The sequence below is a fragment of the Astatotilapia calliptera genome, chromosome 23, assembly GCF_900246225.1.
Source record: "Astatotilapia calliptera chromosome 23, fAstCal1.2, whole genome shotgun sequence".
Taxonomy (NCBI): Eukaryota; Metazoa; Chordata; class Actinopteri; order Cichliformes; family Cichlidae; genus Astatotilapia; species Astatotilapia calliptera.
Genome location: NC_039323.1, coordinates 718,105 through 862,283, shown reverse-complemented (window position 1 = coordinate 862,283; position 144,179 = coordinate 718,105). Strand labels below are relative to the sequence as shown.

General features: G+C 44.6%; 3 protein-coding genes across 6 annotated transcripts; 1 reads left to right on the top strand and 2 right to left on the bottom strand.

The window, feature by feature from the left end:
* Positions 1–3,682: 3,682 nt before the first annotated feature.
* On the bottom strand, positions 3,683–17,797 carry LOC113015850 (ceramide synthase 2-like). 2 transcript variants are annotated; one of them, XM_026158204.1, is made up of 11 exons: positions 17,493–17,797; positions 16,375–16,551; positions 14,269–14,386; positions 10,957–11,075; positions 10,404–10,461; positions 10,230–10,280; positions 9,150–9,242; positions 8,630–8,758; positions 5,620–5,726; positions 5,280–5,436; positions 3,683–5,200 (listed from the first exon to the last, which is right to left on the bottom strand). In XM_026158204.1, the coding sequence occupies exons 2-11, from the start codon at positions 16,548–16,550 to the stop codon at positions 5,003–5,005; spliced, it is 1,206 nt and encodes a 401-aa protein (XP_026013989.1). In that variant the 5' UTR covers position 16,551; positions 17,493–17,797; the 3' UTR covers positions 3,683–5,002. The 2 variants fall into 2 exon arrangements, with proteins under 2 accessions (XP_026013989.1, XP_026013990.1); XM_026158205.1 differs by lacking the exon at positions 17,493–17,797 and adding an exon at positions 17,160–17,467.
* A 32,112-nt stretch (positions 17,798–49,909) lies between these two features.
* Positions 49,910–115,004, top strand: fbn2b (fibrillin 2b). Of its 2 annotated transcripts, XM_026157845.1 has the most exons (65): positions 49,910–50,068; positions 52,683–52,998; positions 59,996–60,078; positions 60,210–60,305; positions 67,562–67,657; positions 68,020–68,115; positions 76,957–77,154; positions 80,049–80,174; positions 84,258–84,383; positions 87,201–87,353; positions 88,758–88,976; positions 89,078–89,221; positions 89,397–89,516; positions 89,618–89,743; positions 89,822–89,944; positions 92,180–92,455; positions 92,569–92,622; positions 92,703–92,828; positions 93,225–93,350; positions 93,448–93,567; positions 94,779–94,916; positions 95,044–95,094; positions 95,200–95,325; positions 95,408–95,635; positions 95,710–95,835; positions 95,930–96,058; positions 96,178–96,303; positions 96,420–96,545; positions 97,216–97,338; positions 97,415–97,540; positions 97,794–97,919; positions 98,182–98,304; positions 99,054–99,176; positions 99,258–99,383; positions 99,464–99,586; positions 99,677–99,799; positions 99,947–100,108; positions 100,194–100,262; positions 100,345–100,470; positions 101,834–101,959; positions 102,057–102,206; positions 102,288–102,359; positions 102,450–102,575; positions 102,944–103,069; positions 103,589–103,714; positions 104,046–104,162; positions 104,542–104,670; positions 105,543–105,662; positions 105,756–105,878; positions 105,972–106,124; positions 106,215–106,280; positions 106,370–106,495; positions 106,659–106,778; positions 106,868–106,990; positions 107,180–107,311; positions 107,397–107,522; positions 107,606–107,812; positions 108,017–108,142; positions 108,216–108,338; positions 108,694–108,810; positions 108,919–109,047; positions 109,173–109,292; positions 111,705–111,936; positions 112,042–112,195; positions 112,286–115,004. In XM_026157845.1, exons 2-65 carry the CDS (start codon positions 52,820–52,822, stop codon positions 112,661–112,663), a joined length of 8,634 nt encoding a protein of 2,877 aa, XP_026013630.1. In that variant the 5' UTR covers positions 49,910–50,068; positions 52,683–52,819; the 3' UTR covers positions 112,664–115,004. The 2 variants fall into 2 exon arrangements, with proteins under 2 accessions (XP_026013630.1, XP_026013631.1); XM_026157846.1 differs by lacking the exons at positions 49,910–50,068; positions 52,683–52,998; positions 59,996–60,078; ... (1 more) ...; positions 67,562–67,657; positions 68,020–68,115 and adding an exon at positions 75,242–75,688.
* Positions 115,005–117,417: 2,413 nt separating this feature from the next.
* ctxn1 (cortexin 1) lies at positions 117,418–131,781 on the bottom strand. Of its 2 annotated transcripts, XM_026159637.1 has the most exons (3): positions 131,425–131,781; positions 122,473–122,573; positions 117,418–119,200 (listed from the first exon to the last, which is right to left on the bottom strand). In XM_026159637.1, exon 3 carries the CDS (start codon positions 118,180–118,182, stop codon positions 117,802–117,804), a length of 381 nt encoding a protein of 126 aa, XP_026015422.1. In that variant the 5' UTR covers positions 118,183–119,200; positions 122,473–122,573; positions 131,425–131,781; the 3' UTR covers positions 117,418–117,801. The 2 variants fall into 2 exon arrangements, with proteins under 2 accessions (XP_026015422.1, XP_026015423.1); XM_026159638.1 differs by lacking the exon at positions 122,473–122,573.
* Between the last annotated feature and the right edge of the window lie 12,398 nt (positions 131,782–144,179).

Sequence of the window (144,179 nt, the reverse complement as noted above, 5' to 3'; positions counted from 1 at the left end):
TTGTGCATAAATAGTGAATTGTCCTGACACAATATTGCGTTTCGCTTCTGTTATTATGGTACATTGACAAAAACATATACTTTTATTCACAGGATAAAACAGTTGTTTGTATCACTAATTGCCCAGTGCGATTACAGCATACAATATTATTGTCACTGCTACATTTCTGTGACGCTACCAGAAATTATTTCCACTACTAATTAATTCAATTCAATTCAATTTCTTTATTGTCCCACAAGGGGAACTTAGTTTAGCAGCAGGAGGATAAGAACAAACAGAACAATACTATAAAACAATAATAACAATAATAATGATAGAAAATTCAAGGACAGTTATTTGCCATTAAGGAGACAAGACGCAGTAGGGATAAAAGAGACCTGGAGTCTTTTAGTCCTCCTCGGAGGTACTCTAAAACGGCGGCCGGAAGGCAACAACTCAAACTCACTGTGAAGTGGATGGTTCACACAATTAATAATAGAATGAGCCTTTCTAAGCACATTTCTATTGTAAATGGCCAAAAGTCCATCTTGCCAGCACCCTGAAATTTTGCTAGCAGTTTTTACCAGAAGTCCCAACCGATTCTTATTCTTCACCGTCAGGTTACCAAACCAGGCAACGATACAAAATAACATCACAGATTCGATAAAACTTCTATAAAACAAGGACAACATCTCAGATGAGACGTTAAAAGATCTCATTTTCCTTAAAAAGAACAGTCTTTGTTGAACTTTTTTAGTAGTGGCATCAGCATGAGATTCAAAACACAGTTTATGGTCGAGTACCACACCTAGATATTTATAACTCTCAACGATCCCAATATCGGCAGTTTTAATGATAGTGGGTGATGAGCTATAAGAGGACTTCCTAAAATCAATAATCATGTCTTTAGTGTTTGACACGTTAAGTGAAAGGAAGAACTCATCACACCAATCCACAACATCATCTACAACCTGTCCATGGCCTGACTTGTCCCCCACTAGAAGACTGACGATCACTGTGTCGTCAGCAAACTTCAGGATGTGTCTGTTTGTGAAATTGCTGCGACACTCATTCATGTACAGAATGAACAGAAGGGGAGAGAGGCAGCAACCCTGGGGTGATCCAGTAGAGGAGGAGAGCACATCAGAAAAGACATGATTCACCCTCATGCATTGTGACCTATTAGTCAGAAAGTCTGTCACCCAGCCGACCAGACTAGTGTCAAGCTTGAAATGATTGTAAAGCCTGTCAGCAAGTAAGAGGGTTGAATTGTATTAAATGCCGATGAAAAGTCAGCAAATAATAATCTTGCGTGGGTGTGGGGGGCCTCAAGATGCTTATACAAGAGATGCAGGAGTGTGACAGCAGCATCCTCCACACCTCTCCCTGCTCTATAAGCAAACTGGAAGGGGTCAAGATGGTGTTCAACATGCATTAAAATCTCCTTAATTATCTTCTCAAATGTCTTCATCACTAAAGAAGTCAGAGCCACAGGCCTAACATCATTCAGTGCCTTAGGAGAACTGCCCTTAGCAACAAGAACAATAATAGCATGTTTCCAAATCTTAGGTACCGTCTGTAGCTCTGAAGAAAGTGAGAAGATATAGTGAAAAATCCCACTCAGCTGATCAGCACAAGTTCTCAGTACCTGTCCACAGATGTTGTCAGGTCCAGGACTCTTGCTTTTGGTGTGTCTGAAAAGATTAGCTACCCCTGTCTCATCAATACAAATAGATGGGGGAGTGATAGTCCTTTCCCTCAGTGTGCTGGTCTGCCTAGAACAATCATAGTTCTCAAAACGAAGGTAAAAACTGTTAAGACTGTCTGCCAGATGTTTGTCAGAGGTAAACCCCTCTAAGGTAATGCTGCTTTTACCTTTCGTCTGTAGCCCTGCCATTGTTTTCATACCAAGCCAAGCTCTTTTGAGGTTGTTACTGCTGAGTTCTGCCTCAATCTTATTTCTATACCTCATCTTGGCAATCTTTATTGCAGCCCTCACCTCCTTCCTCAATATTCTCACAGTGGGAACGTCTCCCTCGTTAAAAGCAATTTTCCTTTTAAGAATCAGATCCTTAATATCTTTAGAGAGCCACGGTTTGTTATTAGGGAAAGTCTTAAATTCTCTGACTGGAACCACAGTCAGAGAATTTAATTACCGTTGATCTCAAAGGTCCTATTAATAAACGGTTAAGGAATGTGTATTTATGACGACGATTTGTGAGACTGGTAAACTTATGATACGTACGATGGTCTTTCGTTCTACACGGTGCATTTCAAGGTCCTGCACCCATCCGTCGGTAAACTGTACCTGGGCTTGTTGCAGTGACCTGAAGTTACTAAACTTCACGAGTGTGTGCACTCACTCCAAGAACCGTATGATTATAAATCTGAGCGTGGTGAAAGTTGGGCACTCTGTCCACTCTGTGTGCTCGTAAGGGTCTGACCCGTTCACTCCTTTGATTTTTTTCCTCGTATCTTTTCTTTTTGTTTTGTACATACCTTTTTTGTGCGGCAAAGAAAAAACAAGAAGGTATTGGAACCGGAGAATGAACGTTTTGCGGTGCTGCAAATGCTTGCATTTGATGCGATACTTGATTGTTTTGCCACTAGTTCCCGGCATGCAATGCGCGAAAATCACGTGATTGCTAAACAAGGGGGAGGGTGCATCCGGCCTCCTCGGCTGTAATTGGTCCAGCCCAGAGTCGATCATGACCAATTGGCCAATCCAACACCTTTCAGTACATATACCCTTCCTTAAAAAAAAAAAAAAAAAAATCCATCGGCCCATAAAAACAAAAAGTCGCCAGCGGCCCACCGGGCAAATGCCCAGTGGGCCACTGGCCAGTCCAGCTATGACAGAAGGGATGGTAGATATATTGGACAAGGATGTTGAATATGGAGCTGCCAAGCAGGAGGCAGAGAGGAAGACCTCAGAAAAGATTCATGCATGTAGTGAGGTAGGACATGCAGACGCTCGGTGTGACAGAGGAGGATGCTGTCTGTCACACGGTGGAGTTCCTGCAGATCCCCAACTGCACTGGCTGAGACTCAAACCATGACAGAGCCTCCACTGTGTTTCACAGATGGACACACTGCTGTACCTCTCTCCTGACCTCTCCTGTACACACTGGCCACGATTTGAACCAAAAATTTCAAATGTAGATTCACTCCACAAGACTCGTTGCCACTAATTTTAAGTCCAATTTGGCAAACCTCTCCCTGTTTCCTTTCATTAAGAATGGCTTGTGGACAGCCACTGAGAACATTTCTGAGGAGGCTTCAGCGAACAGCAGATGGATCAGCTGAAGGGCCAGATGCATCTCTCAGGTCCTGTGTCACGGCTTTGCTTGTGTGTTTTTTTCATGTAACTCTTTAGGACAGGACGTTCAGAGACTGTTCATCTGCTGTAGACAGGCCTGCCACCTCTTTAATCCTCCACAGATGTTTAAGGACTCGCTGCGCAACATAAAAATGAATGAAAAAGCAGCCAACCTCCAACCTTCATGAAGCCTGGAGCAATACTGCTCAAGAGCACTTTACAAACATACCAAGAGGGTGTCAGTCACCTCGATAGCAAAACAAAGTTTGCACAGTACTGTGTATGGTTACCTGTCTGTGTGTGTGTGTGTGTGTGTGTGTGGGGGGGGTCTTCATTAGTATGAACAAAATGTAAAAGTGTTTAATAAAAGCTTGACTGAATTTGTACAGGTTTTATTCAGAAGTCATTTATTTAAACTGTTCGAGTTGTCACAAATCAACACTCATAATAAAAGTCAAATGCAGGTTTCATGAGGACATAAAGTGTCTCCTGCTTTTATATCTTCTTAAAAACAACATCCAGGTGAGTCTCATTCACTGCGTCGGCCGTTTAGCGCTCCAGCATTTCACTTTAAACCCCCTGCTGTGCGGTGGGCGTCAGTGACATCACACCCCTGCACAGACACGCCCTGTTTCTAGCCCTATCACAGCCATCGTTACATAAATGATGACTGGATTAGCATGTTCACCTGCAGCAGCACGGCGGGAAGACACATGTAAAATCACACTAGCAAGCATCAGAACACAATTTGGTAAATATTAAAATATACAGCTCCTAATATCTCTACATTCATTTTTACCCAGGAGCATTGCATCGATGCATTTAACGCCACTGTCTAAAATAGCTCAATAATGCCCATCTGTGTGAATCAGGTAGAAATGACAACACAAAAACACGTAACACACGTTACAATAAGGCCTTTTCTGTGTGTTGTTCCAAAAAGGGGAACCCTAGTAGCACATAGACTTCATATCTTAGTGTTCAAAACACAGCAGCCAAGGCACAAAACAAAAGACCCGAGTAGGAAATCATGCTGCCCGTGAGAAAAAGACACGATGCACAGACACGCACACGGTTCACGTCCGTGTTTGTAGAAGAAATACTTTTTGTAAAGGCATCAGAAAGGGCAGCGTCTTCTTTGTGCACCAGGGGGCGCCATAGTTCTCCTAAAAAGTCTAAATCTGTCGCAGAAAAATACAACTTCTTCAATCATACGAGGGATTCAAATACAGATTACAGTGAATAATGAATAAAAACAGCCAATAAAGTGATTTATCAACAGATTTACTACAATCAGAACTGTGTGCATGAGCAGCCATGTGGACATAAATCAGTCAGAGTAGTTTGTTCCATTTAAAATAGATTACACCATATTATACACAAGAATTAATATGTTTTAATACAAACAATATTTTTTTTAAGCTCTCACTCAAAAAAAAGCAAAGATGAACTAAAACGCTGTCCTGAATATTTTCAAGTTCTTATACTACAGGGACCAGAAACGGCATCGCAGTGATCACGCGCTCTCATCATACGTGTTCTTATTGTTTTGATATTAGTGTTATGAGTGGTGTCACATTCGGTGGATCAACAATCATCTGTGCTTCTTTGCTCAGAGGCAAACCTACCCTGACCTGAAATCATCAACGGACCATGTTGGAGACATGGAAGTGGAAGCGAAGCCGTGGACTCGATGTGAAGCCACTATCTGGTTTTGGGTAGTCTGCTGTTTCTATTTGTCTGGTTGGTCAGGTTGTTCAGGACGCAGTTGTTAGCCAGCGATGCCAGTCTGGAGTTAATCGCATCCTTCCTCTGCTCCCAGCTGCACTCACCCCCGTCTTCCTCTTCTTCTTCATTGTCATCTACCGGACTTTCCTCGTCGCTGCGCACGTCACCCTCGATCTGTGGAGAAGAATAAAAGTTAACCATCCGATTCCTCGTTTCCTGCTATCGCTGCTGCTTAAACAGCCTCTCGTCTCACCTTGCCCATAAAGGCAAACCTGTAGACCATGCGCAGGATGAGATAGGCCCAGTAGATGTGCAGCAATTGTAGCACGAACAGAAGAGCGTTGAAGAAATAATAACCAAAGAAAGGCTCGTAGAACTGCATTGAAACGATCAGGGTGCTGTGGATGATCCTGGAGGGCAAACACAGAAACAGTGAGATCAGCTGTTCCTACAAACTCTCGGGCTTCAGAGCATCGTGTGTCGTACCGATAACGGGAAACTTTATCTGTGCTCTAAGACAAACTGTACATCAAACCTAGTTGGACATTTGCACACCAACACATGAAACTACGTCTGATTTAACAGTTTCTTACCTGCTTGGAAAGACATACAGCCTCGTGACGAGGAACACCAGAGCAAAGAGGACAAACAGGACGTCGCATGTCTTCGCCCACAAGGCGTAGTGTAGCATCTTACCCACCTGTCAGAAAAAGGAAGGTAAAAGTTCCTGTGACTTAGAAAAGACAGTGAAGACGTTTAGGTTAAGTGCTGTGGGTGTGAGCCCACCTCCCCACAGCTTCCTGTTCATCGGCCCCTGACAGTAACGACCTGCTCAGGTGTTTTCAGGTTATGTCATCAGGTTTGATTTGTGGTCATACAATTACTGATGTTCTAATCTCGGACGTACGCCAGGGTCAGCTCCACCCCCATTTTCACTTTTAAATATAAAAAGTCATTTTTAAACATCGAGCACTTCAGTGTGTTTGTCCTGCAGGGGTCTCAGATCTGAACAGGTTCAAGTGTAAAGACGTCACCTGAGTTTACTGACTCGAACGTTATCTCTTTGTTCCAGGTGGTTTTAGCGCAGCGAGAGAGAAAACAAGTGGGTGTGGCTGGCTCGAAATCAAACCTCAGACTCACTGATGAACTCACCTGCACTCAGTAACTAATCATCTATTGGATATGAAGCCAGCATCGTTTTCCCTTTATGATTTTTATCAGCGTCCAGGCGACACCCTGTCACGCCCGAGTTGACACGACTGCATATTTCCTCATCTCATGTAACGCGGAAACAATCATCATCGTCACTTCTTATCATTGAAACAGCCTCACAACACCCACGGACAAAGGAACAACTGTCACCGAGGTGGTCAAACCTTTACAGCCAGGACAAGCAACAACAGAACGAAACCTCTCGCTGTGCGCGGCTCACAGGATGTGTGTGCTCGTATGAAAGAAGAAGGAAATTCACAAAAATACACAAGTTCCTTGTTTGTGCAATAATCTGCCATTTTAAACGTTTGTGTGCGAGCATAACGATGCAGTCTCCTCCACACTGCGCCGTGCAAAAGTCTCGAACCACCACTCAGTGTTTTATATTTTGCTTCCGAGGTGCCAGGCGCTCCTGGAATTTTTAAAAGTAGCCTTGAGCAGCGGTTTTAAACTTTCTCACCCATTTTCAGTCCAGTCCTTGGACCTGAGTCACTTAACACTAGGGCTGCCACAAACGATTATTCTGATAGTCGACTATTCAGATCATGCATCCATTGGACATACAGCGTACAGCTTATTGCACCAGCAGCATCTGCTCTTATATAACTATCATTAGCTTACAGCTTTAAGTGTTTAAGGTCTGTGCTAACTAAAAATAAAGACAAGATGATAGTTTATTAAATTTTAATGACATTTGCAGATTGTTTCGGTGAAGTTTAATAAACTCCTTGCTATCTAAAATATAACAGGACACTGGAGTAAATTCTGGAGCATCTCACACTTCTGATAATCAGCTGTCTGCTTGACGTTTATTCAGCTGTGTAAAAACTATAACTTTAATCTCAGCCAAACCGATTTACTCAGGAACAAATAAAATACTAAAAAAAGCCAAACAACAACATTGTTAAGTTATCTAAGTGACTCATATGTCATGTTTAACCTGAGTAGCGAAAGACGGCGGTGGGTTTGAAGACGATTTGCCGGGAGTCCGGTGTTCTCACGGCTCTAGTTAGCCTAGCCCCCGCCTAGCTAACGAGCTGGGTAACAGACGTCTCCGAAAACGTCGGAGCGCTTTTGAAAATATGCGGTGTCTTGATAAACTGAGCAGATATTTGAGGTTTACACAGCTACATTCTCGCCTGAAAATATGTTAAACGTTTATTTTGTGACCAATAAAGAATAATAAGAGTAATATTAAAACTAACTAGCTGCCGCCATTGTTGGAAACTGCGCTGGGCCGCGCTATGAATTCTGGGACACAGTTTCTTCTTCTTCGGGGTTTAACGGCAGCTGGCATCCTTGTACATGCAGTGCTGCCATCTTCTGTTTCAGTCCGTTATTACACTCTTAAATCCTGCTACTGATTCCTGCGTCTTTTGTGATCTTACAAAGCTTCAAACGACGCGTCGACTATTAAATCAGTCGTGACTAGTCGACTAATCGTGGCAGCCCTAGTTCACACTGATGAATCGGTCAAGCTTGAAAAAAATGCAACTCAAGTGTTGTGTCTACACACAGCAGACAACTTGGCAAAGACCCAACTCAAGTTGAACCTCGAGGCACTTGCAGGTTATTAGCAGCCTGCTGACCGACTCCCATTTCTTTTGTTGAACTTGTGAAAAAGGCCAATCATAACAGAGTTTGACAGGAATATTTCAGCATCATGTGAAGTGTCTCTGTGAATATTTTTAAGGGAAATGAACACACAGAGGACGAGAAGAAATCCTGTCCTTGAAAACTTGGGAAAAACCAGCAAAGACCTGTTCCGGGACCCGAGGGATACATCTGTCCCTTCAGCTAATCGTCTACTGTTCACTGAAGCCTCCTCAAAAATGGTCTCAGTGGAAGGGTGGCTGTCAAAACGTTACTCTTAAGGCAGGGAAGCAGGGAGAAATGGGTGGGCTATGCCAAATGACACAAGAAATCCAAAGAAAATCAGTGTCAACAAGTCCTGTGAAGTGATGAATCCACATTTGATCCAAATTTTGATTCACCATTTGGAAAGCATCCGATTGGCAGCACTGACAAACAAACTGCCACTGCAGTCAAAACGAACCTGGATGGAAAACATGGACCAGCCTCCCAGAGCCTGTTCATAGTTTCCAGTGTGGTATCATCCTGACAGGGAATGGAACAAAGTACAGCCTCCAAGAAGAGAGCTTTGGGATGTGCCTCGTGAAGCCTCACAGAGTTCAGGCTGTGTTCCAAAATAAAGGTGGTCATACGAACATTGACTTCCCTGCTGTGGCAGACGCTTGTGAACGAGGCAGCGTATAAAAGTCACTTTCATTTCCAAATATGCTGCACTTACTTCCCTTTTGTTAGAAAACAAAGAATGAAGTAGTGGCGTTTGTACTCACAGTGTATCTGGAGGCAGGTGTGGTGTTTTACCTCGAGAATAATGTCGGCAGAGTCGTGGACCAGCATCACCAAAGTGCCCACCCTCACATAGTTGGCAATGTAGGAGAAACCGATGAGAATTATGGTGGCAATATGATGAACCACCTGCTCCTTGAAATCCTAAAACACAAACACACATGCATGCACGCATTTAAAAACATGCAGCAGCATAAACAGCAGCTGCACGGGTGCCGTTTGAAACCAGCATGATTGTCTGCACTGATTCGTTAATTTAAATAATACAAATATGACAGCAGCAAAGCCTCCTGAAGGACAGAAGCACTGAAATGATTATAGTATTCAGTACAGTTCAGGTTTCTGTGGAGAGACTGAACTGAATATTTAATATACTGTAACACTCAAAGTACAGAGTTATAGATAATTACAGTTACAGATAATCCAGAGCATAATCTGCATTTGCTTTTTTTACCATTGGACTAAAACGTTACATTTCAGGGATTAAATGTGGAATAATAATCAGGTTCTTTATGTGTTTTCAGTTAATACTCACTTTTCGCTTCACATCCACAGAGATGCTCAGAAGCAGCGACAAATAGAAGCTCATCTCCAACATGTAATACCAGTAATGAGCCTCAGACACAGGCTGATGAAGGAGAGGGAGAGAGCAGCTCAGTGTGATCATTCAGTGGTTAAACAGAAGCTTTTCCAACACCATGCTTATTTGTCCAGACTTAGAAAGCAACAATGGTGATGCACGCAGCAGCATTCACAGACAGATGTGTTAGACTGTTAATCACTGAACTCCAACGTGAACTCTAACTACATGCTTTTGAGGAACTGAAAGAGTTTAATAAACAGTTTTCTGAACTGATTCCTTTAAGTGTGCTGAAGCAGGTCTGGACTTTTTGGGGTAGTGCAGGCAGATATTCAACTCTGCTGAGTATTTACAGCTTCACCTGTCTAATAGCTTCAGGGCTAAAGTCTAGCAAAGGTTCAGTGGCCACGTAAGAACTCCTCGCTCTCATTTACAAGCACAGAGGACGTGCTTCATGCACAGGAAGTCATGGTGTAATCTTAAAGAAAAACATTTGGAGAAGACTCAAAAGTGAAAGTTTGCAGCGACACAATGACAGGAAGTTGACTGAGGTATTTACCCTAAAATACGTCCTTTCTACCCGTCTTAGAAAAAAATCAAGTCTGCAGTAGCAGAGCTGTTATCGGTTAAATGCAGATAAAGAGAGCCGTGGCTTCCAGGGAAGAACGTGTGCCATCATCCACACGGCAAGTTAAAAACTCAGGCAGGAAGGAAACCACAAAAGCATTCAGAGCTTTGCAGTCAAGGAAGTCGCAGTTGAAACATTGTGGATGGAGTCTGCATTAAAAACGATCAGCGTGCTCTTTCTGCACTTTCCTTGCTTTAAGTAGATCCTATTGTTCTTATGACCTGAGTGATGCAGATTTTCAGTTTTAGCTCACAGACATCTCTGCCACTTAATTCTTCATGAATATAAATGTTAACTTAACAACAGAGCAAAGAATCAAATGACCATGAATTAAAGAATCTACGACTCATGTTACACTTGCTGCAAACCCCAGCATTTACACCCCAACGGCAAAATCTGTGTCCTACCTGTTTGGGATAACCCCTCCAGCACTCGCTCTGATCCCAGAACCACGGCGTCTAGAGGATGGAGGAAACGATAAATCTCTGTGCCTCGATCTTACTTCAACAGCGTAGTAAGCAGATGTAGATTCTCAAAATTCAGTGAAAGTCTTTTAAAGAAAAAAGTGACGACACACTTACATCAATTAAAGAGCCGAGCCCTGCTGTGAACGACGTGAGGTAGAAGAAAAAGCGCCAGCTGCAGATAAGAACAGACGCATCATCGATTAGCGCTGGGATGTCACAGTGGCCCACTTTGATTTTAAATGGGCGAGACGAGTGACAAGAAAGTTTTCGTTTATGAACAAAACTATCATGACCTGGATGATAGTTTTGTAGATGAATCAACAGAGAGACTGAAAATGTCGTTTATATGGTGGTAATTACTTTGGTGTAGCATGAAGCTCCACTGTGGACGTCTTTATCATTCAGAAAAGCTATAAAACTTAAATGTTGTAAGAAAATGTAAAAATTCTGTTCACATTTTCCAAAGCCATCTAGTGGGCCGGATCGGTGTCTTTGCTGGGCCCATTCTGGCCCCTGGGCCTTATGTTTGACACCCCTTATTAGCGGATGCTGTGTAAATGAACTACATAGTTCTATGAGATCAGACAAAGATGTGACCAGGCACACGTGTGACATCCGTCCAACAGGAAATTGCTCAACGACTGAGTGTATGAGAAGAAAAACTCACGAGGCCTCGCAGAACTTTTTGGTGCTGCTGGGTCTGTCCTGGTTCCTTCTGTGTCTAAACCAGGTCTGGATCTTTCTCTGCGAGAGTCCACACTGCTTCCCCAGGCCCACCACTTCACTCTGAGCACACACACACACACACACACACACACACACACACACACACACACACACACACACACACACACACACACACACACACTATGTAAATACGAGCTGCTTTCTCATAGCAGGCATTGTTACAGCTTCATCACAGCTGTCGACGTGTAGCTCTGCACCCACAGAGATAAATGTGCTCGACCACTGTTAGCGTGACCTTCCCTCCCTACATCCTACATCACAGCGCCGAAGGTCCCTCTGCTGAGTGAAACCTAATTACAGGGTTCAGTGTGACACATGCATGTTTTTATTTGGCTACACAGGCTCTCTGCACCCCCAGCATCAGCTCCAGCACTGTATCAAAGGATAAACTGTGACACCACACCGAGCAGTGAAATGATTTTCCCACGATTGCGTTGTGCAACAGAAATACAGTCGTTGTATTCAGGAAATAAATCTACTTTGTTTCACAGCGTGTTTGTGGCCAAGTTATTTACATGGGGAACAGCAAAGTCGTTAGCTGCTGCTGCTGCTGCTGCTGCTCGCGGCCCCATGGAAATAGATTTGCAAATAAGCCAGAGCATGCGCACACACACACACACGGGTAAAAACAATGTAGAAAGGCGCTCGTGGAGCGGTGCGTCTCCACTCGATATGCTCAGTCATGCCTCGTCCTGACAGGTGTACACCCCTGCCTGTCTGCACAGCAACACGGCTGCTCTGCTGCAATGCCAAATTACACCAAGAGAAGGCTGGAGGACTTCCATGATTCGGAGAAAAGTAACAGTTACAGACTAATAGCGCTGGTTTGTCCTCAGATTTTAACTAATTATTCTGATTATCAGCAACATAATAGGAAAGATTAATAGGGTGGCTGGATAAACTGTGGCTGTAGCTCAGGTGGTAGAGCAGGTCATCTACTGATCGGAAGGTTGGTGGTTCGATTCCCGGCTTCCCCTAGTCTGCATGCCAAATATCCTTGGGCAAGATACTAACCCGAAATTGCTCTCCGATGCATTCATCGGAGTATGAATGTGTGTGAATGTCAGTTGTGCTTGTGCGAATGGGTGTGAATGGGTGAATGCACAAGTTGTGTAAAGCGCTTTGAGTGCTCAGAAGAGTGGAAAAGCGCTATATAAGAACCAGTCCATTTACCATTTACCATCAAAGGGACAGACGGGATTATGTTTAAAAGGAAGATAACTGCTTCTCTCACAGTGCAGCGAACACGCTTTTTGTAAGCTCGAGCCTCGCAGCCTGAGCTGCATCTCTGTGGGGACGGCCCGTTTTCAAACTGTTCCTCGTTCCAGAGGAAGCTGGCACACAATCTCACTCTTTCTCCTGGATGTAGCCACACCCAGCACGCATAAACTGTTTGTGTCACACAGTAACAGATGTTCCTATTTATTAACATTAAGAGTGCCTGGCTCAAGGTGAGATTTTCCATTTAAATTTGCATAGACTTTGCAGGATGCTTACATATTTATATAGATGATCATGAGATACAGTTTATGTAGTCGTTCTTTAACCAAGACGGAGGTCTGGGCACAGATGTCATTTTTGAGCTCAGTATAAGTATAATCCTAAAAAATGGGAATTGCTTTGTAGGTTTTCATGTTTTCACACACTGAGGTTAATTATGGAGTTCCACAGGGTTCAGTGCTAGGACCAATTCTGTTTACATTATACATGCTTCCCTTAGGCAGCATCATTAGAAGACATAGCATACATTTACACTGCTATGCAGATGACACCCAGCTCTATCTGTCCATGAAGCCAGATAACACACACCAATGAGTTAAACTGCAGGAATGTCTTAAAGACATAAAGACCTGGATGGCTGCTAACTTTCTGTTTCTTAATTCAGATAAAACTGAGGTTATTGTACTCGGCCCTGAAAATCTTAGAAATATGGTATCTAAGCAGATTCTTACTCTGGATGGCATTACCTTGGCCTCCAGTAACACTGTGAGGAACCTTGGAGTCATTTTTGACCAGGACATGTCCTTCAACGCACATATTAAACAAATATGTAAGACTGCTTTCTTCCATTTGTGCAACATCTCTAAAGTTAGAAATATCCTGTCTCAGAGTGACGCTGAAAAACTAGTTCATGCATTTATTACTTCCAGGCTGGACGACTGTAATTCATTATTATCAGGAAGTCCTAAAAACTCGCTGAAAAGCCTTCAGCTGATCCAAAATGCTGCAGCAAGCGTCCTGACAGGGACTAGAAAGAGAGAGCAGATTTCTCCTGTTTTGGCTTCCTGTTAAATCCAGAATTCAAAATCCTGCTCCTCACATACAAGGTCTTAAATAATCAGGCCCCATCTTATCTTAATGACCTTGTAGTACCATATCACCCTATTAGAGCACTTCGCTCTCGCTCTGCAGGCCTACTTGTTGTTCCTAGAGTATTTAAAAGTAGAATGGGAGGCAGAGCCTTCAGTTTTCAGGCCCCTCTTCTGTGGAACCAGCTTCCAGTTTGGATTCAGGAGACAGACACTATCTCTACTTTCAAGATTAGGCTTCAAACTTTCCTTTTTGCTAAAGCATATAGTTAGGGCTGGACCAGGTGACCCTGAATCCTCCCTTAGTTATGCTGCAATAGACGTAGGCTGCCGGGGATTCCCATGATGCATTGAGTTTTTCCTTTCCAGTCACCTTTCTCACTCACTATGTATTAACAGACCTCTCTGCACTGAATCATATCTGTTATTAACCTCTGTCTCTCTTCCACAGCATGTCTTTATCCTGTCTTCCTTCTCTCACCCCAACCGGTCGCAGCAGATGGCCGCCCCTCCCTGAGCCTGGTTCTGCCGGAGGTTTCTTCCTGTTAAAAGGGAGTTTTTCCTTCCCACTGTTGCCAAAGTGCTTGCTCATAGGGGGTCATGTGATTGTTGGGTTTTTCTCTGTATCTATGAAGCGCCTTGAGGCGACTTATGTTGTGATTTGGCGCTATATAAATAAAATTGAATTGAATTGAATTGAATGTTTTCAGCACACTAGAAAAATCGGTGCATTAAACTGATCTTTAACCTATTGGGCTGCATGCTTATAAGTGACTTCAACAATTCATTTATTCATATATTGGTGGAAAATTTACTGTATTATACAGATGAGTGTCACATTTAAAGCAATGACTCCCTGTTACGTGTACCATAGTTACAGTAGTGCACTCCACGGACAGTTAGAGGGTCCTGTGAACACCAACCTGCGATGGCTGCTGGCTGTGCTGTTTATAGAACGCTTCCAGCTTTGGGATGGAAGCGGCTCGAATCCAAATCCGATCCTTCACACCTAAGACTTTGCTGAGGGGGATGGCGATGACCCTGAGAAGACAGAGACCAGAAGAGATGAGGAGGGGAAAAAATGCATTTTGCTGCTGTTTTATATTTATATGCATATATGTGCATAATAGCAAATGCAACCCTGTTAATAAAACAAACGGGAGTAATTCGTTTTGCAGTACTTGAAGGATTAATGTGTGATGTCATCAACAGCTGCTCGATGTGCTCCAAACACAGAAGAGCAACAGAGGAGCTCGTTACTCCTGACAGCCTGTGGAGCTGCTGCCGTGGGCGGGTTGTGCCCAGACAGCCATTATCCGATCCAGCATCAAGAGACACTTGATCTGTGTGTGTGTGTGTGTGTGTGTGTGTGTGTGTGTGTGTGTGTGTGTGTGTGTGTGTGTGTGTGTGTGTGTGTGTGTGTGTGTGTGCATGTGTGTGTGTGCGTGTGTGCGTGTGTGCGTGTGTGTGCGTGCGTGAGTGCGTGCATGCGTGTGTGTGTGTGTGTGTGTGTGTGTTACAGACGGAAGGAGACAGAAAGATTGACAGAATAATACAATATGAGGGTATCAGCAATGAATACATGTTTAGATAAATGTGCGTGTGTGTAATTCTATCTCAGAGATAATGATCCTGAAGTGTGCACGCAGGGAGAGATCGGAGATAATGAGAAGGTCAGGGCAGCTTCACAGAGGGACACACAGTGCTCTGGTTACAGGAACACACACACACACACACAGCTGTGGCCTGAGAAGATTGCGTGGAGACACCTTCCAGCTGGCCGACGTCTACGCGAGCACAAATGACGGTGCCCACCTCTACGACCTCTACGACTCGCACACAGCACACGCCATCATCCTCCGACCCCGGACTACTCTCACAGCTAATGTTACCAATCTGCTAAAACATCGCTGATGAAGGCACAGACGAGGATGCTAATCTTCAGCTCTCACAGACAATACAGCAGCTGACGATGATGATAATGGAAAGGCGTTCAAGCTGTGGTCATGTGGGCCGCGTCTCTGCCAGCCCCGAATAAATTCTTGTCCTGTTACCAGAGGAACTGGTTAACTGTACAAACAGGTTTACTGTGACGTTTCTTTTAAAGCAGCTTTGCTCACAAGCATAAATGTGATGGGCAGAATACTGTGAAAGCTCTCGTCTGTCTGATTTTGTGCCACTAACATTCTGAAACATTCAATCCTGTAAAACCAAGAAAGTGTTTGAGACACTGAGACAAACGCATCATCAGACCAGATGCACTCACAGATTAACTGTAGCCTCGAATTATTATTATTTCTCTTTAATTCATTCAAAGTGTTCAAATGTTACGTTAAAGTAGAACGCTATGAAATGCGTATAAAGAGGAGTGAAGATCTACTTTCTTCTAACTGAAATATTCGAAAACCAAACGCAGTCTTTTAAGAAGTGTCAGGTATCTGAAGATAACATTCAAATCCCTTCAGCTGTGACAGCAGAAATATTCTGACCTTTTCTAGGGAACCTCTTGAAGCACTGGGAGGACACATTTAATAAGCACTAGTAGGACTTTCTGTGCGATCACCCCGACAGCAGTCACTGACTGGTTGGTGTGCACTACACCTTGCAGAGGCAGCTTACAGAGAATCAGCATTAGTAGCCATGCATCGTAAAACCTCAGCTATAAACTTCTGTAGTTGCCATGTCCGAGTGTTTTCCCTCAAAAACACTCGGACACACTTTAACACAAGGCTGGAAGGAGCCTGGGGGGAGACGGGACTCTCACACAGCATGTAGCACATGAACAAAGGGAAAAGGAGGCGTTCCTCAGCAGCTTAGCAGCAAACACCCTCCAGCCAGCCACCATGACCAAAACAAGTCAAGCAGAAAATTACTTTTCCCCCACAAACAGCATCACACTGCTTCCTTCAACTAATTAGGTAAAACTGAAAAGGACAAAACTGTGCGCCACATAACTTACTGCTCTGCTGATTTCAGCCTATTTAATGACAACAGCCAAAAACCAGAGCTCGCCGTGAGCTCGGCCTCACCTCTCAAAGATATATCTGATGGCTATAAAGATCAGAGCTAGTGGCAAGGTGTAGATGAGATGCCTGGGTAGAGGGAAGTGGCCCTCTCCTTCCTTCATCTCCATGTCTTTCCAGTGATTCCCAGGAGGGATCCAGAACTCTTCCCGCCACAGCCACTCGTTCAGCAGGGCCTCCATTCTGTGGGGCACGAAAGAGGAAGAGGTGAGTACTGTCTGGCCGCACAAACACAGTTTACCAGAACGGGAAGTGGATTCAAATTAATGACAAAGAGGACAAGAGGAAACTGTTTGCTCACGCACAGAAATGATGGAAAAGAACAACTGCACAGTGTCATCGCTGCTACTGCATCAGCTCACATGGCAACATGTTTCGATTACATGATCAATGACGGTGATTTCACCTCTTTACATCTAGTTTATCAGCAGTGCAGTGTTTCCCCCAGAAAATATTCACAAAACATTTTTAAGCAATAAATGAAAAAGCACAGCAGCTTCAAATGAATTTGAATTATTTCCTGTTTCAGGCTTTAACAGGTTACATCTCCTGTTAAATGTAACCACAGAGGCGCAGCAGCTGCCGCCTGTCACAAACATGAATCAGATGCAAACCCGCTTGTTCCTGACTCAATGGGACAATCAGCTTATCATCGATATTATCAGCAGACGTGTCTGTGCCTGCTTTTCAGCAAAATCTGCGCAGCGCAGCCTTCATGCGTTCAAGTCTCTGTCTGCACACACACACACACACACACACACACACACACACACTGTATGCTGTAAGCTCACTAGTGTTATTCCCTGTAAACGGTTTGCACGGTCTGGGTTTAAAAGCTGCTGCTGCTGAGATCCAATCGATCCGCGTATCGATCAGGTCGTAGCTGTGGAGGAACGTGAGCGCAGATGTGAAAGCCTGCGCAGTCAGATGACCAGACAGACCGTAACCACTGTGCGTCGACTGCACTGCGAGTGCGCCAGATTAAAACGCGCAATAATTGATCCATCAGCTGTTATTCGCGGAAGCACAGCAAACCCACGGGTCCATCAACCATTCAACAAACCACGCAGAGAGCTTCGAAACAGCGTATCTAACACACCGCAGAGAGGAGATGTTGTGCTCACCTGTCCGCGATCCTGTGATGGGAGATGGAAAGCGAGGCAACAGCGGCAATTTAGAGAGGAGGGGCGTGTGGACGCACCCGCTCCTACCAGCGAGGGCGGAGAGCGGGCGTGTGCTGTCATCATCATCATCATCATCATCATCATTCTCTGCTCTGGATCTTGCGCCACAACACGAGGATCGTAGTATTTTCTCACCAGCCAAAATCTGCTCAGCCATTCACGGGGACAATGCCACGTGCTGCCGACAGGGGGCGAGAGGAGACGCGTTCAAATGAGATTTTCTGCTCGGGTTGTAATTTCACTTCTGTTTATTTTGGGGGGTTTCCAACGTATCGCAATTTTGGTGGTTAAACATGAGGCCCGGGGGCCAAAATGGGCCAGGAATAACTTCAGTTCGGCCTCTTAGAAAAATATGAAGGAGGGCAAAATATGGCTTAACTGTATTTTTTCAAAATAGGTTTTACAGCTTTTCCTGCCGACAGAGATCCCCCCCCCCCCCCCCACACACACACACACACTTTGGTGTATACTACACCAAAGCACTAGAGCGACAGTTTAATAATTAAATGACAGAAACCATTTTTTATTGTCTGCGACAGTTTGGCTAATATTTTCATCAATCAAACAAAAGTTTCTATTTTTTAAATATGGGACAGTCTGGATGCTAATTTTACACAGTTATCATGCAGAAAACTGAGATTTAAAAAAATGATATTAGGGTAACTTTTGGATGTCCAGTTAAACGTTTTTACACTAGCAGAAAGAGTTTCAGTGGTATGTGTAAAATTAATTTAACGTTCCTGGTCTAAATGTTTCATGAGGCAAATAGAAAATATTAAATTAAAGGGATTTTCTGATTGTTCTGGAGACGTCTAGACAATAAGAGGCCCAATGAGAGCTAATATCTTCATGTTTTTTCATGTATGATTGTATGTGGCTAACACATCTGCAAATGAAATCTTTACAGTTAAATATTATGAGTGCAGCTTTTAAAAGAGATTACTCGTGACCTCAGGATGCACTGTCACACAGTTTTACGAGTGATGTTAAAGATTATGTGCTCGTTATCAGCAGACAGGAAACCAGAAGCAAAGCAGAGAAAGAAATGCGACACATCCTGTCACTGTAAAATCTTATCAACCTGTGTGTTACACCAGAGAGCTGATAAGCTTTATGAGCATGATCACATGATGTTGCCTTTCATTCCAGTCATATTTCAACAGCACTATGAATGAAAGAGAAATGCATGATGGGAAGAGCCCCACCCAGCAGTGCTTTATAACATACAAAGCTTTATTTTCTACTTAGTCACTGGGTCAAGGTCATTGAATTCAGTGAAAGCCAGTTAATTTATTTTGACATCTAAATATGTCACAAAACTTGCTTTTCTGCTTCTCACCCAGATAAAAAGTGATTATATAACTGGCTGGATACCAACAATGAGAACCTGCACAGGTGCCCGATCACATGTCGAAGATGATTTTGTTCTCTTTATTTGGAGCTGTGAACTAATTCAGTGTATCAGGTAATGCAAGAGATTCATTACATGCTATAGTAAAAGTGTGCGGTCTGTTAACATAAAACACAGTTCATGTGGTGTTGGAAAACCATTTACAGTAAAATAAACACATCTCCAAAAGTTGATTCTGTTCATCTGGACGTCTTCAGTGGGAGAAACGTTTGGTCACTCATCCAGGTGACGTCTTCAGTCTCAGCTGACTGCAGGTTTCAATCTTATAAACAGGACAAACTGAGCTTTTTGAACACAACTTTATGGATTTATTGAGCAGTTTTCTCACGAGGACCCAGTTTAGTCAGTGTACTGTTAGTGTGTGTGTGTGTGTGTGTTTGTGTGTGTTTATGTGGGGCGACTGTGGTTCAGGGGGTTGGGAATCGCCGGTAAGACAGATGGTGCGATATGGCAGCCTCGCCTCTGTCAGTCTGCCCCAGGGCAGCTGTGGCTGCAACCGTAGCTGCCTCCACCAGTGTGTGAATGTGAGAGTGAATGAATAGTGGCATTGTAAAGCGCTTTGAGGGCTATATAAATGCAATCCATTATTGTTACTTATGTGTGTGTGGAACACTGGCGTTCAAATAAGCATCACAGTGAGTTTGTTTCCTATTTTAAAGCCAATCACAACATGAGATGCACAAACACGTCACACTGAGACAAATATTAGAATAACTGAGTTTTTCCCCATTAAAACGTCTTTAATAATGTATCCAAGCACATGTTGAGAAACTCTGAATGTCTGCCGTAGTTTCAGGTGCTCTCAGCAGTTCTGTACTGACCTTGTAGCCTTATTGTGTTACATTATTAAATTCTGTCCTGTTACCCATCCTCTCCTGTCCTCAGGGAGGAAAGCTCTCTATGCTCTTTACCTTCTGCAAAGTCTATATGTTGTTTGACGATGTCCTGGTAATTGTCCAGTGAAATGACGATGGATCATTGGTTGGCATGTATCCTGTTCCTGTGTGCTCCATCCTAAACTAAACACAATATTTCAGAAGTGAGAACCTGTCGAGGACCTCCTGCTGAGTACTGCTTAGTAAGAATATGTCACCATGCCTGGATTTACAGAGTCATGTTAGCTACTAGTTATTTTTACTTTAATCTCAGGTTATTTACACCAAATAGTCTTTTCCCCCCTTTTTTGGCCATTTAATCTTATCAGCGCTAAAGAATCTGTAACTACAGTGTTACGTCCCCCCCACCATGGCGGAGGCAAAGGTAGGAAGGAGACAGCAACACTGGACAACCACAATCAATGAAGGAGGAAGACCACAGAAGAGTTAAGTATCAGGCAGGATTTATTGGTTGCTTGCCTGGATAGTCAAACTTAACAACAGAAAAGAGGTGGGGGAGGAGGACTGGGCGGTTGATCCAAATCAAAGAAATTAATAAAACAAAAAGAGGTCGGTAGCTTCCAGGGCCTAACCTAATTGAAAGAAAAATGCAAAACAAAAGGCCTACCTAGCTACTCGACAAAAGGTCAGTGAAAACATACAAGAGTGGCATCAATCGCATAACCTAGTGTGACTAACAGAGTAAAATCTACAACCAGTGTACAGGGTACCCCAGCTTACCTGTCCAGCCTCCCACCACACACAATATAAAGAAGCCTGTTCGCAAATGTTTGTCAAAGCAGACGCCAGCAGCCCCAGCTGGCCAGGGAGCGCTCATTTGTAGTGTTCTTTGGAGTGTGGTTGGCCAACTGAGCCCAGACCAGCCAATAGACACCTGCCAATCAACTTTGAACTGGCCAATCAGTGGAGGCCTGACGCCTGAAAGATAAATAGAACACAAAACAGAGCACAAAAGCAAAGCCACACCCCTTGGCGCGTAACAACAGTGTAGAGATACATGAGCACAGTGGTGGTTTATAGAGGGAAATGGGAAAATGGGTGGGTGGGACTGTGTTATCGGTGCGTGTATGCGTTCAGGGTCTTTGTCTGTGGGTGTTTGTGCTGATGCCCTGTAGCGCCTCCCTGAGGAAGCAGGCTGAACAAGTTGAATAAGACCAGCCCTTTTAGCAATCACCTGGTGACAGTGGGAAGGAAAAACTCCTTTTTAATAGGCAGAAACCTCCAGCAGAGCCACGCTCAGAGAGGGGAAACCATCTGTTGTGAACGGTTGTGGGTGATAAACCTCAATAAAAAAGATTCAAATATGAAAGGTCCCTTTTTTGATGTTGCCTAAAGCTTAGGAGATAGTTCCAGTTTACTATCTAACACAGCTGACAAGTTGTGTCTGCGAGGAAGCAAAAAGGTTGTGTGAGAGAAACAGTGGTTACTAGATGTAACTCAGGTTCAAGGGACGTGCCCCTTTAGCCTTCATCACTGACTGGTGTCCAGTGACTTTAGACTTTAGAGCTTTTATTGTTCGGTTTCTTGCACACTGAAATTGGGTAGCAGGACCACAAAGGTGCAAAAGTAAAGAAAACAATCTACAACGAGGAAAAAGCAAAATATATGTATCCATATATGTGAGTAAACTGTAGACATGGTGTATGAAACACTGAAACAGAAACGTTGTTGGGCTGTATACAAGGGCAGTTATATAATATATTAAATAAATGAATAATGGTGAAGGAGCTATGGTGGATGGTAATTCACTGAGAACAAAATATTGCACCGAACAAGGAAAGACTGAGATATAGCACATAGCAGTTGATCAATAACAGCGTCAGAGTGATTGTATGGGAGAAGTGTGCTCACACAGAGGTCTGACAGCTCACAGGAAGAAGCTGATCTTTAGTCTGCTGGTTTGCACCTGATGGATCTGAACCTTATCCAGAGGGCAGGATGTTGAATAGGTGATGGTGTTCATCACCAACCCTTTACTCCACCCTTGAATATCAGCATGCAAAAGCCCTCGAGATGACTGGAACATATAATGTTTGCTTTGGTTACCATTTTAGTTTAGCATTAGCATTAGCACTACAGGTGTCAGGTATGTCAAAGGTAAAATCACCCAGGCAACAAATCAAATCACTTTTATTGTCACATCACATGTGCAGGTACATTGGTACAGCACATGTGAGTGAAATTCTTGTGTGCGAGCTTCACAAGCAACAGAGTTGTGCAAAATACAAGAATGGCGACATCTGAGACTAATAAATATATGTACAATATATAATAGTATATGCATTTCTGGATGTGTATACTAAATATTTTTCTACTTGTGTGTGTGTGTGTGTGTGTGTGTGTGTGTGTGTGTGTGTGTGTGTGTGTGTGTGTGTACACATATTTTACAAATTAAATAGAGTAAACAATAAAATAAAATATATAAAATATACAGAGTTGAATATGTGCAAAACAGTGGCGTTACTGTACAGTGTGGAGTGCATAATGTTAAAGTTCCAGCAGTGAAGCTGAGGTGTCTATGACGTGTTCAGCAGTCTGATGGCCTGGTGGAAGAAGCTGTCTCTCAGTCTGCTGGTTCGGGACCGGATGCTGCAGAACCTCCTTCCTGATGGAAGTAGTCTTTTAGGAACGCAACCCCTGATCTGTGAACACCAAATAAGAGAGAATTCACTACAGTGTCACAGGTGTTCACTCACCTGCCTTCACAAGCCTGTGAGCTGATTGGCAGATGGCAGTTTCCTTTTAATTTTTTCAAAGTGCCATTAGGTTATATATACTGTGTTTTGGACAAATGAGTAGTCAATCCTTTACTTCATGAAGGTCATTCATCAATCACACATGTAATTTTCTTAAACATGGTGATTTGATGTTGTATAATTACCTGATGAAAAAAGTTTGGAAAGCTCAAATCTGAATGTTCCTCACAAAAACATTCAAAAACGAACAACACAGCAGAAACACAGAGTACAACACGTGTGTGTCAGTGTGCTGCACAGATAAATCTCAGGTTAAAAAGAGAGAAAACAACAGGCTCTGCATGCAGGACTCAGTCTGAACACCAGGTATTTCTGCACCTGTATTATTACAGCGAACGAGTGACACACGCTTATGTTGCTGTGCACACACACCTGCATCAGCTGATGATGGTGTTACCTGAAGACTTAAAGAAAGAATCCAGTCACAGTTAACCTTAAGATGGACGGTTACCTTGAAAATGTGTATTAGAGTTCATATAAAACCATTTAAGTGAGACATTTACGCAAAATACATAAAAGTGAGTCCCACGCTCGTCTCGGGTAAAAAAGTGTGACAAGAGTCATGGTGGGAACCTTTGAACAGCAATCTTATAACACTTCGAGTATTGAACATGAAGGAGAAGTTCTAAGTTGTGCCTCCTTTTGTCTTGGCCAACAAAAACACAGGCAGGGAGGTGGGGAATGTGGACAGGAAGCTGCAGGAAGCTACACAGCAGCAGCTCTGAGGCTGGCTGAGCTGGAAGTGAGCGGCGTCCTCCAAGAAACACAGACAGCGTCCCACAGATGTCAAATAAACCCATATTCACATCTCATCTAAACCCATTCAGTGTTTGTCCAGACACACGAGCATGCATGGATGCTTGTGCTGCATGTTTAACATTTTTCTTCTCTTCTCTTGTTTTTCTTGGTTAAACACACTCATGCTCGTACATTTAGCTTTGTCCCCTGGTCTCTGTCGGTCCCTTGTTTTGTCAGCACACCAAGACTTCTGTTCTGGAAGATTTCTTCCCTTTCTTTGTTTCCACTCTTTGTTTGTTTTATTATTCATTTATGTTTTTCTCAATTTTGCTTTCTATTAATTTCTCTCTTCAAACATTCTTTGTGCTCTCTGCTGTTGTTTTTATTGTTTTGCATTAGTTAATCTCAGAGTGAGACCAGTGAACTTTGCAGCTCTAAGAGCGAGTCTTCGCTCACTCAGTCTGTCAGAGGCGCAGTTAAAGCAACCGCTGCAGGCTTTCAGTAAAAACGGTGCTGCTGGAGTGATTGGAAGTCTCCTGACTGTTTGACCTCATTCAGCACTGACACAGAGGCTGCTGTGCTCCTGCAGGGGGCACCAAACATCGCAGGTTAAGTAGAGCAGCATTGGACAGGACGTCGCGCACACTGTGTTTTAAGCATTGCTGCTTTATGATAACTGTGCTTACTTAAAAAGGCATAATAATACAATTTTAAAATGAAAGAACAGATCTGAAGTATTAATCATTTTAAAGAGTATTTGTGCTTCAGTTTATAGCAGTGCCACTCCAGCAGAGGGTTGGAGTCAGAGAAAATATTATGTGCAGTTGTTTAACCCACAGAAGCGTCTAACCTTTAATTATTGAGACACACAGAGTGTAAACTGGATAAACATACTTTGTGTTAACAAGTTCTGCAGAACTAAAAGTGCATCGAAGCACATTTTCTCCAGAAATCACCAGTTACTGCTGTAATAGTTGTATATAAAAGACTTTACTCTGCTTTTCTTTAAATGAGAAGTGGAATAGAGGCACAGGCATCAAAAACAAGCTGCATTTAACCCTTGTAATGTCCTCGGGATTTCCATACACCAAAAAAATGACCCCAGGACAACACAAGGGTAAAAAATGTCCTTGTATATTTTATTTTAAACAAAAGACAAATTATCCTCCAATTAGTTTCTGAAAATAAGTCTCCAAGCCATGACCAATAACTGTAAAGGTCACGGTTATTTTCAGGAGAATAATGACAGCATCGTTGCTCTTAATGGATTTCCCCTGTGGAGGCAACAATAGAGAAAGAAAAGTGTAACCCGGCCAGCAGCAGCACGATTACGTGTGCCTGTGCACAGACATGTGCTCGCGTGCTTGGAAAAAGGTACATTTCCATCCTTCAAGGGGACCTGGAGAGGTAAACATCATTAGTCTTTGAGACGTTTGATGGTCCAGCATAAAGCCACAAAGCAGCTCTCACCCACCTGTTTACAGACTTAATTAACAGGCAAACTTCAAGCTAGATGGAGGCTATGTCATCAGTGGAACCAGGCTGGGGGTCATGCTCTCATAGCTTCACTCTGGAAGAATTTAAGAGACCTTAAAGTCATAAAATATAACCTCCCAGAGAAGCAACCTACGCTGAGTATTGGCAGCATTAACAGTAACAGAACTTATTGGTCTTCTAATCAGAAAAGCTGAGGAGGCAAGCAGACCACGAGACAACGCGTACACGTTTGATTATGTTTCGTTTAGTTAGCAAAAGGTCAAAAGGTCCATTTTTATCTTTTTATCCACAGTAAGTGGAAACAGTCTCACTCGCTGTCACCGTGAAGGCTGATAGAAACAATGGCATTAATCAAAGGTGATTCTTATTTATATGAACCATTTTTCATAAAGGATTAAAGAGGACATGAAGAGAAAGGGCACTCTGAAATTAAACTACAGTTACATTATCAGGTTAACGAGGGAAATGTAATCAACATGTCTTTGCAGGAGGAGGAATTACTCTGTGCGAGGAAGCATGGCCTTTCTTTGGCTGCCGTCATAAAAAGTCTATTTTGAAGCTTTAGTTTGATGAATGTGACGGTCCCGCGTCTGTGACTCAGTGTTTTGAGTTTGTGGTTTCACTTTGGTTCTTGTTGTTTGTTATATTTCACTTTGTTTATTTCTCGGCTTCACTTTACTTCTATTTGAATTCTGGTTTCTTTGATCTTCTATGTGGTGTTTGAGTGTGTTAGGCTCTCGTGTAAGTGTTAGTCAGCGACTTCCTTCTGCTGTTTTTGCAGTCCTGTGTCTCTTCTGTTGTGTATTTAGTTGTATTCCTTGCCTGTGTCCTTACCTGGATTCTGTTCACCTGTGCCCAGCAGCGCTCGTGTCCTCTAACTGCCCTGTTGTGTAGATATAGTTGTGTCTTCCTCTGAGTCCTTGTCATAGTTTCCTTTCGTTGTTTTTCTGCCTGCATTGCTAATTTAAATGTTGTTTCAGTCTGACTCTGGGTCCTTTTCCTGTAATTTCTTAATTTTAGTGGTTAAAAAACTGTTAATCAGAGAAATCTGATAAATTAATAAATTTATGAGTAAATCAAAATGCTTAAAATGTTTCTGTGGCCCAAAGAAGATTTAACAAAGCCTTTAGTCTTCGAGGTGATCCATGTCTATCATCGTTTGCTGTGTCAAATTCTCCCATTGATTTCAATGCAAAGTGTTTGGAGTATTTCTTTGTTACCTTTTTAAAACAGAACATTTCGTACAAACACACAAATGCACACAGACACTGGACATTCATTAAATAAAAATGCATATTAACATAAATTTACTACAACAGTCAAAATAGGACTTAATGGGGAAAAAAGATTTGCATTAAAAAAAGAAGTTCTCCTACTTTAACGATTCGTTCGTCTCTCCACATCACTGCAGCGCAAAAGCTCTCTCAGCCATGTTTCAGTGATTATGCAGCTGCACTTTTCCAAAATAACCATCAAATAACCGTCTCGGGCTGAAGCAGTCTGCTGTCCAAACGTCTGCTCCGTCTTGATCTTACCTAAAAGTCTTTTGAAGATATTCCAAGAACACAGAGTTTAAGACCAAAAGGGATTTTTCATATTTAGTGTTTCTGACAAACATTTGAAATCTTTCCAAAAGTTCTGGATGTCTGGATATTCCCACAGCCAATGAAACAAAGCACCCTTTTCATTCAGGCATTTAGTGCACACATCTGACTTTTGTTGCCATGATGCCAGGTCTCTCTTGGAAATGAGATTTTTAATCTCAATGAGATTTTTACCTGGATAAATAAAGGACTAATAACATCTGAAACACTGGCAGAGACATGATGGGAGTTAAGTGCGTTCTCGTCAGCCACTTACTCTGAAGCTTAGTTTAGTTTTCTCAGTATTTAACTCATCCTGTAATCATTCATCAACATCTTTGTAGTGTTCCTCATGTACCACTTTATAGAAAGGCGGTGACATTTACACTGACAGCGCTGTGAACTCGTCAGTAACATTTGCAACTTACATTGTAGCAAAGCAACATTTTCTTTATTTTTCAAAACTAAACACAAAAATCAAACAGGCTAATGTTCAAACACGGTTTCACTGTTGTTCATGCAGCTTCAGAGGACGTGTCGCATGTCTCATCGTGGTGCTACATGCACTCATAAAAACAACAGAGATCAGTGGAATAACTGAACACATCTGACTGATGACATACACAGTAAATCACAACACGACCTCCTTTGAAAGAAAAGCAACAATTCTGAAATCAGCTCTGTCACGTGGACTTGGCCACACTCTCTCATCCATGTCAGAACAAATGTTCTCACTTGCCAAACATCTTGGAAAGAACCTTCAGGCGTGACGAATCCAGCCGGACTCTGGTCTGCTGTGATGTCCCTGCATGCCTCATCCACGGCCCGGAGAAGGGTCACGTGTTGATGCGGACGCCTACCATACACGTTCCACCTCAATGTGGAGAAAATTCCTCAATAAGGTCGAGGACAGCAGGAGCATCAGGGCGACTACACAGCAGCAGAGTGTGGATGGCTCTGAAACCATTGCCTGCACCAGCTGAGATTGGTGGGACATGAAAATGTCCCATTTAACAAGACGCACTGTGTTTCTAATGTAGCCGCACACGGTGATGTGTTGGGTACTTCCTCTTCCTGCTCCATGTTACAGTACTGCTACGTTGCTATGGAAACCACTCAATAATACTTGCGGCTGAAATGAATCATCAGTAACAAACTGGTGTGAGTGGATCTGAAATTTCCATGACCAAAAATGAAGTTAACATCAGCCAACATCTGAAGTGTAATATGTAAATAGTTTTTGGAAATGGTAACGCTTTGATGCTGAGTTGGATCTTTGACTTAGCTTCATGTTATCCGAGAAACTGGAAACCTGGTTCTGAAGCTAACGTAGGAAACAATTCTTACTACGGTACAACCAGTCCTGCAGCAGCTCTAAAACGTCTGGAAAGAGAAAACCAGGTGAAGCCGAGCTGCCAAATCATTGCTATCAGCCTTTCGCCCTCAGCTAGGACTACACCTGATGACCTGCTATTATGCAAACCTGCTGTTTAGCTACTTTTGTGCGGGCTAAAGGTCACAGACATTCTCATGTATACATGTGTTTTGTGGCATTCCTCTGAGCTGTGTTTTATTTCTTCAGCTCCTCTGGTTCGTCCTATCACTGCCCAGTCTCGACAGTTATGTATATAATAATAATAATAATAATAATAATAATAATAATAATAATAATAATAATAATAATAATAATGATAATAATGATAATAATAATGATGATGATGATAATAATAATGATGATGATGATAATAATAATAATAATAATAATAATAATGATGATGATAATAATAATAATAATAATAATGATGATGATGATGATGATAATAATAATAATAATAATAATAATAATAATAATAATGATGATGATGATAATAATAATAATAATAATGATGATGATAATAATAATAATAATAATAATAATAATAATAATAATGATGATAATAATAATGATGATGATAATAATAATAATAATAATAATAATAATGATAATAATAATAATAATAATGATGATAATAATAATAATAATAATGATGATGATAATAATAATGATGATAATAATAATAATAATACTTGGGGGATTTGGAGAGAGAGACTGATTCAGAGAAAATAAACAATCTTCTGAATTTCTTTGGTTCTGCACAAACACATCCACTCGTGCTCGTTCAAACGTGGCCATCTGATGGTCCAAACAACACGAGGGGGAGAATGACGTCACTACGCCATGTTTCACTAAAACACATGAAAGGACATCGACCTCTCAGCACCACTTTGCAAAGTTTAAAGCAGATCACAGAGTTGTCCAGGAAAGCAGTTCTTTGATTTAGCAGAGGAACCGGTCAGTAGGAAAGATCCACGGAGAAGAAGGGTATTAGAATAACAGCTACGGACAGAAATGCATGTAAGTGCAAAGAATCAGTCTTATTCTCCAAGACTCGATTTGCTGACAAAAGCAAACTGATTCTGTTGATAGGAGGACGACAGCCTGCTGTTCCTACTGAGAGCATCACGCTGTCATGAACACACCGGCTGGTCTCACTGCTGTTGGATGAATCCACGTGCTTTTAGCAGGACAATCGTAGAAAGCCTCTACAGGTTATTGTTTTTTAAATGTAGAAGATTTCCTCACACAATTGTTGGGTTTTTCTGTGTTTTTCATATTTACAGCAATCGTTTTAATATTTGGAAACCAGAAAAGCTCCGATCTGGAAAATCTTGGCTCCAGAAGATGCTCCGATTTCATCCCCGCTCATCATATTAAGTATACACACATTGTTCTTTTTAGGCCTGATTCCCACATGACCTTAATTTTGTTTGTATTTTGCCAAAAGTTTAAAATACAAACGCAGCCTCATTGATCATAAATTTTGCAAATCCTTCCAGAATTCACACTCCCTTTGACAACCTCCACTTAGTCCTTCACAATGAATCTCGCGAGCCTTACTTCATCCCAGCTGCCCTCAGCCTCGTCCTTTGGCTTCACAGGTCAGGACGTGCACAGCTGCCTCTCTGCACCTCAGCTTTCATTGTCTTCCACTGACATCACAGAATTACTCACGGCGCACGTCTTTCATCATCATTTCAGTAATGATTATCATTATCATACTGCCATTAAGTTCTCTGTAACCGCATCATATTTGGCTGACTTCTTTCCCATCTTTAAGAAAAGGGATCACAGGAGGAGAGGAAAAAATGAAGGTTTGGGAGGCACAGAGGGATGTAGGGTGGAGGAGGAAGGAGAGGTGCCGGGGTTGGGGGTGGAAAACAATGTTCAAGTCGGAGCAACATATGCTGCTGTGGTCATATGTTACTTGGCCTTATTATCATGTAAATACTAATCAGATTTATTATCATCTGATTGTTGGCTCCCAGCAGACAAACACCAGTCCCAGTCTTTTTATGCGTGCTTTTATTGCCAGCTGCTACTTTGATTCTTTCCCCACCACCTCACTTTTGCCCTTTTGAGCTCTGAAGTTGTTTGAAGACATTACACACCACGTCTGCCACATGACCTCACGTCACAAGCTCTTTGTACAAGCAGGTAATGAGTGTGCTGTCTGAGCAGACCGGCCCCTCGGCGAGGCAGGAATGGTCGCCCCGGAGCAACGACGCTTATCATCGGGAACAACAGCCTGGAATGTGTCGGCACGGTTACAAACCTCCTTGTTTTCATAGCGCTGCTGTATGTTGGCGAGTGGGTGGGTCTCTGTGAGCTAAATGTTCATTGTTTCCTGCACATGCTGAACATACACTCACCAGACACTTTATTAGGTACAGCGTGCTATTGCCAGCCACAGCTGACCTCCTTCTGCTGTCATTGGACTGAGATCTGTAAGAAGTCAGTGTCATGTCGGAGAAACCAGTTTGTGAAACGGTGCATTACTCACCTACACTCAGGTAGGCCGTGGTAATGATGAGTGATTCAATGATGCTCAGTAGAAGGGAACAAAGTGTGCTCATCCCCCATCCCATTACGCCACCAGGCAGGATGGATCCCTGCTTTCATGGTGTTTATGCCAAATCCGGACACCTCCATCCAAATGTTGCAGCAGATTCGCCTTTTCCAGTCTTCTATAGTCAGCTTTGGTGAGGCGGTGCAAATCGTAGCCTCAGTTCCTGCCCTTAGCTGCACCTGCTGTGATCTTCTGCTGTGGCTCTTTTGCAAACCGTGTTTAAAGTGATCGAGTGAAGCAGTTTGACCATTCTTCTCTGACCTCTGACCTCTAGCATTAACAATGCATTTTCAGTCAGAAAACTGCCATGCAATGCATATTTCCCCCTTCTCAGCGTATTCTCTGTAAACCTTTAAGATGATTATGTGGGAAGGTCCCACAGAGCGCCGGTGAGGTCGGCTGCCGTCACGACTGCTCCGACCACTTTTTCTTTGTCTTTGTTTTTTAAGTTAGTTTTCAGCGTTTCTAAATCGGCAAAATCATCACCATTGAGTACATTAGGTATGACAGTGACACTCTTGTTTCTATTGGTATACAATGTACTCACAATTCGAAGTTTTTAACTCCGGATCCGAGCTGGCCGAGTGAGATCTCGAGGGAGAACAAAGGGAAGCGAGCCGGCGTCAGGAACAGGCTGAGAGCTCGTGCACACCGCACACCTCTGCCTAGCATCCTGCTCGCCAACGTCCAGTCACTGGAGAACAAGCTTGACGACCTCAGGGCCAGGATAAAGTTCCAGAGAGACATTCGGGACTGCAATCTCCTCTGCTTCACCGAGACATGGCTGAACCCAGCGGTGCCGGACCACGCCATCCAGCCGGCCGAGTTCTTCTCGGTTCACCGCATGGACAGGACACGGGACTCGGGGAAGTCAAGGGGAGGCGGCGTGTGTTTAATGGTGAACAACAACTGGTGCAACAGTGCGAACGTTGTTCCTCTCACACGCTCCTGCACACCAAATCTGGAACTTCTGTCCATCATGTGTCGTCCTTTTTATCTACCTCGGGAATTTACATCGGTCATTGTAAGTGCCGTTTATATTCCACCACAAGCGGACACGGTCACCGCCTTATGCGAGCTGCATGAGGCACTCACACAGCACCAGACACAACACCGGGACGCTGCGCTTATTGTGACGGGGGACTTTAATAGCGCCAACCTCAAACGCGCAGCGCCGAACTTTTATCAACACATCACCTGCCCCACCAGGGGTGAAAGGACACTGGACCACTGCTACACTACGGTCAAGGACGGCTACAAGGCACAATCCCGCCCCCCGTTTGGCAAATCTGATCACGCCGCCATCTTCCTCATGCCAAAATACAAACAAAGGCTGAAACAGGAAGTTCCGGTTCAGAGGAAGGTCGCGCGCTGGACGGACCAATCGGTGGCCGCGTTACAGGACGCACTCGATGACGCAGACTGGGGCATGTTCAGAAACAGCTCCGACGATGACGTCAACGTGTTTACGGAAGCGGTTGTGGGATTCATCGGGAAACTAGCGGATGATACCGTGGAGACAAAGACTATCACAACGTTTCCCAACCAGAAGCCGTGGGTGGATAAAACCATCCGCGACGCTCTGAGATCCCGCACCGCTGCCTACAACACGGGACTCACAACGGGGGACATGGACCCGTACAAAGCCGTGTCATATAACGTGCGGAGGGCGGTGAAAGAGGCGAAGCAGCGCTACGGGAGGAAACTAGAGTCACAACTCCAACAGAGTGACTCTAGGAGCCTGTGGCGGGGACTAAGGACAATAACGGACTATAAAGCACCAACAACCGGTATGACGAACGCGGCCGTGACTCTGGCAGACGAGCTGAACACTTTCTATGCTCGCTTCGAGGCTGCAGCTAAGGTCTCCAACAATGCTAGTGTTAGCGGCGCTAACGGCTGCAGACAGGAAGATACTGCCAGCACCGGAAACGTGCTCGTCATCTCCGAGCATGAAGTAAGGAGAGCCTTCAAGAGAGTGAACGCCAGGAAAGCAGCAGGACCAGACGGCATCCCAGGTCGTATCCTCAGAGACTGCGCATACCAGCTAGCTCCTGTGTTCACTGAGATATTCAACATCTCTTTATCTCAGTCGGTGATCCCCACATGCTTCAAAGAGTCCATCATTGTTCCTGTCCCGAAGAAACCCCACCCTGCTTCTCTCAATGACTATCGCCCTGTAGCCCTCACCTCAGTAGTGATGAAGTGCTTTGAACGCCTGGTCAGAGACTTCATCATTTCTTCACTACCAGACACACTGGACCCACTACAGTTCGCTTACCGTCCAAATCGTTCCACAGACGATGCCATCTCTCATCTCCTCCACACATCACTCACTCACTTGGACACTAGAAGGGGGAATTATGTTAAAATGCTCTTCATAGACTACAGCTCTGCATTTAACACCATAATTCCCTCCACACTCACCACCAAGCTGGAGCATCTGGGACTCAGCTCATCTATGTGTCAGTGGATCTCCAACTTCCTAACTGGCAGACCACAGCCAGTAAGGATGGGCGGACATGTCTCAGCCTCCACCACTCTCAGCACTGGAGCCCCCCAGGGGTGTGTTCTGAGCCCCCTGCTGTACTCTTTGTACACATATGACTGTGTGGCCACTACCAGCTCCACCACCATCATCAAGTTTGCTGACGACACCGTCGTGGTGGGCCTGATCTCTGATAACAACGAGACGGCCTACCTGAAGGAGATTAGGAATCTGGAGAACTGGTGCCAGAGGAACAACCTCCTTCTAAACGTCAGTAAGACAAAGGAGCTGATAGTGAACTTCAGCACTAAGCAGGAGAGGAACTACCAGACCCCCGTCATCAACGAGTGCCCAGTGGAGAGAGTGAACAGCTTCAAATACCTCGGAGTTCACATCACGCAGGACCTGTCATGGTCCTGTCACATCAACACCGTGGTGAAAAAGGCCCGACAGCGTCTCTACCACCTCAGACGCTTGAGAGACTTCCAACTGCCCTCCAAGGTGCTCAGGAACTTTTACTCGTGCACCATAGAGAGCATCCTGACGGGAAACATCTTAACCTGGTTCGGGAACAGCACCATGCAGGACAGACGAGCTCTACAGAGGGTTGTGCGGTCAGCTGAGCGCACCATCCGCTCCGAGCTCCCTGACCTGCACTCAGTCTACAGCAGGCGGTGCTGGACCAAGGCCAGGAAGATCGTGAAGGACCTCAGCCATCCCAACAACAGACTGTTCTCTCTGTTGAGGTCAGGAAAGCGATTCCGCTCCCTGAAGACCAACACAGAGAGACTGAGGAGGAGCTTCTTCCCGCAGGCGATACGGTCTCTCAATCACACCACCACACAGTACTGACCCACACATATGGTTCTTACACACACACTGGACTTTCTGGACTTTGGTTTTGCACAACACTGGTCACTATATTCTTCATTTCCAGTTAATACTTGTACAGCTGCTGTTATTGTGTATATATTTATTTATATTTCTTCATACATTCTTATATAGTTCTATATTGTGTATTTTGTTGTACAGTTATTTTATTTTCAACTTTAATTTATATATTTTATCTTATTCTTTCCCAGTTACATTTACCCTTCATTCTAATTTGTGTTGTACAGTTATTTCATTTTTAACCTTAATTTATATTTTATTCCTTCCTAGTTAAATTTACCCTTTTTAATTTTTCATATTTATTTCCTATCTTATTCATAGCCTTTTCCTTTTTTGTTTTCTTTAGGTCACGAGCAGTTGTCCAAGCATTTCACTACATATCGTACTGTGTATGACTGTGTACGTGACAAATAAAATTTGAATTTGAATTTTGATTTATGAAATTCCCAGACCAGCCAGTCTGCTGCCAGCAATCATGTTTCAGAGTCACTGAAATCACCTGTCTTAAAGCCTTCCTCCCATTGGATACACAGCTTCTGGCTATTAAAGAAATCAATGCAAGTGACATGTGCTTCCCAGTTTTCAACCACACGACTCACGCAGCTCTCGTTAGCTCATTTCTCTTACAGGCTGGCTTCAGTCTGTTACACATCATGTTTTTATCATCCGAGTAATCCTGAGACATTGTCAAAATATATCTAAACTAATTAAAGAGTAGTATATATCATTTTAATAGACAGCTGGATCAGTTCATAAAATGTTATTCCCACGGAGCTGATACTAACATATCTGAGATGTAAACAGATAGAAACACAGCAGCTTTAAGTAAATCACCATTAAGAGACAACACATTACGTCGCATGGTTTACATGCGGTTTGGTAGGAGCTACAAATGTTATCTCTAAAGCTTCGTAAATCTGTAGCGCGAGTGGATTTTGGCACCGGCGCCTCTTTCCATTGTGAAATTGAACCGTACGTCATGTCGTATAAAAGCCCGACAGCGTGCACGAACAGCATATGTTACATTTCAGGCTGAATACCACCACAGCACTACGTGAGCCCACAGCTGTGTCTTGCGCAGCTGGCTGCTTCCTTGAACTTGCCTGCAATCTCTGCTGAGGTCTTGTATCAACAAAACTTGGATTTTTTAAAACACAGTAAAACCTCACAGCTCCCAGAGAAAAGCCTGAAGTGACTCGTTTGGATTTTCCTCTTTTTGTCTGTCTGTCTTCCCCACTCATGTCTTTGATTGTTATCAGTCACATGTACATCGCTGCATTAAACCTACAATAGATGATCCATTGGCCACTTGTGGGCAGCAGAAACAAGCTAAGATCTCAGAATTTTGTTCCTTTTAAAGGGACAGTTCACAAAGAAATAAACACACACACGGTTTTCTTCTGGCCTGTTGTGTTACTTATAAATCAACACCAGTTGCTTTGGTGTTGCTTCTGTGTTGTTGTGCATTTTGTTGTCTGCTAGCTCTTAAAACTACAGTCTTACTATATGGTGCTTTTATGTTTTTGAGGTTTGGCATCACACTGCATGCATTCTTGGACTAAAGTGGGTTTTACTTGTCTAAACTGCACCTTGCTGCGAGCTGTTCTGCTTCCAGCTCCTGTCCCTTTAAGGCCACCCTCTGGATGGATAAACAGCACTACAAGCTAACATGTTGATTTGATTTTGGGGTGAACTGTCCCTTTAAGCACATATGGCAAACCTGTCAGCAAGCAGGAAATTAGCATTCAGATGGTCACATAGTGAATGCCACTTCAGTGTTTGATCTCTCCGAGCTCTGTGGGGTTTGTTTGTTTTCACATCTCTGCTCCTGAATAATATTTCAGACTCTTTAGCTGCGTAATGCTCCACTCTGGCACTGCTGTTTGCATGAACTCTGCCATTTGATATGTTGTTATGATAAAAAAGTATGAGCTAAAGTTGCTTAATCTCTCCTTTCCTTTTCTTTGTATGCACTAATTCTAGCTTCTTATCACCTCCCCACGGTCCTATCTTCATGCCTCCACTCTCCTGGGCTCCTGACCCCCGCTGGCTATGAAACTTGACTGATCCCACTCAGGAATTTGCCCTATATCACAAGAGCTGGGGCCCACTGGAGAAGTGAATCACATGAGCATTTTGTAGGTATAATGAAGATGGACGGGCTGCAGAGAGCGCTGACAGTACGAGTCACATTCCTCAGGCTGCTTCTCACTCACACATCCCCACATCACTGTGGTATGCTTTACTGAACTCTAACATTACTGAGCTTAATCCTCATTTATTCAGTGTATACAAACTTTTCCTCTTCGATATGTAGAAAAAGACACAAACATACTTCAGTTATGCCATCTTATTAGCACGATCCTGCGTGGACCCTGATTGAGAGGAAAGAGGCCGACACTCTTTCCACACTATTTCTTCATCTGTGAAGGGAAAACACGACCCTGCTTTTGACAAGTGTGTGCACTTATGCTTGCTTTCTGTTAATTAGCTCTCGATGTCTGCCTGCATGTGGAGTTTTATTTGGTGACGCAGAGTAAAGTTTGCTAATCAAGTCAAACACTGCGCTGCTGTGGTGGAGGCTTTCAAAAATGTGCAGAACAATCAAACCACCAGCTTTCAAGCCAGATAATGGCGACCACGTTACAGTATAGAAAGGCTTCCATTGGTTTCCTCACTAAGACCACACACAGCTTCGGTGTCATGTCTCTGCTTCTTTTCCTTCTGATTAACATTACAGGAAGCTTTGGGAAAATGTGATGCCAAGGTTTGCTGTTTATTCAGGATATATATTAAAAGTGTTTTTCACAGCTTTGAAAAAGCATGAATTCAAAGAACCACAAAAATGGTGAACTGGCAGCTGAGCAACATCTCTCAAGAGTTCAACAAGTCTATTACTGACATGAGCAGACACACAAAGCACCAAATATTGACTCTTTCTTAGCCCGTCTTTCTTTAGCGCTGGGCTGGCAGAGCAAACAGCTGGACTGCCACAGCACTGTCTTTCATCCTAACAACCCCTTGTGTCCCACCCCCGGGCCTCTGTCTGCTTGTACACCTACAGCACTGCTTTCTCCATGTGGGGGGCCCACATCACTTCAAAGCGCCCTGTGTTGGAGCTCCAGTTGGGTGACAAACAGCTATAGCCCAGCTGAGCAGGATCACACTTGTCAGAGCAAAGGAAACACATGTTGGAGAGTGGCTATGGCTAGAGTGGCTACTTGTGGTTTGGACCAAGGGAGTCACTGAATACGATTGCATGTCCTTACACTCAAACATAAAGATAAAAGCAGAACGTGCATTTATGCTTACAGCCTTTGCCTTAAAAGAGAAACCATGTTTGGCAGATGTGCAAAGGAAGATTCTCAGATCTTTGTAAAAAGAAAGAAAATACAAGCAGCAAGCTCATGGAGCCAATAAATAATTTAATAAATATCATATTTTCCGCACTATAAGATGCACTTAAAATCCTTAAAATTTCTCAGAAATCGACAGTGCACCTTATGTATGAATTCTAGTTGTGCTTACTGACCTCGAACCGATTTTATGTGCTACACGGTGCTCAAACATCTGTCAAAAATGTTTTAGTACGACTTTGCTAAGCTACGAAGCCGCACCGCTGGATGGATTGTTGGAGCATTACAGCTACCGTAGTCAGGAGCCGCGCGGAGTAATCTGGGTCCTAAACTCCGTCATTTCAGGTCACAAAGTCAAGCGAACACTGCAGCATCACTGAGAGTTACAAACTGTCCAAATTCTTTCATCTTTAATAAAATAATCAGCGTTGTAACAATTAAGTTTAACATCCAGACATCCATGAAAACAGAATTTATTAAATTTAACAGTTAGAAGTTAGCAGGAAGTTAGCTCGCTAGCTTCCACCTAAACATGATATAGCATGTTCTGACTGAGAGATTTCTGAAACAAATTCAAACGTACAGCTCTGCTGTCACTTCCAACATAAATGAAGACAGAAAACTAAACAGCAGTGACGTTTGTAGGGTTACTGAAGTTGGGCTAGCTGCTATGTAATGATTTGCTATGTGATCGCTAGCTACACAGCTATATTAGCATAGCATAAACACAGCGAAGCTGGAGGATGAACGCTAACTTTTTTCCCCTCGATAAAAGTTAACGTGAGGGTTCCTGATGGTCAGGGACAAATGCAATCGCATGGCAGGATGCTGTAAACGGACCAAACTTCAGTCAGGAGAACAGCTGAGATCATCCATCCACAATACGAGGTTAGTCATTAATATACTGCAACAACATGGGAATAGAGCAGCTGCAGAGAATTCAACATTCATAAATCAACGGTACAGAAGTGGAGGAAGCAAGAAGAATGAGTTGAGTAAAGTCTGACTTATCTGACTGTTTTAATGTGCCTTATAATCTGGTGCGCCTTATGGTCCGAAAAATGCGGTAAGTATATAGGTCTGTCTTTCCTAGCGTCTTCCCAGCATGGGGTCCGCTGCGTGGCTCTTTCTTCTCCATTTGGATCGATCTTGGGTGTACTCTGGGGCAAGATCCACTCGGTGATTGCATCCATCCTTCGTTTGGTCTTCCTCACGGTCGGCGGCCTCCAGGGTCGAGTCAGAGGGCTGTTCTTGACACTGAATTCTCCTCACTGCGCATACGTGTCCATGACGTGCCCATACCACCATAGGCGCACTTCCCTCATCTTCTTTGTGATTGGGGCAACTCCTAGTCATTTTCAAACAGCTTCATTCGTCACACGATCCAGGAGGGTGAAGCCCACCATCCACCTGACTGTCTTCTTTTCCACAGCATTGAGGATCTGCTCGTGTTTCGTGGTGGCTGGCCAGCGTTCTGCTCCATACAGGGCCACCGGCCATATGACTGTCTTCTGGATCTTAGCTTTGAGGTGTTCAGGCATCCTCTTATCACACAGGATGCTGGTGGATTCGTGCTATTTAGCCATGCTGTGTTGATTCGTGAGCGCACATCTGGAAGCGTCTCGCCATCCACCGGGACCAGGGACCCGAGGTATTTGGGTGGTCTTCTTTAACTCCTGCCCGTCGATCTGGATCGATCCCAGAGTCTGAGGAGCACATGCTAAAATAAATAAATAGATAAATTACTACATTATTAAATTAAAGAGATGCCACCACAGAGTTGCAGTTCATTGAATGGCCACTTGAGGGTGTCTCCAAGAGCAACTCAACCTTTACAGCAGACGTACTGTATGTCATTATGTTTGTGCGTTAGTGTGGCAAAAGGAAATGACCATCATAATAAATATTATTATATATTATATTATATATTATTATATTATTATTAAAAGCTGTTCTGCATAGCTCATTTTTGTTGTAGCTGCTAGGCTTCACCCTTACCTGGTTTAAGACACTAAACTGGACTTTGCACACACATGCAAATATTTATATTTCCAATTTTTTTGTACATAGTTCCTGATTTTCAGAGTTGATCCCAAGTATCGAACTTGCACCTAGTAGCTGTTCACTCTCAACATGAGGTCCAAAGAGATGTTGATGCTGATGTGGAGGTAAAAGACCAAAATAGAGAGACAACAACAACATGACAATCTTCAAAAGAAGAAACAAACTGACCAGCTCAGCCTCGGTGAAAGACCACAAAAAACAACTGGTGGATAAACAGAGCTCTTTCTTTGGTTTATAAAAACTCTGTCACAACATCGAGTCATGAACACTCTTAACGATGTGGGTGTATTATTGTGGATTTTGGTCCAGGCCTACAGCGCTTTAATGTAACGTTTTTCCCCGTTATGTATTCAAAAGTGGGATTTCAAATGTAATGCATACTTGTGAATGTACATTTTAGCGTAACGCACAAAATGTCAAACTGAGAACATTGTGGACCGCATACAGCCCAGTTTGATCCTACGTGGGCCAGACAAGTGAAACTACTGTTAGAAGCCTCTAAAGTGTTTCTCACCTCGTTTAACTCCACATTTAATCCCTGAGATGTCCTTAGAAGATTAAGTGTAATTTCAACAATATGTCTCAGTGTTTCCACATTATAAAGAAATGCTGTGGTGTCTGAAACCTTCAGCTTGGCTCTTTGGGCCTTGACTAAGAAATGAAAAAAAAGAAAGTACAGAAAAGCACTGGCAGCTCGTTATCTGCACTTTCCTTTGTTAATCTGAAGAAGATGTCCCGTTTTTCTTTTTAAAAAAAGTGCAGTGACTTTCTGGAATAACCTTTTTAGTAAAACACTAACAGTAAGAAAGCACCTTGATCTCTCTCATCCAAAATTTCTCCTTCTTTGCAATTTTAACAACCTTCTCGTGAGCTCGACCGTTTCAGTTTCCACTGGTATCTATTCGGCTCAGCTCAGCTTGACTCTGTTTTTAGGGTTTCCCAGTAGGCGGTAGTAGCTGGTACCGCATCAGCAGACAAAAAGCCATACACTGAGCAGCAGGTATGTGACGTAAGACGACAGTATGTGATCTGGACTGACCAAAGAACAAAGAGGAAGAAAATCAATCCCCCATCTCCCTCTGCTGTGAAGCAACACCACTAATCCCCGAATGAAGGTGCAGAAATTAGAAAGTGAGCTAACTAGCTTCTAAAACACTGTGTACATTAGCAAAGCATCGGCAGATGAGAGAGATGGGAAGTACTCTCAGATGTAGTAAACACAGCTGGTCACCTGATGCTTTAAGCCCAAGCTAAGCGACTTTGGGTCGCTCGCATATTCACGACGGGGTCATGACAGTGGGTAGCTCTGCATGTTGGATTTGGCAGATTTTTCAGCGGATGCTCTTCCTGAGGCAACACTGAAGGGATTTGTGCCTCCTCCTGGGATAACCCCTGGATCTTTTCCCTGTTAGGTGAACGTGTAAACCCTACACGGCGGAGCCATTACTAACAATTTGCCCATGTAGTCTTGTGTTCACACAAAGTTCATGCAAACACATTATGTGTCACAACCATTTGTCTAAATTAGAAGTTTTTGAGTGTGAAAATCAACTCATCACCTCTTTAGATCTCACCCCCCCCAACCCAACCCCTTTATTTGGTTTGTGCTTGGGTGGTCCATTGATACGCAGCTTTAGAGGGCCTCACATGTCTTACAGTAATGAAAGTTTGACCCTAAACAAATGTTTCGCAGACGGTCACGGGGTACAACAGGATTTGCTTGTGTCAATTTAGGGTCAGGCCTTCAGTTTCCCATAAAGAGGATAAGAGAGGCATTTTCTCGGATTGTTGTATCAGAACGTATTCTGTATATGCTTTTCTTTCTCTTATTGTTAGCACAGTCCTCGGTGCCCGTACCCACACCCCATTCTTTATTGTTTTAGTTAGTTTCTTTCAGGCGTACAATAAAGATCTGTCCCACTGCTCCTTTGTCTTCAGCTCTGTGACTCACGTTAAAACATTTTCCAAAAACAAGACACAACCGCGAGATAACAGAAGGTCCGGCTGGATGGAAGGAATGCTGACAGACAGGTAGCTTTTAAGAGGAGTTTCCAAGCGCTCCCTGCCATGTAGGAGGCTGGTTCTTCCTGGACATCCTGTTCTCCCATTTGTCCGGTACACCTGCTCTCTGGAGTAAAGAGTTCACGGGGGTTTCACACTCATAAAAGGATTTTTGTGGCTTTTCCAACCCATAAATTGACCAGAACACACACTTAGCCTTCTAAGGTATGCATATGTATGTGTGTGTGTGTGTGTTTGTGCACATATACTACGAGACAAACACATGGACAAATGTACACATGTGTTATTGTGTGCAGAAAAACGTGAGAGAAAGCAGACTGATACTAAATTACATGTGCTGTGTGTTTGGGGGGGCTGCAGCTCCGTTTGTCTGCTAATCAGAAGGCTCGGTTCTTCTGCAGGAGTGAAGCTAGCATGCTAGGCAGCCACTAAAACAACACAGCCTTCCTCTATGATCCTGAAGTGTTCAGCACAGTAATGCATTGGTAGTCTGTAGGTATCTGCATGTTGTAGCTGTCTACTGTCACATGTGGGCTGCTTCTTCTTTGCTTTAGACCTTCTGCTGCCATCAATCCTGCTTTCTCCAAATCTTCCTCCAAAAGCCAATACATCTGTCTGTTTTGTTGATGCGAACAGTTTGGACGTCACAACAATCCACCAACGCTTTAGAGTAACAACATGTTACAGCGGGGCACGACTCACTGTTTTGTAATTGACACTCTTTGCATAATTTGTTTAATTTTTATTTTTACTGCTATAGATTCTTGTCAGGAGCATTTAATGCAATCATGTTGTGTAAAATCGTTTTTGGGGGTGAAGAAGTACAGAAGGATGTAGAGCAAAGTTCACAGCAAAAAACAAAAAAAGCAGAATTACAACATCAGGGTTGAAGAACCAGCACGTGTAAAACAATGTTGTCATAAAGTCATGTGAATTACAATGAGCACAGCTTTTTCTAAACTTCAACAGGTATTTAAGTCTTTTATAATGTAAGACTTCAGCACATTTTTATCTGCATGTGCAAATTACTGCTCCGCCGAATCCAGATGACAAGTTTATGACATGCTAAAGTGCAAACATTTTAAGAAGCGGGGAGGATTACATATCAAATCTATTATACTGAGGTTCTACTCGACACATGCTTTCAGAACCCAGACTCCATTTCCTAGCACGCCGCTGCAGCCCTTCCCCCAATCCAACAGCCGGCGAGAGGGGGAGAAGGGCTAATGTTCATTTTTCACCATTTTCCTTTTTAACTCGGTGGCATAAATCATTTGGGAGGACCACACCTCAATATGAAATGCTCTATACTGACCGCAGAGGCTGGAGGAAAAGTCTTGGAAGCTTTTATTAAAAAACTATTCACTTTGAATAGTTTTACAGTAAAACTGGTTACATCAAGTCCTGAATCTGAGGCAGTAGATGTAGGAAACTTTAAACAGCAAATGCTTAAACACCAAAAAGAAAATCATGAAAATCATGAATCACAGTAGTGTGGACAACATGTGGTTTGTATGAGAACACTGAAATGAGTATTTTCACATCTAAATATGAGAATCTCCATCCAGTGACTGGGATCTATGAATGTCTGTCCTGCAGTAAGGTTGCGTCTGTTTGATGGAGGTTGAAGTTAGATGAGAGGATCAATCAAATTCTCATGTATGAGATCAGCAAATGCAACAACCTCAGTTTCTGGGGTATCACATTTGACTGCAAGGTGACTGGACGGGTTGACTGATGAGAGGCAAACTGCCTCCAAACAACTGGGGTCCATCTTTGACAACAGCTGCAACTGGTCTCTTTGCAAATTTAACAAATGTGGACTTTATTAACATTACAGCAGCACAAGAGTCAGATAGAATTAGAATTAGAGATAAATTAAAATTAAAAATAGAAAAAAGAAGAAAAACTGCCAAAAATGGAGAATTAGGAAAGTACTTTGTATTATGTACAAATAGCGCTATATACAGTAAAATATACTACAAGAAATCTCCCGATCTGATTATACCCTTATATAAAAACGAGGTTGTCTGTGTCATTTTGCAATTAAATCCTGCAGCAACTATTTGGCAATTTGTGGAGGAATTTATGACTGGACTGTGACTATAAGAAATTTATGTGAAATTCAGTGAATTTCTTTTGTATTTAGACAGCAACATTTCTGTGACTTTTATCACAGTTAACTGCTGCATTATTACAAACAGATTGCATTTTGCACAAACCACAGTCACTTTGAAGACTACAGTGATCATCGGTCTTTGAAGCAAGTGCAACAAGATCGCATGTTCAATGCAATAATTTTATTTGTCTCCAAACGGGTCATCTAACAAGTCTATGGTCGACTTCTTTTGTAGAGTAAAATTTGGCTTTTGTTTCTCTTAAATTTCAAAACTAATTAGCAGATGTATGACACTCCCATTCAGTCTATGGATGCAGCTTGCTAACCAAGCTAGCCAGTGTTAGCTGATAGCATAGCATTCCACTGTCTTATTTCCACATGTGGTCAATGAAAGATCCAAAAAAACAAAACTGCAGTGGTGCAAACGTCCAAAGCTTCAAAACATGAAGTCAGTGACAAGTGTTTCCCATATTTCCTTTTTTTTAGTTTGTCTTCTAAGCTAAGCTAACATGTTGCTAACTGTAGCCTCATATTTAACAGCCAGCAGTGTCTAGCTTGTAACGTCTTGATGCATTCTCAATCATCCAGGTAAGTAAATGAGAAACGTTTCATCACTCATCCAAGTGACTTCTTCTCCCACAAAACGCTACGTCCAGATGAACAGAATCAACTTTTGGAGACGTAGCTTGTAACTTAACTTGAAAGTAAATGTGCGTATTTTCACAAAGTTTCCCAATTTGATTTTAACCTGAGTTAAGCTGCTTATGCTGCGCGTTCTTAGAAAGCTTGGTCTCTTTCATTTTTAAGGCTAAAATGCATATGCATCTCCATGAAGCCATAATGTGCACGAGGCTGGTCAGGAAAACTCCAGCACTCGGCTGCCTCCCCCTTTTGCAGCCAACTTTACAGTTGGAACAAGAAATGACCTCACCTCATCCAAGTCTCGTTCCCCCAAGGTTTGAACAGGAAATAGGGAGAACACTACCCCCGCCCAGCTCCTCGCACCCATTACAGCGCTCTCAGAGAGAGAGAAACCCAACATTACAGGCGAAACTCAAAAATGAAACATGGTTTTTGAAAAATACAGGCCTGTCTGAGGCCGTGAGGCATATAATGCTTGAAACGTGAGCGAACATGAGATAAACATTTTGTTGTAACGGCTGTTGTGAGTTTTGTGGATTCCAGCCGTTGTTTGGATTCCTCTGAGAGGGAATGTTTTATGCTCCTTTGAAAATACAAAAGGAGTTGCACACATCTGAAAGCCATTAGCCCCTCAAACTGTTAGCAAGCAGTCTGAGGATTCTTTCCGCTCTCGTGGACTCTCGCTCCAGTTCTCTCTTTGTTTCTCTTCTCTTTACATTTCTTTCTTTCACGTTTGCAACCTCTGCCTTTTGCAGTTACAGGGATTGTGGAATTTCACTGCTCTTATCCAAAATGTTTTACTCCGTGGACCCCTTGAAACCAAATTCTTCCACGCTCCATCTGTCTCATACACAACAGCCTTTCTTCATTTCTAGCCCCGCTGTATTCTTGAAGAGTCATTTTACCATAGCCAAGCAGGCTTTGGAGGCTTGCAGTGTGCTCTGTCACTTGGGAGCAGCATCACGTGTATACCCGCCTCTTTCTGCTCCTGGTTCGCACACAAAGCAGGGTGGGGACATGTGAAGCAGGTCTTCCCTCCTCCTCCTCCTCCTCTGTAGCCTAACCTTGTCTAAACGGACCAATGTGTTTCTGTGCTCTTTTATTAGATCACGTATTCGCATCCCCCCACCCGAACACTGACATCTTTTGTCTCTGCCCGTGTAATACTTTGAAGTTTGACATTCCTCTCCCACTGCATCACTGGGGCAACACAGCTGCGCGAGGCAGTGCCGAGAAAAGCAACGCTCCAGGTGAGACGAGGCGAGTGAGGCTTGCCTCGTGAGCAAACGATGGAAGAAAGAACGGCGGAAGAAGAGGTAAGAGGAAAAACATTTGAGATGCAGTAAGACTGTGTGTCTGTCAAATTCTGAACGAGTTTGTGTGTCTTTCTGTGCAATAATCATATTTTTACCCAGCCAGAGAAAAAACCACAAGTGGGACCGCAAGTTCCCCTGCTGGGAAACCACAAACCCCAAGATCATGATGACACCAACCTTTTAACCCAGACATCATCCTTGAAAACCCTCAGCCCCACCCTAACACACAAACATATATCACGTGTGCACACAGATACACACATCTCCATGCTCCCGTCCCCCCAGGGTCACCGCTCTGCTATGACCACTGTGATGTCTCCATATGAACATAATGCAAAGTGTGACAGTCAGCGATGCACTCGAACAAGTTCTGAAATTCTTTCACTGTGTGAGGACTTTGACTTTCCGGTAATCGTGATTAAACTCGGAAAGAGCAATCAGAGCGGTCATGATCCTGCATCCTGTGTCTTTATTGAAGACACAGGATGCATAAACACTTATTCCGTCTCATCATGTATGGCACATGTGCAAACACTTTATTAAGGTTAGTATTCATCGTCCTAGTGTTACCCCGTGCTCTGAAAGTGGTCTGCTGGCAGCTTAGTTCTAACTCTCAACACTGAGCTGAACATCGGCCTGAAGCATAATTCAACTGGGTCTCCAGGAGGTCTTCTAACGTCCCTCCTCTCTCATTCCTTCTGTGACCCAGAAATCGCTCTCGGCACACAGTAGGCACCATAATAGGCACAGACAGAGATGAGAACAGGCCTGTTGGTGGACAGGTACTCCCTTTGGAGAGGTCTCCTCACCTGTGGCGTATATGCCTCAATTAATTTGAATATAAATGAACACCTTAAAGTTTAATTGGTAGGAATCATAAAAAACTGCAGCAGCTCTGCCACGAACAACCTTTTAAACTGATGCTTTAAAATTACAGCTCTGTAGCAAGAGCATCTCCTTTACTTAAATACCTGTTGCCTTGAAGTCCCGCACTCATATCCTAGATAAGAGGACTAGGATGAGTCGAGGAAAGGTATCAAGGATGTGCCAACTGAGAGGTTAGAAGAGGAGCAAACAGCTCATAAAAGTCTGTTTTTCTTTTTTTCTTCCTATTCTGACATGTTTCAAATCATCAGATGTTATTATGAGCCATGCGTTTGTATTCTGAAGAGCACTTGGGTTATACAGGAGGACAGCGATGTGAAATACACAGACAAGTTCATCTGTGAACGGCTTAAAAGAAGAAAATGAAGGTTATGGAGTGGACTAGTCACAGTGCAGACTTCAGTAGGACCTCTAACAGGACATTCATGCTGGAAAAGCCTCCAGAGTGGCTGAATTAAAACAGCTCTGCGAAACAGAGTGGAGCCAAAATTCCTCCACAGTGATGTGAAAGACTCGTTGCCAGCAAACGCTTGATTGTAGTTCTTGCTGCCAAGAGTGGCACAACCAGCTATTAGGTTTGGGGGGGTCAATTACTTTTCCACACAGAGCCAGGTAGGTTTGGATAGTTTTGTTTCTCTTTAATAAATAAAGTCATCATTTTAAAAATGCATTTTTGTATTTATTCGGGTTATTTATGTCAAATATTAATATTAGTTTGATGGTTTGAAACCTAGAAGTGTCACAAACATGCAAATACAAGGCAAACATGCTTGTTCACTGTGTGTGCACTGTGCCTGCAGGAACCTCTGAACTAATATGTTTTAGATGATAATGGGAATTTAAACTTTGTGAATGTTAACTGTTAGTTACCCAGTCGTACAGAGTAATAATACATAGCTTTGGTAAGATCACTCGTCCTGCGTGTGCACCAGTTTACCTCTATGGGCAGCAGTGCAGTACAGACTAATTCTGAATGAGAGGAAAGTGATTTGGCTCGGTAACGGCTCTCCTGGCTGGGATTAAAGATGATCTAAAAGCCTCCATCACGCACTGGTGGTCTCTAATGGTTCTTTCTTTTAGCACTGGGAGAGAATTCAGCCAGTACACAAGTGCAGGTGAAAGTAATTCCTTTGAGTTTACACAGTCATAGAGACACTGCTGAGTCTGTGAGTGATGATCAAAGCCGACATAGACATGGACTCTGTGAGGTGTGGGAACTGAAGCGTACGCGGGCTTTATGTGTGCGTGTCGTGAGCAGAGGGATGTTCATGTGAGGACTTTCAAACATCATCTGGTTCCTGTACTGGCTTGTCATCTCTCATATCGTGTCAGCTACAAGAGGAACCCCGAGCTCCACTCTACACCAGCGGCCGATCTCCCACATTCCTGCTGGTTCGGAGCCAGACGGATGATGTAGTCTGGTCCGTGTGAAACAAATGGCTTTCTATTGTCACCACAACGCCGACCACGAGTCTCACAGGGACCATTTTTCAAGGAGTAATAATAAACCTGAAAGCTTCTTTTACCTTCTTATCTTGTAATGTGCAAGTGTTGAGCTGAACATCGTCCTCGACTGGAAAAATCAGTGCACACCATTCGTTGGTCATTCCATTCACTGCTCCTCCAGCCGTGCATTGTTACCTTTGGTCGACACATGGTAGGCCTGCGTGAGGGCGTGTTTACACATGTGTACAAATGTATGTGTGGAAAGTGACAGAGAGCGAGTGCAGAGAGGGGGGGGCAGTAAAAGTATGTCCCTGGGCTCCAAAAGTACAATGCACTCCAGACAGTGGTGTGTTTTCACTATAGCCAGATCAATGCTCGGCAAAATGTGGTCCTGTTTAGAGGGTGGAGACACACACACACACAATGAGCTTAATGCTCCTTGAGGGTCTTTGTTTCTAGTCGTCTCAGTCTTTCATTGTGTCAGTGTGAGACTGTGAGACTCCCCAAGAGCTCGTGCAGCACACTGCAAATCATCCTGGGTAACTCTGCTGCATGTCAAAAGCTGGTCCCACAGCATGCTGCATGTTCCCAACTAGAACATCCTGCCATGTCCAACAGCGTGAAGCAACTATGTGGAAGTTTGCGTGTCTATTTCAGCCTCCAAGGAGACAAAACGGCAACGCTGAGATCCGATTTAAGGGAATATGGCTTAATACTTTCATTGTTGTGTCAGGCATTTGGTGCCAAGTGCACACAAAGTCCATCAGTGAACACGATGTGGAAAAGGGTAACAATAAAACTTAAATACATCCCGTGATAATCACAAGTGGTTTTACATCATCTCTTCTCCGGAAATCCTCGCCGCCAGCATTCAGTTTGGCAAATTTAGATCATGCCGTGTCCCGCAGAGACAAAAAAGGATCGCGCACATGGTCGTAATTATCCAGCTTTGTTAATGTTCTCCTCGAAAACGGGCCGAAGATGTTACCACAAAGCTCCTTTGTCAGGCTTCGAGTGGAGGATGTTTAGGGAAATAAAAAGCATTTCCAGGTACCAGGTGTTGTGTAAAAATACTATTTATGACGCATACCAAACCGATGTGCGAACAACCAGACAAAGTGTCCCCTGTAAATACCCAATCGGCTCGTTCTCCTCCAAGGAGTTTGAGGTCATTGGAGGGCTTAGTGGTCACGTGGCAAAGGAGCATTTATACCCTGAGTATTCAGAAACATCAGTGGTTCCATTAAACCACACGGTGCTTCTTTTAACTCTGATAGCTCTCCAAACTAGGGTCAGGGTTAGGATATTCAGATGACTCGGAGGTGCTGTAATGCACCATGAAAGCCGTAACTCTTCACTGCCATCGTTTTTATCTGCACATCAAAAGTGACAAAAGTTTAAAAGTTGGTAAAAAGTTGGTTCTCAGTCATCTGGGTCACGTCGTCTCAGCTGCTTAAGAAGAAGGCAGCTGGTTCGTGACGACGTTTCATCCAAGACGTTTTTGAGGAACCTAAAGAAGATTTTTTTAAACTCAGGCACACCTCGCTTCCTTTATTATCTTTGCACATGCAGGCAAATTGGTCGGACACTGGCCTGAGCTCACTGACAGTGCAACTGCAATCCCACCTTTCCCCTTAGCAGTGAATTAGCTATGAAAATGCAACTGACTGCTGTGTTTAAGCCAAGATGAATCTTCATTTTCATGAGACTTTGTTTTAAAAGTCTCCTTTGTAGAACTGCCCTGAACCAGTTCAGCTCTGAGACCTCCTCAGCTGTCCTAACCAGTATAACCAAACATGAATGCTAACTTCCTACCAACACTTGTGGCAATAAAGGATGTGTCAGTCACCGGCAGTAAACAGATAAATCTGTTTGAACAGCAAGTGCACACTTGAAACTCTTGCTTTATACTTAGATGTAAATGAAAAATGAATTGTCTGTGATCAGAGCCACGTGTGAGGCTGTTGGATTTTTTAAAACTTTATATCTACAACGACCTAATCCCAGTATTTTAGGCTCTGATCACGAACATCATTAGAAACCATTTGGCAGTTTTGCCTCTGTCTCCACTCCTGATGTTGCGATTCGTTCGGCATCCAAGAATATTTCCTTTGAGGAACTCTTATCTCATCACTTGGTTTAGCCTGAAGGGGAGTTTTGTGCTCCGTGATGATAGTGGAGCTATGTCAGCCACAGTGTGGAGGTTTAGCTACTTGGCCCCTGTTATAACAACTCTAGGAGTCTTGAGGAATGTGGGTTTGTCCTGCAGTCCGTTACTACCCCCCTCTCGCCCAGTGTCTGCCTCACTCTGTGTCCCCTCCCCTCTCCCAAACAGGGCAATTCCCTAACTTTTCTCTTTTTCTCACAAGGCTATAGTTCAATATTCCACTCGGGGGCACATATCCTGTCTCGAATTCCGACGGGGCTCCTCGACGCCAAGGCACTCCAACTGCTGCAAGGTATTAGTACCTCTTGAGAACACTAAAATTTGCTTATCAATGGCTCTGACCATTCTTTCAGCAGCCCGTTGTTTCACGGAGATGATCTCTTTATATGCATGGCTGCCATCTGAAGATGCACAAAGGTAGATGGAAAAATGTAAGAATGCTAACGGATGAAGCGCGGATGCTGCACTTTTCTCTCTAACCGGCTTTTTGGTGTTAAAACGGGCTCGTCGCGTTTTACAGATAGTGCATTGCTCGCCTTGTTTGAGTTTTAGTGTGGTCTTAAGTTTCTAGCAGAGTATAGCGGAATGAAGAGCGCACTCACCTATTTTTCCATCTGTTGTGTTTCAACTAGTAGGAGTTGATGTTGTGTTTTTTCTCCATTCATAAAGTCGTGGTGGCGTGCAGATGTGTTTTCAGCGCGTCACTATCGTGGAAACTCTTATGTGCCTTTTTGGTCAGCTTGCAGCAGATGTCTTGAATGGCTGGTTTGCACTTTTTAAGAGTTGGGGACTGAACCAGACACACTTGTGCACAGCCTGCTCCAAATTATCGGTGCTTCTCTGTAGTGGATTAACAGCAGGCTTAAATGTACTTGTAATGTTGCACCTTAAGTAATTATTAACTGTTTAGGTGGAAAAGAGTGTAAACTGTGCTTGGTGTGATGTTTATCTCTAAGCAAATAGGCTCATTTTGTGTTAAAGGGCATGTTTTGCACCAGCGGTCCGACGATTAAACGATAATCCTGACGGATGCTTTACCTGCTTTATTTTGACAGCACGCTTGGAGAAGTGCTCGGCAGAGCTCGCTCTCCGTAATTGATCATGCATTTCTTTTGTTCGGCTCTGATCCCGCCTCCACACTCAGCTGCAGGGAGCGCAACATTTTGGTTTTCGAGGGATTTTTATTTGAATCGGTGTTTAGAACAAAAAGCGACGATTAAAAAAGGACGTCGCGTAAAAGTTGTGCCAGATTCATGTTTGGACGCGCTCCGGTTTTTTTTGCCTTAAAGAAACGGGAAATGTGAATTATAGTATAATAGTGGACAATTATATTCACATTTCTTTTTTCCTCAACATCCATCTCTCCCCGTGTCTGAGCTCTGCATACTTGACTGAGTTCACGGCTCATCCATCTCTCCTCTTCCTTTAAGGATGTGGGGCCATATTTCTCCTGTATTCCGTGTCCAGCCCAGCTATGTGATGCGGTTGGACACTGGGTTTGCTGAGGTTGTATATCACAGGGAGCCCAGAGTTCCCCGTTAAACCCGTAGTCTGTGAGGAGGTAAAGAAGGAGCCTCACGGCTGTCTAATGCCGCTGGCGTCGAGATATTTTTCATTTGAATTTAGCCTAACGCCCTCAGGACTGAGCTGCACAGTTACATTTAGAAACCAAGGCTTCATAAATCACTTGATGAACACTGTATGAGTGAATAAATGTCTAATTGTTCTTTGTTTTCTTTCTGGTTGTGAAATGTGGCATTTTGACCCGACTGATCATGTGATACTGTACACGACTATCTAACCCTCAACTCCTGCGCTTTTCTCCCAGCACGCCGTTAGTCCTGCTCTCTAGCTCCCTCTGGTCTGAAGGCAGCCATTTGGACCAGTAGGTGTGTGAATGAAATCACAGCAGAAGTGCTTCAGTAGCTGTTAGATTTATGTTCTCAACAATAAAGTTTAGCTAAAGTTAAAGATAATATGTGTAAACGACACACTATCCTTTAAGGGACAGCAGTGTAAAAGCTTCTTCATGGTCCAGTGTCCCAAAGGGCAAAAATAACCTCCCCCTTCACTTTGTTTTAATTTTAATGAGTAAAATCTTTATTATCCTTTTTAATGCCAGTAAACAACACTGAACGCTGTATGTTTGACACACAGCATGTTTCTCTAATCAGTTTATGACCTCATTTCCCAGTTTTTGCAGTTTTCTGTGTCTGTTGAGTGATAAACTTGTTACGAGAAGGCTTTGAAGTGCAGTATACTGAAAACAGATTGCTAGAAGTCAGAATTTAAGTCTCTCTTCTCTTTCCTTGCGTGTCCACAAATCACATGTTTTCTATTGTCTTACTGTAACCGCCCAGCATCACAAAGGAAAAGAAGAAAAGAAGAAAATGAAATGCAAAGTGTTTTGCATCGGAGTATATCGTGTTCTCTTCACAGTGGTCAGAAATCTATGATGGGCATCATTTATTTCATCTGCTCATTACACAGGGTAGACGTGGAGCTTTAATTGGGCTTCCTGTTTAAAGGGAGGCTTTCCTTCCCACTGCTGTCAGGTTGTAGCTCATAGGGGCGATTGTTCGTGGGGGTCTTTATCTTACAATTTAAAGCACCTTGAGGCGACTGTTATGGTGATTTGGTGCTTTGAAAATAACATTGAATTGAACTAAAACACTGATGATGTGATGGAGTCACAGAGCTGATGTGAAACATAGTTAAGATGAACTTTTCTGTAATTAGCAGCGTTAAAAACATCTAATTTATTCAAATGAACTCAGGTCATTCTGGTGAAATGGGCCCATCTGAGAGGCCTGCAGAGTAAATCTGATGGAAAGGTGCTTCCTGTTAGACCAACGTCTGTGTTTAACTTGTCTCTTAACTTTAATATCCTTTCTTCCTCTGTCTAGCCCTTACTGTGGAGTGCACACCGTGATTTGGTCTGGATCCAGGTTCAGGTCTTGCTGCTCAGTCTGGGTCCGTAAAGTGAAGAGTCACGGAGTGAGCATCAGCACAGGAGGGACTCAGGTGGAGGTATAGCCGACCGATGGGATCTGGGAAGCTGACCCAGGCTCTGCTGGGATGGGTGGTGATGTGCCTCGGGGCGGTTCAGGTGGCTTGCAGTCAAACTGGGAATGGCCCGTACCAAGCTAGCCGCTTCACCGGCACCGTGGACCAGAGGGAGGCGCAGCGGGTTCGACGCCGCGGCCAAGAGACATTGAGAGGGTGAGAATCTGTGTGTTTTATTGTCAATGGCCAATCACAAACATAATACAGAGTCACATGGCACTGCAGGCTGAAATGAACCCAAAGTTCATGTAGCAACATTTGTCTCTGTGTCTGAACAAGGATCCAAACCATGAATGTTTCTCCGTCTTTGAGCTGCTGTGCTTCCTGGGCTCAGGCCGAGCCGAAGCCTTATACCTCAGGCCTTATACCAGAGCATGCTGCTGATACTACAGCGCTTTGTCAAAAACAGGACATTTGACATTAATAGACCGCTCGCCAGAATAAAATCTCCCGTGTTTTGTGGAACTTTCTATACAAGTCATGACCCAAATACCCCGACGTGTACTGGTTACGCTATACAAAGGTATTCAGGAATGTAAGGAGATTATAGGCCTCAGTGTTTAAAGTATTTAACAGAGAAATTCAGTGAGCTGGGAGGTGCAGTGCTGTGCAATAACATCATTTCTTTATATTTTCCTTTTTCGAGCAGTAGTTCTTCTTTGTTGGAGGTCTTTCAAAGTTTTTCTTTGGGCTTTGGCTGCTTTTCGGAGTTTTCTGAGGACTGTCTTTTTCACTGTTAAACTACTTCATGCTGACCTTTAAATCATTCATGCATAAAAAGGCATCTAACATATGCCACGAGCCTGTGTCGTGCACCCAGACAAACACATATTTGTTCCCATTTCTTTAGCTGAGTATTTGAAAAATGCCAAACATGACACAGTTTGAACACCAAAGCATTTTACATCTGAACCTATGAATGTTTTTAAAGTGCTGTTTATTTGTCTGTGTGTGGGGAACATCCAGAAACATCATGTCAGCAGCCGCTCACCTCACCCTCCTGTTTCACTCTCTTTCACGTTGTTACCTAAACATCATGAATCAGGAACACACACGTTAGTGCATCAGAGTTTTCGTTGTGTATTTCACCTCTTCTTGACAAACAAAGAGTGTTTTGTTGGAGCCAGCTTCAGTGTCTGCATCAGTTGTTCCAGTCAGTCTCCCATCTGTCCCAGCTTACGGTTCCCCCGGTGCCAAGTCACAGGAAATGAGGTATTCGTATCACCCACGGGGGGTATGAAAAGGGCATTTGTTTCACCGTTGCAGGTGACGGAGCAGCTGAAGGAGTAACGTGGGGCTGGAATGAAAGACAGCCGAGTACCAGAGAGGAAAACTATGAGCGCATAGCTGCAGGTTTTGAGTTGAGGCTTATTAGAAGTGCGGGGCGGCGTCACCGAGCCGGTGTTTTCTCTCACAACATGTCCAGCGCTGAACCACAAATAGGCCGGCCTGCCCGTCGCTCAGACTGACTCACGTGTTTGTCCTTGACATATTTAAAGGAGATAGGCCAAAGTGCACGACCCCTTTACCAATCCTACGACTTATCCTGCCTGACACAAATATAAGCACGGACATGTGATCAGCAATAATTCACATTCACAGTTCGTGTGACAGGCAGTGGAGAGGGAGGCACGAAATCAGGAGAGCCTTGCACAATAGCGCACTATTACCATCAAATAGAGTGCGGTTTCATGAGAACAAGTAACAAAAGCCTGCAGACTTTTTCCATTACATTGCTGAGCGAACCCCACAGTGTCAGGAATAAAATGCTCATGCAGCGATAGTTGCGCTGAAGTGAACTCACAGCATCTTTGCTTTGAAACTCGGGCGTGTTTAGGCTAAAAAAGGTCCGCTCGCACGCTGGGCTTGGGGCCACGGCGAGTACCACGAACCAGAGTTGTTTAACAAAACGCTGGACTTGGTTTCTGATTATTTTGATCGGATTACTTCGTGTGCCTCGGTGCGCCTGGTAACTGTCACTGAAATGATTCTTTTAAGCTGCCTCCCGTGTATTGCAGCGCTCCGGCCAAAGCTCACGAGCCCAAGTGTCGAATCTAGTTTCAGCTACACTCTGGGGGTCGTTGGCCCGAAGCGACGGCGGTTCATCCGACATCGGGTAAAATTAGTCATCTGCACATGAGCAGCTCTGGACGGAAGCCTCGAAAATGAAGAAATCTCATTGGTGACGAGTTTGGGCTGTTAGGCTTTTGTAGCGCGAGCTCAGTGTTTGTTGAGTTTCATGGCAGTTCATCCACACTGGCTCTGTATTCATGAGAGTGGTGCTAATCACAGCAGGCTGTCGGTAACTCGACGTTCACAGATTCTCCGTGTGGGTGATGCAGGCACGTCAGCCTAACGATGGTCATCACGTTGGCCTTGGGCTGAGGTGCAGTGTTTATTTGCTGGCTACAGCTCCAGATCCCCTGGTCTGTCTCCGGCAGTGCTGGGTTTGATGTTGACTGACTGATTTTTGTGCTCCCGCAGCACACCGCACCCTGGCACCGCCTCATGTGAAGGCGGGATCGAATCCGAGCTGGCCGGCTCCGTGTCCCACCTGCTTTACTTAAATCTGTGATTGACTAACTCAAACGAGTGTATCATTTCTTTATCATTTAGTAAGACTGCTCGTACGTTCGGGCTGAAAAGTCTTGCTTCATGATTTCTTTCACCGTTTTAACTTAGCCCTGCTCGGCAGCTCCTCGCCCGGCTGAGATGCTGGCAAACCGGCAGCCAGTCGGCCTCAAACCAGAGGATTACATTTAGTTACTTTCCAGGATGATGTCAATACCACCCTGATGGCCTGGATGGGGTCCTCTATTTACAGACTGCCTTGGCATGTGCCTGATTTGAAACAGAATAAAGAACGATTTTGGATATCGAAACGGTTTCACCTCAGACCTGCAGGAGTGTGAGTGCTTTCAGAGCACAGGAAAGAAAGTCCCTCTTAAAAATATAGCCACAGAGTTTCCCTTTCTCTTTTCTGCACATTCGGGTCCGTTTTGGGATTTTATGCTCGCTGCGAGTGAGCTGACAGGATTATCTGGGACAGCTGATTGGCGTGTGGCTCCTGCTTAATGTCAGACTGCGTGAAAAGACTTAGCCACAAGTTTCCTTCCTTCTTCTGATATGTACGCACAAGAAAACACATTTGTGTAGCTGTATTTGTTTTACAATTACCTTTGTTCAATTAGTCCATGTTTCTTCACAAGAAGCACTTTTCATGGCATGAATAATCTCTGCCCACAGAAACATAATCACTTCTTTTTATATCAAAGCAATAAGAACAAACACTCGCGCTGGGCCTACAAAACCACAAACACAGACAGTTACTGTAAAACTTTATCTCCCTCAGTCCTTCTGACTGACGCAGGATAAAACAGATTTATTGTAGTTCCTGCTCCGCTTTGATCGCTCAGCGTTTAGCATCTTCAGAGTTCCTCCTTTTTTTATTCCAGTCTGTTCTTCAGTTTTTAATTTTCTCGCTTGCCTGAGTTTCTTTCCAGGTTTTAAACTTTTCTTCAGCTGCTTTGAAAGCATCAGACATTGAATCATTTTGCACATATTTAAGGGCTTAAACGTGTCATTCGAGCTGGGCCAGAGTTTTCCTCCTTTGTCTGTTGCACATTATGTTTTCCAGCTTGTTAAAGCCGACTCATAAAAAGTTACCGATCATCGTCAGCTTCGTATCTGTCTGCAGCTCATTTTCTCACATTTCTTTATCGTCAGACTCATTGACTCGTTTGTAGAGAAACGGGCTGTTTGAGGCTTCAGGCGTCTGAACCTGTGACCAGTACAATCACAAGCGTACGTGGGCAAAGACACCGTGAACTGAATGAGTCAGCCCGGCGTCGTGAGTCCGCCTGCTCTGCACTGGCCAACGCAGATCAGGGTGACTAATTTTCTCAGCATACCAGGTTTCTGGGCCACTTCCCTGTAACTTTGCCTTCATTCTTCACTTTCCTTTGGATGAGGTGGCAGCTATTTCCCTTTTGTTATTATTAATGGCAGTTAATGAGCGATCCACAGGACGGGGGTTAGCTTCAAAGGCAGCAACATGGCCACAGAAGAGTTCACCTGTTGTAGTTTTAGCTGTGAGAACAGTAGGACGTTTCAATATTGGGGGGAACCCCCCGGGGCTTAAACTCCTTTTTATGGCAGTTTTTCATTTCGCTCTTGGTTCGTCCTGTAAAGCCTCCTCTGTGCAACGGGAGACAAGGCGCTGACCCAGAGGAAAGAGGTGAAAGAAAGAGGAAAGAAAACAAACCAGAGCTTCTGACCTCGGGGTCGCGCCCTCGTAATTCGTTGTATATTGACATCAGGTCAGCGGAAAATCGTCAGTGCCGCGTGAAGGAATGGATCAGGAAACAATTTTGCTCGCGAGCGCTCGTTAGGCGTCGGCATTTAGATTCTTGCTGTGTCCATTTCTGAACTTGTGTGTTTGCAGAAATGCAGCCCCCACTCAGGGTCCGTGCAGCTCGCGCTGCTCTTTGCTTCGTTTTCATATCTCTGTTTTCCGCTTCTCCTGCTTCCTCCTCTTCTCAACATAAACTTGTTTGCTTTCTCTCCCACTGATCTCCTGTTCCTTTCCCACCAACCAGTCTTTCCTCTTCCTAATCACCATTCCTTTCGCTCTTTTCACCCTTTCTCTCCAAAGGTCACAATTTGGTTTCTGCAAACACCCTTAAAGAAATTTTCTTTGTTCTTTTACGTGTTTGTCTTCTTTCTTTGTCTGACCGTTCATTCTACCTTCATTAATATCTCTCGTCTGCCTGCCCACCTGTTTTTCTGTCCTGTTGTCCCGCAGTGCCATCTGGGAATGTGGTTGGAGGTGTGTTTCCATATATCAGAGACTCAAACTCCAGCTGTCATCTTCCTGGTAAAAAACTAGGATTATTGCAGATGCTGCCCAGTGAGGCGGGGTAAGCACACAGGAGCAACTTAAGTTCATCAGCGTCAACGCCTTAAATTCCAGTTTTATTTGGGATTAATCAAGGAAAAGCTGCACTGTGGTGTTAGTGGGTTGGAACTACAAATACATCAACCTGACTGTTACTGGTTTGTCTTTTTTTTTTTATTCACTAAAATCAACTAGTTTCCCCATAAAATGTTTTAAAATCTAAAATCTTTTCAGCTGTTCCGATTAAAAAACAAAAACAGTCGGGCACATCGACTCCCGCAAAGTGGAAAATTGTAATTTTTAAACATTTGGGCAACAATTTCTGCACAGTTAGCAAAAAGAAAATGAAATGTATTTAATTATTGAACTTTAAAGACGCTAATGAGCCGACGATCAAGAAAAACTAGCTGCTTTATTCATTTTGAGTCTTAATGCTAAGCTACGCTAACAGGCCTCTGTTCCCACTGCATACGAGGGTGTTAGCATCGTCTCATGAAGCCGAGCTGGTCTGAAACCCGGACACGCACCCAGTCAAATGTCACTCTGTGTTTTTGGCTAGCTTGGTGTTAGCATGCTGTCTGTGCAGATACTTACAAAGAGCTTAAGCTGTGTTTGCAACATAATGCGGATGTTTCTGTCCCTGTTGCAGTTTCCACTCTACCATTGCGCCGTTGTCAGTTTTTGCAATAAAAATAGAAATAACATCCATATTTTCACCCTCGAGACCTGTATCGATGGACCTTCTCTCACAGAAACCGAAATAAGCCGACTGTAACAAACACACGTAAACGAAAACGCACTTTTGTTTGATTTTTTTTCTTTCTATCCACCTGGTACGCAGGTAACTGCAGCGCCTCCCCAGCACAAGTAACGACATACAGTAACTGTAACTGTAAAGTAAGCAGTGAGTTTAGTACAGTGATGCGTCTCATTATTAAGTTATTGAAACAGGTAATGTGATTACAGTATCTCGTTACTTTGTAATGCATCACAGCCAACACTGTGTGTGTGTGTGTGTGTTATAAATATGAACGTGTGTGTTATGTAAAGTGAGAGCAGAGTAGAGTGCTGGGTGACCGGAGTCCATTCAGCATTTCTTAATTCGACATTTCTGCCTTTGAGCTGATGTTCTTAGAAAGAAACGGGGCAAAGATATTTCTGTTAGCTCTGGAAAAGTTCTAATGCAGGACTGTGTTGAGCTGCATCATGGGAAATGTAGTATCCAGCAGTCACTTAGGGACCAGAACATCTCAGCTCTGCCAACTTATTTTATAAGTCTGGTTTGTACTGCTTCATGTTTGGTGTTATAAGTTATGAGTAATCTACTTTTACCAAAAAAAGTTTCTGTTTTCACAACACGATAAATTAAATCCTGGGGGTAGAAAATTGTCCCTGTGGCAAATTATTTTACTATGAGCATCTGGATCAGGCTTCATCCAAACTCACCACGCTGCGGTCCGTCGCTACTTAGTCATGCCATCGGCAAATGACCAACTTGGATGACCGCAAACACTCGTCATTATACGCTCTGGACGGTGACTGAGGATAACAGTAGTTTAGCCACACAGCTGGAACCCTGACCGACACTGACCTGAGTGTCTCGTGCTTGCACGAGTCTTTGACGACCGATGCCCGTTTGGACAGCTCCTCCTTTAAATATACAAAGAGGTGCTTTTATTCACGGAGCTCCTCTCATTAGCTTGTAAAACAGACCTCAGTCCTGACGGCATGTTTATGTGTGTGCTTGAGTGTGTGAGCAGACCCAGTCGGTTCTAGATGTGGTTTAGCCATTTCCTCTGAGGAAAACTCTGTGGCTAACCTTTAAGGCCAGACAAGCAGCCCATGAGCTGTGATGAGTGTTACATCTGTCAGACAGGGTCAAAGTTTGCTGTCTGCCACTAAGGATCAGAGCCGACTACCAGCAGGGTCTGTGCCAGAAATCAGGGCGGCCGGGCATATCTTTGAGAGAGAGGAGGACTCTGCACATCCTGTCTTTCCAAGCTTAGAAATGAGCATTGAAGGAAAACAAAACACTGAGCTGAAGGCCTCTTGCATTTCCCTCCTACCAAGCCTGAGAATACCTCAATCCATCACTTTACAATGCTTTCATATCAAAGTTTGTTTTTTCTGAAAGCAGAGACCGAGCAGGTTCTGGGCTCCTCAGAAATGAGCTGATGTGTGTGTGTTTGTTCAATGATGTACTGAAGTGTGCTGGCAGTAGTAAGTAGTGTGTTTCTTTGTTCTTTTCTCTATCAGACCCAATGTGTGCGGCTCTCGCTTCCATTCATATTGCTGTCCAGGCTGGAAGACTCTGCCGGGAGGAAACCAGTGCATTGTTCGTAAGTTCCCCACATCGCAAAACTCAGCGGAGAAGATAGCAAATAGGCATAGCACGATTGGTTCGTGCGATTATGTATGGTCATTAGATCGACTCTCCTTTCCGCTCTGTCTTGGTCTTTTCGCTCTCCAGCGATTTGCAGGAATTCTTGTGGTGATGGCTTCTGTTCCAGACCCAACATGTGTACCTGCTCGAACGGCCAGCTTTCCCCGAGCTGTGGAGCAGGAGGTCAGTACCTACACACACACACACACACACACACACAGTTATGATGATTATCATAACTGTAACTATAAAAATCAGTTTGATAATGACTTCGCTGGGATGCCAAGAAATCTCCAAAGTTTTCCACTTTCTAAACCGAGTGTGACCTTTGTGACGAGCCGCCTTATCCTGACGGTTACACTGTGGTCACAAAGGGACGGTAGGCTGTGGTTTTTAATGCTTTTTGATATGTATCAAACAGTATCGCCGTCACTGTTACACCACAACCAAAGCAGGATCCTTTCATGCTGCTTAAACCAAACTCTGACGCTGCCACCTTAATGCCAAAGCAGAGACTGAGACCAGGAAACCTTTGCTTAATCTTCTGTTGTCCAGCTTTGGTGAGCGTGAGCCTCAGTGTCCTGTTGTTAGCTGACAGGAGTGACGTCCTGTCCAGCGTTACCTTCCTATCAGCTCCAAACAGGCTGGTCATTCTTCTCTGTCCTCTGGCATCAACACAGCATTTCCCAGAGTTCTGCGACTCACGTGATGCTCCTTGTTTTTCAGCCCATTCTTGGTAAACCGTGACTGTGTGGAAAATACTCAGTGTGGCACCAACAAACATGACACATTCAAAGTCACTTTAATCACCTTTCCTCCCCACTCTGATGCTCAGTCTGAACTTCAGCAGATCATCACCAGGTCTGCATACTTAAATAAACTGCTGCCATGTGATTGGCTGATTTGGCATTTGTAGCAGTAGATTAAGTAAATCAAACAAAGCTGCTTTCTCTCTTTGCCGAAGATTAGCACTCATAATTCTTATTCTCATGTATATATCATGTATATATCTTTCTACGTAGCACTTTTAATTCTTATTCTCATGTATATATCACATGTATATCTCATGCACATATCTTTCTTTCTACATAGCACTTTAATTCTTATTGTTTGCACTGAAGCACCGCAGCAAATTCCTAATGTTGTAAACCTCAACATCTGGCAATAAACCCATTCTGATTCTGATTAAAACCTCTGAAAACTCGATACACAGAAGATCTAAGCAGGACGTAGCCAGCAGCATCTTAGCATAAATATGAGAAGACCCGTCGAGTTATTCAGAAGCAGAAAACCTGTAGCTGTTTCTGCAAATAGTCGGGTACCAAATTCATGTAAAATGACATCATGTAAGAGTCACATGTATCTTGTATCAAGTCCTAAACATGAGGTGGTTTCTTTTTCTTCAAATTCAAGCCTTTTGCTTGAGAGCATGGCGTCCACTTGTATGTTTCCTTACTAGCACAAGCAAAATAATCAGCTGTCACTGTTATAGTGGAAAGTGCAGAGATGGTGTATTTCCTTTAGTCCTCTGCATGGTTTCAGGCCTTACTTCACTCTGCTGTTCGAAGCTGTGAAGTGTTTCTTTTCCTCTGCCACACGTCTCTGTCCCACCTTACTCTTATAGTAACACTCAGGCCCGTGTAATAGCAGTGTGTGGAGCCTGCTCAGGTCAAAGGGTTTGTCAGGATTAACGTGGAGAGTCTGGCTGCCCGGCTCAGTCTGCTGGATTACTTACAGACCACTCAGGATGTGTGTTTGGAGCAAAGTGTTGTACTTCACATACAGAGTGTGTGAAATCATGTTTGTCTTTATGAGATTACTGCACAGTGTGCGGCTTTTCAGTATAAAGTTAATATGTGCAAGACACACTGCAAACATTGTTGTTAAGCACCACTGTGGGAGCAAGAAAGTTGTGTTGGTGTGTGTTAAGTCGCATGCAGTGCGTTCAGCTTCGTTGCTTTAGTGGGCCAAAGTCAGCTCATCAGTCACGCCTGGCCCTGCCAGACCCTTTGCACAGACTCACATTCCTCCAAGCCCACTAACACACACGGCGCACACAGCGAGGCAGAGACACTCGAAGCGAAATCCAAACAGACAGAAAAATGTGTCTCACACACACAGTCATCATCATTTGGCTCAGAGCTGTAAAACAGGATCTCTTCCCGCCATAAGTAACGATTAGGAGAAGGCTGGAGGGCGGGGTGAGGGAAACGTGCCTTTGACCTGTCTGGCAGAACACGCACAGATGTGCAGTGAAATCTGTGCTCTGGCTATGAAGTCATGCTCCTCAGGGGCGTGGAAGTGAAGTGAGAGATTAGTGGGAGAGCTTGGACCAAACTTCCTGTCGCACTCCCCGAGCCGGGTGTACCCACGGCAACGGCCACGTGACCAGTTTACTCACAACGTTACAGCTCAGTGATTGGTTGATGGAAAAGGTGCTAAAAGGGTGGAGCGTGTGACCGTGCAAGAACGTCCGCTGGCCTCTGTGGCTGCAGTAATCAGGGTCAAAGGTCAAACAACTTTATGGCCAGAGATGAGTCAGTTTACCAAAGCGATCGAGGATCATGTTGTAACTTCTGCTCTGTAATTTCAAACATGAAGTTATAATCCTGCCAGTTTCTCCTCCAAAAAGAAATGAACGAGTGATAAAGAAGAGCGTGCACAGAGGTCTGAATCAACCGGTAGGAGTTTGCATGTTCTTGCTGCTCCTCTTTGGAGTCCAGCTCTGCCCCACAGCCCACAGTCAGGAATCATTTGTGAACCGGCTGTAGGTGTAAGTGTGTCTCTCTCTGTCCACAGTGGATCCTCCTTTCACAGTCAGTGGTTGAACTCCTGCTTTCTGAGCGAGCAGACGAGAAAGCAGAGCCTGGGTGATTCCAAAATAAAGGCTGCTGCACAATCAGGCCTGCGTGAAATGAAAGCAGGAATTATTTTCCACAAGTCAGCAGATAAGAAAACGTTCTTAATCTTCAAAAAAGCTCTCAGCTGGAAGAAACTGGCTTTGTTTAGAAAATGTCACCTGAGTTGTAAAAAGGCTGTAACTTTGTTGGCATGTGATTTAAAAGAAACCGTATTCATATGAGCTGTTGGGTCGTTGTTCCTCCAAGGAAAAGCTTCCAGCTGGTGACCCAACCAAAGAGAGGTCCGCTCTGCTGTTGTAGCTCTGTCCATAGTCGGTTGTTAGGCTTGACTTGTTGAGCCAGTTCTGCAGTTTAAAAGGCTTTTTAACCCCAGCAGTCTCACAGGGCTCATCTACACTCTCTGTGTGGCTGCTGTCGTCCCAAATATGCAAACTCCCTAATTCAGCTTTGGCCAGAGTCCATCATTTAACAGGATAATTCAGTGCAGTTGGAAACAAATTGCAGCTCTATGGAATTCCATTTTTAAATGCCAATTCCTCCGCCTTAATTATACGGCCCACTTCTAGCACCCTGCTCTCCAGAGTTATAGATAGTGTTTTCATGTTTCACGTCTTGCCTGTGGAACGCAGAGGTTTACATAAATTAGCAGCACAGTTGTGACTTCCTTCACGTGACCCACGTGTCTGTGATGACTGCTGCGTCCACACAGATGGCCGTGATATTTTTTAACTAGCTCTTCCTGGAATCTCGTGTTTGCCAGGAAACAAGGCCAGGCAGGATTTGGGAAACGTACACATGTCCAGAAGAAAGAATGTTGAATGTGTGTGAAAGCAGGCTGATCGAATAAATGAGTCACATTTATCGATAACCAGAAAGTACGCGTCGCTTCCAGACAAGTCGCCCTTGTTAGCAGCCGAGTTCTGGCAGAGCAGCTGTGCTGGGGTGTCTTTAAAACCTCGTCTCGCAATAACCGTAATTACAGAATCGTTACCAGAGATGCGCTGATGCTGAGAAACAGCTGTCTCTGAGCTCTGGGGCTGGAGAGACGCAGATTTGATCAAGTCTCAGTCAGACATGATTATGTTTACATGGCTCGCTTAAAGAGCCACTATAGTCACTGGTCTTTGTCCGACCTCTAAACTGCTCTCAGGTGACTGCCGGGCTTTAACCAGCATTACAGTTTTTCTCAGCTGCAAAACATGCATACTTAGAAAAACCTGAAGCTCGCCCCAAACCATGAATTCATTTGTTAAAATGAGGTTTTTGCTTCAATGAATAAGTCAGTGCCACTAAAATGACAAATTCCTTTGACACTGTGTAAACGTAGGTAACCCAAATATTTAGATATTTTCTCTGAATGATCGAAGCTTTTACAGGATGTCCTAGCAGCATAAGATGGAAACGTCCCACAGAAAGATCCTCCCAAAGGTGGTTGCAACAAGCGCTAACCACCTCGCGTCCACGCTGCCCCTAAACTATTAACAGGAACAATGAAAAGTTTACACGCTTATGTTTATTTTATTTATATAGCACATGTCATTACAACAGTAGGATTGGCCAAAGTGCTGCACACAGATACAAATTACACAGTAAAAGGACTTAAAATACTGATACAAAGTAACAACAAGAGAGAGAAAAAAGCATTTCTGTGTGAATTTGTACATCTGAGTAACAACACAGTGTGTGTGTGTGTGTGTGTGTGTGTGTGTGTGTGTGTGTGTGTGTGTGTGTGTGTGTGTGTGTATCACCTGCACTTTTTTCTGCATCTTCTTATTTCTGACGTCTTCCCGTTTGCTGCGCTGCCGCACATCCTTACTGCTCTACTAGGAGACACGTTGCGCGCTGATTCGAAGGATTTCAAACAGCTCGACTGCATCTCAGGAGTTTTGTGCCAAAGCAACTGAGAAGAACTGTAACAGCTCCAGATTGTGGCACTGGTGTTGCAACCAGTGTGTGCTGTCTTTAATAAGAAGTAAAGCTGGAACCCACACAGGCAGATTTAGAGACTTATTGAGTAAATGATCCTGTAGTTATTCTATCACACATGGAGGATACGTCTGAGTGTGTTTCATGGGAAACTGAGGTTGACAGTTTGACTCAGCAGTCCAAACAGAAAAAGCATCCAAAGGCAGTTACGATACGGCTTATCTGCTAATGCAGTCAGAGTCTCGGGTCAGTCACGTCTGTGCTAAAGAACCAGCACGATCATTCAGGCTTGAAACCAACATCATATTCCATGAAAGGAAAGGAGTGCGGCTTTGAAACCAGCCGCTCCACTGCAGTTTTATCTTGCACAGAAGTGAGTCTCTGTGCTGTTTGGTGTAAAGTTTAAAAATGCAAATAAAACAAAAGAGTTGTTCTCATTAACCCAAAAGCTGATTGATGACTTGAGCGAGGTGCAGAACTAAACAAAAGTTGGGGGGGGTTATTTCCTGGAACTCAAAGACTCCTTTGTGGTCGGAGCTGCTTTGAGAGCATCTTGTGCAACCTTTGTTTTCACTGCATCACGGGGACTTGTCACAGGTCTCTGGGGTGTGTAAATCAGGACACAACATAGCTATAAAGCACCTCAGTTTTCCATCACACTCCCGCTCAGCTCCAACACACACTCACACGCGAGCCTCGACTTCCTGTGTTTCTCAGATTCTCGTAAAAAACACCCAGATGTGAGCAGCTTACCGACGATACAACCAGAACACAGAAGCGCATTGTGCTGCCACAACCCTGCACCCCTGCTTCTTTGGATGACACACACACAGCCTCCCAATCATGCTGCTCTGCACGTCCAGCTTCCCATGCACGGGTCATTGGGGCAGACCATCTCTTTCCACCTGCAGGAGATGGAGCGTCATGAGGAGAAGCTATCCAATGAGATCATATTTTCTGTGTCCAAATGTGGTCATTCCTCTCCTCCTCCTGCTCCTGCTCCTTCAGATGAGCTCCTGTAACAGAGAAAGCTCGTGACATGAAAGCTTACCTCCAGTGTCTCTCTCTTCAGTCAGCAGCCTCTTATCCTCCTGAGGAGCAGAGGATGATAAGCAGACAGAGAGCCTCACACTACAGCGTCTCTTGCTGTTAGCCAAAGTCTTCCTGCTCTTCTTGGACCTATTTAAAAACATGTTTTTGTGAGGAGCCCTGAGTTTAGGGGGTTTTCTCCACGGTTTGTTTCATGGTGGGGAAAATTGTAATCACTGACTGCAGTCATTATTTATGATTCACATGACTGCTTCTATTGCTGGCCTTACAGACAGTTGCTGTAATCTTCCATCTTAAAGGTTGAAAGCTGGGAGCAAGGCCGTACCCGACTCCCTAAAGGATGAACAAGAAGAACGTTGAAAGACAGAGGCAGCCCACTAGTACACTGACCTGTAAATGCAGGCTCCTCCAGAGTCCCAAACTATTTGCTTTCATTTATCACCATGTGTTGCTATGAGGAGCAGTCCAGACAGAATGAGCTTCTGCCAGATCTGTGCATGGAGCCTGCCAAGAGTTGCACGTCAGAAAGCTAACTGGGACTTCTAGATGCATTCAATCTATGGAACAAATGAGAGCTTTGTAAACCATTCCTGTGAAAAATACCTCGCCTTACATTTTCCAAAACTGCACAGGATCCAGATCCAAGGATTCGTGCCATTGTGCTTTGACTCATGTACACTAAAACTTGGTGCTGCGCGAGTTTCCAGTAAGGCAGGAATCTCAAAATGAAAAGCTACCTCAGAGCGTATTCCTTCATTATGATTCACACAAGGCATAGTTAGTGTGTTTGGGTACAGTCAGAGTAAGTGGGTGGATTATAGTGGCTGAAATACCTCCTGTTGGCAAGTGTGCAAACTCAGAAAGTCTCATTAGACAAAGTCAGCTCTGGGGAAGCTCAGTCATTTCCCCTCTGCTGCAGAGCGCTGCATGCCAGAAATGTTAAAGAGAGACAGACGCGCACAGACAGATGGAGGGAAGAGAGAGGAAATTAATGTTGAACTTAAGATTCAGATAAAAACAGAAGAGCATGAAAGGCACAGAGTTTATAGGGGAAGGAGGACTAAAGGACAATAAAATCAACGTCGGCGTCTCTGCTTTGCTACGTTCAGTCAAAAGCTGGCTCAGCAGAAGCTGCCTGTCGGCCAGGAGCGCCAATTAGCTGCTCTAAAGGAAGCTGCTCCTACGTGTTCGAGATCGTCACATTGACCCTCTCGACCAAAGCAGTCTGACAGCCTGGAAGGTTTTTACAGAGACACCGCTTATGGCTCTTTTTTCGTACTCTTCTTCACACCCTGTTGGCTTTTGTTCTTCTTCTTTGCTTCTTGTGCGCTCTTCTCTTTGCTCCCTTCCCCCAGTTTTCTTTTCAGCAAATTCCTGACTGGCTGTAGCCTTCAGCTGGCCTGACATATTGCCTAACCCCAGTCCGTATGATTAGCTCCGGATTTGTAGCTTGGGGTGTTTTTGAACAGTGTATGTTAATCGGAACCCTCCAAACATGTGTAAACTACCAACATGTGTAAAATCCATATTTAATTAAAATGCAGGTGTTCAGACGGAGCTGCTGATGGGCCTTCTGAGCCAAACCTTTCCTCTCTCTTACAGTTCAGTCCTGTAATGTCAGGTGTATGAACGGAGGCAGCTGCGCCGAGGACTCCTGCTTGTGCACGAAAGGATACACCGGCAACCACTGCGGACAACGTGAGTGCAAAACTGCTGAGCCTGGGTGCGGGGCGGTGCGCTGTGCATGCACATATGTGTAACTTGCATTAGTGTCTTGTGTGCTGCGCAGACCACGTGTGTTTAGAAGAATGTTTGATATTCTTCAAGTCTGCAGAACTTTGGTCACAGTTTTACGCTTAAACCTCATAAGAACAGAAGCGAGGACATTTGAAGCTCACGCCAACAGGCCTGTTGCTGCTGTCTTTACCTGCTGAGCGTACAAGCAGAAGCATTCATTACAAACACAAGACAGAATGCGGTCGCGACATTTCTATAAGAAACAAAGAATTAAAGAGAGTCTGTATTTCTCACTGGATCCATTTTTCCTCTGTCTCGGGCAGCTGTGTGTGAGAATGGCTGCCAGAACGGTGGGCGCTGCATCGGGCCCAACAGATGTGCCTGTGTCTACGGTTTCACTGGCCCGCAGTGCGAGAGAGGTGAGCGCTCATCCTTATTGCTGTGTTTATACTGTGTGACTGATTCTCTTCCTTAGAGGAGGCCTTCAAATATGAATCCCCGCTCGGACTTTGGTGGGAAAACCACGAGGAACAAAGACAGTACACCCTGCTCTCGTTATGCTTGCTGTGGTTGAATGATATGATAATCTGTGTGCCTGCTTTTTGTTTCGCGCCCAAAGACGCTGTTGAGATGATCTGGGTAAATTAAGGTATTGTTTGTACACCTGCACTGATTCTCAGCAGCTACTTTAACACTGTAACAGAGTAAAATGGCTAAAAACTGAAAATAAGAGGTTTGTGTGTATTTGGCGTATTATAATTCGAGCGGACCTCTTGGATTGGAGGAGTGATCTGTCTTTCGTCAATGCCCCTCATACCCACGCACATGCACTAATGTTAGGAAAGCTATCAAACCAGGAAAGCTTTGATGTTGTGACTGAGTGTTGTTCCTATCAGCAGAGCTGGTGAGACCTCAGGCTCTTCTAAGGTGGATGACTTCATAGCTCAGACAGACAGTGGGTGTTTGTCCTGCGCTTTGAACCGTATCCTGTGGTATGTGTGCTGTGGGGAGTGATGGCAGGGAAGTAAGTCCCAAGGTCCACAGAACGATCGCCGTGGTCGATTTCTTAATTTCCAGTCGTTTCTGTTCAGTTTGTTAGAAAAACAGAATCGTCAGATACTTTCTGTCACGTTACCTTTTGTTGACCTTCATCATCCTCTCTCCCCTTTTTGTCTTTCTTCCTCCCACCTGCTGTTGGCCAGGATAACTTCTCAGCCTGTAATCACTTCATGCTTCTGCAGATGTGTGTGTGTGTGTGTGTGTGTGTGTGTGTGTGTGTGTGTGTGTGTGTGTACATGTGTAGCTTCTTTTGGACGACCTGTCAGCTTAATCAGATTCTTTGAACACTTTTCCCACCGTGTTAAAAGTCTTGGTTCCTGTTTTCTTAGAGACTACAACACCGTCAGTGCTGAGTTTGTCAGCACAACATCTGGTCATAAAGACCCCCCCCCCCCCCCCCCCCCCCACACACACACACACACCAAAACAACCCCACAGGACTAAGAAAGGAAAGTTTCCTTATGGACTCGTCATGTTTCCTGATGAGAAGTGGGACAAGGTAGGAAATCAGAGCAAGAGAAAGAGGGGCGGTGGAGGAGAAGAGGATGGGTGGGCCGGGGTGAGAAAATGGACTCCCCAGCTGTGTACACACAGGCTGTTGGGGGTGGGGGGTATATGTTTTCCTTGTTAAAGGAGTCGGAGGACCGACGCACTTTAAGGAAATCACAAGAGAAATGCTTGCAAGTGTTTTTGGTGCCTTGTAGCTGCTTCAGATTGAAAGTAATAGTAATAGAGTAACAGGGAATCTTATGACTACGAGACATGAAGAGTGTCTCTTGCTGGCATGAAGGTTGAAGATCAGGTATTAAAGTTTAAATTAATTTTTAACTGACTTCCTTTGTAAACCCTTAAAGCAAAATGACTTTATATATATATTTGTTTCTGAGTCCATGCATCCATGAGCTGTCGAGTGGCGATGGCAGCAGGATAAACATCTCAAATGTTGTTGACCCCAGCAACACGTTCCAGCACCTCCTGGGGGGAGCCTGAGGCATTCCCACGCCAGACGAATAAATAATCGCTCCACAGGGTTCTGGATCTACCCCAGGGTCTCCTCCCAGTTGGGCGTGTCCGGTAAACTTCCAAAGGGATGTGCCTAAGATGCATCCTTACTACTAAAACTACCTCCTTTTGATACTGAGGAGCAGCGGTTGTCCTCCATGACGCTAGGTTGATGATGGATGGATGGATGGATGGATGGATGGATGGATGGATGGATGGATGGATGGATGGATGGATGGATGGATGGATGGATGGATGGGGCAGTGTTGTCACGCTGACCATAACAATAATTTAAAGTCCAAAAATGATCCTGCAAGTCTGAGCAGTAATTTTTTAACTTTGGGTTTGGCCTGAAAAGGCCACAGTGTCCCTGGTGTGTGCTCGGGTGCGCTCGCCATAAGGCTGCATGCGGTTTTAGAGTTTGTGTAACTGAGGCCATGAGTCAGTAGATTTACTGTGTGATGCAGTGAGGAGACTGCTGATGAGCTGTGATTATGGAGGGAGTGAAAGTCAACCAGTATGGTGAACGCCGTGTGTGACAGGCTCATGGGAAGCCCCGGCGGGCGTGGGGAGCGTGAGCTCGTGCAGCTATGCGCGAACAGCCTACGCTCGAGGTCTGGGGATCATATATCATCTGTACAGTCGCCATGGTTATTTGATGGATACAAATGTGTGTACCCATATATCTGTCCAAGCAGGGAAACCTGCAGCGTCATGTGAGTTAATGTTTGGCCATAACATCGATGAGCTTGACATTAACACACAACGTTAATCGTGTGGTCATCCTTTGTGTTCATGTATGATGCACAGTAAGAACGAGCTGAGTCTGAAACTTTGTGCCTCCTCTGTTCCAGGTCTGGTCCAATCGGTTGGTCTCTGCAGACCTATAAAGTCTCAAACGCCAGTTTGTCTCCAGTCCAGCCCAAATATAACAAGAATCACAGAGGAGCAATTTTGTACATCAGCGAGTGTTGACGTCAGGGGCATTTGAGGTGCTGGACTTGTAGGAAGTTGTGCTATTTCTGTTCTATTGATTCTGGATAAGAGCGGACAGAACATGGCTGGACAGGATGGCTGCACCGCTGGGCGTGTGGGGGCGCTGGAGCAGGCACGGGTGGAAAATATCCCCCGGTGACAATTTAGCGAGAGTCAGCCACTTTGGAGCCTGGCTAAATTTGACCTGCAGAAAGCCTTTTAATGGTGCATACGCAGAAACTTCTGCAGTAAAAGCTAAAATAAATCGAACCACTAAGGAGCAAATATCAGCCGAGAGGCCAGAAAACTGCTAAAAATGTGCAAACTCTGTGAACTCTGGCGTAACCAATCCTGTCCTTCATCCAGATACTTTTTATGATTACATGTTCTGAGTGAAATCATCCTGTATTTATTAAACATAATTAGGACTGTCACGTTTCACTAGCTGTTTTAGTGTCTGCTTTCATTGGGACGCTAAGTGTAACGATCCATCTCATTCATATCAGCATTTAAGTATCGCTGCTCCGTGGTGGTGGGCGGGGGCTGCCTCTGATTGGCTGGTTGAAAAATGGACCGATTTAGTTTTGCTCCAGTTTTAAAAAAACGCTACAAAGACTCTCCCACTGCTGAGGAAGGAGAACGGCTCATGAATGGCAGCTGTTGATGCAGATTAGAGCCCACTTGACTGACTCTGACTCTGTTTGCATTCATGAGAGTGAGGATTATTGTTCCACTGTTAGACAAGTTTCCTAAAGCAGACTAAAATACTGTAGCTGCAGAACTCCAAATACATTGTACAGTACAATGGGCGCGATATAGAAACAATAACAGGAAGTGCAGCATCCACAGCCTCTCCTGGATACTGGCATGGCTGTGTGAGCTGTGCCTTTACACAGTTTGCTTGAGGCAAAAGGCTATCAGATCTTGAACGCTGAGGGTTTATCTCTCCCTCTGCCATTCTCCCACAGTTGTTGGACTTTCTTGTGTGCGTTAAACATTTAGTCACGTTTGAGCGGCTGCTTTTTCAGTGTGGAAGAAATGAAAGGAACAGGCTCCTTAAAGAATCATTACGGCTAAAGGAAAAGAGCGATTTCAGGCCTGTTGATAATGGCACTGATAAGACTAACAGAGACTGCTATGGTTGGCCGGGAGACACGGACAGACATGCTCACAATCACACGCATGTAAACAAACAAGCCCACACATTTGAATCATTTATTTACATCCACATCAGCAGAAGGACACACAAACAAAACGCTGCAATCAGAAATTCCACAAGACCCGCCAGACGTGTGCTCGACACACACACACACACACACACACACACGCACGCACGCACGCACGCGCACGCACGCATGCACACACACACACACACACACACACACACACACACACACACACACACACACACACACACACAGCTGGTTTTCATATCTCTGTGGGGACATCTAATTGGCATAGTGCTTTCCCTAGCCGCTTACCCTAACCATCAAAAATGAACGCCTAACCATAACCATAACCTAATTGCAAGCCTGACACTACAACCTCATTTTGAGTCCCAAAAATGTCTTCAGACTCGTGGGGACAGGCACTTTGGTCCCTACGAGTATCCGGTTGTTCAGTCTGACGTCACTAGCCGTGTCTGGGTCTAAACTCTGCTGCAGGTCCATATATCAAACGATCACTATGGCATTACTGAGAGTTGAAAAACTGTCTAAAGTCTTTCATCTTTAATAAAATGATCAGCGTTCTGCTCTACCAGGTGTAACAACTGAGTTTAACATCCAGGCATCCATGAAAACGGAATTTATGACATTTAACGGAGTTAGAAGTTAGCAGGGAGTTAGCTCGCTAGCTTCTATCTAAATACAATATAGCATGTCCTGACTGCGGGGTTTTGGAAACAAATTAAAACGTACAGCTCTGCTATCACTTCCAGCATAAATGAAGACAGAAAACTAAACAGCAGTGACGTTTGTAGGGTTACTTAAGTTGGGCTAGCTGGTATATAATGATGTGCTACGTGACCGCTAGCGACACAGCTATGTTAGCATAATATAAACAAGCTAACTTTTTTTCCACTCGATAAAAGTTACCGTGAGTGTTCTCGGTGGTCAGGAACAAATGTAATCACATGGCAGGATGCTGTAAAAGGACCAAACTTCAGCCAGGAGAACAACTGAGATAATCCATCCACAATACGAGGTTAGTCATTCATATACTGCTGCATGGGCTGGGCTGTAGTTACATCCTAAGGTTTTAAAAACTGAGCTTAAATAAATGATTAGCGGTAATAAAAGCCGAGGGAGGTCAACAGGGATCACTGACTGTTTTAGGAGCTTTTGGAGATCAAATAGAAGAAAATACAAAACATTAAACATGTTAACAACACAAAAGCCATATTAAACGCAGACTACTTTAGACCCGGAAGTAGGATTCGTCGCGTCATCACTTAACGACCGGATAGTAAACATCCAATGTTTGGTCCCTACAAAGATATGTAAACATGCGCACATACACATTCAAAGGCTTTTGTATACACGCTTTATTCATTTGACTTGTTGAACTCCTGTCATAGGCAAGTATGTATAAATGATAATAGCCTGATTTCCATGAAAAAAACCCTACTGGGTTTCTTATTTTCCCAGACTTTCCCTCCTGGGAGTTTTATAAATACTTCAGCGATTATTAATGAGTCTGAAATTAGATTTTTTTTTCTTCCCTTGTGCCATTTGTCTTCCCCTCTCTTTTCCTCCCAGTGCTCAGGCCCGTGCCCTCTTCATCTTTGTGATCCTACAGTTGGAGACAGTTGATGGGAAAGTGTTTGCCTAGAGTGCTTTAAGCCCCAGACAGGATTTACTAATAAAACAAGATCATATGTGAAAGCTTACATTCTGTTAACAGTGTTTGATGGTTGACTGTATAAGCCAACAGAGGTGGAAGTGCAACAGTCACATTAAGCAGACTCTGAGCTAATACACGGACACACTGCTGGTGACAAACAAGCAAGTTCACGAGCCGTCCTAACAGGAGAGTGAAGATTATTTATGTTGCATAGAGTGAGTGAACGTAGCATCCGTAGCATGTGTGGATGAAACAGGAGATTTCAGAGTCCCTTGATACTGGAGTAAGGAGTGAGGAGGATAGCAGGATGCTTTTATCTGTTCATCTTTCTGAGCTTTAATTGGACGAAACTGCTTCCAAATGTTGTCAGCCAGACATATTCAGGATTTTTAATTTCTCTCCTGTCCAAACCAGTGCTCATGCTCTCATGTGTCTACTAAACGTACATGTATAACACACCGATGACATCACGCTCTGACACACGTGTTGAACTCTCGGCTGAATGCTTGAGGCTATTTTTTTGTTTCCAAATTCGAGTTTACGTGCATGACAAACAAAACCCTGAACACATGGCTCACACACACACACACACACACACACTTTCACTTTCTCTTACCGTACACTACTAAATCTCCATTTGCACTATTTGCCTATTTGCACTACTCTGCCTGGTTTACACTCAATGTCACTTACCCATTATATTGTATATTATATAGCTTTCTTGTTATATGTAAAATTGTATTTATTTAAATTTTTACTTTTTAATTATTTTACTTGCATTTTTAATCACTTTTATATTTAAATATATTTAAATGTTCATTTGCTATTTATCTAGGGATTGAGAGTAACGCAATTTCTATTCTCTGTATGTCCTGTACATGTGGCAGAATCGACAATAAAGTTGACTTTGACTTTTGACTTTGACACACACACACACACACACACACACAGGAGAGCTTTATTCTCCGGTACTCTTTCCAGCTAAGCTGTGATTGCTGCTCCAGTCTTTGCTTGGCTAAACGCTGCAGCTCGTGCAGATGTTGTGTTTTCCATCATGTACACAGACAAGCAGACGCATCCTTGTGTGTTAATGTGTGTCAGAGACCGTCAACAGTGGGGCATTGCTTGAGAAAGAATGTGCATGCATATATATTTAATTTAGCAGACACGAATACGCTGATGAACTTGGCCGCTGCGTTTGGTTATGCAGTGTTGTTCGATGACTTGAGCGTGAGAGAGTCCATTTATTTTTGATGCAGGGACAAAATGAAACACAGGAGGCTGGAAGACCCAGACTTTTATTTTTTTATTTGGATTTTCTTCCTTTTGTTTCTTTTTTAATGTCAATTTAAACAGTTTGGTTTTAACGGATAAAGCAATCGGAATTTGTTTGCTTCTCTTATCTGTCTTTCAACTCGCTGTGTGTGTCTGTGTGTGTGTGTGTGTGTGTGTGTGTGTGTGTGTGTGTGTGTGTGTGTGTGTGTGTGTGTGTATGAAGCTATTCTTCTATGTCACAGTTGTTCAGAAACCAGTATTTTTTGATAAAGAGCAGTGTTATCAGTTAGACCTTTATCATTGATTGCACTGGATTTATTGACAAAAAATGTAAATTATAAATTACCAGCAGTTTTATTCTTTTTCTGTTTTATTCACTTTTAATCTGGAATTAAATGTGCGTTTTCTGTTGTGCACAGAGGCGTTTGCATGCATTGTGTTGCTTTAGAGCTAACCATGAGAAAAATGCATCACATACAGTCGGCCATGTGACACCAGGTCACATGAAGATGAAAGCTCAAAGAGCAGATGAGGGAGGCAAGCAGGAAGCAGACGAGAGTGAAAGACAAACAGAGCTAAAGTAGACAAAGAGAACGAAGACAGATGGGTGAGAGTTGCAAACTGCTGCGTGCTCAGTTTGACCTACTTTCTGCTCTTTTTTTTGCCTCTCCTACTTTTTGGTCCATTCTCTGTCATCCCCTTTCATATGGCACAAGGAACGAATAAGGGCAACAAGACTGGAGAATGACAGCCACCACTTCTCGAATCCTCCAATCTTTCATCTCGTTTTGTCCTTCAGAGCTGAGCGGGCAGCTCTCTTTCTCTGTCACAGCCTTGGTGAGCCAACCATGCAGTTAGCCTTTCATTTCATTGTTAGTCAATCTAACAATCTGCTTCTTTTTCTCTCGTACTTTTCTTTTAACGAAGGCTATATTAAGTTTGGCGCCACTGCAGAGAACTTAATAGGCTTTCTCCCACAAGAGAAGCAATCATTAGGCTGTATGTGACTGAGGGGACGAACGTCGTGTTGCTGAAATGGTTTCAGCTTGAGCTCACCGAGTCTGATTTGTGAAGTGCAGTTAACAAGATTATGCCATTTACACTGGCAGGCAGCAGTGCAGCACGAGTGGTCAGTGCTTTTCTCGTGCAATTATTTTTGCCGTTGTTACCATGTGTGTGTAGTTCTGAATGTCTAGAAAAATACAAGCATGTCCAAAAACAAAGCCCAGGGGTGTGTGCGGCGAACTACTTACACTGGTGTCCTCAGTAAAGTTTGATGATAAACTGATCAAACCGGAGCTCTGCAACCTGTGAGCTCAGTTTGTCACAGCTGCACGAATCAGTCTGACGTCTGCGATGCTCGTGTTCATTTCAAACACAACATTAGTGTCGGTCATTAGCAGCAATGTGTTTTTGCACAGCCAAAATAAAAGGCATTGTCCCCACGATAGATTACAGAAGTGTTCAAAGGCCCTTTCATTTCTTCTGTGGCAGTTATTTAGCTGGTTGAGTCATAGCTGTGGCGGAAATTATAAGCTCCACTGTTTAGCCTGCTGTCAGCTCCTCGTTAAAGAGCTGAAACGTGCTTCAGTTTGTCCGTTGAATGTGGTTCTAATAGAGGCTCTAAATACGCAGAAGTTGTTCTTATCAGATTGCCAAATTCCTGCTGAGTGAAACCACTTTTACAGCCTAATGTGAGCAAATTTAATAAGCTAATGTTTGAAACCTTGAAATCTGAACTAACCTGTTTTAGTGGAACCAAGCCTCCTGTTGTTTATCGAAAGTCTTGGACTCCTAAACTTGTCTCCTCTTGTTTTTAAACCAGTGCTCGATACGTTTAAAGAAACGAAACTCCATGCATGTGTTTGAAAGGCGAGTCATCTCTCCAAAATGTTGCACCAACATGTAGTAAACAAAGAGAGGCAGGAAGACTTGCAGGAAATATACCTCCTGCATTTAGAAATGTCTCATTAATGTACTGTGTGGTTTCATTTAATCCTGCACCAGATGTGCTGCAGGAAATGAATCACTGCTTTATCATTAATCAATGAAGTATTAGGTCAGCCACCAATTAACAAAGGATTGATCTCACTGTTAAACTGCAGACTACAGGACGGGGCCATGTTTCACCCAGGTGAACAACCAGATGTGTCAGGGCCAGCTCAGTGGAATCGTCTGCACCAAAACTCTGTGCTGCGCTACCATTGGCCGAGCGTGGGGCCACCCCTGCGAGCAGTGTCCTGCCCAGCCCCACCCCTGCAGACGAGGCTTCATACCCAACATCCGCACTGGAGCCTGCCAAGGTCAGACCTCGCTCTCTCTCTTCTTGTCTACACACCTGGCAGAACGTCTTCACCGCTTCATGTTAACAGAGATGAAAAAGGACGCACATAATAACACACGCACGCACACAGACGCACACACAGCACGATAAACATCCAAACCATCACTTTATCCATCATCGTCTCAGCTGTACAACATCCTCAGACTAGTGATAACAGCACAGAGCGTGTTTACATGTACACAGGAGTCCGGATACGAGCTTGTATTTTCCCGTTAAGGTCTTAATTTAGCTGAAGCTGTCGGTGCGGTGCCGGAGCGGTGACGCCGCACGCGTGACGGGGCCACGAACGGTAAAGGACAGGAGTCGACCGACACATAGTTTGGTTGTTTTGAACTATTTGCTGCAAATGTGTGACATGCTGAGGAAATAAAGCCTCAGCCTGTTAGTTTATTAGTTTCACAGTCCTAATGGGAAAAACTTTGAGGAAAGTTCAAACACTGTTTTGTTTTTTTCCAGCGATTTGTCCTGATAGTGAACCAGATTTGGTGCATCCACAACCTAATAAGCTACGAAAACAGAAAGTTTCATTTCATTAGAATATTTGAAGGATCTTTAACCACTTAGAGGCAGCTCCATAATGTAAAAGGAGGATCTTTTAAACATTGTGGGATGGCTCAACAACACATGAAGGCTTGTTTTCTAGTGCGGTACTAAATGCATGTAGTGAGAACAAAATGAATGAAATGAAAGGAGGCTTTTATTTTGGCTAATGCACGAGCTGTATACAAGGAGGGATGCACAAAAGGGAACACAACCAAACAACCTGACAAAGAGGGGACGGGTTACACAGCGACACACACGAGGGAGCAGAATACACGTGAAAGCCATCAACACAAGGTGCCGGCAGTTACAAACACCGAGGAACAACAGCAAACTCAGCTTCAAACAGGAAGTAGACCAGAAGTGAATACCAAACACAGAGACGAGATTCATGCTAAACATCATAGAAAGACAGGAAAACACTGGGAAAGCTGGAATAACAAACAGAATCAAAACACAGACAGAAACAAAATCGGAGGCATTCCGAACTAAAAGTCCAATCCACCAATCCCAGGTTAGGATCCGCTCACGGTCACAGCGAGGCAAAGAGCAAAGAATCACATTCAGCCGACTCGAAGTGGGCGGGCACTGAGATACATTTTTCTGAACTCAGGCAACCTCAAGTAATCTCTGCACAGAGGATGGAGGCTTAAGGGAACGGGAATGTCTTCAGCTTTCAGTAACAGCAAACTGCTTCCACCGAGAACTGCACCCTCACAAAGCATCCACACGGATCCCTTTGCCATTACTGCTCTTTAACACATGCAGTGTGGACATAACACAGTGATAAAATCAGGCGAGCAGAGCGACAGTAACATGAACTGAGAGTCCCCCTCTTTGATCGACACCCCCCCAGATAAAACCGGACTCCCTCTGCGTGCATATCTTATAACCTGAGGCCTTCTCCATGTTTGCCTCGTGTGGAGGTCATGTCCACTGCAGAATGATCACAGTCAGGCCCTTTGTTGCTTCATCCTGGTGGGACAGTGTAGACTTTAATTTAAATAATATAATTTAGTGCTAAACTCAGCTAAAGCCAGAGCCTTAAACCTAATAACTGACAGGATGCATGCAGATGCTTGTTGTTTAGCTACAGCTTTATTTCTTTACAGCTTCAAGCCGGCTGTGTGCAGATGCATGCAGTTTTTGCTAGTTTCGCCTCTGTCAGGTGACATAGTGCATCGCTTGTAGAGCAGAGCAAGGCCCAGAAAGTCCAGACACACAAGTGTCAGAGTGCTGGTAGATGCTTACGGTAAGTATTCAGCTTATCACCTCAAACACAGCTGGGATGAATGCTGCGTGTAGCAGTAATTATTTACAGTATAGGCCGAGTGTGTCTGATGAGATGGTAATTCCACAGTTCACTCATCTATATGTATAATTGTCTTATTTATGGGGTAACTGGCAAATGTAAAGGATGTGGAACCAGTATGATTTCCATTGAGCTTCCTTTCTTTTGTTGCCAGGTTGCTCATGTGTCACTAACTCCTCTCCAGGAGTCTGTGTCTGTGCTTCCATCTCTCTCAGAATATCTGTTTCTGTCTTTTTCTTGTCTTTAACTCACTCACACACTAAAGATACCTAATGCCCAGAGAGCCAGGAGCAGCGTCTTTCTGGCAGCAGCACAAAGCACACATGACTCTGAATCCAAATGTAAGGACTGAGCTCCAGGCTCCGCGTCAGGACGTTGGCCAGTAGTTGCTTTCTTTCCCAGCCCGTGCCACGGAGAGCTCATGATTGAACAAACTGTTTCCCATTAAAGCAGCATTGTATGCAGATTTATTCATGTTGCTCGGTGTTTTTGAGGGATTAGCCACTCACGGTGCTCTGACTCTACTTAGTGGTCGGCCCCAGACAACATCAGAGGTATTCCCATTTGTATTTTTTTATGTTGAAAGGAGTACGCCCACTGACATATTCCCAATACTGGTAAAAGTGACTCACATTGAATGCTGGGAAAAATGTACATTTAAAAAGCCATTTCCTGTTCAGGCAAGAGCTGAAGCGGGTCTTTCTGGATGTGGTCTCAGACTCTGCAGCCGGTGCCAAGTCACTGCCTGTTTTAACTCATTCTCTTAGCAAAAAGAAAAACCAGAGGAGAGTTACAGCGAGAGAGTATTTGCCAGACACAAAAAGATCCTGTCATTAACTGACACCATGAACGCTGCATCTTGTTGAAGTTAGTCTGTGCAGGTTTCATCTTTATAAGACGCTGTGCCTCCCAAACTTTGGGGATCCAGTAATTACTACAACCTTTGTTCTCATGTGCGTTTGCTTGTCATTCATTTCAGTGTCTTTGCTTCCTTTTTGTAGATGTGGACGAGTGCCAGGCAGTGCCAGGGCTGTGCTCTGGGGGCAACTGCATCAATACCGTCGGCTCCTATGAATGTAAATGCCCTGCTGGCCACCGTCAGAGCGAAACCACCCACAAATGTGAAGGTAAGCCTTCTAAGTAAGAGCTAGGAATATTTTAGAACGACTATATGAAAAAATCTGCATAAATAAAGTGAGCAGCGAGTAAGTCAGATAAGTTCCCATCTATCTTTCTTAAGCGTTCTTGAGCAAGGCATTGTTTTCCTCCTGAGTTCATGGTGCTAATCTGCATCTAGTGGCTACAGATAATTAACCAAACGCATTAAATGGACACAATCGTGTCAAAAACAAAAAACCTCTAAAAGTAAATGAGATTTTGTTGATTTAACAGGGAGGCAGTCGAGACTGTGTACTTTACGATAACTCCGGGTTTGCTGGGATTGGCTCGACAAATCTCCACAGGCGCTTTAAAAGCGGAGACGTATCCAAAGTTAAAGTAGTCCTGACATGTGCGCATAAATACACACAAACACACTGAAGCACGTGCACGCACACAAGCGGGATCACGTTACAGCGTGTCGATTGGGTGGAATTTAAACGATGCCCAGGTTAAACAGTCGGACAGTTAGCGAGGCAGGGGTTGTGTCTGTTGGACCGAAGCCGATGTGTTCGTAGTCGTCTGAGAGGATTACAGAAACTGTTTGAGCCAGATGACATTTACTCTGCTGAACAAGACCGCGGGTGCACAGCGTGTGAATCATTGTCCTGCTTCATGAGCAGGAGTAACAGCAGCAGCAGATACCAGACGAACACAACTGTTTATATTTGCTGGGAACTTTGGTTCCCACCTTCAGATTCATGAGAGGCAGTTACCGTCACGCACAAAAAGTAATTCATGTCTCCGTGAATGGAGCAGGAAATGAGGCGGATGAGTTCACTGAATCTACCAGAGTCACAGACGTGATTTTAGCGAAGCCTCGAGGGCCTGTCCTGCAGGTATTAGATCTCACCCTGGGTCTACACACCTGATTCAAATGATTAGTTCATTCCCAGGCCTCTGGAGAACTTCAGGACATGTTGAGGAGGTCATTTCAATCAGCTGTGTTGGATCAAGGACACATCAAAAACCTGCAGGACGCCGGCCCTCGAGGCCTGGAGTTGGACACCCCTGTTCTAAGGTTTATGAAGGTGGACACAAACCCCCCATAATCTTAGATTTAGCAGCTCTTTGTAAGCTTTTTGTCACCAAGTGTTGGCAATTATCACATCTCCGCATGGCCTGTTAGACTGGGGTTTGGCCCATGGGGAATATGTGGTGCAGCAGTGCAGCCTGGGTAAAATAATCACAAAACTGAAAATGTGTCTAATGAACTCCAGTAGTTGTGACTTGTGACCTATAAGCAGATGATCATCTTAAATTTGAATTAACATCTAGTACCCATGATTTAGCCTAATACTGACCATGAACACCACAGCTTGCTCTGCACCCGTCCCAACAGGATGCATCACTGCAACCTTTCACCTCCTTTTAGGGTTTATTCGACGGTTGTAGGGTTGGGTAACCCTAACCCCACGTATTTCATCTTTATTTATCTTATTCTTATTTCCTTTTGTTGCTCCCTGTCTGTCCACAAGCTTCTGTACCTCTAGCTTGTGGACGTGTTGTGGGCCCAGCTGCACAGAAACACTGTGTATGTTTTGTGATATTTGTTGAGCTGTTTGAAAACTGTGAAACTACCTGCTGGTTTGAAATACGCGCTCATCCTCTGTACTTCTGGCTGGAGCCTTGAACCAGATGCTAAAGTTTCACAACCACAACTTTATTGACATCTGCAGCATGAACGCAGCGATGAGAAGAGAGAAGAGGAGCCGCGTGTGAACTGTGGGATGACTTTATTTCTTTAGTGCTGGTCAAAGCACCACAAGAGTTCCCACCAAATATTTCCCATTGTAAAATTGCTCTTGGGCAATCAGATCATAGAAAGCATAGATGACCACCAAGACACAATGTAATCTGATTACTCAAACCACTCGTTGATGTGGCCTGGGAGACATTTGAGCACATATTTATTGTGAAAGCAGCCTGCTGCCTGTCTGGCAACAGCCTGCCTGAGACTTTGGGATCCTTTGGGACTGAAGCAGTAACAGAATATGAGTAGGTATGCTCATAATAATAGCAGGTGACAGCAATGAAATTGGTTTTATCCTCAGAAAACAGCTGAAATAAGGTGTGTCGTGTGAAACATGTTTGGCAAACGACTTCTTTTGGTCTTATTATTCAATTATTTTGAAATTTGGTTGAAAAACGAGCCCTCGTGCTGTTTTGTTGATTTCATTATTTATATTGCCATTTGTTTGTTTGACTCGTGCAGAGTGAAGGAGTAAGAGTTTAGTGTTTGCAAAGCTTGTAAAAAACAAAAGGACAATTGTGGCGTGTACGTCACAGATTCGCAGGAAACCCGTGTTTAGTGAAATCTCCCGCACAATCTGACCAGATCCTGTGGGAGCGTTTTATTGAACAAGCGGCCACAATGAGAGCTTTCATTGTTAGAGGAGTCGTGTTTTGGAGCGGTTGAGATGTCGTGGGTGTCTGATCACACAGTACCTGAACCCACCGGGACACCTGTTGTTTTCTGAGCTCGGTCTGCTTAACAGCCTCTGCTTTTTACCCTCCTTACCCTGTTTCTGCCTCGCCTTTCATTTTTCTTCCATAAATACAGTGGAAAGGCTTTGGCTCAAAACCAGCTGTTAGTGCTGAACAAAGAAACACTTAACAGCATCTGGGAGACCTAATCACTGCACACAGACCTCACTGTTGCCCTCAGATTCACATGCATTTACTCCGGTTTTCACATATAAAAGTCGCAATTAGATTAAAAAATGAATATTGCACTCTAGCTTATCTACATGTATGTGGGAGTTTTTCCCGTGTACACACAGTCGTGCACACGCAGCAGACTCGATGGCTGTTCGCAGACATTTATTCAGGTGACACACGTTTCCTTTCACACACACAGGCAGTCCCTCAAGCGCTGGAGTAACGTCTGGCTTGCTGTTGCTGACGTAAGGTTTATTTGCCTGGGCTTTTACAGCCTCACCTCGGCCTTCAGCAGGGGGAGGACAGCCTGTAGCTGCACACTGAGATGCAGGCACATAGAGACAAAGGACGCGTGGATTTAAGTTACACACTCTTCACTCCTGCAAAGACAAACACTTACACCACGCTTTTCACTTTTCTAGCTGATCGCATTCAGCACACTCGCTTGTGTGTTACTGCACGAGCTGCACCGATGCTGTAATTATACAGTAATTACATATATGGATAAATAAGCGTAACACACCATAAAACTTTGGGTTCCCTCATCATGGAGCAACAAGGACCTCTCTCACAGGATAATACAACTTGAGCTCGACGCTGTCGTACCTCGATGCTCTCAGACCAGCATAAGTCTGAGTCCCGCCGTGCTGCGTTTGGCTTTTATCCTGTTCTGAATTTAGCCTCAAGTCGAGTCGTAATTTCTAGACTGAAAGCAACTGTGGTTACTACATTTACCCCGTACTGTTTATTTCTTTTTTTCATTGCACAACAGGACTCATTTTAACGGAAACATTAACTGTGCATGAATTTATTCTCTTTGCTTATTTCATACACTTACTGGCAGCCACGCTGGAGGCTCGGCTGGCAGTGCAGGCTGTCCACCAACAGGGCTTCATTTTCAGCTTTTTCTGCTTAACCACGGCCAAGACACCAAATGTAAGAGCGAGGGAGACGTGCATGAAAAGGTTCTGTGTTAGTCTGCACATGTCCGGTTCCCAGCCTGTGATTGTTGTTCTTAGTTTCTTCTGTTTGTTTGATATTTTGTAATCTGATTGGTTGTTTTGATGTTACCTTGATGCATTGGTCAGCCGGATGTGCTTTCCTTCTCCGAGCCGTGTGGTTTACTGCGTGATTGTTCCTGCTATTTACACGTTTGGCTGATGAGCTCGAGTTTTAGCCAGAACAGAACAAACCAGAAGTGAAGTAATTCCACTTTGTCAGGCTGCAGATCCATTTGGTTTCCCCCGAGGGAGAAACTCTTGCTCCAGTGTAATAAACTTTTACTGCAGCGTGCTACTGCATCCTAACAAAGAACTGAACATTTGAACATCAGCAGATGTGCTCCACGATCAGATGAACGGAGGTATTTATGATGTAACGGCCTCTTTCAGACATCGACGAATGCAGCACCGTTCCCGGTGTGTGCGACGGAGGAGAATGCACCAACACCGCCGGTAGCTACGTCTGCACCTGCCCACGAGGCTACATCTCCAGCACAGATGGCTCCAGATGTGTGGGTGAGTCACACATAAACAGTTTCGACGTTTCTTTCTCTTACAGTTGTGCACTTCCTCGCCCCCTGGCTCACTAAGAGCTCCACATCTGGCTGGTAACCTCCCTCCCTCCCTCCTTCGCCGCTTCCTGTGAGTGGAGTTCTGGTGAATCGAGCGGCAGACCTGTGGTCGCCATGTGCGGGAAAACAAACTTACACACATTATTTGTCCTTGACAGCATTAATCTGCTCTAATGTTAGAGCAGATTAATGCTCTAACATTGTGACTCATTCACACACAGTGACTCACACACAGTCCGTAACAAACTGACATGTCGAGTCAGACTCTGGAGTATTAACGGAGACCGTATGGACGAGGATTAGCAAACATGCAAAGGGACAGTTGATATTTTATTCTTATAAGACTTATGAGCCTCGTAATATGATTTACTTGTGAAAGTGGCCTCTGTATGCAACGTCATTTTAGGAATCAGTGTGTGATGATGTGACAAAACTGCAAACAGGGGCACTTTCATGATTAAATAAAAAGTATGAGCGAGTACAAAGTTAATATATACACGTTTTCTGCTGCGTTCCCATATGGACTCCCCTACAATCCTCCCCCCATATGGAGCTTCAGCATTAATATGTCATTTTGCTCCAAAACGGACGACATCAGAGGGAAAAGCAGCCTCTTTGCTTCCATCGTGCTTTCTTAAACTTAACATTCCTATATTTAAGTTATTTCCTAGTTTCACATATGTCATCCATCATCCGTGGAAGGTATTTGGCTCGCTGACTTTGTTTTGGAAAAAGTGGAGCTTTGTGTGAAAATGTCAAGAAGAGCCTCGCGCAGATGTGCAGATGTGTGCATCCGTACGGCGCGTACACAGAGCGCGGGAGATGTCACAGGTAGAGAGCTCGCAGTCATGTAGGGGATTGTTGAGCATCGAGCACGCGGTGAAAGAAACAAAGAGCGAAGAGATTCAGACAAAAGCTGTGACCTCTAAAGTCAGGCCTGAGAAGTGAAATGTACGTCCCTGCACGACTTCAAACCTTGCTAATCGATACGTGTGCTGACGACCTCCATCTCTCAAAGAGAAATGTGGTTTCTTTAGATCGATTGGTCAGCGTCGTACATGAAAAAGGGGTCGTGCACGTGTCTGACTCAGTGCTCCGGTCACCGAATTCAGTCCTTCTCCATCTGTTTGTCTTTACACGAGGCCATTTTTCTCCCTTTATCACTTTCAGCCCCGTTATTCTCCTTTCCCCTAAAGACCTTATTCTCTCACTTTATTCCCGTCTCTCTCACACCGTCCTTCTTCTGCCTGAAGCATGGCTCGCACCACAGCTCGTTCCCTCAGCTAGCAGCTCAGTGATTTACTCTGGAGCTCATTTTATCTGTAAGTGGAACAGTTCTCTTATTCTGTCTCCTTTTTAAAAAAAAACAAACTGGAGTACTCTCACACTCCCATCCTCCTCCATTTTCCCCATTACATCCCTCTGACATCCACATCCTGAGCCTTACTTCTGTGGTTGCGGTTTGATGTTGGTCTTGCTCCTGTACATCCTTGGAAAGGCTCGATTGAGAGGAAACCAAGAGGAGATCAGTAAACTTATCCCAACCAATCAAAAAGCCCACAAAACTGGGCTTAAAAACAAAACACAATCTGAGCTTGTTTCCTCAACATGTGACTGCTGGGCTCTCAGCTCCATACATGATCTCTTTGGTTTTTGTGGTTAGAGTAAATTCACAGGAGTGAATCATTTTTACAGAGCATACTGTTTGTTTGCTCTCGTGTTTTAGAAGCAGCATGTTTGTTCTCGTCTCTGTTGGATGCGCTGTGCTGTGATGAAGTGGACCGCTGGGACCTGTTGGGGCCGCTGACAGTAATCAGAGCCTAATGCTCCGTCACACAGTGAAAGTTTGGAAGAGAAAAAGAAAAGAAGACCTGTCCAGTCAGTCAGTCTGTAAAAACACCTCACCAAATGAAAGCATATGCTCGTGCACTGGAGCAACACTAGTGAGCAAACCAACATCTGGATCCAATCGAAGTCATCACCATCCTCATCAGCACCTCCCTCCCCGCTCCCTTTCTCCTCCACCGTGCCTAAAGCTGCGTCGTACCGTCTGGATCTTATAGTTTGTGGAGTTGGTTGCGTGCACTGTGTACTTGCATGTGTGGAAGGTATACCTCAGTGCTGCCTGCAAACATGAGCCTGCGTGCTGCACTGTATATGTGTCTCGCAGCACAGCACCGCATGTTCTTTCTAATTGGCAAGAACTGCGCCACATGGAACTGATTAATTCCAGACTGCTGGCTCATTAGTGAGTTAATCGACTTGCACTCCTCCCTCAGCCCCTGACCCCCACCCTGCTCCCTAGTTTTTCCTTTTCTTAAACATCTCCTTCACGTTTGTCTTGCAGTTTATAAAAAGATAAAAATGCCACTTTGCCTTGATTTTTTCTGTCTTTTGGTTTTTGCTTCCCCCTCAGTCACCTCCTTACATACGCTCATTGAAGCCCCGCCCCACATCCTGCCCCATTGACCCCGACCTGGCCGACTGTAACAAATAAGACCTCTCTTTTGGAGGCCCTTCAGATGCCTGCTGTTAGTTGAAAGCCCAGGCAACCTTTCCCACTGCTAACCTATAAAGAAACTTCCTCCCAGGCACCACACAGAGGGCAGCACAGCCTTCTGACCTAAACTTGTGTTGATTTGAATGTTTTAAATCGTAACTCAGCGGCCTGCGACAAAGCTTTGTTTTGCTGTCCTGTTTGCATGAAGTCTTTAAGTTGTTGCTGTATTTTCAGCAACCTGATATTCTTCTCTTTCTTCAGATCAGCGTGCGGGAACCTGTTTCTCTGCTCTGGCAAACGGTCGCTGTGCTGCAGATCTGACTGGTCAGTACACCAAGATGCAGTGCTGCTGTGAGACGGGACGATGCTGGGCTTTAGGGCAGATCCCTGAGATGTGCCCCGTCAGAGGCTCTGGTGAGTATATGTTTAGCTCATTTGTATTCATATAGCACCGACACAACAAGGTCACCTCGAGGTGCTTCGTGTTGTGAGGAAAAGGTTTTACAATAATGGAGCGAAAACTCCACAATCAAATGACCCGCTACAAACAAGCACTTGTCAAGGGTGGGAAGGAAAACCTCCCTTTAAACAGGAAGAGACCCTGGCCCAGGGAGGTCTTCCTTCTCTCAGATGGCCCCGCCCCTTCCTGAGCCTGGTCCTGCCAGAGGTTTCTTCCTCCCCACTGTCGCCAAAGCGCTTGCTCATATGATTGTTGGGTTTTTCTCTGTATGTATTATTGTAGGCTCTACTTTACAATAGAAAGTGCCTTGAGGCGACTGTTGATGTGATTTGGTGCTGTGTAAATAAAGTTGAATTGAAACAGAATCGCTGTGACTGGTTGGGTGTGAGGGGACAGGACAACAGACACGCTGTGGAAGCGATCCAGACAATAATAATAACTACTGATTAAATGCAGAGAGCTGCGTAAACACAAAGGTGACTGATAAAGAAACACCCAGTGCATCATGGGAATCCCCCAGCAGCTGCCTGTTGCAGCATGACTGCTCCAGCTCTGACTGTAAGCTTTAAAAAAGCCTCATCATAAAGGTAGAGAGGGCGTCCTTCTCCCAAACCCAAACTGGGAGCTGTGGTCTGGAAGCTGGAGGCTCTGCCTCCCGTCTGTACTTCAGCTACACCATGTTGGCAACGCTTCTTAGAGAGTTTTTAGGAGAAGCTGATAATAAAAAATACATGTTGGCTCATTCTGTGAGATACATATGAGATTAAAATAAGGAAAAACCCTCCAGCACCTTCAGCACAGTCAAACTAAACGACGCTGTAAGCGTGAGGCTGAGTTTGTGTTGCAGCTCTGACATAAAGGTAAGGGCATCATCCACTGATGAGCATGATGTCATGAACAAAGAGCAAACAAAGAAGCATGGAAAGGACTTATGTGGACATAATTACCCATCATCCCCCTGCTCAAGCTGCGTGAGACCATGTGACCCAGACTCTGTTGCAGAGTGCTCGCTCTCTTCCCCCGTTAAACTTCGGCTCGTGTGCTTTGATTTATCGGGACTTCCCAAACTAAGAGGTTAACATTCGTCCATGTTACCTGCTAAAAAGCACGTGTGCATACATAGCTGCATGTCTATTATGTGCATGTCGTTTTCATCATATTACTCAGTCAGGTTCTACTCGATGGCCTCACTGCAGCTGAAGGAAGCGGATATTTCAGGTGGATCCACGCTGCAGCTTTAAGCGGTCGAGGCCTCTCAGTCCACATCGCTGTAATAATCCACGTAAATGGTTTTTCTTGGCTCTCTGAATCAAACAGTTGTTGGGATCTTCTGATCTGTGCTCTGCTTTCTCTGGCAGATGAGTTCAGGCGTCTGTGTATTGTGGGCGTTCCTCAAGTACACGGTTTCTCTCAACACCACAATGGACACTACCCCTATGGATTCAAGTTCCCCAATGGCAACGGTAACGGAGGGATCGGCAACGGAGGAGGAACGTTTGGGAACAACGGAGGAGGAACGTTTGGGAACAACGGAGGAGGAACGTTTGGGAACAACGGGGGAACCGTCCAGCACATAAGTCTGTCCCTCTGTGCATCTGAATGATTCTTTTAAAGGAGATTTAGATGACAGACTTTGTGTCTGTGCTGTCTGCTTCACGGGCCCGTTTTGTCTCCTCAGGCACCGTTACTGTGAATGAAACGGTGGACGTGTGCAAACACTTTACCAACCTGTGTCTGAACGGACGGTGCATCCCAACGCCGACAAGCTACCGCTGCGAGTGCAACATGGGCTACAAACAGGATGTTCGTGGGGAGTGCATTGGTAAGAAACACGCTGCATGTTGTGGAGGGTACATGCAGCGCCGCAGTTAACTGCATGCACTGCACTGCCATCTTCTGCCAGTCTAAGGAACTCGATTCAAACGTGGGTCTGAAATGTGAAGCGTGGTGTTCGTGTTTATTCTGACCTTTTATGTGCTCTTATTCTCCCGCTCCAGACGTGGATGAATGTGTGAGTAATCCATGTGTCAATGGAGACTGTGTCAACACAGATGGATCATACCACTGCAAGTGCCACGAGGGGTATCAGGGAACCCCCACAAAACAGGCCTGCATTGGTATGTCTGTGAAAACAAAGTCACATCATAAAATCTGTGTTTTCCTTTCAAGTTTTTTACTTTCAGAGAGCATTTAAAGAGCCGTCTTTCTTCTTTTTAAGATATCGATGAGTGTATTGTGAATGGAGTGATGTGTCGCAATGGCCGCTGCGTCAACACTGAAGGAAGCTTTCAGTGCATCTGTAATGCTGGCTTTGAGCTCACCCCTGATGGAAAGAACTGCATTGGTAAGGAGCAAATCCAGAGACGGCTGAAGCTCACATAAGCCGGCAGCTCTATGAACGTTTCCTCTCGGTCCGCTCTAGATCACGACGAATGTGCCACCACCAACATGTGTCTGAACGGCATGTGCATCAACGAGGACGGCAGCTTTAAGTGCATCTGCAAGCCTGGCTTTGCACTTGCACCCAGCGGGCGCTACTGCACCGGTATGTCGATTTATTAAGTACAAACGCAGACTAACAGTCAGCCGAAGACGTTCTGCTTCAAAACGGCGATGACAGATTTGGTGTTGTTTGAAATTCTGCAGATTCTCCGTTGACCTTTTGAAGTTTTGCTTCAGTAGTCAGAGTATTTGAGGCTTCCCCCAAAATGCTTTTATGCAGAGCCCAGAAAAAGAAAGATTGATGAATTTCCGAATCTCTGTCGAGAGATTTTGCCTTCAACATTCAAGAGGAGCCGCCATTCCCATGACGATCGTACCATAGTACATCTAAACTCTGAGTGACCTTGTTCTGTCTTCATGTACCTGCAGACCAGAGGTGTGGACTCGAGTCACGTGACTTGGACTCGAGTCAGACTCGAGTCATTAATTTTATGACTTTAGACTTGACTTGAAAAAATGTTGTAAGACTTGTGACTTGACTTGGACTTTTACACCAATGACTTGGGACTTGAATTGGACTTGAACCGGTTTACTTGAAAAGACTTGATATTTTACCCCAAATATAAAATTTGACATGCATATTATATAGAGATTGAAAATGTGACGTCATTCACGGGTAGAACCGCAAAGGATTCTGGGAACTCGTGGCAAGCGGTACTAGCGCACGCAGGCTTTCAATTAAAATCAGTCACACAGCGATAAAAAGAAACACAAAAATGTCAAGAAGCTGTTGTATTATTAACTGCAATAGCCGGTCGCATGACAGCCACGGGAAGCCGACGGGTAAAGAGATCGGTTGTTATCGGATTACGACGTTGAAGAGAAATTGTTCGAGCCATGTTTCCGAAGTAACAAAGACGCGACGGGTGGCCTGGATTGCAGCCATTCAAAGATCAAATATAACGTCCCAGAACTCTCCAGCTCACAGGTTAGTCTGCTCCAAGCATTTACACAAAGGTCAGTCTGCTGTTGTAGTTAATGCGTCATTTTCATAACATAATTAGTGATATAGGTTACAAGCAAGTCTGGCGCTGAACAGAAGTTGTTGCGCTATGCTCCTTTGTTTATTGTGCATAAATAGTGAATTGTCCTGACACAATATTGTGTTTCGCTTCTGTTATTATGGTACATTGACAAAAACATATACTTTTATTCACAGGATAAAACAGGTTTTTTGTATCACTAATTGTCCAGTACGATTACAGCATACAGTATTATTGTCACTGCTACATTTCTGTGATGCTACCAGAAATTATTTCCACTACTAATTAATTACCGTTGAGCTCAAAGGTCCTATTAATAAACGGTTAAGGAATGTGTATTTATGAAGACGATTTGTGAGACTGGTAAACTTATGATACGTACGATGGTCTTTCGTTCTACACGGTGCGTTTCAAGGTCCTGCACCCATCCGTCGGTAAACTGTACCTGGGCTTGTTGCAGTGACCTGAAGTTACTAAACTTCATGAGTGTATGCACTCACTCCAAGAACCGTATGATTATAAATATGCATATAAATATGCTACGATGAGATAGCTGACTTCATCTAACTAGCAAATGTTGTCCAGGCTACGTTGGTGATGCAGTTTTTTTTAATGTGTATGATATTTTTGTCATGCGATTTTAAAGCTGGTCCTACAACCGCATCCAAGAATAACATGCAGCTTATCTCAGAACTGTCGGTGAAAATTATTCTTGGAGCTAGGTTTAATTGAGCTGCATTTTATAGAGGTGCAATTTCACAATTTGTGTATATTTTCTAAGTTCACTATTTTGTCATGTGTTGAGAAAAACACAGATTTTAAAATTACATGGTCTAATATTTACATTTAGCATAACTGCAACATTATTTTTTCGTTGTTTGTTTTTTTTAAAGACTCGAAAGGACTTGAAATTCAAAGTTTCAGACTTGAGACTCGACTCTGACTTGCCTGACATTACTTGAGACTTGACTTGAGACTTGAGGATAAAGACTTGAGACTTACTTGAGACTTGCAAAACAATGACTTGGTCCCACCTCTGCTGCAGACTCTGCAAACATCAAACTAAACCAACACTATTCTTTTTTCATCGCTGCATACAGCAGGCTACTTTGAATAAAACGAAATAGAACAAAATAACTCTGCATGCACGAAAAGAACATTTGAAGCAGCTGTGAGAGAGTAATGCAAACAATAAATCATTCTGGAGGAAACCGGTTGTAATTCTGGTTGTTATAGTCTTGTATGACAAACCGAGCGTGACCCAATGTGATGCATTGGCACCGTCTCTCTGTCAGATATCGATGAGTGTCAGACACCTGGCATTTGCATGAACGGCCGCTGCATCAACTCCGAGGGCTCCTTCCGCTGCGAGTGCCCACCGGGCCTGGCTGTCGAGGTGGATGGTCGAGTGTGTGTGGACACACACATGCGGACCACCTGCTACGGCGCTATCAAGATGGGCACGTGCTCGCGCCCGTTCCCAGGTGCAGTGACCAAGTCGGAGTGCTGCTGTGCCAATCCGGAACATGGCTTTGGGGAGCCTTGCCAACCTTGCCCTGCCAGAAACTCAGGTACCCTCTTTGGTTCATCTTACACTTGATTAGCAGTTATGGTCTGAAAATGATAACGAAGCCGAACATTCAGCTCGCACAAATCTAATTTTCATCACATCCTTTCTGCCCAGCTGAGTTCCAGGCCGTGTGCAGCAGTGGCATTGGCATCACAGCTGATGGCAGGGGTGAGCAGGAAGTTTGAAAGTAACCACAGTGTCGTTAAAAAATCTTCAGCATCATCTGAATAAAATATGATGTTTCCCAGATATCAACGAGTGCGCCTTGGACCCGGACATCTGCCAGAACGGCATTTGCGAGAACCTCAGGGGAAGCTACCGTTGCATCTGCAACGCTGGCTACGAGTCTGACACCAGTGGCAAGAACTGTGTCGGTGAGTCGGTCTGAAGTGGTTCGTAACTGTGCTTTTCAAAGTTAGCTGTGCTTTCGGTGCGAGCCACGTGGAGTAGCAGCGTATAGAAACTCATTTTTGACCACAACGTTTCTACTTTTGCAGTTTCAGCTGTTAGATACATGAAAATGTCAAAAAAGAAATAAATGAACAGCTTAAATCACTGCACAAACATGAATGTGTTGGACTCATATAAGCTGTTGTTCAGTTCTGTACGATACTGACAGGCCTACAGAGCTAGAGCAGCTAACGTTAGCTCAGCTGGTACATGTCAGAGGATAAACATTACAGGTTCTGATGGTTTGCATGTTTGTTTCTTTGCATTACTCCTGTTTGGACGCAGTGACCAAACAGCACTCTGTTTCCTCTTTCTGGCAGACATCAACGAGTGTCTGGTGAACCGTCTGCTCTGTGACAACGGCCAGTGCAGAAACACTCCTGGCTCCTACACATGCTTCTGTCCTAAAGGGTTTGTTTTCAAGCCGGAGTCAGAGACCTGTGAAGGTGAGCGCACACACACACACACGATAACAATGTGTGTGTGTCAAACAATGATGATGAACCAGCTCTGACCTCAGCTGTGTGCTCGCCTGTGTTCCAGACATCAATGAGTGTGAGTCCAGCCCGTGCATCAATGGCGCATGTCGTAACGTGGCTGGGTCTTTCCACTGCGAGTGCACCCACGGCAGCAAGCTGGACTCCACCAACACCATCTGCGTGGGTAAGATCCTGCTCCTCCTCAATGGTCAGTGCAAATTAAGGAAGCGCTGCGGGGTCCAAGACACAGCTTGTGTGAGACAATTACACCAATAATTTCTTTTCCTTCGAGTGATTTTAGTCCACGTCTGCTCTCCACTTTTGTAAACAAACGCTGAGGTTTTCAGGAGCGACCCAGGAGGATTATCATCCTCAGATGGTCTCACAGACACAGCAACACACAAAAAGACTTTTCAGATAAACACTTGCATGCCTGGCCTTGATTCTTTACCTCAGAGAAATCTGCCACAGATTTAAAACGACGATTTTTAAGAGGTTTTATTTTGGAAATCTCTCTGAAGAAGCTACATGCCATCACTACAGCTGGAAGGGTGAATGAGTCATTGAATGAATGCTCATGCACAGCACATGAGCCGGCTGTGCTCGTCTCTGGTTCCTCTGGCTGAGTCCAACTGGCTATGCTGAGAGCCCGTCCTGTGGAGGATGGAGGAGGAAAAGGTTTTATTATTCAGCTGTGAGGCAGGAAGGAAAAGGCCCAAACGGCTCGACAGACTCAGAGTAAAACTCCGAGCAGCTTTGCTGCAGACGCCTCACAACAAAACAACACAACACATGAACGTAACTGGAAATCCAAACGAAAGAACTTTAGAGGCAAACACGACGACAGACTCACAGAGAGGGAGACGCAGACATGAACACACGGAGGAAAATGAGGGAACGCAGCTGTGACCTGTTCCCTCATTTTGAGACAAGGAAAGCGAAACAAAACATAAAGCACACGAAGCAGGAGACTATCAAAATAAAACAGGAAACAACCGAGACACGAGCAGACTTTTTTCATACGGGGCCAATAAAAATACTGGGACACAAAAGCAGAGAGTGCAGGGAGGGGAGGGCGTGGTGACACACAAAGTGATACAGGAATAAAGAACAAGTTCATCTTTCAACTCATCGTAGGGCGTCTCCCACTCATGGTGCTCACATTATTAAAACTATTACCAACATGGGACAGTCAGGACACGACAGACTGGGAGCAGGCTGGACACCAAAGGGAACAGGAACTGGGAGTAACCAAGTCAGATGTGCTACAAAATACTAAAAGCCCAACTGAAACTAGAATATGAATCTGTCTCCTAAATCTCCGTGTGCTTTTAGAGCAAAGCTGTCACTGCGACAGCGATACTTTCCTCACGCTGTTGTTCTTTGGCTCTACAGATAGCATGAAGAGTACCTGCTGGCTTACGATTCAGGACAACCGCTGTGAAGTCAACATCAACGGAGCCACGCTGAAGTCTGAGTGCTGCTCCACGCTGGGAGCTGCATGGGGCAGCCCGTGTGAACCCTGCGAGATCGGTCCGTAGACTCGTAGATGTGTTAATTACAGCTACATACGTGTGGCAGTTTATTAAATCAAATATAAACCAAACTATTGCTTCATAGAAATACTTTACATCACATCTTGATTTCTCGTGGTTCTCAGACACCGCTTGTTCCCGGGGATTTGCTCGCATGAAGGGCCTCGTCTGTGAAGGTGAGAACATCTGATGTCTAACTGAGAACTGACCTGGAATCATTACTTCCTGTAACGTGTGCCTGAGGATTGCTTCAAAATATTGTTTTGATTCTCCAAATGCAGACATTAACGAGTGCGAGGTGTTCCCCGGAGTATGCAAAAATGGCCGCTGTGTGAACACCCAGGGCTCGTTCCGCTGCGAGTGCGCCGAAGGTCTCACCTTGGACAGCTCTGGGCGCACCTGCGTGGGTAAGAGGACTGCCGTGAAATCAGACACCATCCTTTCTTCCAGAGTTCTGGGACAGATGACTTTCATTTTCAATTTTTCTAGACATGCGCAGTGAGCAGTGCTACCTGAAGTGGCACGAGGATGAGTGTGGCGAGCCGGTGCCTGGGAGATACCGTCTGGACATGTGCTGCTGCTCAGTGGGTGCTGCCTGGGGTGTCGACTGTGAGGAGTGTCCCACACAGGGCTCACCTGAGTACAGAGCCATCTGTCCCCGAGGACATGGCTTTGCCAACAGAGGAGACATCCTGACGGGCAGACCCTTCTACAAAGGTCACTCTCCGCTTCCTGAATATGCACAGCTTCCATACGTTCTTTTGCTTCACGTTCTCTGTGTTTGTTTTCAGATGTGAACGAGTGTAAGGTTTTCCGTGGTCTGTGCACCTACGGCACCTGCAGAAATACCATCGGCAGCTTCCGGTGTCGGTGCAACAACGGATTCGCTCTCACCTCCGACGAGAGGAACTGCACAGGTGTGAACGACGGGCGCAGGCCGCAGCTAAGCGCAACGTCACCGTCTCCTGTAACGAGCACGCAGCGAGCACTCGTTCTGTGTTTGTGTTTCAGATATCGACGAGTGCCGAATCTCTCCCGACCTGTGCGGTCACGGTACATGCGTCAACACGCCCGGCAGCTTTGAGTGCGAATGCTTTGAGGGCTATGAGAGTGGCTTCATGATGATGAAGAACTGCATGGGTACGGATGAACCACGCTCAGAGAGTTTTGAGACGCTACACTGAAAGTGACGTCAGTCCAGCCGATATTTAGCTTTTCCCTTTGACTTCCTCTGTGTCCTGCTGTCTTTTGCCTCACAGACGTCGATGAGTGTGAGAGAAACCCACTGCTTTGTCAAGGAGGAACCTGCCTGAACACAGAAGGGAGCTACGAGTGTGAATGTCCCCCTGGACACGCACTCAGCACAGATGGATCGGCCTGCGAAGGTGCGGCATGCGTCACGCTGCCAGTGCATTCATTCATCCTCCTAAGACGTCTTTAATAATTAACCAAAAACAGTTTCGTATCATTTTAAAGTCTCTGCACCTTGTTGTTGGTTCAGATGTGAATGAGTGCCAGCTGAGCGACAACTTGTGCAAGAATGGCCAGTGCGTCAACATGATGGGAACTTACCAGTGCTCCTGTGACACCGGTTACCAGGCCACACCGGACCGACAGGGCTGCGTCGGTGAGTAGAGCTAAAGTCATACTAGAGGGCGTGTGAAAGCGAGGCAGCAGCAACAGCAAAGATGATGGGAGCTCAGAAGGCGGAGCAGGTCATCTACTGATCAGGAGGTTGGAGGTCGTTCCCCGGCTGATCCTCCAGTCTGTACACCAGAGAAGAAGAAGTTGTATGAAGTGCTGCGAGTCTTCAGCTAGAGTAGAAAAGTTCACAAAAGAACCAGACTGTTTAAGGCTGTGCAGAGAAATAACCGAGACAAGCTTTAATGATTATCACGCAGGACAGAAACATGAGTGGGGGCGCAAAGGGAGACTGACACCGTTTATACAAAGAGTAACGAGGCAACAGGTGGGAACACAGCTGCAGACAACAAACCAAACAAGACAGGAAGCGACACTCAGCTCACGACACACTTACCAAAATAAAACAGGAAGAGAGACACGACTGAACAGGAGGACTTCCACAAAGATGAGACTGCAGGAAGAGAATGGGAATGCTAAAGGGAACGAAGAGAACTAGAACTGGAGGAACCAAAGCCCCACATCAGAAGATAACAGAACTGAAAACATAAAATAAAACTATGACAGAACATGAACTTTAATCACTTAGAAACCCAAACGCCCGAATAACACAGACGATGCGTGTTTTCATTCATAGCTGCGACCTCTCATTGCAGATATCGATGAGTGCACCATCATGAACGGAGGCTGCGAGACCCACTGCACCAACTCAGAGGGCAGCTACGAGTGCAGCTGCAGCGAGGGATATGCACTTATGCCTGACCTCAGGACCTGTGCAGGTAAAGAGACAGCATGAAGGAGAAATGTTACTGCGTCGCTGCGTGTGGAGACTGAACGGTCTGCCTGTGCTGTCAGATATCGATGAGTGTGAGGAGACTCCAGACATCTGCGACGGAGGCCAGTGCAGCAACATCCCTGGAGACTATCGCTGCTTGTGTTTCGATGGGTTCATGGCCTCCATGGATATGAGGACCTGTATCGGTAGGCCTATAATTTGAGTGTGAAGCCAACGCTGGCGTCTTGATCTGTAAATCCGTTTCCCTCTTTTGTGATTTTGTGTCTTTTTCGTCTGCCGCCTTCATTTATTCATTCAGTCTCTGACGTGTTTATAAATATAGATGAGCTTTCTGTGGCTGCCCAGCATCTGTGGGACTTCCACTGTCACTCTCATTTTGTGTCACTCTAATCTCCACGGTGAGAACATTCATGTATAATCTTCATCTCTCCATCTCAGATGTGAACGAGTGCGATCTGAACCCAAACATCTGTCTCCATGGTGACTGTGAGAACACCAAAGGCTCCTTCATCTGCCACTGTCAGATGGGATACTTTGTCAAAAAGGGATCGACGGGCTGCACAGGTACATCAGAGGCCGAGCTGAGCGGCCTGAGCTTCTGTCGGGACTCTCTGAGTCAGCTCGTTCATGCATACAAGAGTTCCCGATCCAGAGTTCAGAAATTATTCATTCAAAGTGAAGACCTGGTCAGAGTTGTCCTTTCCTTAAATAAAGGAGAATTTCACCCGAGTAAACCAACATTATTAGTGCTGCCTGCTTCTTCTTCGTACCGGGCTAGAAAACAAACTGCCTGTTCTTTGCTTAACTGAACTCTGAATATTTCCAGATGTTGACGAGTGTGAAATCGGATCCCATAACTGTGACATGCACGCCGCCTGCGTCAACCTTCCCGGAAGCTTCAAATGCCGCTGCCGAGACGGCTGGGTGGGAGATGGCATCAAATGCGTGGGTGAGTGGGTATTACTGTGTAGTTTATGTGGAGGCATCAGGTTCGAAAGAGCATAGAAGGAATTAGAGGTGGGAATCACCAAACATCCCACGATACGATATTATCACAATACTTAACGCACGATACGATATTATTGCAATTTTTTAAAATATTTTGCGATATTCAGATTCTGTCCATAAAGGTAAACTTCATCAATATTAATTTTATCTAATATCAAAGTCTCACACTCAGTCTTTCTCTCATCTCAGTTTTATTGTTGACAAACTGAACGGTTTGTATTACAGTCTAGTCCAACTGAATGCAACCATCTGGTACAATTACAGCTATTCTGAACTATGCAATATGAAAACTATGCAGCCCCTTCAGCAACTGAAGAATTTGAAAGTAAATTAAAACAAAATATAATTTTACATTAAATAAAAAAGTTTTAAACGTAATTAAAATAAAACATGTCTTAAATTAAAATAAGTAAACTGTCATGTTTATTTCTGCCAAAAAACAGTTAAACACATTTGACAGTGTCAGGATTGTTGCTCAGAAAAAGGATCAACATGCTCTGAAGTCAGAGCACAAACTTTTTCTGTAACAAAATATCGATTTGTGCCGTCCCTGCATCGATACATTATTAGCAAACAAAATATCACGATGCTACACAGTATCGATTTTTTCCCCACCCCTAGAAGGAATACAATTACCTCGTTAAATCCAGAATATGCTGACGTGAAGCTTTCCACTTCTGTCTCCTGCAGATGAAGACGAATGTGCTGCAGAGGACCACAACTGCAATCCCAACGCAGACTGCGTCAACACGCCGGGATCCTACAGGTGCACCTGCAAAGAGGGCTTCAACGGAGATGGCTTTTCATGCTCCGGTAAGACTGTCGGAGCTGTCCCGATTAAAGCCAGCGACTGCGTGTCCAGCGCACAGTAAGTTTTTAACATATCTCTCGCAGACATGGACGAGTGTGCAGACAATGTGAACCTGTGTGAGAACGGCCAGTGTCTGAACGCCCCGGGAGGCTATCGCTGCGAGTGTGAGATGGGCTTCACTCCTACAGAAGATAGCAAGGCCTGCCAAGGTGCTGCTCACTTTACTCGTTTTCCTTCCAAACAGGTGGTGTCCAAAAGACAAAAACCCAAACTTGTGTCCTCCCCACAGACATCGATGAGTGTAACTTCCAGAACATCTGCGTGTTTGGAACGTGCCAGAACCTTCCAGGGATGTTCCGCTGCGTGTGTGACGATGGCTACGAACTGGACCGCAGTGGAGGAAACTGCACTGGTTTGTGCTTCTGTCTCAGCTCATTAATGGTTTCTTTCATCTGCTTTTTCCATTTATATGAACAAGTTTTCTGATTGCATGTCAACGCAGACATCAACGAGTGTGCGGACCCTGTTAACTGCATCAATGGACTCTGCGTGAACACACCAGGAAGCTACCTGTGCAACTGTCCACCTGACTTTGAGCTAAACCCCACAGGAGTGGGCTGCGTGGGTGAGTCACACTGAGAAATGCAGTTTGTTCTGTGCCGGGATGGGTCACACAGCATAATGAAGTTTAATGTGTTTAACATATCTGTGCGCCGCCCAAAATGTTGCTCGTTTCATTCTTGGACTCGCTGCCGTTCGGTGTCTTTTTCAGACACCCGTGTTGGGAACTGCTTCCTGGATGTCCTCGCCCGCGGCGATGGAGGAATCTCCTGCAGCGCAGAGATCGGAGTGGGTGTGACCCGAGCTTCCTGCTGTTGCTCAGAGGGGGTCGCCTGGGGAAACCCCTGTGAACTGTGCCCCCTGCTCAACTCCAGTATGCACAGACCCACTCGCTTCATTTATTTACAGTGTTTATTTCCAAATGCAAACCTGCATGTGTGTCTCTGTCTCGTCTGCAGCCGACTATAAGACTCTGTGTCCGGGAGGAGAAGGGTTCAGACCCAACCCCATCACGGTCATCCTGGAGGGTAAAACGTTGTTTTCTGTCCTGTGTTTAAAGACAACACGTTGGTGTCACTGATGGATGTAACAAAGCGAATTCTTTTCCAGATATTGACGAGTGCCAGGAGCTTCCAGGCCTCTGCCAGGGTGGAAACTGTGTCAACACATTTGGCAGTTTCCAGTGTGAGTGTCCACCAGGGTACTACCTCAATGAAGAGACTCGCATCTGTGAAGGTGAGAGCTGAAATCACAGTTACACTGAAAATCCTGCCCCTCGTTATAGACACTTCCTGTCAGAGCTACACCAGGGTGTACGTCTGCTTAACCAAGGAAACATGCACAGATACACTCAGCTACTCTGAAAACAAACCAATGAGAAACTGCAGTTGAAGAATTGAAATAAGTGAACAGGTGTGAGGAGAAACCTTAGCAGTTATTTTTAAATATTAGTATTAATCACACTTGATATAAACATATGAGGTAAACATGCAGTCGTCCCCTGAGCCCGGGTCATGTGATGATGGAGCGTGTCCCGTCCCTCCTGTCCTTCTTCTTCGTCGCCTGCTCAGGATGTCTGACAACCATCCTCCTCTTATTAGAGTTCTTTCAGTTGTACGACTGCATCGTTTTTATTTATTGAGTCACTTCCTTTCTTGTTCATCAGATAAACAGTAAAGTCAAGATGTTTTTAATGTGTTTATTTTGTATTCATTTGCTGCCTAAATGCACACGCACACACACACACACACACACACACACACACACACACACACACACACACACACACACACACACACACGCACAACATTCAAGCACAAACACTTACAGTAAGTTGAGTTACACAGTAATTACTCAGTAATCCTGTACACAGCCACTCGTCAGTGTTGTTTCTGTTTCTTTTCACGTCCTTAAAATGAGTCTCACCACTGTGCCTGTACAATATATGTTAATTACAGAGGCCGGTAGTAACTAATTACATTTACTCAGTTACATTTACTGAGTAACTTTTAGGAAAAATTACTTTAGGAGTAGTTTTACTACATTACACTTTTTAATTTTACTCGAGTAATATTATGATGAAGTATCGCGACTCTTACTCGAGTGAATAATAAACACGTTTGAACCAAAAATGCAGGAAACACAAACCTGCAGTTTGTTAGTGTTACTCCGTCTGCTCCGCCTGTTGGAGATGAAGTTACACCATCACTCTGTTCGAACATGTATTTATATAATTACATCTATATTACCTTCTCTAAATATTAGTTTAATAATGATTTGGAAACGTCTTTCTGCTGCTTAGATTTATTCTTTTCAGTCTTTAAAATACCAACATTTGCACTAAACATTAAATCAGATGATCAGTTACTCAGTACTCAAGTAGCCTTTTTTACTAAATACTTTTTTACTCTTACTGGAGTAATGTCTTGGAGGCTGATATTAATTGTGGATTAAATTATGGAGAAAAAGTAACAAAGTAAAATTGTAACGATAATCAAATGTCACATCCAGTCTGAAGTAAGCGTGACTCAGATGTCCAGAGCTGATAACGATCGCCCAGCAGCAGGTCTTTGACACGCTGCTCATGCTTTATTTGCAGATATCGATGAGTGCACGACTCACACTGGGATCTGCGGGCCCGGCACCTGCTACAACACTCTGGGCAACTACACTTGTGTGTGTCCGCCTGAGTACATGCAGGTCAATGGAGGAAACAACTGCATGGGTGGGTGGAGCAGATTCGTCCTCGCTGTTGCTTATTTAATGACATGTCCAACAGTGTCAAACCTTTCCTGATGACTACTTTCCTTCTCGTATGGCAGACATGAGAAAGAGCGTGTGCTACCGCAACTTCAACGACACGTGTGAGAACGAGCTGTCCTTCAACATGACCAAGAAGATGTGCTGCTGTGCCTACAACGTGGGGAAAGCTTGGAACAAGCCGTGTGAAGCCTGTCCAACTCCTGCCACCAGTGAGTTCCAACAAAGTCCTCGAAACACGAGCTACAGCCTGTTTCCCATCGCTGATTCTCACTGGATTTCTTTTTCTCCAGCTGAATACCAGCTGCTGTGTGGTAACCAGGCTCCTGGCTTCATTATTGACATCCATACTGGCAAACCAATTGGTAAGTATTACGACATCAAGAGCCCCACCTGCTATCGTGCATGTTCACTGCTGTGCCTCGTAAATAGACCACGGTGGTGATTTTCTGCAGATATTGACGAGTGCAGGGAGATTCCTGGCATCTGCGCCCATGGAGTGTGCATCAACCAGATTGGGAGCTTCCGATGTGAATGTCCGATGGGCTTCAGCTACAACAACATACTACTGATCTGTGAAGGTAGCACTCAGGCTTTCAGTGACATTTGGTCTGAAATGTCCTCACACCATCCTCAGTGCGACAGGGGAAGACTCTGTGCACACTCGAATTAATACTCTGATAGTTGCTTTTACAGTCACTTCTACCAATATAGTCATTGCTGCCTTTACCAACAAGAGGTGTCTCCTTGTAAAAAAGCACAGTGGCTCTAAGCGGAAGTACCTGCCAGAGCCATCAGTCAGCCAGTCAGCAGCTGTCTGTACTGTATCAGAGCCAAAATGGCGCTGTTGTGTTTCCTGCTGTCCGCGAGCTGACGCCGTGCTCTGACCAGACAGTTACAGAGCCTGTGATTGATGCCCACTGTTTCTCTCCTCCTTCCTCTGGCGTAGATATCGATGAGTGTAACAGCGGGGACAACCTGTGCCAGCGCAACGCCAACTGCATCAACATTCCCGGCAGCTACCGCTGCGAGTGCTCGCAAGGCTTCAAGCTGTCTCCCAGTGGGGCCTGTTTGGGTGAGTCCACACTGTGTGACAGGCTCACAGAGCCATCGTGTAAGGAGTCCAGGGAGACACGAAATGGGTTTAGGTTCATTCAGCTTCTCTATATGTAAAGAAATGTATTTAACCTCCTAGGACCTGCGTCCACATATGTGGACATCACATTTTGGGTTATTTAGACCAAAATACTCAATTTTGCTCTACAATGGCCTGAAATCCACTTACGAGGACATTATGCTGCTACTGTTCTATCAAAATTGTAAATGAATATCCTCATGTGTGGCTCAGATTTTTCTTAAAAACAAAAATAAGGTAAAAAAAAAAAAAATCTGGTAATTCTTTGTTTTTACATTCATCGGGCGCCAATCGGCCCAAATATCAAAGAGACATTTAAAATGCTGCTGTGGAAGAGTTCGGGTCTTAGGAGGTTAAAGATGTCAGCTTAGACTTTGGGAATCTGTCCATGATGATCATAACTAAGCTTTTTATCGGTGTGCTACGTTTAGCTGATTTTCTGTTGTCCCGTCTCCACAGACCGTAACGAGTGCCAGGAGATCCCCAACGTGTGCAGCCACGGCGAGTGTATCGACACGCAGGGCAGTTACCGCTGCATCTGCCACAACGGCTTTAAGGCCACTGCTGACCAAACCATGTGCATGGGTGAGCAAACCACAGAGCGCACACTTTATCTGCTCCAACCACACAGAGTGTGGAAATAGAGAAGAACTAAAGAGGAGGAAACAACAACTATTGTGCAAAAACATTTCATTTAGACTTTCAGTTGCTAGTTTTAGTGTTTTTCATCAGTGTTGTACAGAGGCCCAGTGTCAGAGGGAAGATTAAATCAGGACAGGAGTTACAATAAACATACAATTGTGTACATTTGGGCTTAACGTGCCGCGTCAACAAGCTACTGGGTCTAAGTTCATCAACAGAGTGGTTCACCGTAATATAAATGCACTTTACGTTGATGTTGTTCTGTCTGTTTCAGACATCGACGAGTGTGAACGGCAGCCGTGCGGTAACGGTACCTGTAAAAACACCGTGGGATCCTACAACTGTCTCTGCTTCCCCGGCTTTGAGCTCACTCACAACAACGACTGCATGGGTACGAATCACTGCTGTTCTCCTCCACAAAGGTCAACGGCAGTTTGGGCTTTGTGTGAAAGGTCAACGGCTTCTTGACAAAGCTGTAGTTGTCATATTATTAAAAGCTGCGCCCTGACAATTCAATAAAAACAAGCTGCCCTTTGCTGCGCCGTGACATTTGGACTGACGTGAAGTAAGATTTAGATGTTCGCCCTGTGTTCTTACTGTTCTTTGGTTTCATGGGGAAATTTGTCAAACTGTATTAAACATCTTTGAACTTTTTCCTGAAGGCAGCTTTGTCACAGAGTCTGCATGTTAGGAGGAGAAAATAGGTTTATTCTTTCCAAAATCGGAAGAAATTCAGACGAATCCTAATCTTTGCACCGTTTACCTCACAGATATAGACGAGTGCAGCGCTCTCCAGGGCCAAGTGTGCAGGAATGGACAGTGCATCAACGGACTGGGCTCCTTCCAGTGTCTGTGCCACGAAGGTTATGAGAACACGCCTGATGGGAAGAACTGTGTTGGTGAGTCATCGGCCAAATCCTCAAGAGTAGGAAACCAGGTCGAGGTACGATCAGGACAAAAGTGCCGAGCTGTCACTGGAGAAAGCATCATGCTGTAAGAAATCAGTTTAGACTTGTTGATGCTCACAAAGCAGGATCTAAAAAGTTCTCACAGGGTTTCCAAGTGTCAAGAAAAGTATCGTCAAGACATCCAAAGAGAGTCAGAACGAGGCTGGAAGATAAGGAAGCAAAAGATTTTAAAGACTCTGGAAAGGAAACTAGTGAGAGACGTGTCTAAAGACCCCACAGCAACTACGAGACAATAACTACCACCAAGAAAAGTCGACTTTGCTGAAGCGACACGATGGGCTGAAGTGTGCTGAGGACAACCTGAGGAAAGATTAGGTCCTTTGGTCCGTTGAGACAAACGTTCCTCAACCACAGAGACGATGTTTGAGTTGGGATGGGAGTGCTGTGCTGCAGGGAAGCCTCAGTGGTCAGGTTTTGTCTTACAACCAGACGAGGGTCCAAAGCATCCTGGTGAAGAACTACTTCCAGATGACCAAAGTGAAGAATAACGAGTGGTCTGAACAAAGGTGTGACGTAACTGAAAGTCTGTGGGATGAACTGAAGACCAAGGTCCACGTCTGAGGACCATCAAATGAGGAAGAGCCCGAGAGATTCTCCGAAGAAGAGCGGGCTCTGATCGCTCAGGAGACGAGTGAGCTGTTATCCAGCTAAAAGGCCTGTTAGCATCAGGCTAATCATTTTGACTCTGGTCATTGTTGTAAAATAACATCTGAAATACTAATACTGCTACTGTATGTTTGGAAAAGCTGTGGTGAAAGTCCCTGGCAGCGTGTTTGACACACACCTGTGTCCGGTTTTCACAGATATCAATGAGTGTGTGAGTCTGCCTGGCACCTGCTCTCCGGGAACCTGTCAGAACCTGGACGGATCCTTCAGATGCATCTGTCCTCCTGGCTACGAGGTGCAAAATGACCAGTGCATAGGTAAGACACGCAAAGAGTGCGCGTAAACATCAGGGAGTCAAAGACAGTCAGGCCGTCTGCTCATGCACACGCTCTTTTATGCTCACCTCCAAGATATCGATGAGTGTGTGGATCTCAGCCTCTGCCAGTTCGGGACCTGCACCAACACCCCGGGCAGCTTCCAGTGCTCGTGCCAGCCGGGCTTCGTGCTCTCTGACAACAAACGACGCTGCTACGGTGAGAGAAGCTGTCGAGTACAGTCGAGGCACGTTGATAAACTTGGAGGAGATCTTTGAAAACAAAGCTGACTCTTTATTTCTGCTTTGCCAGATACCAGAGAGAGCTTCTGTTTCACCAAATTCGAGGCAGGCAAGTGCTCGGTCCCCAAAGCCTTCAACACCACCAAGGCCAAGTGCTGTTGCAGCAAGATGCCCGGAGAGGGCTGGGGACTGCCCTGCGAGCTGTGCCCACGAGAAACCGACGGTTTGTGCAACAGAGTCATTATTAAGCTGCTCGAACACACGCAGTAGCATGCTTCAAATATTAAAACCGTCTTTTATGATGTGTCTCCAGCTGCCTTTAACACTCTGTGTCCCTACGGCCACGGAGCCCTGCCTGGACTGGGCGACGCTCGCGAAGGTGAGCGCTGCAACACCGAGCGAAGCGCTTTCATTTGAAGAAGAGTGGCGAGAGGCTTCGATGGGTTAACGCTCTGTCCTTCTCTGTAGATTTGAACGAGTGTCTGGATAACCCGGGCATCTGCCAGAACGGCATCTGCATCAACACAGACGGCTCTTTCCGCTGCGAATGCCCCTTTGGATACAACCTGGATTACACTGGCGTTAACTGCATCGGTGAGACGTGCAGAGTTTGCATTTATTTCACATTAATTCACAAAATCAACGCCGTGTCCGGGTCGTTTTCCGGCCTTGATTTATTCTGGGGTTTAACCTGCCACGGTGCAGCATCAATTTTTGCTCAGTTTGAATTCATCTGTCTGCTCTCTGGCCTCTGCAGACACCGACGAGTGCTCGATAGGAAACCCCTGTGGAAATGGAACCTGCACCAATGTGGTGGGAGGATTCGAGTGTTCGTGCGAGGAGGGCTTTGAACCAGGACCCATGATGACCTGTGAAGGTCAGTCATTCAGCAGCACGAGTCAAACTGACTCATCAGAGGACAGTTAATAAAATAACGGCTCCAACCAACTCTCTCCTTCACTGCAGACATCAACGAGTGCTCCCAGAACCCCCTGCTCTGCGCCTTCCGCTGCGTGAACACGTTTGGCTCCTACGAGTGCATGTGTCCCGCTGGCTACGTGCTGCGAGACGACCAGCGCATGTGCAGAGGTGAGCCCGCCACCGCAGATTCCTTATTAAAAGTGCTGCTTTTACTTTGCAGACAGCTCACCTTCCTGCGTCTCCGTGTTCATGTGTGACGAACACAATCGTGTTTCGTGTGTTTTCTAAACAGTGTAACAGGTTTTTTAGTGCTTCAGCTTTAACCTTGGATGACCCCTCTCTCATTCCTCTGAGCAGACCAGGACGAGTGCTCGGAGGGACTGGACGACTGTGACTCCAAAGGCATGACCTGCAAGAACCTCATCGGCACCTTCATGTGCATCTGCCCGCCTGGCATGCAGCGCCGACCGGACGGAGAGGGATGTATGGGTGAGTGACAGTGACCAACACGGGGGGAGATGGAGTTCTCGCACATGCAGCATTGTGCTCTTCACTCGTCTCTGTACCCCTGCAGACCTGAACGAGTGCCGCACCAAGCCCGGCATCTGCAAGAACGGCCGCTGTGTCAACATAGTGGGAAGCTACCGCTGCGAGTGCAACGACGGCTTTGAGCCGAGCTCCACTGGGACCGAGTGTATCGGTGAGACCGCTGCAGCATAAGAGCCCGCTGAGCACGCAGCGCTGGGGTGAACGGTAACTAAAGTGCTGCTTCTTTCCCTGCAGACAACAGAAAGGGCTTCTGTTTCACAGAGGTGCTGCAGACCATGTGCCAGCAGTCATCAACCAACAGGAACAGCGTGACCAAGTCTGAGTGCTGCTGCAACGCAGGTCGGGGCTGGGGGTCGCAGTGCGAGCTTTGCCCGCTGCCTGGCACCATACAGTACAAGAAGATGTGCCCACTCGGTCCTGGCTACACCACTGATGGCAGAGGTGAGACGCTCAGTGATGAGAAAAGATTTTACTTCTGTTTTTCTGCTTTTAATAATATTTATTTATTATTATCTACAATTCTAACCTGTAAGACTGGAAGAATTAATGTTGGGACACAAAGCGCGCTGACACAGCAGAGCACGAGGCTGATGTTGTGTTTCTCGGCGTGGCTGTCCATCTTCTGTAACCGCTCATCTCTTCCAGACATCAACGAGTGCCAGGTGATGCCGGATCTGTGCCGTAACGGTCAGTGCATCAACACCATCGGATCCTTCCGCTGTCACTGCAACGTGGGATACAAAGCCGACTTCACAGCAACCTCCTGCGTCGGTACGTCTGCGCTCTGCTTTCCCTGAACATGATAAAGAATGTCTGTGTTCTCACTGTGGTCTTACTTTGTCAGATATGGACGAGTGCGCCCTGTCCCCGAAGCCCTGCAACTTCCTGTGTAAGAACACAGAAGGCAGCTACCTGTGCTCCTGCCCCAGAGGATACAGCCTGCAGCCTGATGGGAAGACCTGCAAAGGTACCCACTGCATCTCTCTGTAGCTGTGTCCGAATCACAAGCTGTTTCTGTTGGTCCTGTTTGTAGCTGCTGTCGTCGCTAAGTTCTGTTTATTGAACTAAAGTCGAAGGTTAGAATTCAACGTAACAAACATATTATAAGTATTAGTTTCATGGCTTTGAGGCGTCTGTACCCCCCTGGTGAGCAATGACAGCACTGCATCATTTACAATAAACACAGATGATTACATTTTAATCTGGTTTAGCACAGTTGTAATGTTTCACTGGGCCTCCAAATGTTTCCTGCTTTCAAACAAACAGATTCTTAAACTATGGAAAAAGCTTTTCCAACCACTGTGATTTTTTCCTCTCTGAAGATCTGGACGAGTGCGCGACCAAGCAGCACAACTGCCAGTTCCTCTGTGTTAACACCGTTGGGGGCTTCACCTGTAAGTGCCCCGCTGGCTTCTCTCAGCACCAGACTGCCTGCATTGGTGAGTGCAAAAGAAAAAGGAAACCAGATCAACCTGAAACCGGTTAAATATGAGACACGCGTGTTTTTACACTTCACGGGTGCAGAAACACTTTTTCAATGTTTCCAGACAACAACGAGTGCACCGCTCAGAGCAGCGTGTGTGGTTCCCGGGCCTCGTGTATCAACACGCCTGGTAGCTTCAACTGTGAATGCTCCAAAGGGTTCTCCTTGGACACGACGGGCTTTGAGTGTGAAGGTAAGGTGTCCTTTACAGCCAGAGATCAACGAGTGTTTCTGCCGAGATGATCAGGCTGCAGCGGGATCCAGAATTGTTCTTGCACTGATTCGTGTCACTAAGTGAGAAGTTTTCATGTTTTTCAGATGTGGATGAATGTAGCAGCAACCACCGCTGTCAGCACGGCTGCCAGAACATGCTGGGAGGCTACCGCTGTGGCTGTCCTCAGGGCTACGTCCAGCACTACCAGTGGAACCAGTGTGTGGGTGAGTAGCCTGACCCAGAGTCTGTCAGCGTCTTGTTCAGGGCAGTAAGCAGAGACCAGATAGAGGAGCTAGTGATTTTAGTTTTTAATGAAACTATAGATTCATATTTATAATAATAAGACAAGCTGGAGCAAAAAATGATTTAGATAATACAGAAATATCCGGATGTTTGAGAGCTCTGTGTGCTTTGAAGTATCTTTATTTATTTTGTAATAAGCGTTGTCATAATCAAAATATTCAATTCAGCTTTATTTATACAGCGCCAAATCACAACAGTCGCCTCAAGGTGCTTCATACTGTAAGGTCGACCCTACAATAACACAGACACCCCAACAATCACATGACCCCCTTTGAACCAGCACTTTGGCGACAGCGGGAAGGAAAAACTCCCTTTTAACAGGAAGAAACCTCCGACTGAACCGGGCTCAGGGAGGGGCGGGGCCATCTGACACTGTACCTGCATCATTATTCAAAAATGTCTTCCAGTCTATTGGCCCATGTGTGCTCACTTTAATCAACTCTTCACTGGCGTCTGGTATAGTTCCGGTTTACTTTAAAAGCGCTGCTATTCTCCCACGTTTAAAACAACCTCAGCTTGACCCCTGTGTTTGGAGCAGCTACAGACCTATCTCTAAGTTACCGTTAATCGCTAAGCTTCTAGAAAAGGTTGTAGCTCAGCAGCTTATGGCAGCTCCTGATAAACATGGCATTTACGATAAGTTTCAGTCCGGTTTGCGTCGGTTTCACTCCACGGAGACAGCTCTTCTTAGGGTCTCAAGTGATATCTTGATGGATAATGATGCAGGAAAATGCTCTGTTCTACTCATGTTGGACCTCACATCAGCTTTCGACACAGCTGACCATCACGTCCTCATTGAAAGGCTGAAATATTGTGTTGGTGTATCTGGAACTGCATTAGAGTGGTTCTCTGATCTCCATCACCGATCCTTTTCTGTGGCGGTCTCCGATTTTAGGTCATCCTCTACCTCCCTTACCTATGGTGTCCCTCAAGGGTCAGTTTTGGGGCCTTTATTGTTTTTAATATATCTTCTCCCCCTCCAGCATATAATGGGCTCTTTTGAGGACATTTCTTATCACCGTTATGCTGATGATATTCAGTTGTACGTTTCTTTTATGCCCGAGGATTTATCTAAGCTTCAGCGTCTGAATGATTGCTTAGATTTGATCAAACGTTGGAAACGCTGCAAATTTCCTCCAACTCAACGAGGGGAAAACCGAAGTCCTCGTATGCGCCCCTGATAGGTTTCTATCGCAGATAGTGAAAGCCCTCGGTCCTCTCTCACTCTGTGTTAAATCCTCTATCAGGAATCTGACTCGAGTCTCACATTGGATGGGCATGTGAAATCTCTGGTTCGGTCTTGTTTTTATCATTTAAGAAATGCGGCTAAGCTGAGCCTGATGTTATCTCGCTCTGAACTGGAGATTGCTATACGTGCATTTATTTCGTCACGCTTGGATTATTGTAACTCGCTGTTTATGCGTCTAAGAAAAGGTTCTCTGGATCGGCTGCAGGTTGTGCAAAACGCTGCAGCTAGGCCTAAATCCTGCAAGTACTCACATGTGACACCGTTGTTATCTCAGCTACACTGGCTTCCTGTTGAATTTAGAGTCAAGATCCTGGTCTTGACCTACAGAGCTGTGCACAGACTGGCACCAGCCTACATCTCTGATCTGCTACAGCCCGATGTCCCAGCAGGTCCCTGAGGTCATCTGATCAGGGCTTACTTGCTATAAAAAATACTAAGAGGAGGACTGAGGGTGACAGAGCTTTTGTCACTGTGGCCCCCAGACTGTGGACTCTCCCCCCCAACATTAACTGTGGACGCAGCAGCTGTTTTTAAAAAACAACTCAAAACTCACCTTTTTAAAACTACTTTTGGTTCATTTTTTGCCGGTTTTATTTTGTCTTTTTAAATCTTTTTGTGACTTGTAATCTTATGTGCAGCACTTTGTGATTCTGTCCTGAAAGGATAAATAAAAATGTTATTTATTTTATCATCTGCTGCCACAAATAAATACATTTCCTTTTTTCCTATTAGAGCGTCTGTGCAAGTTTAGTGTAACATTTCAGTGTTTTCTGCATCCTCTGCTGTTCATTCATTGATAAACAACAGAAATGTTTTAATACACAACTACCGGCCACTGGACCTGCTTGGAGTCTTCATGACAGTTCTCTGTAAACCCTAGAAGTCCCAGCAGTTTCTGAAACACCAGCCTCGCTGCCTCCAACAGACATACACCCTTACCTACATGTTTACAAGCCTAAATGCTTCAGGTCACTACCATGTAACTAGCTGGTGATATCTGTGTTAACTAGCAGTTCAGCTGGTTAACACAGGTGGTCAGCGAGTGCATAAGAAGTTAAGAACTTCCTCTCTTCTTTCACTGCAGATGAGAACGAGTGTCAGGGAGCGTCGGTTTGCGGCTCGGCCTCCTGCTACAACACGCTGGGCAGCTACAAGTGCGTGTGTCCCTCTGGCTTTGACTTTGATCAGGGTGCCGGTGGCTGCCAAGATGTGAACGAGTGCACCACGTCCACAAACCCCTGCATCTATGGCTGCTCCAACACTGATGGAGGCTACCTGTGTGGCTGTCCTGGAGGTTTCTACAGAGCAGGACAGGGGTGAGGGGCTCACATTTCACCAAAACATTTTTCCCGATGCTGATCGTGAAACGAATTTTCTCTGTGCACACGCTGAACTTTGCTGATGTGCTCGTCTCCACCCAGTCACTGCATAACCGGCTCAGGCTTCCCAGGCCAGTACGTCGAGGGTGAGGATGAAGACAGCCTGTCTCCCGAGGCCTGCTACGAATGTAAGATCAACGGAGGAGGAAAGAATGGACGACACAAGCGCGATGCTGATGAGAATGAGCTCAGTCAGGTATATTTGTTGCTCCTTCTGGTTTCAGGTTGAACTTTCTTAGATTATGAGAACTGACAGCCATCCTCTGCATCCTCGCTCCCCCTGCAGGAAGCAGCAGTCAGCATGGCCAGTGTGGACACGCAGGCCTCCATCCCTGTTAACATCTCTCTGGCCTCCTTGCTCAACAAGGAGCCTCTGCTCGAGCTTCTGCCCGCCCTGCAGCCCCTGGAGCACCACGTCCGTTACGTCATAACCCACGGCAACGCCGACGAACATTTCCACCTGCTGGAACGCCGCGACGGAAAGAGCGTGCTCCGACTCGGCAAGAAGCCGCCTCCACCTGGATCTTACCGGCTGGAGATTGCCAGCCTTCGGCTGTTTGGGCCCCGAAAACTGCACCAACTAGAAAAGCAGCATGACATTGACTACCTACAAGGGGAGATAGGTGACGCCCTGCGCATCAAGCTCCACGTCCACCTGCACTGAGCCCAGAGTGCCATCCTGCTCTGGGACTGATCTCTAAAGCCTTTTAACCTTTTATCCAGTAACTCCTACACAGAGTCCCCTACAGGACCCCCTCACTGACGGGGAAATCGAGGGCTACGAAAGACTGAGTCAGCTCTACCACCACCTTGTTAATGTTCAATTTATTCTGTGTTCTTGTTTTGTGTTTTTGTGCTTTTGTTTTCCCCTCCACTCCTACCCGCCCCAGCGCTCGTTCTCCACCCGGAGACCCAGCGGAGGAGACGCAGAGAGGTGTCTTTGTGCTTGGACCACGGCCACCTCCACCCAAACAAAAGCAGGCAGGAGGCTCACGAGTCCATGAAGCACTTTTGTAGATGAGACACAAACAAAGCTTTAATTAGAAGTGAAGTGCTGAGAACTGCGTTTAGACGAGTATTTAAATCACAGGCAGCATCTACAGACGTCATTGTGTTTAGTAGCGTCGAGAAAAATAAGGTTGAAGATAAGCGTGCCACTCTGGTCTAAGAACAAGCTCCCTTCTCTGTGATCTTGGGCCCTTCACGTATCCTAGGAAGTCATTTATTGTATTTGTGCTGTTCAGAAACACAAAGGACTGCAACGTTCGCTCTCCGTTTGATATCCAACGAGTCTTTTTAGAAAACAGCAAGCTCTCCTCTCGTGTGCCTGACGTTGGTCCTGCGTGTTTGCGCGTGTGTGTTGTCACGTTCGGTTACCTCAGTACTTCTCAACAACATGCTGTGATGCTAACTTTCAAACAACAGAGGGTGCTAATGTCCCTCAGCATCCACCGTGAGCAGGGAATGCAGCAGCGAGTAGCTCGGAGACTTTAAAGAAGATAAATACCTGATCTGACCTGATCTAAGCTTTCAGTGATTTTGACTTCACCGATTCAGGACCTGTGAGCCTTCATGTAACCAACAGTCTTCCTACAGTGTTGGCTGTCAGAGCCTTGCAGCTTCTTTACTGCAGTCACACATTTAATGACATTAAGCTGACTTTATCTGCCTTGTTTGGCTTCACCGTGAGTCTGAGGACTGAGCCGTATTTACGTGCACTGCAGCCCTGAGGACACAGACGTCCATTTCACTTGAACTCGAGAGCATCTGTTGAATTCACCAAACGGGCGTCGCTCTCGCCTTCTTGCACGCTCTACACAGACGGCACCGTCCAAAGCAAACGGAGCATCTCCAGAAGCCAGAACCATCTCCTGCCGTGTGGGACGTCGTACCAACCCCGTCCTCCCGACGCTTCCCAGAATTCATGTGTGAAAACAGCTGAAGGGACGTACACGTGAATGCAGTAGCAGCCTCAAAGGTACACGACATGCTAAGCTGTAACTAACAGCAGTGCTTTACAGAGTAAGGGCTTGCACATTAGAACGCAAAACCTCACAAAAACAAGAATATGCTTCAGGTCATACATCCTTTGTCATGATTTTTTTCCTCCTGAGGGGAAAAAGGTGCTACATGATACCAAACGCTGTAGAAGAAGCGCAGTCTGTTGTTTTTACCAGGTTTTATTGCGGTTGTCTCCGTCTTTTGTCTCAGTGCTGATAAACCAATATTATTATTATTATTAAACTTGCTTCTTGAAGATTTAATTGTATATTTTTAAGTGAAATGTAGATTTTTTTTAAATGTCACAGCTGCCAGACCAAATACTCAGATTGACCAAAAGCGAGCATGCGCTTGGTCACCACTGACTGACGCGTTAAGGCTGCTGCAGTCAGATCAGTCTTTGAGACGATCAGGAGCTCTTTTATCACAACAAGTAGGGAAGCTTACACTGTGTGTACAACGATCGAGGCCGACATGCCACCGTGCTCGGACCTGTGGTGCTAAATGCTAACCCTTTGAACACTTGAGGCATTTCATCGAAGACGACGTTTCTAACACGTAACCACGTTCTAACCTGGGAACCTTTGTATACTTTGTATCTTTATTCTCATTTTGTATTTTGATGTTTTTTTAAACTTGCCACTATGTTTTTGAAAGGGCACCGTGTTGCCTGTGCTTACTGTATCTCAGCTTCAGCGTCAGACTTGAATATTGTCATCATCGTCGAGGTATCCTGTGCTTAACGAAAGCAGCATTTGTCACACCTGTTGATCCCAGAGTTTAACTGAAAGCTGATATGACAATCATCCAGTCACACAGCATCTACAAGATGAGGATCACGCAATAAAGCAGCCATCGCGGGACATCCTGTGCCATCATCTCTGAAAACCAAAGATTTATGACACCAAAGGGCAGTCTGTAAAACTTAGAGTCCTTCCTATTATATTGTAAACCTTTGTCCACTGACATAAATGGCAATAAAGTATTGTGGGTTATATTTTTAAGTTGTGTATTCTTGGTACTGCGTCTTTGTGGAGAACGCATACGATAGAGTGCTAAAAGAGGAACTGAGGCATGAGGTGTGACAGGTGGCTGAACTAACATCAGTGACCTGCTCTGACCCCCGTGCTGTTTATGATGGCGACAGACAGGCTGACAGATGAAGTCAGGGAGGAGTCTCCGTGGACTGATCTGTAGCGAGATCAGGCGGAGGAGAGCCTGGAGAGGTGGGGGTGTGCTCTGGGGAGAAGAGGAATGAAAGCATGTGTGTAACAATGAAGATGGAAGCAGGAGTTCAAATACCTGGAGGTCAGCTATCAGACACTGCACGAGAGAGGTGAAGGCGAGAGTGGAGGCAGGGTGGACCGGCTGGAGATGAGCGTGTGGGGTTTGGAGACAAGGTTAGAGAAGCTGAGAGGGTTCGGACATGTCCAGAGGGACAGCACAAATACTGGACAAAGAGGAAGGCCACAGAAGAGGGTCATGATGTAGTGAGAACATGCAGAGATCATTAGCTGGGGCAAGAAAAACACTAGATTTATTATCTGCACTTCAAAATAATACATTTTTAAAAAGGTCCAGCGGGCCTCGGTGCACGAAACAGCTGCTTATCTCGTCTCCTTTTAAGGCCTCGTTTCATTTAAGACAACTTTCCTCTGATTGGCTGCTCCTCGTAAACAGAAGATTTAAAAGGAGCCGAGTCTGTAAATGCCCACAGCAAAAGTGACACGAGGAGACTTTAACTAGCAGTCCTTTTATTTCATTTCAAACATGAACAACATGGACTACACACACACCAGCATCAGTGGAAGTTATATAAGAGTACTTGAAGAAGAAAATCATAGTTTTTCACTGTTTCACTCCAGCGTATCAAAAACAAAGCGTATAGTCAGAAAAATATTGAATTACAAAACTCAAAAAAGCAAAGTGTTTTCCTCCTAAGACTGGGCTGCAGGACTAGCTCAAAGTTCTAGAGTCTAAAGGTTTACACAGTAAGAGGAAGAGAGAAAAGGATAGCAAAAAGGAGACTCCAAAACCTGAGTCGAGAATAGAAAAATAAAGCTTTGTTTCGCCTAAAGGTTGCCGTTTGCCTCATCAACACGCTCAGCAGGCTGACTACAGCAAAGGACACAACCGGCTAACACAAACTCTACTCGCAGTAATACGGGATTATATAGTTTCAGTATGGCTTCTCAGTTACAGACACAGACAAAATATACACGGACAATATTTTTATAGTGCCACAAACGACCTGCTTGGGCCTTAAAAGCATCTGGAACTGTTCGGTGTAAGCAGTCAGAATAAGCACGATAAAGGTGAGTGTTTGTGCTCCTCGCCAAGCACTGAAAGGTCACACGCTTTGTGACGGGCTTCGGTTCATTAAAGGGGCATCTGCTTAAATGTAAACTCCTTCAGCTAAGCTCTGGCTGTGTTTATTAGGGGTGCAACGATACTCGTATCGATATTGAACCGTTCGATACAGTGCTTCCGGTTTGGTATGCATATGTATGAACAATACAAAATGTTTAATTTATTTTATAAACTTTCCTTCTGACTATGCTGTCTGTGTTGAGCGCTCAGTGAATCTGCGTTCGACTACTCTGCCTAGGCTGCACTGTTGAGCGCAGATCCACTGAGCGCAGGGCAAGCTAGCAAGACAGAAGCTAAGCTCTCCTTGCAACATGGCAAATTGAACCTCCCCCACCCTCATTCAGATCTGGTCTTTGGAACTATTTTGGTCTTCATGTGACGTATGACCCTGAAGGTAAGCGCTTCATGGACTAAAGTAAAACAGTATGTTGGATGTGCCATGCAATGCTTAATTACATGGGTGGGAGCTAGTGTGTTAGCGCAGTTAGCTCGTTAACATGTTGGCCGTCCAGCCCCACGCACGGGGCGATCCGCGGTAGCTCGTTAACGGAGATTTGCCGTGTTGTGGCGTTAACGTCATTTCAGATTAACGCTGACAGCACTAGTGGGAACACAACGAATATGACTGCACATTTACTCCGACAGCATCCTAGTGCAAAGACAAGTGGAAGCAGACAAAAACAACAAGCATGCATGCTACAAACTTTAGACAGCCGTTAGCACAGGATTCTCCTTATGGGGACCTGATATGTTTAATATGCTGCTGAGAATATAGCCCAGAAGAAGCGGATAGTAGAGCTTTTATTTTGAAAGAGCCATTTCTCTGTAATAAACTCTTTTCCAAAGATGAGGGATTCCTCCAGCAGATTTATTTTTTATTACTTTGTTGTTTCAGCAACATTAAATTTAAAAACTGTACTTTTGAGTTAAAATATATATTTATAATTTTAATAAATGACAAATTAAAAAAAGCACGAACATTTTTTGTATTGAAAAAGTATCGAACCAAACCGTGAATTTTGTGTATTGTTGCACCCCTAGTGTTTATGCAAGTGGAGTGGGTTTTAAAAAAAAAAAAGAAAAAAAGAAATCTAGCTTTGAGGTTAGTTGTGAGTGAATATTTCCCAAATCCTGTCCAGCTAGCCCTAAAGTGATGCTGTGGCCTGGGTAGCATGGTTCCCCTGTTACAGTAGGTCTGGTTAAGGCAGCTGTGCGTCGAGCCTCATGTCGAACCACAGTCGTTATGGTTACCTGTGGTCCTGCAGCCGCGTATTTACACCAGTACACGATGACAGTGACTCAGTACAAACTTCCTGCAATAGTTGACGTCCTTCTTAAGCAGTGCAGTCACAATGTTATGTCCCTCTAAACCAGTCCGTGCTTTAAAACAGTGTCTGTGTGCAATGGCACGCTCCCCTGCGCCGTGCCCCCCTACACCAGTGCATAATCAAACTGACCCCTCTCTAGCCCCTCCTTGTGGTCAGTCCAGGATGATGCAGGCATGCGGCTGTAGGGGTCCAGAAGGATCCTGAAGCATCTGACCAGCAGGAAGACTAAGAAGAGCATGAGGAGGCCTACAAAGGCCAAAGCGGTACGCTGCTCCGTGTCCACCCCGACCAAGGCCAGAGGAGGGCTGCTGCTGCCGCCGCCATGATTGCCGGTGAGGGAGGAGCTGGCTGGGGACAGCAGCAACTCGTAGTCAAGCGTGGGCACATCGTTCATCCTCCACGGGGCCCGAAGACAGGGCTTACACACTGACTGGATGGTTGGTGTGTTGGGTGGAGGTGCGGAGAAGGAAGGGAAGGCGTTCATTTAGGAAATGTTGAAAGTTTTTAATATTGCAGACCCTGTTTATTTATTTTTAGAAGAATAGTTACCGAGCGAGGACCGCAGAGCGTTTGTCTACGATGAGCGCAGTCCCATGGTCGCCACTTTATTGGATCAAATGTAGGCCAGTCAAAGTGACATGACCCAGACAGCTTTGACTCTCATGTGTTCTGACAGTGTGTCAAACACACACACTTTTCAATTAATAAGGACTATTTTTTGTGTAACACATTTGCCTAAAAAGTCTAATGACGCTCAGCCGTTCCTATTTCAGCGCCTGCCCTCCGGCGCTCATGTTTTTAGTGTATTTATCGGAGCCACGCCAGCTCTCATTCTCACTCCGTCTCACAGAGCAGACAGGACGTGACACCGCCTCCCGCTAACGCAAACGTCACTGATGGCGGTCAAGGTCAGCGTGCTCTAAGGGAGTTAAGAGCGCTGATGGACTTCTAACACCAAGTTGGGTTCAGCTGTTTCAGCGCGCGTCTCCGTGTTGTGACGCTAAAGTGAAACGCAGACACGAGCGGCGCACTATTAAAGCGCCTGCAGAGGCCGGCAGCCCGGTGTGCGCGCGCCTGTGTGGGCACATGTGTGGCTGTTGGTATGGAGCTAATCAGATTGGGAGGTCAGCTGCTCAGTGGCCCTGAATATAAAACAATGCATAACCTTTCCTGAAGCTGTCTGCTAAATGCCAAGTTTTCCCTTCGACCGGCTGGAGCGTGATAAGTGGGTCAGAGCTGTCAAATGCTGAAGCCACTCCTTTCCGGCGCCTCCTTCTGGGGTGATCGCTTCAGAAAAACGCCCTTCTTGACAAGCAGAGAAGCAGCGAGAGGTAGAAAATGTTTATCTGATGCGTTAGGCTGTCGGTCACAGATGAAGAGTGTCTTCATCCAGATGCAGATTGGCAGAATCTTTTTATGGGCTCGTTCCACTCCTCGGCCGATACGAAGCGGGCCAAGCGTCGTGAGATTGTCCGGATTAAGCTGAGCCACCACTCCCACACCTGAAAGAAACACCAAAGAAAGCCACCTGGTTAGAACATTGCCCCTCGTCTCTATATGCCTAAAATCATGACATTCAAATTTGCACCAATAGGATGCACCGTTTTTAATGTGAAGCGTAACAAGAAGATGAAGTCATTTTCCCCACAATGTGATTATTACAACCCTGTGCTTAATAAGCAGCAGTGACAGTGATATAAACCATCTGTGAGGAGAACACAGCACCAGCATCCCGATAATGACTCTCAATTAGGACTCTGATTACGCTGCCATTACAGCCACATTAGCAGTAATGAATGCACGATTATAAACACCGATACCACGCTGCCTCGCCCGTATTTGTCGGTGCACTGTTACACCAGGACTTTCATTCACTCGCTCACTCAGGGGAAGACAATGTGCTGAGGAGCCTCATTAATAATCTAAAATCTCCTGCGGCCGACCAGGTTTCAAATAGCTGAGGAAAGATGATACGAAAGCATTTTTACCTGCTCACCTGTCTGATGGGTGGCGGCTACGCTATTTGCTTAAATAAACATGATACCAAGAGGAGGGGTCACATGTGGTCATAAGAGAGCAGTGAGTGGGAGAGATGGGTGAAAAAGAAGGACAATTGAAATTGTCATTTAAGGGAAATTAGTGCAGGGATTAAGAATTTTCATGATTCACAGCCGCCCTGCACAGAACATTATGGCTGCGTTAAAGAAGAAAAACAAGCGAGCGACTCGATGTACAGGGAGTCAAACAGGAGTGTAGGAGGAGCGAAAGATGGATGAACAGAGCAGGAGTTCCTGTGGCGAACAGGCAGCAGTACAGAGGAGAGGTTTGCTGGCACAGACTGGACTGACTCTCCTCTGCGTGACGATGGCAGAATGCCTTTGCCGTCCCTCTCTGTGTCCCGGGTTCAGTTTAAAGGTTTTCTATCTGCTGCTTCATCAGCCTGCTGCCCCAGACCGGCAGCAGGCTGTTCCTATTTCAGCACCTGCCCTCATGTTTTTAGTGTAAAAACATGAGCGCCGGGGCTAACCCTAACGTGCACATCCATGCGTGTACGAAACAGAGCTGCTGCGCACGTGCCGGCAGCTCCAGATGTTTGGCCTCTGAGTGACGTGATCAGCGAAAACCTTGAAACCGATTTCAAAGACGAGGACGATGTGAACGGACGGCGTCACACGTCTGAAACGCGGGAGAAGCTTTGAAACTGTTGCTACAGTTTTGTAAATGTTGGAACTGCTTTATAATCCTGACGCATGCTCGATCAACCAGGCGAGGAAATCCCCGAACGTTGATTCATCTGGACGTCTTCAGCGTTTCGTAGGAGAAAAGCTGCGTTCACAGACTCAATGTTTAACCTCTCAGTTTATTTGTGGCTCACTTATACAAACCACTTAACATACTTGGTGTATTTTGATACCACTCAGAGGTGGGGCTGTTGCACAGACTGCTGTCTAAACTGAAAAGACTCATTTCAAAGCTCTTGATGTCGCGGGTCAGTAGTTCTATAATGTATTTATAACGTACAGCATTTCTATCTAACATGCAGCAGCAGCAGATTTCCAGCAGCATGATGAACTTCAACCAGCACGACCAGCTGGAATACTCTCAAAGAAAATGATCATTTGCCTCGTAAACATGAAGCAATCATTTTGAGTAAAAGGTCACTGAAATATAGAAAATCAAAGGTTGATTCAGTCAAATAATTCATCTTTAAGGTAACTATGCTTGATTGATAAACATTCAGTTTACATCTAGTTGGATTGGATAAATTTCCATTTTACTTTGTTTACACGTAAATGTTTTTCAGTTTCTTAAAGTCAACATTTTGGGCTTAAACATGTTTTTGAGTGTAATTTATTGTTTGAAATAATTGGACAGCTGTTAGTAGAGACTGTAATTTTCATCATAAATATAATAACATGACCTGTTAATGACATAAATAACACGTTTTTGGTAGGAGGTCTTGGTAAAGCATATTGTAGCTTTTGTAGAAACGGGTGAGATCAAAGGTAAATGTAACAAGTTGCAATAAAATAGCAGACAAACATCAGACGTCCAATGAAAGTGAACTCTAATCCAGTAATGTACTTGTTACATTCTTATTTTTAGTAAGTGATAAAATTAAAATGTCATTAATAACATCAATGACTAAAGAATGTAGACAAACAGAAAACTGCTGCAGTTCCACTAATGGCCACTTGAGACTCTGAAAGCAAGTCAACCCCGACAGACTTTAAGCAGCTAACATGACCAACATGTTCTGATGAGGTCAAAATATGTTTAGTGTCTCTGTAGCTTTCGTTTGCTGTAATAATAACTGTGCAGGGACATAACTCACTGCGACCTCTTTGAGCATTTTTCTACACAATAATCTGACACTTCCTGTATGGCAAACTGTACTGACAGTCTGGTCTGTGCTCAGTGTTAAACTGCAGCACTGTTTATCAGTCCGTTAGCACAGACCAGCAGGTATCAGCGCTGAAGCTATCCAGCAAGCTAACGTTAGCTGATAGCTTAGCATTCCAGGCTCTCATCCAAAGCTAGAAGCTTAATACCAAAGTGAAGACGTCACAGCAGCTGGACTCCTGCATGGAAAAAGTGCAACATACAACCACAAATACACACGTGTATCATTCTGCTGCAGTTTAGGTACATAAAAATATTATCGTGCATATTGTATATAGTACAAGTTACCTTTGTATTTCATTCATTTTTGCACTTTTGTTGTACCCCGTCTTTATTTATTTATTTATTTTAATTTTGCAATTTTTATTGGTTTCTAATAAATTTCTGATGGACTTTTTCTTCCTCGGCCTTGTGCTGCTGTAATTATTGAATTTACCCAGTGAAAGATTAATAAAGTCTATTTATCAAAGGCATGTAAAGTCTTATTTTAAACCTGCAACGTGCATGCATGTAACTTACAAATGTAACCTCTTCATCTGATTCTAATCACTCTAATTACTTGGTGAAAAAGAATTTAATAAAAACAATTTATTGTATTTGAAATAGTGAAATTTATCATACGTGGCTAATGTATATTGATTTATTCAAGCAATGAGCTGGACTGAAGAACCGTGAGTGTAAAACATACAGGATACAGAGAAGTCGATTTTTTTGGCCACATACTGTAGATAAGGTTTCACAGAGAGAGTGTGTGTGTGTGTGTGTGTGTGTGTGTGTGTGTGTGTGTGTGTGTGTGTAAGTCATTGGGAGGTAGAGGGAGGACAGAGAGATTGCTCAGCTTATTTTCCTCCTCGTTAAGTCTCACTCCCACCATCACACACGCGCGCACACGTCCATCAGCCTCGTCTCGCATTAGCTCTCGCCCACTCCATCTCTCCTCCAGGACACTTCCTCCAGGCAGTGACGAGACCCCTGAGATGAAGAGGAATGAAACGGACATTCGTCAGTCTTCGTCAAAAAGCCGTTAAACGCACACCTCTCACACAGACACACAAAGAGTGCACCAGCAAAAACAGACAGTGCAACAGTGGGCAGACTCTTGTTCTCTTTAGCACCACTCAGACGTACACAGCAGGCGTAGGATGAGGACACAGACAGACAGAGACACTAGGGGGAAATATTTACAGCAAAACTAGGACTCGTATAATACTTGGAGTATTAGGCGGCCACACAAATGGGGGTCTGTGTTAGTGTCTCCAGCCACCACATCATCAGCTCTCTCTGTATAATGTGGTGGTGAAGATAAAAGCAGGGGGCGATCGTGCTCAAGAGGTGGCAGTTCACCAGAAGGTTGCCGGTTCAAAGCCCGGTTCCGACAGTCTCAGTCCTTGTGTCCTTGGGCAAGACACTTCACCCGTTGCCTGCTGGTGGTGGTCAGAGGGCCCGGTGGCGCCAGTGTCCGGCAGCCTTGCCTCTGTCAGTGCGCCCCAGGGTGGCTGTGGCTACAATGTAGCTGCCATCACCAGTGCGTGAATGGGTGGATGACTGGATGTGTAAAGCGCTTTGGGGTCCTTAGGGACTAGTAAAGCTATACAAATACAGGCCATTTACTGTAGATTATTCATCTAAATACTAAACAAAGACAAAAATAGTTACATTTTTATAAAAGGCGGCGAAGCAGCTGAATGCTGAACACAAGTACACGCTTAGTATCACGTAAGAATTCATCATAACTTTTCATATACTGATTATATTTTGGTCCATCTTTGGGCAGCAAAGGCAAACCTGCGGCGCCTTTCTGTAAAAATGAATTAGAAATGATATTTTCTTTGCCCTGTGGTCTCCATCATCTTTTGGCTGCCGCTCTCCGCCCACGATACCCACTCTCATGCAAATTTCACACCCAAACCCTGCATCGTCTTTTCAGCCAACACAAGTTGCACAGACCACAACCGTCCTACCGCTTCATGTACACAGATAGCCAGCCGTGCAAGGCTGTAAAGGTTCAGTGCAGAGACAGCCTTGATTTGTCATTATTTATAGCCCGAGTAAAGCCACTCTCTAAAAGTAATTAGACTTTAGAAACAAAGAGAAAGGGAGGAGAGGGAGCGAAAGCGAGAGATGGTAAATGTTCCCAGCCACAGCCTGCTGGGAATTGAATTAACCCTTTCCAATTTGCTACTTATGAAGATAAAGTGGACCTGAAGAAAAGGCAAAGGGCAGCTGCATGAGATCCACCAGCTCAGGTGGGCATCCCCACTACATCATCAGAGGAGTAATGCTGTTTCCAGGGCATCAGAAAAACATATCTGCCCATAAACTGCACACACATGCACGCATATATTCAAAGGGCTGGAGGCCCCTGCTGAAGCTCTTTGGTAGCACTGATGAGACACTGGTTTGGGGGACTTTCATATGTGCACGACTGTCTCGCTTCATTTGTCGCCTAAGGGAGTTGACAATTGGCTAATGAGGACAACAGGGACCGGGTCACCTTGCATTGTGTACAACAAACGTACTTCCAAAAATAAAAATAAAATAAAAATCCACCTTAACGATCTCAGACGCGTCTGGCTTGAACCTGGAGTTCACAGCAGCTCCGGTCTCGTGTACATATGCAAGCATAAAAACATTTAATGACCCGCGCACGACTGTCTAACAGGTATTTTTAGCATTTAAACTGAGACAGCACCGAGCGTCTGTGCAGCCGTTGCACTTTTTACTCTTGGCCAGCAGATAGCCCGTCATAATTGGGCTGGCAGACAGTCAGTGGCTACAGTAATGGTGATAAAGTCGGCCAATTAAATATTCCAGTGTTCCGACAGCCATTCGTTCGGCTCCGTGGACACATTTGGATGAGAAGGTGTGTATGTGTGTGCGAGGACAGATATAACAACACAAAGTGAGAGCGAGCATCCTGTTCTTTTACTGAGTAGACATGCAAATGAGACAGCAGTGCACTCAAGACTGCTGACCTCTGAAAACAAAAAGGTAGATGCAAATAACAGAGAGCGCAACACACTTCATACTGAGGGACCCGTCAGTCCACAGAAACACATCCAGAGACGTGCTCCCACACAGACGTTTGGAGATCAGGCGCTTCTACAGGAAACTTTCTTGGTGACGGTTCACGTGAAACCTTTGATGTAGTGAACCAGGAGAAACAAGGGATGAAGAAACAGGCAAAGACAAATGGAGCTGTGCACAGACGAGGGAGCAAAGGGGCAAAAACAGGGCTTCTGTGATTCTCAACAGCAGCTGAACAAATCCATCTTCAAAGCTGCGATCTATCATTTTATCACAGCCCAGATGAGCACAAGTCTCGTTTCTCTATCAGCATATTTAGGCCTCAAGGTCACCCCTGCATCAACAGTGAAATAAAACAAGATTCTTCATCACTGTTGATTCGTTTTTTAATTTTAAAGACAGGCCTTCTGCTCTACATGAGCACAGCGAGGCTTAAATCCCCGAGAGACTCGTGTGCTGTACACTGACCTGCGTGTTACTCCAAAGAAAAGTGGGATCAAGTCTACTGACATTAGGGGGAGGGGCCTGCTGTGTACTTAGTGTCCAGCGTGCTGCGTCCTCTCGCCGGGATGTTCGTGTCACTCTTTCTGACAGCCTGAAGCTGCGTCTGACTGTCAACAGGGAATATTTTGAAGGATCCTGTGGCTCAGTGAAGGAACGGGACTGGAAGTCCTGCTGTGACCTGGATCCTTAACATTTAAACATTCATTGTGCAAGGCGTGCAGATGTGAGGCGTTAACCGATACACATTCATACCAAATCAAGCTCTACAGACAAACTGTGCATATTTACTGATATGCCCATTATAGTCTACGTGTGCCGTCCACCTTTGACATGTTTCTTTGGATTAATATTGACAAAATCGTGCACAACAACCCGCAATATACATGTTTCATGGTCATAATGCAGATCCAACTCTGAGCTGTAACAATGGTATGTTATGGGCTCTACATAACTGTAGTTACTGTGACATCAACCACTGATTACTTCCTGTTTTAAAGCAGTGATTTAGTACTGGGGCTGGGCCATATCATACCGTTCACGGTGATACCGGTGTAATGTTGGGCAACCATAAGAAAATGAAATATGGCGATAGAATATGGGTAAAATGCGCATGCGCAGTGCCTTTGTTTACATAAGCACATGGCGGCGACGGAGAATGAGAAGAGCGAAAGCGGATCGTTGAATGAAACGATGAACCAGAACTGGTTTGTAAAAATGCTGCAGCTTCAGTGGTGTGGAACTGGTTTAGCTTTCGTCCGTCAGATACACAACAAAGCACTATTTTTGGTAGCGCATGCTAGCGGGCCGTCGTTATTACCGTGTTGTTTGGAAAATACGGCGCACTTAAAATCAACCCTTTGATTTTTCTGAAAGTCGACAGAGCCCCTTATAATCCTGTGTGCCTCATGTATGAACTCTGGTTGTGTTACTGACCTCGAAACGATTTTATGTGCACGGCGCTCGAAAATCTGTCAAATGTTTCAGTACGACTTTGCTGAGCTACGAAGCCGCACCGCTTGATGGATTGTCGGAGCGTTACGGCTATCGTAGGCGGAGCCTCGCGGAGTGATACGTACTGTGCTTCAGCATAATATTACCGTGTTGTGTGTGTATAAGCTCTTTTTAAGTTTTGTGGATATTATACTTGGTTATGCTGAGGATGTGTCGGCCAGTTTCCACTGGAAATGCCTTTTGGTTAAACTGTCAGCGAGGAATTTGCATTTGCACTGTTACATTTTTATATAACTTTAATGCACATAAAAAACAGCTGCTTGTTTAAGTGAAAATACATTATTAGTGCAAAAACCCATCAAAGTTGTGGAGTTGTAAAGTATTTTGTCTTGTGTCAATTATATTGTCAGTTATATCGTTATCGCAAATTTTCAAATATATATCGTGATAAATATTTTTGGTCATATCGCCCTGCTCTATTTAGTACTGTGGTCAATGCTAGGTGATGTTGTTTCGGAGCTAGAGGAGACCATGCTCATAGAAGAGGTTAGTACCCGGCAGAGTTCTTGGACGGGTTGCCATTACAGTTAACTAATCAAGAAGCTGTATTATTTGTGATACAATCCAATTATAAATGCTGCAACAGAGACAAACGCCAAAAAACACAATCGAGAGCTGAAGTTCAGTGATGTGAATTAGCTGACGTCATGGTGGGCAGCAGCTAGCACCTACAGCCACCTTCACACACACTTATTACTCAAAGGTCCAATTCCTGCTAACTTACAATCCATCCAACCATCCATTGTCTTAACTGCTTATCCTACTCGGGGACATGTTGGGGCTGCAGCCTGTTGCTGTTGTCATCAGGCAAAACACAAGTTTAACAAAACATGCTCCATAGAAAAGTGAGGAAGGGAAAATCATCGATAAAGACCGAGACCGTCTATTCAATTTGATTTATCCAGCGCCACAACAACAGTCGCCTCAAGGTGCTTTATACTGTAAGGTTGACCCTACAATAATACATAGAGAGAAAAACCCAACAATCATATGACCCCCTATGAGCAAGCACTTTGGCGACAGTGGGAAGGAAAAACTCCCTTTTAACAGGAAGAAACCTCCAACAGAACCAGGCTCAGGGAGGGGCGGGGCCATCTGCTGTGATTGGTTGGGGTGAGAGAAGGAAGACAGGATAAAGACATGCTGTGGAAGAGAGACAGAGGTTAATAACAGATATGATTCAATGCAGAGAGGTCTGTAGTGAGTGACGGAGGCGACTGAAGTCTAATGAGCTACACTGTAAATGTTTTTTATTTTTTCTCTATATGGGATTAACTACAAAATAAAGAAATTCTAGGCCGTGCAAGGCCTTATAAGTTATTTTGTAACACGGGACATACTGTACAGATGGTTTATGTACAATATATGTATAAATACCTTTAATGCATGAGGAAAACACCTTAAAAGTGAACACTTAGTAAATGCCACCGTTTTCAACTACAGTTTCTGAAAGCTGGACATATATACACCACTTTCCAGATTAGTGGGGATAAGCAGCTCTCCTTGTATTTTATGGACTGTTTCACTGGAGTTAATTCAATTTAAATATTAAAACGCAGCTCAAGAAATGTAAAATATCAGTGCTACAGGGAAGGAATAAAACAATAGGAAAATCATGAGATTTATTAGCTTAAAAATATATTCCCAACTTTCCGGTGTGTTCTTGTGTGCTAATAGAAAGCGTTACACAGACAGAGTTGAAATATTTGGCCATGATTTCAGAGCATAAAAGACCTTTGTTTGGATATTAAGAGCATTGCATGGTGTGTTCAGTGTTTTATTGCCCTCCTCCACTGCTAAATAAGGTTACTGTAAAATAAATGTCATAGAAAATATTAGCAGCTATAAAAGTATTACTAAAAACCCCAGAAAGATTAAATGCACACACTCACAGAGTGAATTTTATTGGACCAAGTCGTGACTCTCTAAACTATAAATGTCATTTTTTCCTATTTATGAGACCTTTGGGGGTCGACTCAAAGCAAAGAGACTGCTGAGAACACGTCTACCTCACCGATGCAGGTGTGCTGACAGGACGCTCCTGTTCACCACCGCAGCTCTAATCAGGTCGAACCCATCCGTCCCACCAGTCAGTGTGAATAAATGTCAGCCCAATCATATCTGCCTAGATCCTATGTTTAATTCACAAATCACAGACATGAAACATTCACACAATGATGAGGATGAAAGGAGACCAGTTCACAAGTTTGAGCAGATCAGCAGTGGGTGGACAAAGGCTCGTGAGTGGGCTTCTTGAAACATTTTTTTATTAATTTAGAGAACGGATAAGAGGATGAGAGATAAGTCGAAGAACATACAGCAGCTCACCTTGAAAGACCTCAGAGAGAGAGCTGGTGGTGAAGTGAGGAGTGGTCAGACAAATGATGAGGAAAGAGAAAAGCAGGAAGGTGGCGGCGCTAATATCTGTGACTCAAGTCTGTAAGTTCACACAGAGCAGAGGTGTGTAGCTAACGGGGGGGGGGGGCATCTGCAGGTAAGAAATCTGAAGGAGGTGAAAGAGAAGCAAACAGATGAGATGGAAGGCGTGCGAGTGCATGTGAGGAGCAGTATGAAGATGTCAGCACTCTTAAAGCCAGAAGGCAGCACTTTCCTCCCATCACAGCCATTCTGTCAAGCCCACTGGGACAGAACAGAACCTGTGCCAGCCAGTCAGCCGGCCCAGGGTGACGGCCATATATTTTACATGCCCTGCCCACACGACACTTGCTCAGATCCAAGGTGGAAAAGGGCTGAGAGTCAGCATAAAGAAGGAAAAAGGCAAAAGCTTTCTCCCGGACAGTAAAAGGAAATGACCCTGAAAGTCAGAGTCCGGACGTAAAACAATGCTTTTCAGTCAACGAGGGAATAAAAACTAGCGGCCCCCACCCAACGCCGTGAGAGTAGAATATCAGGGTGAAATGTTCAGCAAATCTGGTCTGCCTTTAAGCCTCCCAAATACCTGGGGCAGAAGAAAGGACAGCTTCTGTGCACAGCGTGCATCATGAGCCATCGGCAGAGTCACTCCAGTAAGTGAACTGGTCTCCCTTTCTCTTTCCAGAGGAGTTAACAGAATCGTGTGGGGGAGTTTCTGTCAGTGCTTCGAGCTGAAGCAGAGCAAATAAATCCCAGAGTCAGATACAGAAGGCTGATAAGTTATGGGCTTGATGAATATTTGATGGCTGATCTTCAACGAGGAATCCAAGCCGGCCACGTCACTCTTACTGGTTAACGTTGAAGACCTACAGCGACTTTGCTGCATCTCCTCTGACACACAAGTCATTTCTACCTTCCTGCTGCAGAAGGGATGTTTATGCTCACTGGGCTGTGGTGCTACATGATGTACAGTCCAAATGAATCATGCTTAGTGTAACATACAGGTGATTCAGGTTCACGCGAAGAAGTCGTTTCAGGAGTGAAATTAAAACGATGCAGCAAAGACACGCGAGCGACTTTGTCTCCTTATTCGGCCGATTTTAAACGAGGGCCAAACAACGTAATGAAGCAGCCACCCTGGTGAGCAACAGAGAGTAAATGATGTCAAAGCTAATAACAGTGACACAGTGAGACATAACGTGCTCCATGCTGTCGATCCTGACAGGCGAGGAAGACGGGCTTAAACCCACCTGGGTTCCCTCTTTTCTTTCCATCTCTCGATGTCATTACTCGATGACTGTGGCACTCAGCGTTACTACGCTGTGTTTTTATCTGAACTGGTAAGCTGAGAGTAGCCACAGACCATTACTTCACATTAACTTCTTCCTTTTTCTGTAAATTCCTCTTCATCCAAACTGAACGCTGTGTACAAACTCAACTCTTCCAGGTAAAAATCTTACGGTTTGCCTGCATATTTAGTCTGTATACAGGAGGAGAAAGCAATCCATGGCTCTCGATTGTCATGTTTGCCTTGCATGAAGGTGCCTTGGCTCGTCAATGTGCAAGCAAAACCACAGAAGAAGTCTAAAAGCTGCAGTGCAGCGAGATACCAATGGAGTATTTAAGAAAAACAAAACGTTTTTATGAAATATGTAACTATGCATTACAGCACGATGTCTGTCTGTACTTTAGACAGATGAAGCTGTACTTTGCCTCACTGATATGCAGCCGCCAGCACAGTGTAGACACCAGAGCGAGTCTTTTTATTGGTTCTATTTTAAGCCAAGACAATTAAATAGCTCTCTTTTTGGGGTATCACTTACATTTTAATCTGAAAGCTCCAACTGGTCTCCAAAGCACCGAACCTCTCTGCTCAGCAATCACCATCAGATACCCAAACTTGGATTCCTGATTACAGTTAGCGAGGCACGGTAAATTATTCAGCAGTTGTCACTGTAACAGGAGACAATATGGATGGAAGAAGCCAAGGAGGCTGTGGAGCATCCAATGGCTGACACAGATTTATACTTTGATAAGTTAACGATACGGTGCAGGACAGGCCAAAACCCAAACTGCACGATAGCTGCACAGAGCCGATCACAGTGTGCAGATGGATTTCAAATATACGAGCAAATTCAATTCACGATGAAACCAACGTCTATTTTTATTCTGACCAACGTTGAAATGACCCCAGTTCTGCCATTTGTGTAGGACGTATGCACCTGTGCCATCCTATTGTCCTACCTGATGCCCTGCAGGGCACTCAGAGAGCAGCAACAACAACAGCCCATTTCAGCAGGATAATTCAATCCGTAGTTCCTGAAGGTGGCCTGCACAGGGCTATGAGCAGAGAATGAATTCTGTCTTTCAAGAGGACAGTCAGAGTAATTTCATGGTACAGCGGGCCATAGCATGTTTTTTTTTCAAGCATATCCAGGTGAGCAGGTCACGTGGTTACTGATCTAAGGTTACCTTCTTAAAACTGCAAAAACTAAACATTTTTACAACATTTCCAACAGATGAAACAATCAGACGATGATGGGAACGATGCAGCAGCGTCTGTGTTTTCAGTGTGGGTCGTCCGACCCTTCGATCTTCACCCCCATTTATTCCCAAACCTACAGGAGCATTTGCTGCTGCTCTCTGGCAGAAACACTGATCAGCTAATAGTGCTTTGGCAGGCTGGGGCTGAGCTCCAGGAGGACAGAGCAGAGAAAGTTTTGCCAAAAATGGCAAACGGATCGTCTGCGGACTTTTGAACTTGGAGCGACACGACGACACACGAAGGCGCCCCGCTGAACACTTGAGCTGTGATTACTTAAATGATCGCTGCCTGCCTGCTGTTTTTCAGTCGCAGTCATTACAGAGCTGCGTGCCCGCAGATCTCTGCCCGTCATACGACACCAACCTGATTCAGGTGCGCAGTACGTGCGTCCGCTGCGTCCAGACAGCTGCAGCTACAAACTTTAGGATGTGCTCGGCTCTCCTCCTCCTGCGCCTCCGCTTGTTCCTCCTTCTTCTGCTGCTGCTGCTGCTGAGAGTCGCTTTGCTCCGAGACACGACTGAAGGCAGGCAGCGACTCTCAAAGCTCCCCACCCACTCCGGCCTCCCGCAGGGCGAGCAGCCAATCACAAATGTGGTCTCGGCACAATAATACAAAGACGATTCTTACGCGAGACAACTTTGTCGTAAAGAAACACTTGAATGTGTCACGAGGAGAACATGAGAGCAAAGACCTGATCACTCAAACACAGCTTAGACCGACGCGGGCGGACGTGCAGGTGTGAAGGTCATTCTTTGTATGGACACTGATAAATATCAGTAATAAGTCGGTGTTTGTGTGCGCCTGTCAAATCACAAACCTCTCTGCTGCTTCCGCTAAAGGACCAATAGAAATGCTCAGCTGAGTATGGAAGTTATCAAGTGCCAAACTTTGTTTAAACTACTTGACTGAGATCGAAAGCAAAAATCAATTTATAGCCACATGAGTCCTTTATTTTTTAATTTCATGCTCCAGTACAAAAGTGATTCAGGCTCTTTCTGGTACCTTAAAGTCATCGGCAGCGTCCGGGGAGGATGAACACACAGCACAGTCAGTGCAGTTCACTAAAGACTCGGGATTCCTCCCACAGGAAGACAAATCACGCCTCACTTTTGTTTTCTGAAGCATTTTAACAGCACGATTGAGCCACGATGGTTTCATTTCATTCTGTCACACTAATCCTTCCTCAGGTTCTTATCCTAACCAAAGCCAGTCTGATCCTCGTGCTCTTCCAGTTTCAGGTTTCCAGGTGGGGGAGCCACCTGCTGCCAGGAGCTGCCGATGCCAGGCACCATGCCCACGTCCACAGGAGAGCAGGTCATGGCAGGTGGGAAGTTGGGGCGAAGAGGCAGGATATGTTACTTTACCATCTAGAGATGGATTTCTTTTCTGGTCCTGAGAGTTTATTTCTTTGCATCTTGGCAAACATGTAACCAACAAAAGGGCTAAATGTGAAAATGTGCCAGTTTGTAAAGGAGTGATAAACCAACCAAAGCTGAGGCTTAATGACTTTTTAAAAAATCCTCTGATTAATATCAGCGATTTCTGTGCAGATGCCACCAGAACACAGGAAGGCCGCGTTACGGAAACACGGTTCATCCGTGATGCTGGGAACATGTGGGCTGACACAGAGCAGTGTTCAAGCCTTTCAACAGCTCACCTATTACCGCTGTGCTAATTTTAATTAAAGCAATTTTCTCTTGGAACAAAATGACAGCTTCACATTAGGGGCTGTAAAACGTCCGTGTATGTTCGAGCGCGTGTTTGTCCCCCGTGGAGTGGCTGTGTGGGTGAGAGCGAGCACATTATGAATGTGGAGTGTGTCATTTTCCTAGGTGTGTTTGCTGAAATGTGTGTGTGGGAGTGGGGACCTTTGATTGGCGCTAGAGAGCCCATATGTGTCATCCTAACTAGACTCTGACAGGGAAGCTGAATAAATGTTTCTGTCCTATCTTTTTAAATTTCGTGCCCAAAACTTGTTCACTTTTAACACATGCAAAAAAAAAAAATCTGCAGGCTAAGAAGTTATATAGAAGTTATATATATATATATATATATATATATATATATATATATATATATATATATATATATATAGCAGGAAATTCTTGATGCTCTCGGTTAAATAAAACATATCCTTGCAGGATTTAAGGGACCCTTGCAGTGCCTCTGTGTGCGAGGGAAGTGCAATCATTTCTACTTCTCTGTCTGTGAATGTCATTTAGGGTCTGTGTGTGTGTGGGTGGAGGGGCAGGCGGCCATGACTAATCAATACGCCTGATAATGAGATCTGAGTGGTGTCGTTGCGGCGGCCCCTTGGGCGAGTAACGCCTCCTGTACCGTAAAGAGCATCGTTGTCTCCTTTTCCTCCGACAGAGCACACAGCTCATTAACCTTTGGAGCCGCACACACCGACCAGACGCCGTTTACAACTCCCCGGATGCTGTTCGCATTTATGGTTTGGCAAATAAAGCTTTTTCTTGCGTTGGAGGATATGTTGCTGTTTCTTAAATGGTCTGAAAAAGATGACGTGTCTGCTTTTTTGGGCTGCAGCTCGCAGGTTTTATCAGCTTTGTGCTGTATGGAAAGTTAGTGTTGAGCTGGAGCGTTCGGCTGCATGTGATGTGCAGCATATTCATCAGTTTAGAGTCGAAAAGCCTTTTTTGTAGACGCAGCGTGACGGGTTACAGTGACGTGTTGGGCTGTAGGAGACTGAGGTGTGATCACGACTGGCAGAAATGAAAATTAACGTGATATTTAGGATTGCATCACACTTTGTAGAGACACGTGTGGCTGCAAACAAACTGAGCAGCTGTGATGACACAGTGTTCTCGTGTGTGTGTGTGTTTGGGAAATTTCACCCAAACCGTGAAAGATTTCTCCTCATCCCTGCAGACAGGTGTCACTCAGGGCTCATGAGTGTAACATGCATGAAAAGCGGCTGCTTTGAAAGTGAAAGTGGGAGAGAGAGCAGGCTGTCTGAAAGTCACAAAAACCTCTGGGAATCAGACTGTTTTGTAGCCACTGACCTTCAGAGCCGTGTCACTTCCCCTGTGGGGTGCTGTTGTGTGTGTGTGTGTGTGTGTCCACTTTACTGTGTGTGTTTGGCTGATTGATCACCACAGAGGAACCTTGATGACATCACAGATACAGCGGTGCATTTGCAGCCGTGTGCCAGTTCCTCCAAAAAAGATATTTAGAAGCAGCGTTACGAGGTGTTGAATGTGGGATTCAACTAAACGCACAAACATTAATTGAAATTCGGTGAAGACTCTTCAGTGGATGAAGAACATTTCTGTATCAGCACATTTTCCCCTTTCTTCACCATCTCTGGACACATATTAGAAAAAAGCTGAGGTTATGCATCGATTTACATTTAGGCATCAGTGTGGACCTTCAAACAGAATCCAGACACTCTGAACTAAATCATATCAAGTTTACTGGGTTTGCTGATATGTGCAAATATTCAACTCTGAGTCAACAAGGCTCAGGAGTTTTTAAATGTGTGTGTGCATACAGTAGGCGTTTGTCTTTGTGTGTCCTCTGTGTGTGTACTCTTTCCCCGGTGGTTTCCTTCAAGCTCCAGGGGAGGTGATTGGTGGACGGGGTTTAATCGTCCCCTTTCAGTCCTGGTTAGGGGGCAACATTCATCATACAGCCTCACAACTTCACCCTGGATTGTCCCAGTGCCATGCACTGTGTACGCACACACACACACACACACACACACACACACACACACACACACACACATCAATCCCCAACCAGCTGAACTACACTTCACGGTCCATTTGATTCTCTATTTTCCTTTAATTACTCAAAGTGTTTACGGCTGTGCCAGGATTTCAGTGTCTGTGTTGTGACTCGATAACGAAGCAGCTCACATGTAAACATGGCAGCTTCACTGTACAGTTATTTGTATCATTTTATTCACTTCTTCTGTTTTTGATTCAATCAATAATCTGAATTTTGAGCCACAAAATGCTTTAAATTTGTTTTTGGGTTTTTTTCCGTGGCTCAGGGGGTTGGGAAGCGTATCCGTAACCGGAAGGTCGCCGGTTCGATCCCCGGGCTCTCTGTCCTGGTCGTTGTGTCCTTGGGCAAGACACTTCACCTACCGCCTACTGGTGTTGGCCAGAGGGGCCGATGGCGCGATATGGCAGCCTGGCTTCTGTCAGTCTGCCCCAGGGCAGCTGTGGCTACAACTGTAGCTGCCTCCACCAGTGTGTGAATGTGAGAGTGAATGAACAGTGGCATTGTAAAGCGCTTTGGGTGCCTTGAAAAGCGCTATATAAATGCAATCCATTATTATTATTATTATTATTTTCTTCACCTGCTGTCGGTCGTGGCTGTTCCACAGACCTGTGAATATCCAGTGCATCACATACAGTACATACAGCTTTCATGCCAACATATCAGATCTGGATCAATACCTAAGGAAGCCCATCACTCTCCTGTTACCTTGATGGCAAAATGGGATCTTAATGAGACGTTAGCGCAGCCCCTGACCTCGGTAAGAGCATTGTAAGGGCTTATTTTGAGAGAGCTGCGTGGTTAAATGCACGGCCTTAGCTATTCATAAGAGCTTTAATTATGCATGGATGTTCAATAACAGTAAACAATCCCCGTGCAGAGTGAGAAAGCAAGTCCCCAGTAAAAGACTTTTTAACTGCTTGATGCGATTCGGAGCCCGAGGACATTCATTTCTGCCAGACTTAAATGATTGATGACCATTTGATATCAGCTCTGGAAATTAAGTGTAAAGCTGTAAAGGTCTGATCACGCAGCAGCAGCGCACAGTGACTGGAGGAGTTTGTCAGAGCAGGCTGCCAAAATCATTTTGTACCGCTACTCACGGCGTAATTTTACTTCTCTGAGAACAAGAGAGGGGGAGCAGGAGCGGTGGGAGGGGGACTGAATGAAATTAAAATGAGAGGACACTTGGTTCAGATAACATAGTGTGATGGAGCCAGTTGACTGATGATGCACCGTTTCAAATTCTCTCCACACGATTAACATCACCGGAGGATTCATTCTGGCCACATTTAAAGTGATTGATCATTGCTATAAATTAATGAAACAAATAATAAATATATTAGTAACGAGTGAGGGATAAGCCTTGCCAGAAAGGCAACCAGCCATGTTGCTGCAATGCATCAATTTCAAATTCGCTATTTGCATTTTTTTTACATGCCATGTAAGGATATTGCAAACACACACACACACACACACACACACACACACACATCCATGAATCTTGTCAGCACCTAGTTTATTTTCCTGTGGAGACTCATGGAGTTGATGCGTCCTGCTTAACCCTTCACTACTCAACTTAAAAGCCAATGAGTCCAAACCATCAGACAGCAAAGGCCAGGAATCAGCCTCCTCTCATCCATGAGGTAAGATGAAATATTAACGATGGTGCAGAATTTCTCTGATATCAGTAAAGAGATCAGGTTTTGATCAGTGCTGAGCAGGATTCCCTCAGCAGAAGAAAGAGAGCTTGTAGCCTTTAAAAGACGTGCTCAGGTTTTTGCTGCAGTCTCTATGCAGAGCTCTACCAACTGCAAGAAACCTCAACTTCACTCACTGCAATGACATCATCTCAGCAAAAAAAAAGCTATTACTTGAAGTCAGCTAGCTAATGAAAGGGGAAATGTTCATGTAATTACCATTCTTAAAGTTGATGCCATAGCCGAGGACGTTAATGATCATTTATTAATACATTTTGTTCATTTCGTGGAAAAGGAATTGTCAAATTTCTTTGTGAGTCATACAAACCATTCATACTTTTTTAAACTTACTTACAAATCAAGTTCAGTCCATTTTTGCGACTCTTTGTCAAAAACATTTCCAAGCACTTCTCAGCTGCCCACCTCTGTGACTCATCCGTGACACCAGTGACTCAGGAGGGCGCTCTGCTGTTCACACAGGAAGAGAAAAGCCCACGCGCCGTTTAGAAAGTTCTCTTTCAATGTGACACCTTCAGGTGATTTATAGAGAGCCAGAGAGGAAAGAATGCTGGCATCAATCTCACACACCTCTGCTACAGGAATGTCGTCAGGATCTTAAAACAGGGAAAAGCCCAGAGGAGGAACCGTTACTGCCTCAGTGAGGTGCATAGGGTGGCTTTTTGGCAGTGTACACATATACTGTTGTTATAGAAACAGTTTTCAGCAGCATAAGTAAAAAAAGAAAATGTTTTTTGACACTGATGAAGCAGTCGTATCCCAGGCAGGACGGATGTCGCTCTGCCAGGTTTGAAAATCGATCAACCTTGGTTTAGCTCCTGCTCTTTGAACTGTGACAAATGTGAACTGTGACAAAGTCGCTTAGCTCTGCGTCTTATCTATCTAATAATCTCCTCTTCTTCACCCCTCTTGTGTCATCTGTCTGTCGCACTCCTTATCTCTCCTCCTCTCTCCTCCCCGTCCTCCTCACGCCTTCAGCAGCGGCAGCCGAAACCTCGTCAAATCTCTCTTCTTTTTAATCTGATGGTGAGATCATAAATGTATAGATTATCAATTATTTGAACACGTGAAATCAGATTACAATGATTACAAAAAAGCTGGGATAGAATGGAAATAAAAGCAGAATAAATTTATCTGGAAATCTCATAGGTCCACATTTTAATCACAACAGAACACAAAAACATATCAAATGTTTAAGCTTTGGGAACTTTAGGTAAAAGAGGCACTTTTTAAAATAATTGGATGGCATCTCAAAAAAGTTGTGACACAGCCACGTTTAGCACTGTGTGTGTAGCACTGTATGTTTAGCACTGTGTGTGTAACACTGTGTGTTTAGCACTGTGTGTGTAGCACTGTGTGTTTAGCACTGTGTGTTTAGCACTGTGTGTGTAGCACTGTGTGTTTAGCACTGTGTGTAGCACTGTGTGTTTAGCACTGTGTGTTTAGCACTGTGTGTGTAACACTGTATGTTTAGCACTGTGTGTTTAGCACTGTGTGTAGCACTGTGTGTTTAGCACTGTGTGTTTAGCACTGTGTGTTTAGCACTGTGTGTAGCACTGTGTGTTTAGCACTGTGTGTTTAGCACTGTGTGTGTAACACTGTGTGTGTAGCACTGTGTGTGTAGCACTGTGTGTAGCACTGTGTGTTTAGCACTGTGTGTTTAGCACTGTGTGTTTAGCACTGTGTGTAGCACTGTGTGTTTAGCACTGTGTGTTTAGCACTGTGTGTGTAACACTGTGTGTGTAGCACTGTGTGTGTAGCACTGTGTGTGTAGCACTGTGTGTTTAGCACTGTGTGTGTAACACTGTATGTTTAGCACTGTGTGTGTAGCACTGTGTGTTTAGCACTGTGTGTTTAGCACTGTGTGTGTAACACTGTGTGTGTAGCACTGTGTGTGTAGCACTGTGTGTTTAGCACTGTGTGTGTAGCACTGTGTGTTTAGCACTGTGTGTGTAGCACTGTGTGTGTAGCACTGTGTGTTTAGCACTGTGTGTGTAACACTGTATGTTTAGCACTGTGTGTGTAGCACTGTGTGTTTAGCACTGTGTGTGTAGCACTGTGTGTGTAACACTGTGTGTGTAGCACTGTGTGTGTAGCACTGTGTGTGTAGCACTGTGTGTTTAGCACTGTGTGTGTAGCACTGTATGTTTAGCACTGTGTGTAGCACTGTGTGTTTAGCACTGTGTGTTTAGCACTGTGTGTGTAACACTGTATGTTTAGCACTGTGTGTGTAGCACTGTATGTTTAGCACTGTGTGTGTAGCACTGTGTGTTTAGCACTGTGTGTGTAACACTGTATGTTTAGCACTGTGTGTGTAGCACTGTGTGTTTAGCACTGTGTGTGTAGCACTGTGTGTGTAGCACTGTGTGTTTAGCACTGTGTGTTTAGCACTGTGTGTGTAGCACTGTATGTTTAGCACTGTGTGTAGCACTGTGTGTTTAGCACTGTGTGTTTAGCACTGTGTGTGTAACACTGTATGTTTAGCACTGTGTGTGTAGCACTGCGTGTTTAGCACTGTGTGTGTAACACTGTATGTTTAGCACTGTGTGTTTAGCACTGTGTGTGTAGCACTGTGTGTTTAGCACTGTGTGTGTAACACTGTGTGTGTAACACTGTATGTTTAGCACTGTGTGTGTAGCACTGCGTGTTTAGCACTGTGTGTGTAACACTGTATGTTTAGCACTGTGTGTTTAGCACTGTGTGTGTAGCACTGTGTGTTTAGCACTGTGTGTGTAACACTGTGTGTGTAACACTGTATGTTTAGCACTGTGTGTGTAGCACTGTGTGTTTAGCACTGTGTGTGTAACACTGCGTGTTTAGCACTGTGTGTGTAACACTGTATGTTTAGCACTGTGTGTTTAGCACTGTGTGTGTAGCACTGTGTGTTTAGCACTGTGTGTGTAACACTGTGTGTGTAACACTGTATGTTTAGCACTGTGTGTGTAGCACTGTGTGTTTAGCACTGTGTGTGTAACACTGCGTGTTTAGCACTGTGTGTGTAGCACTGTGTGTGTAGCACTGTGTGTTTAGCACTGTGTGTGTAGCACTGTGTGTGTAGCACTGTGTGTTTAGCACTGTGTGTTTAGCACTGTGTGTGTAGCACTGTGTGTTTAGCACCGCGTTTCTTAACAACAGCCCATAAATGTCTGTGAACTGTGGAGACCAGCTGCTGCTGTCCTGGGTCTTTATCGTCGTATTTCTTTAAACTGAACTGCAGGCCGAGACTCTTCTCCTGCGAGGCCATGCTGTTGTAGCACATGCACTATGTGGTTTAACATTGTCTTGCTGAAATATGCAAGGCCTTCTATGAAACAGACGTCATCTGCAAAGGAGCATCCAGACCTGAAACTGATGGTTTCCAGATGTGCGAGCCACCAGTTCCACAGGCAATGCTGCGCTCCCATCAGAGATGCAGGTTTCTGAGCTGAGTGCTCACATTAGGCCCAAAGGTCGTCTTTAGTTTGAAGGATACCGATTTCCACTTTGCCTCAGTCCGTTTTAAAAAAGCTGCGATGTTCCTGCATCATGTTCATATCTGACAGAGCCTTACACTTTTCACAGTCTTCATAATTTTACATTGGTCACAATTTTTAGAGCCATTTGCTTCCAGCTCACAGTTTTTATACAATGGTCAGTTTACTCACTTTGATCATTTGATGTTTTCTATATCCCGCTGTGAATAAGATGTAGACTGTATAAAGTGTTATGTAAACCCAACTTTCACTGGGTTTGTATGAGCTGACAGGAGCACGCGAGTGGATGCTACGTCACCGCTACGCCGTAATAATTCAGCACTGGATTTGTTTAACATTATTCTGATGCTTTTACGTTAAAGTGTCATATTTAAATATGTGAATGAACCTCTTTAAACAAACTGTAGTTAACTGCTGGATCTGATGTAGCCTACAACCTGAGAAAAGACAGTAAAATATACTTGGATTAAAGACCTTCTATGTGCTCCTGAGCGACTTCACGGGAGAATTAGCCTTTATCTTCAGGCACACAGCACCTGCTCGAGGAGGAGAGTTTGCTCCACTTGTTTTATGAGAAAATTCAGAGATGTGGAGCCACAGAGGAAAGTTACATGCTTGGTTAACCTTAAATATTCCTTACAGCTTTTCAGCTGAAGCCTCTTTTTAAATGTCCCTGCAGGTATATTTTTAAAGGTCACCAGAGCAGTTGGTAAAAGTATTTAGTAACATAAGTTATTTTGTAAGAGACAGAGATGCACACAGAGCGACACGTGTTCAATGCTTTACCAGATGTATGTGTTCGTACACTTCGTATGATCTTTTCATTTAAAGCTGTTTGCTTGTTGAGAAGCTCTATTCCTGCAGTGCTTTGCAGACCCATGTAAGCCGATACTGAACAAAGTGATAAAAACTCAGTTTTAGAGTTGTTTCTATGCCAAGAATGCTAGAAAAACAGCTCGCTCCAACAGCTACACACTGTCAGCCATAACTACCTCTGAACCTAAGCTCGTTAAAGCACAGCCGCTGAAATAGGGAGAAAAGTAGAACTAATTAGGGCCCCAAAGGCAGACGGGGCTCTTGTATGAATGAACACTTTGTTTCCATTTTTAAAAATTCTGTTTATTGTTATAATTGATTGAATAAGTCAATTGGGTTAAAGAACCTTGATGCCACAAATACTAGAGCTTCTGTGACGCCACTTTCACCCCTTACAAATGAATCAAATGGTTTGGTCCACCCTGGACAGACAGACCCTGTATTTTGTAAAGCACAGGTCATTTATTCTAGAGAGAGAGCAGACTGAGAGAAGTCGCCTGTTAATAAATGTCTTTCAAAAGAAAGGTAATTATAGCTCAGCTAACAGGCTAGCATAGGTTAGCTATCAGCAGTTAGCCAATATCAGCTGTAGCGGTGTAGCTATCAAAATGAGCTAGCTCAGCTGAACAATGTGAAACCTGGTCTTTCATTTCAGAAAGCAGCAGCAGGTCTCACCCAAGCAATCGTATCCAGAACAGTTTCAGCTGAAAGCTTAGCATACACTTTACTGCATGTTAGCTCAGAGGCTATTGTGAGGAAGCTAGCGTGTTTCAGGCCAATGAAATTTGAAAACACCACAGAGACACTGTTCTGTGTCAGGTAAAATGAAATAATCGCAATGTTGCTCCAAAGCTCTGAATGTGCAGCTGCACAGTGTAGGTCGACGGATTACCTCTTCTTCACTTTGAAGCATACAGTCATGGGACCAATTTATGAAATGTTATTATAATAATACTGTTGTTGTCAACCTGTCACAGAGACATACAACCATTTACTCTGTAGAATCAGCAGTTAACCTGACAAACATCGACTGTGTGGCTCAGCTATTTCTTATATTGGCTGAGTAACTAATCCAACTTGATCCTTCAACGAGGCTCCACGCCGTGAGCCGCCACGAATGAGAATTTTGGGGGTTTGTGGATGAGATTTGGATAACCGGTGGGAAGTGGAAGGGCTCCATCCGCTATGACTGAAACATAGTCTGACTTCTAAGATTAGCTTCTACACTTCTGAACGATTTGACACAACGATCTTTCATAAAGATACGTTTAGTTTACTTTCCCTGAAATAAATTGTTTTCTTGCCTTTGCTGACAACCACGCTGAACATGGCAATCATCTTTCACATGAGGTCAAATGGGGTCAAAAAATTAAAAAGTAGCCATAAAAAGGTAAATGCACACATGAGAGCAGACGGTGAAAGGTGGCCTTCACAAAGTAATGTTTGAAAATTCATGCTGAATGACCATCAAGGAGCACAAGAGATATCATGAACAGCGGTGAGACTGGGTTGCAGACATACTTACATGTGGACTCTAGATCTACAACAGGGGTGTCCAACATACAGCCCGGGGACCCGAGCCGGGCCAAAGGTTTCAGTCTGACGGACAGGATCGTTTTGAAAAATGTGAAGTTGGGCATAAATAAAAGGGCATAGCACTTTTAACTGTATTTTCACATGTTTTAATGCTTTGGCTACTAATAAAGACCTCCCCCACAGCTCTGCATACTACACTGGAGGAAATAAGTAATAGATAAACGATGACATTACAGAAATAAATGTGTAGTTAAACTCTTTTACACTGATAGAAAGCAGAGTTTTACTGGCCCAGCCAACTTCAGGGGGGATTGCTGGGTTGATTTAACTTGAACATGAGAGACTGGAGTGTGTTTTCTGATTCAAACACAAGTATTTTGTGTAATTATGAATTGAACCATAACTTCAAAGTTCTGTAATTCAACCCAAACTCCAATCAGTCCCTTTACCACGTTCATAAACCTACACGAGGTTAGAAAAAAGAACAGCTGGTGCTAATTTCATCCTATGGATGCAACATGCGCACAGTCTTTATTTAGGCTAAGGTCGCGAGCTGCCACATAGAAAAGGTCTCTTTTAGAATAGAATAGAATAGAATAGAATAGAATAGAATAGCCTTTATTGTCATTGTACAGAGTACAACGAAATTGGAGTGCCACTCCCTTGGTGCAAGTTTCAATAATAAATATAAATGTAAAATATAAAAGTACAAAAAAAACAATCGTAAGTACTCAAACAATAGTATGTACAATATATACAGGATAGCAGCATGATCTTTGATCTCACGGTAAGGAAGATTCAAAAAGTCCATTTCTCAAATAGCAAACATATTTTAAGAATGCATTACTGATTGAAAACAGAGTGTACAAGCTATAAACACAAGTTCCTGTGTGAAGGTGAGCTGAGGTACAGGTTAAGAAAGCAAGAAACAATAATGTGATAAACAGTTCTTCTATCTGACAGAATGATCTCTGTCTTTCTGCTTTCACTTGTAGTTTGAAGAGAACGGAAACATTTTGGTGGCATGTGAGATTCAGGTATATTCTGCCAGTGGGCAGGTATTGTATGGTTACCTTGGGAAAACTGTGAACAAGGCAATTATTCAGAGATGTATGGGTCACGGGCAGAAATGCTTCCTTTGGGAGCTCACTTGAACTGTGCGAAGTAAAGCGAGTGCACAAGAACCTTCCTGCTGAGGCTAACGGGCATGCACGGACCAGACAGTATGGCAGGGCCTAAAGGGGACTCATGAAATATTCAAAATCACCTCCACTCTTTTCATCAGTCACTAGAAATGGAAGTTGGGGAGCAAGGGGGCACCAGTTTTGATATTTTTGTCTGGGATTTAATTTCCTCTCTTTGCATATTTTATCCCCCCCCCCATCTCTTCCTCCCCTGCTGTCTTCTCTCTGCTATCCATCATGTGATCTGACTTTAATATGCTTTACAGAGGAATATAAGCCATTCATCACATTGTGGCGAGGCCCAGGACATTGCCATGCTGCACATTTCATAGACCAGTAAGCCCAAGGAGTGGCCTGGGCCAGCTGCAGAGCTGCTAATGCCTCTATTTATTCCGCCAGGCAGGCCTGGCACAATCCGTCACTCCAGCCGTGACTACGCTGACTCTGTGGCACGCCTTTTATGGAGCCACAAGCTGCTCCTTAGTAAACATCTCTCCAGTCACCTGATTGGCCTTTGGGAAGGAAAGATGGATGGGTCGTTAGATCCACAGAGAGGAGGAAAAGTTATGCTTGGGAGGTGGAAGAATGGGAAAGTGGGAAAATGTTTAAGCGAGCAAGCTAGAGAATGAAAACAAGGAAGA

Coding starts and splice junctions, on each gene's coding strand:
- LOC113015850 (XM_026158204.1), bottom strand. CDS start 16,550: ATGGAGGCCCTGCTGAACGAGTGGCTGTGGCGGGAAGAGTTCTGGATC. Junction 14,387..16,374: donor ATCAGATATATCTTTGAGAG/GTGAGGCCGAGC, acceptor CTGTCTTCTCAG/GGTCATCGCCATCCCCCTCA. Junction 9,243..10,229: donor GGAGGGGTTATCCCAAACAG/GTAGGACACAGA, acceptor CTCCTTCATCAG/CCTGTGTCTGAGGCTCATTA.
- fbn2b (XM_026157845.1), top strand. CDS start 52,820: ATGGGATCTGGGAAGCTGACCCAGGCTCTGCTGGGATGGGTGGTGATG. Junction 95,326..95,407: donor CTCTGGGCGCACCTGCGTGG/GTAAGAGGACTG, acceptor CAATTTTTCTAG/ACATGCGCAGTGAGCAGTGC. Junction 105,879..105,971: donor CAACAAACGACGCTGCTACG/GTGAGAGAAGCT, acceptor CTGCTTTGCCAG/ATACCAGAGAGAGCTTCTGT.
- ctxn1 (XM_026159637.1), bottom strand. CDS start 118,182: ATGAACGCCTTCCCTTCCTTCTCCGCACCTCCACCCAACACACCAACC.